General features: G+C 40.4%; 8 protein-coding genes and 3 non-coding genes across 26 annotated transcripts; 2 read left to right on the top strand and 9 right to left on the bottom strand.

Annotated features, from left to right (window-relative positions):
• Window positions 1-349: 349 nt before the first annotated feature.
• ncapd2 (non-SMC condensin I complex, subunit D2) lies at window positions 350-23,189 on the bottom strand. Its single transcript, XM_039619447.1, has 32 exons — window positions 23,036-23,189; window positions 22,478-22,597; window positions 21,786-21,861; window positions 21,650-21,708; window positions 21,354-21,529; window positions 20,748-20,893; window positions 20,128-20,255; window positions 19,834-19,957; window positions 19,558-19,705; window positions 17,557-17,754; window positions 17,349-17,483; window positions 17,176-17,263; window positions 15,953-16,160; window positions 15,699-15,817; window positions 14,761-14,961; window positions 14,449-14,623; window positions 13,810-13,894; window positions 13,519-13,655; window positions 11,725-11,857; window positions 11,451-11,526; window positions 11,128-11,343; window positions 10,818-10,978; window positions 8,674-8,785; window positions 8,420-8,543; window positions 8,020-8,175; window positions 5,242-5,419; window positions 5,068-5,162; window positions 4,431-4,511; window positions 3,687-3,870; window positions 2,284-2,452; window positions 2,085-2,201; window positions 350-653 (listed from the first exon to the last, which is right to left on the bottom strand). Exons 2-32 carry the CDS (start codon window positions 22,593-22,595, stop codon window positions 571-573), a joined length of 4,206 nt encoding a protein of 1,401 aa, XP_039475381.1. The 5' UTR covers window positions 22,596-22,597; window positions 23,036-23,189; the 3' UTR covers window positions 350-570.
• On the bottom strand, window positions 16,802-17,087 carry LOC116323892. Its single transcript, XR_004199734.2, has one exon. It is a non-coding gene; the product is annotated as a small nucleolar RNA U85 (small nucleolar RNA).
• On the bottom strand, window positions 17,864-18,184 carry LOC120442858. The gene has a single exon (XR_005614987.1). It is a non-coding gene; the product is annotated as a small nucleolar RNA U85 (small nucleolar RNA).
• LOC116323893 lies at window positions 20,984-21,296 on the bottom strand. Its single transcript, XR_004199735.1, has one exon. It is a non-coding gene; the product is annotated as a small nucleolar RNA U85 (small nucleolar RNA).
• Window positions 23,190-23,614: 425 nt separating the features above from the next.
• On the bottom strand, window positions 23,615-29,283 carry ing4 (inhibitor of growth family, member 4). The gene is made up of 8 exons (XM_031744263.2): window positions 29,181-29,283; window positions 28,690-28,761; window positions 27,454-27,620; window positions 27,232-27,346; window positions 27,005-27,116; window positions 26,779-26,923; window positions 24,205-24,266; window positions 23,615-24,096 (listed from the first exon to the last, which is right to left on the bottom strand). The coding sequence occupies exons 1-8, from the start codon at window positions 29,215-29,217 to the stop codon at window positions 24,057-24,059; spliced, it is 750 nt and encodes a 249-aa protein (XP_031600123.1). The 5' UTR covers window positions 29,218-29,283; the 3' UTR covers window positions 23,615-24,056.
• An 837-nt stretch (window positions 29,284-30,120) lies between these two features.
• nop2 (NOP2 nucleolar protein homolog (yeast)) lies at window positions 30,121-37,089 on the bottom strand. Its single transcript, XM_031744178.2, has 16 exons — window positions 36,942-37,089; window positions 35,948-36,075; window positions 35,810-35,852; window positions 35,666-35,730; window positions 34,245-34,639; window positions 33,768-33,978; window positions 33,461-33,660; window positions 33,214-33,303; window positions 32,179-32,266; window positions 31,926-32,066; window positions 31,699-31,838; window positions 31,517-31,606; window positions 31,292-31,414; window positions 31,102-31,199; window positions 30,887-31,023; window positions 30,121-30,793 (listed from the first exon to the last, which is right to left on the bottom strand). The coding sequence occupies exons 2-16, from the start codon at window positions 36,051-36,053 to the stop codon at window positions 30,369-30,371; spliced, it is 2,352 nt and encodes a 783-aa protein (XP_031600038.2). The 5' UTR covers window positions 36,054-36,075; window positions 36,942-37,089; the 3' UTR covers window positions 30,121-30,368.
• Window positions 37,090-37,261: 172 nt separating this feature from the next.
• emg1 (EMG1 N1-specific pseudouridine methyltransferase) lies at window positions 37,262-39,663 on the top strand. Its single transcript, XM_031744269.2, has 5 exons — window positions 37,262-37,443; window positions 37,590-37,691; window positions 38,684-38,825; window positions 38,987-39,192; window positions 39,294-39,663. The coding sequence occupies exons 1-5, from the start codon at window positions 37,294-37,296 to the stop codon at window positions 39,405-39,407; spliced, it is 714 nt and encodes a 237-aa protein (XP_031600129.1). The 5' UTR covers window positions 37,262-37,293; the 3' UTR covers window positions 39,408-39,663.
• Window positions 39,664-40,842: 1,179 nt separating this feature from the next.
• Window positions 40,843-42,771, bottom strand: LOC116323794 (histone H1-like). Its single transcript, XM_031744250.2, has 3 exons — window positions 42,429-42,771; window positions 41,615-41,907; window positions 40,843-41,417 (listed from the first exon to the last, which is right to left on the bottom strand). The coding sequence occupies exons 1-3, from the start codon at window positions 42,661-42,663 to the stop codon at window positions 40,902-40,904; spliced, it is 1,044 nt and encodes a 347-aa protein (XP_031600110.1). The 5' UTR covers window positions 42,664-42,771; the 3' UTR covers window positions 40,843-40,901.
• Window positions 42,772-42,880: 109 nt separating this feature from the next.
• kel (Kell metallo-endopeptidase (Kell blood group)) lies at window positions 42,881-51,466 on the bottom strand. 2 transcript variants are annotated; one of them, XM_031744179.2, is made up of 18 exons: window positions 51,382-51,466; window positions 50,180-50,351; window positions 49,816-50,091; window positions 49,574-49,695; window positions 48,914-49,072; window positions 48,738-48,809; window positions 48,448-48,636; window positions 47,802-47,962; window positions 47,597-47,714; window positions 47,412-47,507; window positions 47,231-47,329; window positions 47,073-47,150; window positions 45,661-45,767; window positions 45,499-45,588; window positions 45,344-45,411; window positions 45,092-45,252; window positions 44,914-45,003; window positions 42,881-44,824 (listed from the first exon to the last, which is right to left on the bottom strand). In XM_031744179.2, the coding sequence occupies exons 1-18, from the start codon at window positions 51,400-51,402 to the stop codon at window positions 44,678-44,680; spliced, it is 2,226 nt and encodes a 741-aa protein (XP_031600039.1). In that variant the 5' UTR covers window positions 51,403-51,466; the 3' UTR covers window positions 42,881-44,677. The 2 variants fall into 2 exon arrangements, with proteins under 2 accessions (XP_031600039.1, XP_039475301.1); XM_039619367.1 differs by having other exon boundaries at window positions 50,180-50,420; window positions 51,382-51,462.
• Window position 51,467: 1 nt separating this feature from the next.
• fam131bb (family with sequence similarity 131 member Bb) lies at window positions 51,468-104,727 on the top strand. 15 transcript variants are annotated; one of them, XM_039619371.1, is made up of 12 exons: window positions 51,468-51,692; window positions 57,432-57,514; window positions 72,567-72,636; window positions 77,810-78,099; window positions 89,466-89,503; window positions 92,325-92,360; window positions 92,738-92,840; window positions 95,229-95,453; window positions 95,569-95,709; window positions 97,532-97,839; window positions 98,707-98,973; window positions 102,401-104,727. In XM_039619371.1, exons 4-12 carry the CDS (start codon window positions 78,072-78,074, stop codon window positions 102,614-102,616), a joined length of 1,362 nt encoding a protein of 453 aa, XP_039475305.1. In that variant the 5' UTR covers window positions 51,468-51,692; window positions 57,432-57,514; window positions 72,567-72,636; window positions 77,810-78,071; the 3' UTR covers window positions 102,617-104,727. The 15 variants fall into 15 exon arrangements, with proteins under 15 accessions (XP_039475305.1, XP_039475304.1, XP_039475302.1 ...); XM_039619370.1 differs by lacking the exon at window positions 51,468-51,692 and adding an exon at window positions 55,939-56,076; XM_039619368.1 differs by lacking the exon at window positions 51,468-51,692 and adding an exon at window positions 55,946-56,084.
• Window positions 51,984-70,952, bottom strand: zyx (zyxin). The gene is made up of 11 exons (XM_039619860.1): window positions 70,594-70,952; window positions 60,053-60,288; window positions 58,970-59,226; window positions 58,041-58,136; window positions 56,602-56,925; window positions 56,262-56,546; window positions 55,908-56,049; window positions 55,095-55,264; window positions 54,801-54,979; window positions 54,248-54,368; window positions 51,984-54,144 (listed from the first exon to the last, which is right to left on the bottom strand). The coding sequence occupies exons 2-11, from the start codon at window positions 60,273-60,275 to the stop codon at window positions 54,031-54,033; spliced, it is 1,911 nt and encodes a 636-aa protein (XP_039475794.1). The 5' UTR covers window positions 60,276-60,288; window positions 70,594-70,952; the 3' UTR covers window positions 51,984-54,030.
• Window positions 104,728-107,523: the final 2,796 nt, after the last annotated feature.

Genomic DNA, 107,523 nt, shown 5'->3' with positions numbered 1-107,523 from the left:
AAATGTGTCAGACAGAACAAGAGAAAAAATAAAATGCAATCGTAAATAAAAAAAATAAAACACGCTTACTGGTGTGAAATGTGGTCATCAGAGAAAGACTGAAACCTGAAATTGTTGAAAACAACATATGAAAGGAAAAGAGAGCTGAGGAAGGTGAAGTAGGGAACCATGTGGGGTAGTAATACTGTCTGGGCAAGCTGTGGCAGCCCATTAAACACCGCTGTCCAAACATGATCCAAGCAGACATTCAAAGCGGTTTGTAATGATGGTATAAATTTACTCGACATAACCCAGCGGACTCACAAGCGTTCACACATGTGAGCAGAGGAATAAAACTGAGACAGGGAGGTTTCTTTCTTTCTTTTTAATGAAAACCAGAACCAGGTTTTTTAAAAGGCTACTTGATTTTGTGTCTTTACACATCATCATGCGTAGTTTAGAATTGGTGCCAAGTACCAATATTAAAAGAAAAAAAGTAAAATAAAAAACCAACAAGTACAATGTTTCATTACAGATAAAAAGATTTCCAAAGATACACAGAAATAAGATAAAAAACGAGGACAATCAGAGTCAGTTTCTGAGGCGAGCTCGTCGAGACGTGCGTGCGATGGGTGTTGTCACTTTAGGGGTCTCGCTCTCTGCCATCACAGCATCTGATGAAGGTGGGAAAAAAAAGAAAAAAGGAAATTGAAACATAATGAAGTGGGACGAGTACTGACGATGTCTGGGAACAGCCATGCACTATAAGAACAGCTGAAAAACCCACACAAGAAATATTCAGGAACAGATTCAAGTCTAATTATTTTAAAATATATTTTTGCAACTCAGAAGTGTTTCAGTAACTCAAGTCTAATCAAAAGCTTAAAAAAATAATCTTACCTGAAACACTTTGTCTAATTAATCATGGAAATCAAAAGATAACTGGAGATGATAATAGTTCTCTGGAAATGGTGGTTAGTTTTTCATGTAGTGTTGTTTTTAAAAAAAATTAAATCCTTCAAAAGATATCCACAGATCTCGGATTAGTGCTGCAACAATGCACATCTCACTTTTTAGACCCACAGAGGTCCAACAGCCTTAAATCGTCTCAGCTGCTGCTCCCCAATCTCAGTCTAGTGGTCTAAGTACTCTGAACTCTGGTGTATTGATCCAAAGAATGTTATTGATTTGTAACACTTGATTTATAGCACTATGTCAACTCTACAGTGCAGCTTATCTCACTGCACATTGTAGCGACACACACCTCACCTAACCACAACACCTGCCATAGGTCTGACTGGCGCTTTTTTTCTCTGAACATAACTTTGTCAGTCAGCTATGAAATCATTGTTTATTAGCTCCTAATTCAACATGAAGCAGCTCGGAGCAGAGCAGACACACCAGAGGACAAATATAATAATGATGGCATCGCCCACGATGACGGAGATTCAATGCAGTACTATAAATCACGTTTTACAAGCTAATGAGACAAATTCAATACACTGCAGTGACAAACAGAGCATACTAAACACTTACTAAAATCCAGCGAACTGGACGACAAAAAGTTTCTACTTAAATAACGGAAAACTGTCATTTGCTATTATCTGACATGTTACAATTCAATGGATATAATGAGGAAAAAAATGAATTGCCTTAAAAAGATGTATTTAGATGACAAAATGAATCAGCAGATGTATATTAAAAAGGGGCTGAGTGTGCTCCAGATTCTGATTCTTGGAGAGGGAGAGTAGCTTTGCATGACGCAGGTCTAAACTATCCTTATTTGTCTTCTACCGAGCCCCTCACATCATCCTTTTAAATAAGGCGTTTTAGCTTATTTAATAGGATGCTTAAGTTAACTTTGTGATTTGCTGCTCCTTGCAAACATAAGGTGGGTATCTACCACACAAGATTGAAGAAAAAAAAAAAGAAGGAAAGAAAAAAAACGATTAAAGGAGGGGAAAAAGCTCAACACGTCCCCTTTAAGGAAAATAATTTTTGATTCCAAACAACTGATCCGCTGCAAAAAGTAATTTCCTACAAAACCCATTAAAACCGTTTGCAAATTAAGTGTAATAGTGACTTAATGAAGTGGCTTCACTCACCCTCTTCATCCTCCTCCTCATCACTGCTGAAGGTGACTGCAGGCTTCTTAGACTTGCGAGATTTGTGAGGCGTGACAAAACTGTCATCACATTTTGAAACTGAGGGCTTTCCCTGACCTGCAATAAAAATAAACATAAAATTTATTGTGTAACTAAAATGAGAAACAACAAGGTTCTTCAAAGCAGACTGACTCCTGACCTCGCTTTGACTTCAGCCGGCCTCTGGTGGGCGCAGGTGTTCGCGTGACTGTCTTCTCAGCAGACACTTCTGCTTTCTGGTTTTCCTCATCCATCTCTGGGCTTTCCACATTCTCCAGTCCCCGTGTGTGAACTGCAGTCAGACGCTGTTCAAACTCATCTACCTGAGCCTGGAAAACAAAGTTAACATTAGCATGGGATGGATTGAACTGGCATTTTATCCTTCACTGACCACTTAAACGTTCAGCAAACCAGAGTCTTCTAATACAGACATTTCCCTCATCTCTATTCACACCAAAGGACAGATCACACCCAAGCCCCACACACGGGGCGATCCGCGGTAACTCACTAACCGAGATTTGCCGCGTTAATGCAGTTATGGCGTTAACATCATTTTAACAAGATTAATGCTGACAGCACTAGTTTTGTTTTTTTAAATGATTTTACAAGTATTGTAGTCAGACTCTAAAAAAAAAATTACACACAGGAAGCAGAAGGCAGCGTCTGGATATGAAGCCCAGAAGCCTTGACACAATGAGTCCATCACAGTCTGCAGGTTATTGTGCATAAAACAACAAATGTGACCCTTGCCCTTGAGCACAGTTTGGGTGAAGGACTCTTGGAGTAGTAGCAGATCTTGTGCATCCATCTCAGACAGATGGATGCACATATGCGTCATCATATCATGAGAATATTGGTCCTCAAACCAAATGAGCTGAAAAGATCTCAATGAACAGCAGCATAGGAGGGAATTCTTTGGGTTTGTTTTTATTTGTTCAACCACCAGAAGGCGCTTCTTTTGTTGAATTGCCTTTTGAGTTTTACGCATTTAAGGCAGAAAAAGCAGAGCCACTTCAGGTGCTGCCAAACAGTAAGGAAAACAGTTTGACCATGTAATTTATTACTGAATTTAACTCAATTTTCCTTCACTGCTTTAATGTAAGCAGTTACTTATTAGCAATTTGTACACCTGCTAATAGAAGCTTTTGATCACAGACAAAGTATCCACCGTTCCACTTTAAGTCTCCGTCTGTGTGGATCACACAGATGGCTGGTAAGCATTCCTGTCATAGCTCTCTGAAGTTGGTCCGAAGGGTGCATAGACAGGTGCAATGGACTGGTTCTTATATAGCGCTTTTCTACTCTGAGCACTCAAAGCACTTTATACAACTAATTCATTTACCCAATCACACCTATTCACAGAAGCACTTTTTCTAAGCTGTTAGTGCCTATCTAACATTCACACTTCGTTGGATCGGAGAGCAACATGGGGTTAGTATCTTGCCCAAGGATATTTGGCATGCAGACTGGGATCGAACCACCAACCTTCCGGTTAGTAGCTGACCTGAGCTACACGTGACCACGTGGTCACTGCAGAACTGACTTAAACAGGGAATAATATACCTTAAACTGTGCTTTAGCCCCTCTACGGAGCTTGGCGGTGATGGAGAGCAGAGGCTGGTAGACGCCCGGTTCAGTCAGCTTGTCACTGTAACACTCCCAGCATTCCTGCAGCCTCTTGAAACCACGCTCGCACATGGAGAGCAGAGACAGAGACACGGCCAAGTCACACCACTGACGCTCTGTCCTGAGGAGAGAAAGAAAATCTGAACATGAGAAATTGTGGGGGGGAAACCTGACTTAAGAAAACAAAGTGCATAGAAATTCTAAAACTCAATAAAAAAAAGCTCATTCCTCATGAACATTGCATTGCCCTGACATTTAGACCAAATTTCATTTTCCCAGAACCTTCTTATATCCAAATTCATTTTGCCAACGTATAATATAAAATGCCCTTCATTTGAGCTCTGATAATGGATGGAGTATGAGTCAGAAGCTAAAGCATGGCCAGGCCAATTGTTCTGTCTACAGTCCCCAACCATACAGGAAGACAGTTTCCATGACAAAATCGGTGAATAAGAAGATGTAAGTGTAGGTGACAGGTGAAGTGAACTGTGAATTTGCTTTAATTGTCAAAGCTCTCAGTGAAAACACCCACTAATTACCCACACATCCACCCCCGCTTCACACACAATTACAGCAGGACACACAAGAAAGTAGAAAGGAAATGGTAAAGAAAAAACAAAACAAAACAAGGGATCCAGGTTAGAGGTGAGGATGGGAAATAAATGGAGGAAGAGAACTCACTTTGCAGTTCTAAAGCGCTGACACAGTTTCTCTACTAGAGACTCAGTCTGCCTTTCTTTAGTGATGTAGGAGAACAGCTGTCTGCAAACAAACACACAATATAACATTTATTAAACAAGAAAGAACATTTAGTTCTTGAATTTCTCCTAAAAAAATTCTTAAAGTCAAGTGAGAGTGGGGTCGTCTGTATATTTATACTGTAGGTGCCACTGAGGTGTTATTTTTAATATTGTAAAAATGTTTGAATTTGTTAACCTACCTCTTCTACATTGCAAAAGGTATATAGGTATTATATCTTGTTCTGACATATCCGAAAACTAAATATTTTGTTTAAAAACTAGCTTTGCTTCTTATCCATTCATTAAAAATATTAAAAAACTATAATTAATTACATTAGAACATTTGCAGAATATTTGTCATAGATGGAATCAGACTAAGGAACCGTGTAGTAAGTATTCTTGTGTCTAAGATAATGGGGTCATAATGACAGTAGTCATTTCAGTTGCCAAAATAGCTTGGTTGCTTGGGGGTTAAACAAGGCGTCATTTGCATCATTTGCCCCAAGTCTGCGGTCTGCTTCACAGTTGATGCAGTAAGAAAACGAAAACACGACATGGTACACAGCTGTGCATCTCACTTCATAATTGTGTTGAAGTCCTCTGAGCTCATGCCTCTCTCTGGGTCGGACAGGCGGCTGATGATGTCTGGGAGCAGGTTGTATATCGCATTGTCCTGATGGGTAACACAAAGAACATGGTTAAAAACACTCCCTGTCACTCAGACTCCATGAAGCCTTCTGGATGTGGTCTACCTTTGTAGCAAGCTCATTGAAAAAGTTCAGGGCCAGGCTGTTAATGTGCGAGTCAGGGTCAATTAGCAGTACGGCCACTTCACTGACTTGACCTTTGACCTTGAGGACATCCTTAAGCACCAGCTGAGTGAGAACAGTCACAGCTGTCTGCCTTACTGAAGGAACCTCGTCACTCAGCCTGAAAGATGGAGGAAAAAATAATAATAATTAGACAAAGTATTTCCTTCGTTACGCATCATTTTGATCTTCTAATGATCGGAGGTCGATTTTCCATTAATGGGAGAAATGTGTATTTTCAAAGCCCAATTCAATGATATCTTTTAAATTTAATTTTCCGATTTGATTATTTACTGCAAATTATTTCCTACAGCCCACTCTTTGGGAATCCCCTTTAGAAAAAAGTTGCACTCTACAAACCATGATAGCTTTTTTACAAAGCTGCATTTTGCCATAGTCGTACTCTTAGCTAAACACAAACAACATGTTGGCGTACACACAAACAAAAATCATTCTGATATTTAGCAGGTAAGAAAACCAAGATGCTTTCCATCTCAATTAAATATGCCAGCTTTGATCGCTAGCAGTTAACACAATACAGTTAGCGCTGAGGGAACTATCAGGTTTCAACATTGGCAATAGGTTAAGAAACAGAAAAATCAGTCAAACTGTTCTGGGATAATGTTCTCAGGTTGTGACATCCCAAAGGACCCCAGAGTGGCGTTTCTGGGTCTCATACCTTGTGGCAGGATTAGAAGCACAGTTACCTACTGTTTCAAATTTTGACTATTGCAAGTAAAACAAAAGAAACTAGAGACTAAAGCATGGATGATAGAAAACTATACAATTTAAAACACTGGTCAAAAGGTTAGACTATAGCAAGTGCTCCCGTTGCTACTAACTATGTCAGATTATTGTGCTGTAACCATTTTACTTCTGACCGGGTTTTAGGCACTCCAGTAAAAGATAGTGCGTCAACATCTGGCATGTTGAAATTTACTACATTTATTCCACGATAATAGGTCTAATGACCTCCGAGGTCTAGGAATAGACACATGAATCTTTCAGGGTTGAAAAACACTACACCTGAATGAATTTTCCCACCATTGTTAATGTCAATAGGACAAAATATCATTTTCAGCATGATGATGGACAATTTGTTCAGCATGAACTGTCTAACATCTGGGGAGAATGAATGTGTGTACAAAATGACATACATTTCAAAAAGTTGGCATTGAGATACTGTACTGGTTAATTGAAATTCTATCTGTTGGAGGTGCTAGAGGAGAAAAAGCCTGGATTCATCTTCTGTACAATGTGAATGAAAAAGTAATGGGAAGTCGCTGAGTAACTGTGTGTAGCCACATTGCTTGTTTTGCAGAAACAGAGGCGAAAATGTCTGGCCACCTTTGAATTTGTCATCTCTCCTGTCATACGAACTTAGAATTAGCCATAACTTTACTGAAACCAAACAACATTGGTTTCAGTAAAGTTTAATATAATGGGACTGGACAGGCTGTGGCATGGCAATCTGATACCACTCTGAAACCAATTTAGATTTACTCTCACCCAAAACCACAGAGCAAAAGAAACTCATTAGCCATTTCTCATTTATGGCAGAGAGCAGCACTCCTGGCAGACGATCAGAAACATGTACATGGTACTTCCACATGCCAATGCAGAGGCTTACAACAGCAATGAACAGGGTAATTAATTCTTAATGCGCTTATCAGGAGGCGCCAGCAGGGCAGCAGCCTCGAGAACAGTGGAGGTGTTGGTGTGAGGCAGACAATTAGGGAATACTATGAAATGCTTATCAGGTACAAAACACTAGGAGGGCAATGACGCATTATAAAAAGAACAGAATGTTTTACATGTCCAAACCACCTCAATGTGAGCATTATCAGGCATTATAATTAAAACCCCACTTCATCAAACAGAGGAACTTCAGCTTCTAAGTTGGCTACAGAAAAAAACAACAAAAAAAAAAAAACAGTGCAACTTTGTGCAGGAGAAATAGACTGCCAAGTGATTTTTCAAAATGAAAGCATACCTACAAGTTGAAGAACATTTGACTTTTCTCAAAATTATTCCCTTCTGCTCGCACAGCCACTCTGTATAATTACAACACACTACTCACTGGCTCCAGCCACAAACCGTGACATACTAGTAATTAAGCTGTTCCTTGTCTAAAGGGGCCGTTGTCTGAGGTGGTCCGAGGTTTCATCCCAGTTCACGAGTGGGGGTGGGTTTTCTATAAGCCACGAGGCAATGGCTGGTTCCTATGGCAACCGTAAGGGTCAGAATACAAGGCACACATGAGAGTTTGCTAACATAGATCATCTGAAAGTTTGTTCCCCCCCGACCATTAAAAAGTCATGATGGAAAGAGTAAACTTTTCCCATCATGTGGCTCAGTGGAGCATTGTGACAGCGGCAACACTTCAGTGGCTGAGAGTCGCAGCACACTGAGACGTCGTGTTGGTGGGATCTGGATGAAGATGGCTCGAGACTACAAGCAAAGGAAAAAGGGGTGGAGGGGGGTGTTGTATGCCATGAAATGATGAAACGTCATTTACAGTACCTCCCACTCAGCTGAGCCATCAAGTGTAGGTTGTCACTTATAATCTTGGGTGGGAAACAAATCTACAGATATTATGATAATGTGCTCCTAACTGGAAGAGAGTCTATTAGTATGGGGAGAGCAATAAGAATGAGCTGCTACTGTGACAAATTAGTTTCACATTACTGAGCTGATCAAGCTGAACATGTCATTACATACCTTGCATAGAGATTCTGCGTCCAGGGCTCCAAAATATTTGGGAAACGGACAGTGAGGTCCCCGAGGGCTATTATGGCATTAGCCCTAACCACAGGGAGAGTAGAGCGTTCCAGAACAGTAAACATGAGACGGATGTTTTCTTCACACACTGATGGGCTTTGTAAGAAATACAGGGAAAGAAAGAAAGAAATGCATTTAAAGTCTCAATCTTTAAGTTAGCAATAAAGTTGCTAAGTGCTTGGGCCACTGTTTTATAAACAGATTTAATAAAATTCTGTTTATAAAACTGCCCTCAACACATAGAATTACAGCCTTTCTCCAACCATGAGCATAAAAACCTAATTAATCACCAAACAGCATTACCACTACATAAATGTAGTGAAAAGTGAAATGTGTTTACCTAATCATCATGTACTGAGAGAGTGCCAGACAGGCAGCAGTGGTGAGCTGCGGGTGGGAATAACGTCCTGGGGAGCTGCAGACTCTCACCAGCAGGGGAAGGAATGCACTCAGCAGGTTCTCCTCTAGAGAGCAGAGGGGATGGAGGTGGGGTATTTATGTGGTTTATAAAAAGACTGTAGTATGAATGGGGGGGTGTTAATGTTGTTTAGTGTGACTGCAGGCAAACAAAAGAAAAAAGGTTGGGTTCTTTACCAGCCAGTAATTCTGTCTCACAGATGTTTCTGATGAGTTCAGCCTCTGTATCTTCAGCAGAGGCACCGATCAACCCAAGCTCCTCCTCCATAGTGCTCTCATTGGCGGTTTGCTGTTTGGAAGCCATTACATTTTAAAATAGATTACAATTTTTGCAGAATAATATAAAATGCAGCCACTTCAGGGGGGTGTACTACAGAGGAAGTTCACCAAAGCCAGACTTTCTTTGCGTTAGGTAGCTTAGCAAACCCCAGTTGGAGATGATGGCCATCATGACTGTGGTTGTGAACTTGCTCTGTTGAACCACATTTTCTTGCTTCATGTTCTGTGCATGATCACATAAAGAGGGGTGTTTCACGCCTCATATGATTCTCACAAAAATGATCTCGACCCACATTATTAGATGATTATGATAAAAATGGTGGTAAAATCTATAAACATAACAGTAAAATGCAATTCTGTTGCAAATAAGACGAGAGATCAATGCAGCTTAAAAAAAACAAAACAAACAACAACAACAACAAAAAAACCCCCAACAACTTAAAAACAGGGTATAGCACACAGAAGGCTCAAATAATCATTTTAACTTGAGTTAATTATTCTAATGCTGAGCACACTCTCAGTGTTCAGCATAAATTACCATGTTTATCTAACCAGGTACAAAAAAAAGTCACTAAACTTTCTGAACAGAAATCTGTAACCTATTAATCTTGTTTCATTGTACACCCCTCTAGAGACAAAATAAGGTTAGCATGTTGCAAATACATGTGTGATAATATGGTTATTATCTGGTAATGAGTAAGAAATGCCAGTATCTCACATTATTACAGAAGTGCTTTTGGAATCATGAATGTGGCACCTAAGAATGTATATTTGCAATGTGTGTTAGCAAGCACAGAGTTAGAGGTACAGTCACAGAGTTAGCTTAGACCAGGGTCCCCAATCTCAGTCCACGAGGGCGGTGTCCCTGCAGGTTTTAGATCTCACCCTGGGTCAACACACCTGAATCACATGATTAGCTCATTACCAGGCCTCTGGAGAACTTCAAGACATGTTGAGGAGGTCATTTATCCATTTAAATCAGCTGTGATGGATCAGGACACATCTAAAACCTGCAGGGACACCGGCCCTCGTGGACTTTGGGACCCTGGCTTGACTATCATTAATTCTTGTCAAGGTTTAAAACAGGTGACAGTAACATTTTGGGTTTGACTCTACCAATTGTGCCTTGTGTCTCTGCCATATTTTTTTCTCCATGACTATCTAAAAAGACACAAATAAAAACTAAAAAGAACAGAAAAAAAACATTGGAAACTTCTAATGCTAATTGAGGAAGCATTTATCTTCCTGCTCCCTGATGGGCTGAACGATTATGAACCATCACTCATCTGATTCCATCAGTAAAAGAAATCTCATCAAGCCATCCTGCTGAGGGTTCAGTTCAGTTCAGTTCAGTTCATTTTTATTTCAAACATGTGCCTTCACAATCATTTCCAAATATCATTTCATTATTTGTTTGAAAAGGAGTAGGCAGAAGTAATTACTTATTTGTCCCTACCCCCTCAAGTATGAAAAAGGCATCCTGCTGAGGGTTGGTCTGATTATCAAAAAGCTTTTTGCCACACAGGGGGTTATGGATTCATGTGTAATTTTTATGTCACACGAGAGTACCTTTAGAAGTACATTAAAAAAAAAAAACCCTGACATTTAAACGTGTCTGCTTTTGTCAAGCGAAACATTTGTGCACAGATGCCTGATTATACTTTAAAGTAAAAGATGGCCACTAAACTTAATTGGGGTTGCTAGTAATTGCACTCATGACTTATATCTTGGTTATGTCATAAAATACTGAATACTCCCTCTCACACTGAATGGGCTGGCAACATATGGTATCTTTTCTTTCTCAGTCAACCCACTGATTAGCTCAAATAGCACAGAGACAACAATAGTAATAAATGGCAGTTAGTATACCCCTATAGTAGTTAGATTAGTAGTTAATTAAACTCTTCACTGCCACAGGGCAGCAAAAATGCTTTCAAAAGTCTGATAGAGTTAGATCCTTGAATTTGTTATCTAATTTTGCTGAACTTCAAATGGATTTTTATTATACTGTCTATAACATCCATACAGCACATCATCATTACCTTAGCTTTTCCGGCTGGCCCTTTTTCCTTCTCCTCTCTCTCCTCCGTCTCTCCTCTCCTCCTCCGCAGCTCAGCACTCACGCTGCGCTCAAGGTGAGACACCTGCCAGAAAGCCACGCAGCCACACACAGCCAACAGCTGGGCCAGACACACACAGTTCACTGCAGGAGGGAAAGACATGTTGTTGTGTGTGATTAAGAGTATAAAGCACCGTGTATGTCACATAGTGTCTGTTCAGACATCAAAATCTGCAAATGCTTAGTCCCACTTCAGAACACAAAAGTGCTCAAAGAGCAATGATGGGACTCACCTTGTTCACCTTGCTCATTAGACTCTTGAGAGCCATCTTGCATTTGGCCAGCATCCTTGTTGACTTCGCCACCTTCTGCAATTTGATCTAGTAAGAGGCGGGCGCTTCGCTGGAGCAGCCGGGAGCACAGCTGGTCAGGCGATTCAGCCAGGAAGTAGATGAGACGGACAGCCTGTTCCATGAAGCTCTGCCAGTAAGGGTCTTCCATCACCACACCTGAAGCAAACACAGAAGGCAGTCAGAGGAAGAAACCACGAGCAGGGAAAGAAAAGAATGAAAAACAGAAAAATTGTCAAGAATGGGGCACATTTTTGTGAATTTACCTTCGGCGACGGCCTGTGTGAGGCAGCTGAACAGCTGATGGTCCTGAGGCAGTCTGAATGGAGCACCCTTTGACTGCTATTGGAAACAGTGCAGTACAAGGTGGTAATATTGTCCTGGACCCCACAAGCCACAAACTGGGCATTTTATAAATTCACTAATTTGAAAATATTAAACTAACAAAATTTTACCTATAGATAGGTAGTAGTTTAGTTTCCTGACTCATATAGCCATAATCAAGAAATCCTTAAAAAGGTATGCTTTATATCATCTTACCCTGACATGATCAGTGATGTTGCAGATGGTAATAACTGTGTCTCTGGCCAGAAGGAAGTCTTCAGTCACTTTTTCACCCAGAGCCACTGAACAAAGAGTGTCCAGATTACCGAGCACCACCTCTCTCTCTGCCCTGGTGTACACACACACATACAAACACACACTTTTACCAAGAGAACTAAAGTACAGATTTTATAGTTCTAACTGATCATGTGATTACGCAAAGAGAAGTAAGAACATCTCTGCCCTACATTACCCCGAATGCTCCATGCTGGCCTTAACTGTGCTAGGGTACAGACCAGATAACACTTGTAGGAGGACGGGTGAGGAGAAGCACATAAGGTTTAATAGGTTATGAATGCTACTGATGCTGGATGAAGAGAGGCAGCAGTGTGGGTGGACTGCAGATAGACTCTTTACTCTTCCTCTCTCTCACTGCTCTTTAGAACAGTGGCAGTCTTTGAGGCAGATTGAGAGGGAACATGTATATATATTTATAAATATATATAAAATGCACTGGCAAGGGGCCCAGTTATATGGTCGTGACTTGGATTACAATGAAGAGGAGCCGAGGCAGGGCTTGTATTCTGACTAATGGGAGGATTTACTGAATGTCAAGTAGCCGATGCAGGACCAAAACGTAAAAGGAAGTGAAAGGAAGTGATGTACAGTCATTTGTGTGGTAAGGGATAGCACAGACTTATCAGATTTTTAAACGTTTAGTCAACTTAATTGTAATTAAACAATAACACATGGAAGCTGGTCTCTGTCTCTCTCTCTCATACACACATATATACATATATATACAAAAATATTGATATAGTATATGTATGTACATAAAGTCACTGTATTAGAATAAATCTGCTTCCATGTGACTTAACATATATAGCTTATAAATAGTAAATATAATGTTTATTCCAGTACTTTTGTATCATGTTTTCTAACTCAAACGGTTTCAGAAACAGTCCTGTTCCCTCAACATGCAATGTATTTTTACACATTCATCGTCAGTACAAAATATAATGGGGACATAATGAGATTGTAGCTTAGCTGCTGTCAGCCACATGTGAAAAAAAATTATAAAGAGCTAGCTGAGCAAGAACACCATGACTCAGTACAAAATTTGCCACGCTCCTCCACAGAGAGCCAGCGGAATTCAAAATGCCCTTCCCTCATCTACATTAAACAAGTTATAAGCAGGCGCAACACATTTTGTATGTATTAACTTATGCAAGAGTTGTGGGGCAAGCATAAAAAAAATAAATAAATAAAACTAATAATAATAATAATTGTCATCATCATCATCAGGCTATATTAAAAATGTCCTGATACAATTGAACTATGTGCTCTGTTCTGCTGGATCTCCTTCACTCTACTGTATTTAACAAGCTGGAAAAAGCTAAATACACAGCAACACACAGTAAACAGTCTGGAGGAGCACAAGATGATGATCTTGAAGACAAAAATGAGGTAAAGTTTAATTAAGTAAGGCTTTTGAAGCTTTGTACAAGCTGTAAAGCACCATATGTAATTATTGTACACCTCACAATAAACGTTTTGGGTGACGTCCCATCTACTCTGCTGCACAGAGTACTATAAACAAAAATAAGGTCAGATTATAACATGGACAGAATGAAAAAGTAAGTAAAAACAAGGAGTGATCACAATTCCACAGGTGATAACTACACTTTACAGGCTTAACAACAAAAACTATATATGTGCTATATATACATAACCGCTGGAGTACAGGGACTCCAGTCACTTTGGGCTCATTTAGAGCAGTGGAACTCTCACCTTGCAGCCATGCCCAACAGTAAGACTGCAGCTCGCTTGTATAAGCTAGAAGTTTCCCGTTTACCGGTAAATCTCTCCCACAAGACCTGAACTACAGTGGACTGGAGATTGCTGCCACTGCTGAAGAACTCCTGCACCTATAGAGATATAATTGAATGGTTACAGTAAAATACAACTGAATTCAAAATACCTCAACATAGAGACACTAATGTGTCAGTATTAGAGGATGTGTTTTTATAGCCGAGCATCACACACGGAAATATCCATGAGAGTAATAACAGAGTCACTCACAATTTCCTCAAGACACTGGATTGTTCCCAGAGATGCATCCACCATCAGCTCAGAGAGACTGTCGACAAGAGTCTGGGCTTTCATCCTAAAAAAGGATTAGACAGATGCTTGTTTTTAAGGTTTTGCTTTAATCACAATATTGTATTTACCATTAATTTTGGCCCAGGCCTTAAAAATTATAATAAAATTTGATTTAAAAAAAAAATAAAAAATGGACCAAACAATACAAGCTAGACAAGTCATTTTATTTATTTATATTTATTAAATGATATATGAGTCGCGCTTTAGTCAGTGATGTTACACCAGCAATAGCCTAATGCAACTGTAATTGTTAATGAAAAAGATTACAGAAAATGACATAATTAGAAGTATAACAGTATTTTGTTTTGATTAAAATAAATATGCAAACAGAAAAGTCCCACAACCATGAACTGGATAAAAAAAAAAAAGAATTCAAGGATGGAAGAACAAGTCTTTCTAGAAGCAATACTTTCTATTTTCAACCATCTTAGAGAAGCTTACAGCATGTATTTTGTGTTAGCTTAGTTATTTTTAATGTCATAATGCCAGTATGCTCAACTTATTAGTATATTATTAGTAACTTATTCACAATTCAAATATGTGTGTAGTCTTACAAACCTGATGGTGTCTCCCTGGGGGTTCAGATACAGACGCCTGTAAGCCTGAATGACTGCATCTTTAATTGCAGCATCAGTTGACCAAACCAGAGGCAACATTTTCCTCACTCCACTGATAGAGTTAGCGACACTGAACTCGCACACCGTCACACAAAACTGCACAGCCTCCTGGACCACTAAAAAAAAACAATAACAAATAACAGCTGAGGATTCTATCTTTTTTTAAAATCTTATTACAGTTGTTGGATTAAAAAACTTTACTGAAAACTACAAGATTAAATTCGTTTACTGTGTAATGGATATGGCCGTCTACCTGAAGTTGTTTTCCAGTACAGCATGGTGTTGATGACAGAGATTGCTCTCTCTACTTGTAAAGCGAAGGTTTCTGTATCTTTCAGGTACTGCACCAACATCTCTTGCTTCTTCAGCTCACCATCCTCACCCTCTTTCTCTGGTTCTTTCTGTGGCGTCGGTGGCAAACTCTGGTTGAGCTCGGAAGTGTCGTCATCAGAGCCTAAGGAAAATATCAAGTATTGTACACTTAAGATCAAATGGGAGTTCAATCAACCAAGTTTAAAACGTTGCTTGACTGCAGCTTAACTGTTTATGAAACTGTATGAGATAAAAAACGTTCTATATTAAAATATAAAACCCAACTTCCTACTACTTTCCAAGGCCTTTTTTAAAAAAATTATTTGGATGGGTTCAAGACGAGGCGTGTGAAGTCTGGGCACATATTGTATTGTCTGGCACAGGCCCACCGACAGCAAACCCTCTCACCTTTAATTACATAATGATGATAATAATAATAATAATAATAATAACAATAATAATAATAATAATAATGATACTAATAAATATTTTTTTCCAGGTGCAGCAGATGGAGTTACAGAAATGCTGCTAATGTAGACATTTGGTGGCATGGTCTACATGCTGGGTTCTTTTTCATGTTCTTTACACAGTTTCTGAGCCAATGAGGTGTGGATAGGTGGGAGTATTTCCCAAAGTAATGTATGCCAGGAACCATGATTTCAGACAAAATATTGCATTGTAAAAAGAAAGCTGATGTTATTCACTTAAGTGGTTTTAATGTCATGGCTGAATGGTGCACATTACAAATGAGACAGCTGTAAAAACACCCCCCAGGGACAAAGCCAACAAACATTAAAAACATGTTTATGTTCTCAATACAGCTTCTATTAAATGTCACCAGGAAGAGCAATTTTCAGCCGTACTGAGTACAACTTTTACCTTTGAAAATCAGAGCCAGTGTGTCCATCATATTCTCAGGTGTGAGAGTGGACAGAGAAGCAAACATCTCAGATTCTGGGAAGCAGCTGTGAGCTCTTATACTGAGCTGCACAGCATTCCTGTAGAATGCAACAAAAAAAAAGTCCCATTAAAAAAAATAAAAAATGAAAATTGTAGGCTACTGACAGCAAGGGAGAAAAAAAATTCCTCCAGTTAGTGACACTACACAGGCCTCCACCGGTGATTATCATCACCTGTACTTGTTGACACGGAGGTACTGAGCTATCTTCACTGCGGTTGCTCTGTCGTCTTCTGCCTCCTTTTCCTCCTCCACCTCCCCGCCTTCCTCATCCTCCTGCTGCTCCTTCTCTGCTTCGCTTGTGGGCTCCAGTTCTTTCCTGACAGTGACGAGGAGCTCAGGCACCATAGCAGCCCACAGCTCAGATGCTTTAATCACTGCCACTGCCGGGAGGGAAAGAGAAAAAATAAAATAAATTCAATGGTGATGACTCAGCTTAGACCTACAAAGAGTAAGAGAAAAAAAAAAGAAAATGAAAAAAGTAATAGTACAACAATGTGCCAACAGAGATTAAAAACAGAATATTTAGCAGCAGGACAGAATGATTGTTGTTTAGGCCAAGAATTTAGCAAGGAATGGTGGGCTCCCGAGTCTTCATATTTAAACTTGTCATTCTTCTAAAGCTAATAAAAATTTTAAACGTTCTGATTTCTGGCAATGTAGTAAACAAGTTAATATTTTTTCCCCGCACTGTGAAAAACAGATTAAACAAACAAGAACAGATTTCTTCAAGAGTTTTGAAACCAACAAACAACTTATCTAAAAATAAATATTATATTTCATCATTTATGTGGTATTGCTATCCATCAAACCAATTACAATACTGATTTCTGTTTTCAGCATGAATATGGTTACATCAGATGAAAGACATTTTTGAACTGTAAAGTTAAAAAAACATTTTGTTTAATAACTGGATGCCACAGTTGACAGATGTTTTAATTCTGAGACACTGGTTTGTTTTTTTGTTTTTGTTTGTTTGTGATGACACACATGGCATGCTGAATTTAAGTGAATTTCTGAACTTGGCCCTCAGATTACCAAAGAAACAGCTCATGGCTGACTGAACAGCAGTGAGAGCTGGGTGAACTTCTTGCCCCTTACACACAAACACACACTGTGAGCTTCATCCTCGTGGTTACTCCGCTATAACTTTAAGGGAATAATTCGAGTCGAGCCAAGTCACTGTAGGCAGGCCCTTACAGCAGAGCAGGAATCCTCCTCTGCACTGCCAAGATTACCTGCCAGTCAAGGCAAGAGGAACCCAGCTCTCATTCAGCAAGCTCATATTCGCCTTGGTCTCATCACGGGGCAAAATGTGAATTAGTCTTAAATAATAAAATAAAACTACAGGGGAGATTCATAGCAATACTTATGAATAAACGCTCAGGTTTTGTTTACCAGGTGCTGTCCCCTCCAGTTTCTCCTTCAATTCTCTGAGTTTAGCAGTCTCCTTCTCCAGTGGTTTCTTCAGATCTGCGCTGCTCAGCTGAAAGACAAGATAAATATTCAATTATATCAGGAAACCTGAAGAACACCTGTTATTTTGAGTTTGAATCATAGTTGTTATTTACCTTGCAGCTATAAGGATTGTGTGCTATGAAGGCTGCCAGCAGTTGGATGGCACTCTTAACCACATTTATAGATTTGTCCATCAGCCGTCCAACAGCAAGCTCCATCACCTCGCTATACCGACACAGGGGCAGCGCCTAAACACAGACGGCTTATGTTACCAGGAGCAACAGCACTGTTTAACAAACAATACCTGATGAGCAAACCTACTTTGCTGTTGACGATGCGTGTGTAGACCTGCAATACACGTGTTCTGACATGAGAGTGTGAGTCATGCAGATGCTCTTGCAGTGTGTCAAAGAAACGGTCACGGTCAGCTCTACCGGACTCATCTAGCCCATCACCGCACAGGACCCTCACAAGGATCTCTCCCAGCACCTCACAGACAGCAACACGCATTGTGTGACTCTGTGAAAAAGAAATGAAAAAGGCTGGAAATTAAAAATTTCAGTGAAACAATCTGTTAAATCCTACAAAAACTTTTAAAAATAAAACAGAAAACCCTGAATAGGAACTCAGCCCTCAGATTACCAAAGACAAAACTCATGGCTCACTGAACAGTAAAAGAAAGCTGGGTGAACTTCTTGCCTTTTGCACACACACACATTCAGCACACAAACACACACAGACATAAGACACACGCTGTCAGCGACAACCCAGAAATTACTCCACTGTGACTGCAGAGGAATAATTTAGGTCGAGCCAAGTCACTGTAGGCAGGCCCTTACAGCAGAGCAGGAATCCTCCTCTGCACTGCCAAGATTACCTGCCAGTCAAGGCAAGAGGAACCCAACTCTCATTCAGTAAGCTCGTATTCGCCTTGGTCTCATCACAGGGCAGAATACTCTATTCTATTTTTTAAAGATAATGTACTTTGATTGAAGAAAAAAAAATGCCTTGAATTTACAGTTGTAGTGTAGGACACAATCATTAGAAAGCGTAGAAATAACTGAGAAAAAGTATTTTGCTGAAAGGTTGGAAAATGTAAAAACAGACTTGAAGTATGCAATGGCAGATTTAGACTATAAGATATAGGCATGATTATGGCCAAATGTGAATGAAAAGGGGAGTCTTCAAGGTTCAAAAATGGGTGTAACACATGCTCTGTGCTCTCACATTATGCGCTATAATGGATGAAAACTGACATTACACCTGCGATGCCTTGTGGGTTTCTTTCAACTGCACAGCTGGGTACAAATCATGACAAAAATAGAGGACTGACATTGCCAGTGTATCTAGGTATGAAATGACAGAAGACAGCCAGTATCATGCAGAGGTCTATTTAGATTCTTTTCCTGTAAATCCCTAGCAAACAACCTTCCAACAATGATATCTTGTACACTGTGAAAGACACAAAGCATGACTGAAAGAGAATTAATGTGTAGTCTGTCATGGCTCTCGGTCACAAAAAGGCAAGATTCATGACTTTGCAATTGCCGAATCTGACACAGTGACCATTGCAACAGAGAAAAAAATAGCGTAAATATCTGAGCCAATCATTACCCGTTACTCTGAGTAATGTAAGCACTATATAAAATTTTACTAGAGCTGTAAAGAACCTTCCTTGTCTTGTCTTAAAAATTTTTTTATAGTGTCCAATGGTGTGTTACCCAGCCAAATACAAGAAACAGTGTCTCCTGGCTATAGCAGAGAATAATAAAGTGAATGCTGCTTGCTCAGCGCCCCACACTGTTATATTCCTTTCTAATCTTGTGTTTACATTACTTCAAAAACCAATGACAACCCATTCTATGACAAGATCTTGACAACTGTAAAAGAGTTGTAGATGTCAACGTCAATTTTATTTCTATAGCACATTTAAAAGCAACAAACTTGACCAAAGTGTAATGGATCCTTTCCCAGGCTGTCCTAGACCAACAAAACTACATAAAACTCAACACAGGAAATTTAAAAAAAAAAAGCACTTGAGAAGCACAAGGAGCAGAGGTTTGTGATGATTTAAAACTGCCCACTCTTTGTGGGCTCACACAGGGACAGTTCCTTTAATGAGCAACCCTGTTGCTCACACATCAAGTCTGTCACTGTGATGAGTCATTAATATTAATTGGTGCTGTTTTACATGATCACGTAGACCTCTAATTAGCAAATGTTTATACCCAATCAATATGGCAGGCAGCCTCTACTTATGTAAGGACAATAATTTTCTTATTCATGAGCTGCAATCAATTACTCACTGCTCGGTGCTCATACCTCTCCTTCCAGGTGTGTGATGAGAACACTGATGTTGGGAATCATCAATTCAGGCACCAAAGCACTGACTTCTGAGAGGAAGGAGGCAAAGGCTTTGACTCCCGACCCCTCTCTGGCCAACTCCTCACTTGACTTCTGACCAATCTCCCTGAGATTTAAAAAAAAGAAAAAAAAGAAAAAAAAAAGGAATTTGTAACACAAAATAAGACTTCACAAACAGATTCACAAAATCAAGCTGCATACTGGATACTGTACATACACAAAAATTGTACAGACCGTATGACTTCTCCTATGATAGCTCTGACTCCATACTCTGTGCTCCACACAGACACAGCCTGGGCAAACACTGATGACAACTGCTCAAAATGTTGCAGCATCTGGATCACTTTTACACCAGCACCTGTGACAGTTTAGAGGAGAAATAAAAAAAATTAAAGTCAGCTATGTCTGCCGAAAAGCTGAACACCTTATAGTGGCCCCCACCACCACCATTTATAGACAATATTCGCAAAAGTGACAGGATTAATTTGTTTCCTCTGTAATAGGACTGCATTTGTCTGACCAACTCACCCAGGAGGTGATTATATTTCTTAATCAGCAACCCCAGGAGGTGGATTACACAGTCTCTGGTGGGTTTACTCTTCACATGGCTTATGGTTGGGTTCTCAAGGAGCTTGTAGCAGCAACAGGTCACACAGCTAAGAGGAGAGAAATGTGTGGGGGTTTTTATATATTAGATTATGATAAGACCTGGATACCAAAAACCCACAATGAATAGTAGACAACTTTTTGAATTCATCAGAAATATCAGATACACATAGTGCATGTTAAAAGCTGAGGTAAGTGCTGCTAGGAGTGTTGTGAGTATTAAACTACCACATAAATGTCTTCTGACAAACAATTTATCCTTACTGAGAACCATAAAACAAGTGGAAAGTGAGGAAATGTGCATAAAGAAAATATTACATTAGGCAATTTACCACAGTTCAAAGTTCTTCTAACCTTATTAGATATTGTAGATTATTAATGAAGAGGCACACATCATTGTCATAAGAGTTACAATTAAGGCTACAGAGTTCCGAATGCTCGGAAGTGATATGGATAAGTTGTAAATGACACCAATTAACTGAATTAAACCAGCAAAACGTGATACTGTATTCTCTCCCAGAGCTCTCCTGACAGCAGAGTACCTGATGAACTCTTCCTCCACCAAGGAGAGGCTCCACAGTGAACGGATGTCCAGTTGGAAGAGCTGCACAAGTGCCTGTAGCACCTGCTCTCTTTCTGAGTCCCACTGCATGAGTCCTTCTCCACCTGCTTTGCCTTTTTTACCACCCTGTACATAATAAAAAGAGCAGTTAAGCTTCATAGATGCTGGACTATGAAATCTTTAATATAGTAATGAGATCAAGTAAATCACAATAGATGTCTTCAGATTACCAAAGAAAACAATTCACACCAGCCAAACCAACTATACAGAGACTGATAGCCTCTTGCTAGCTGATCAATATGCACACAATGGCAAACATCCACACATTGTTTGACAGCTCCTGCTTATACTACCCAATTTCTCTTGAGGTGGCACAGCATAGAAAATGTCAATTTCACTCTGGGTGGGCCCTTACAGTAATGCAATAACACTCTACCACACAACCAAGACTACCCACATAACAACAGGCTAGAGACTTAATATCTTAGTCTGACTGAATCATAAAGCTTGTCAAAGCTCATCAGTGGACATTTATCATAACAGACATATGCAAAGAACCCTTTAGCTAGGTAAGCAATAAGCATACCTTCCCAGTTGCTGTGACAATATTCTGCCTATAGGAATCACTCTCCAGGTTCTCTGTGAGTTTGCAAAGCAGGAAGATGCTCATTTTAACTGCGTTAAGTTTTTCCTTGCGCTCTGCAGCTGAGAGGGAGGTGGAGACAAGGATGCTCGGCAGTGAAACAGACAACCCACTAACCACTGAAAGGCAAGGGGTATAAAAAAAATAAAATAAATCAGGTTATATGAGCACATCAACATATCAAAGTTATCAATTTAAACATTAAGAAAATATTTTTTTCTTAAAAAAAAAAAAGCAACCTTGTACTAGTAATTCCAGAGTATCTTCTTTCACAGCCAGATCTACCGACTTACAGTGCCTAAAGAAGCAAAGACAGTTGTTTTGTACAGTAATAATTACAATAAATAAAAGTGGGCAATACCTGAAGACACTTACTGCAGCACACTGTAGCCAGTGTCGAAGTGCTCCAGTATACACAAAGGCCCCTGACTCCTTAATGCTGCCTTGAATTCTGTATGAAACAGAATTTAAAAAAATAAACAAATAAATATACTAGTACAATCATTCCTAAGTATCTGAACAGTGACAACATTTTGTAATTTTGGGTAAAAAAAAACAAAACAAAACAAAAAATGCAAGTACATAGGTATTTTAATTAACCTTACTTGGGCGTGTGGTAAAAGAGCAGGAATCTTTGGAAGGATTCATAATTGTGTCTGAGATTTCAGAGATCGCAGTACCCCTTTATTGGAGACTGTTTGTTTTAAGGGATGGTGATAAACACTTTAGAAGAAGCTGGGTGCAATCCAGTACTATAATTATTTTATTTTATTTAGAAAGAGGTACAATACACATTAATGAACATTTTATCAAATGCAAATATGCCAGATTATAGGTAATTTCCATCTGCAGACCCTCTGGCAGGTTGGTGTAGTAAAAACATAGTGAGACAGATTCTTAGCCCAGGACAATTCTTGGGTGGTAATGACTTGTTGGAGGTGTTTGAAGAAAAAGCGATGACTTCTGTGCCAATGTTCTACAATTTGTTTAAAATAAATAAATAAATAACCCCCCCCAAAAGACAAAACAAAACATATCAGTGACCTGGCTACATGTTGACCACTTACTGTTGAGATAGGACGGGAGCTGTTTTGCGGAGACCACATCCTGAACGACGTACTGGTTGATCCCCCCAGTCTTCACAAGGTCCCCCACGCACACAGGTACAAAGAAGTCCCACGACATCCCTGAATCAATTAAAACAAACAAACAAAAGCAGCGTTTATTTGCATGTTTAACTAACTTAGCTACTCTTGGGAAAGAATTTGATATTACTTCTAAAGATGCTACCTACTATTTTACAAAGCGAGATAGTCGAATATTCGACTAAACACATTTACAATTTAACTTGTTCTTGACCCTAGCTAAGGAGCTAAAGTGCAGCTTAAGACTCTCCAAGACACTCCAGGCATGTGACTGTTATAAGAATTACTTCTATTTACCAAAGAGTAACCTTTATTTTTGTGGGTTTATCTAACCTAAGCAAAACAGCTACTGCTAATACAGTTAGCGAGCTAACTAGCAGGGCTAGCTCAGTATCTTGCACGCAGTTACATTATTGTAAAACGGAAATGGCTTCAACAACAAACTACTAACTTTTTATAGTTTATAAACATAAAGCTCACCCGTAACAAATGTACTCCTGTTAGCCAAACTCTGGACCTCAACAGAAACACGCGTAGCCTGTTAATATTCACCGTCTACAAACGGTCTAAATCCAGCAAGTTTTCAAATTTGTCCGGACACCGCGCCAAAGCGGCGATACTCTGACGTCACATGCCCCCGCCCACGTTGACGTGCTGCTGTTTGACCGAACATTGCCACCTGCCGGACGCTCGTGCGCACTACAGCACAAAGTCAGAAACTTTACAAACCACAATTAAAAACGGAGAGAGACACAAAGGAGGACAGAGAAAAGGTTTTTGAGGTAGTAGCTGTATTCAAATGATTGAAACACAATCACCCCCTCTCCCCGGTACCAATATTTCAGCTACAGAAATGACAATACTTTTCAAAAAAAATTTCTTACTTCCTATGCAGCACTCAGTCAAATGTTAAAAATGAAATGGTTCAATTCACTACCACAGGTGACTAATACTGTCAAGTTGCAGCATTTTTTTTTAAAAATTTGCCCTCTTCTTATATCGAAAAATTAAACTAGTGTTCCAAGGCTAAGCACAAGAAACTAACCATATGACAAAGCATCAAATCATCCATGGTCTTTTTTTTTGGAAGAAAATACAATTTTGTAGTTGTACATGTGAATACGGTATAGAGTATCATGGAAAATTCAAATGTCATACCATTATGGGCAGTTATAGTGTTTATTAATCACTCAGAAAATAAAATGTAAAAAAAAAAAAAAAAAAAAGTCACAAAAAGAGCACCAAAGGTAACAACAAAAACTCAAAATTAGTGTTAACCATTTTTTTTAAAAAAAAAAAGCAAAATTTAAATACATTTGTAACACTTGGCTCCTTCAAACATTCTGCATCAGACCAAGGCAAGTACATAAACCAAAATTTAAAAAGCACCAAATGTTAAGGAAGATGAGAAACAAAAAGTTCTAGTAACTAATGAAGAAATATTCTTCTCATTTTCCATCTGATCAGAGTCCGTGTTTCGTTCCAGGAGAATCAGGTGTTCTCACTTCCTCTTTCTGTCCTGAGAGCACCGTGGACAGTACCTGCATAGCATAAATGAAGAGTGGTGAGGGTGCATACTTTCAACACTCTGACTGAACACATTTGTTAAATTAGATCACAGTCTCAATTTCACTTTAGTTTTTTTTTACCATTTGCCTCTTGGTTTGGTTGTCAGTCCCACACATGCGAAATGGAACCACTCAATGGAGCACTGGAAAAAGACAAAAACAAAAAAAATACTGGTAAGTCTTGTGCAAATGAAGCAGTTGGGACAGACAAAAATCACATTTTTCTAGAACACATGATGGAGAACAATCTGTTCAAAAAGAGCCATCACATGTAATATTCACAGTGTGGCTTCTGCTAATAAATCAGTCACACTGCCATCTGTGACCTTATCCACACAGCGAGTGGCACCGGGCTGCAGCGTCTTAATTTATGGTTAGCATCTTGGAAATGTATGTAAGAGAGAGCCTGTACATGCACTTTATAAAGTATAACAGACACATAATACCATTTCAGCTTCTATTTTTTATTATTAATCTGATTTAATGCTCGCAGATTCAGCTCTGTATGATACAATTATACAGTCGTGACCTTTTTTGATATGTGGATGGTATTTATTGATATTAAAATAAATAATATCATTCCTTCATTAAAGGGACCAGTGAAGGTACCACATTTTGTGCGCTTTATTAAATGTCACAAAGGGACACATTGTCATTTACTCACTTCCAAATGCAACCTCTCTTCCTTTGTTAAGATGTACAGATGGATCTTTAAATCTGATAACAGCAGAGCTCCATCCACTTAAAACGCCATTATAAGCAAATAAGTAACGGGAAATTAGAACTAGAAGGTGATTTACTACATATTAAACCATTTTCCACAACCCTCTGGCTTTGCCTTTATTGCATAAATGTGCACTCACCAGAGACTTTATTAGGTAGGCCTTGTTAGTACCAAGTTAGACCTCGTTTTGCCTTCAGAGCTGCTTAGTTCTTTGTGGCACAGAGACAAGGTGTTGATTACGTTCTCAGAGATTTTGGTCCGAACTGACATGATAGCGTCACACAGTTGCTGCAGATTTGTCAGACGCATATCCATGAAGCTCCACGATGGTGATGATGTCACATTCAAAGTCACTTAATTCAACTTTCTTCCTCATTCTGATGCTCAGATGAAACTTCAGCAGGTCCTTGACCATAGCTACATGCATTGAGTTGCTGTCATTGACTGGCTAATTAGTTCTTTGCATTAATGAACAGCTGAACAGGTCTAAACTACTAAAGTAGCTGCTGTATTTTTGTTAATGCAGCCTCATTTTCTTCTCTTTTCTATGCTCCTTTCCTTGATGTGTCCAATTATGAACATTCTTCTCCTGTAGAATAAGCTAAAAACTGACAAGACCAGTCATCTTGGAAAAAAAAACCTTTCCACATACTGTAACTGGTTAAAACAAACACATGTATATTCTGCCAAGTTAAAAATATACCGGCTATAAACACTAAATGAAAAAAAAAAAAAAACCTGTTTCCCTATGTTTGGTGGTTCTGACAACATCAGAGGGATGTGTGTGAGTATTTCACTATAACCAGACCTCTTTTCATTTGGTTCATATTGAAACATAACAGAACATAACTCAAATAAAAGTGGGCAATGATTAATATATTTCATTTTGTTATTGCCAAACAAAATGGGATCAGTGGATATGCAGATAAGGACAGCACACTGAACCCAAACAACTGGACATCTCCCTCTCAAGTTCAGTAAAGACAATAAAAAGGGACATGCCATCTTATGCCAAAAGACAACTGTCACAAGCAAAATGAAGCAAGAAACTGCAAAGAAAGAATCCCAAGACCCTCTGTGGTCTAGCCTCCTCTGTGTGTTTACACAAAATGCTCTTTTCTCCAGTGAAAAGAGCCAGAAAACATCAGAAAATATACAAAGCGTTCAGAACACCAGTGCTTGTTTCTGTTACTCTGTATGATTTGTCTTCACATTATGACACTTGAAGTGGGTTATAAAATTGATTTGGTTGAGGTTTCTCACAGAGCTTAAATGTTTTTTAGCCCTAACATTTTCGTTTAGCTACAGCTCTTCTGACGTTTGATGGCTGAAAAATACTGGGGGGAAAAAAAAAATGAGGCAAACAAAGATGTGCAAAATTTCTGCCCACTATTATGTGCTTTAAGTACCTGTAACTCAAAATACATTGATAGTATTTAATTACGCAAATTTTGATTTGCTTCATTAAATCGATTAAAGTAATATCCATGCATTTATTTTCTTAAGTGTTTGTCAAGTTCAGGGTCACAAATGGGCTGGAGCCTAACCCAGCTATCTCAGTTTTTTTTTTTACCTACAACAACAACAAAAAACGTGATACAGATGGGAAGTATTTTCATATTTTCTTGATTTTATATCAAATGAGCCTCTTCACATTGATGAACAACAAGAAAATACGTGAATATTTGAAGTCTGTAAAGGATTTATACCTAACAGAAAGTCAACCAAAGACTTTATTATTTGCTATAGTTTTCAGTGTAAACATTTTGGTTGCTACACTTGCGCTCTTTCTGTTAAAGACTTGTGCTCTAAACCATGTAGCTTTTCAAACGACAACACACATTCATCAACATTAAATGTAAACTTGTGTCTATACCGATCTCATGTGTCCTCTGATTGAGTGTAAGAGGGCATTTTAATACAAAACTCACATCAGTGTTGTCACAGCCGATCATCTCGCCATAGGAGACCTGATGACATAGGCAGTAGGTGGGCTCGTTGGGGTCCACTGGCATATCCAGCACATCGGATGGGTGCACGTTCCCAAAGTTGGAAGAAGGGCTGTTGAATTCTCCTCTGATGATTAAAAAATGTTGTGTGTGAGAAAAAGAAATAACAATGACGAGACCATCAAAAACTAAACAGCGCCCAACATACGGCTGAAGGAGTTTCACTTTCTTCTGTGCACTCTTAGGACTGCCGTCTTCATCTGAACTCTTCACTTTAGACCTTGTTTTAGCTGCCTTCTTCTCTTTTTGCCTGGAATCTCCTGGGATTACAAAAGCATGCAAGACATACATTATAATGAGTATGGATTTACTTAACTGAGCACGTAACTAATTCAACAAAATAAAAAACTGGGGGCAAATACAGTGTTAACCCACCCTTCTTCCCCTTACTAGAGGTGGAATCATAGTCTGTGCTCTCGATTTGCTTTTCCTTCAGGTCAGCCTCAAACCGAGCCAGATCCGTGTCCAGACGTCTGATGTGTTTATCCACCTGCACAAAATTCAGGCCATGCTTACTCAAATACAGGGCAGTGTATTTATCAAGTTATTTTTTCTAATAAACATGTCTAAAATATGTTTATTTTCTAAGATACCAACCATTTCATAGGTCTGCATGGCCAGCTGCACTTTATCATCTCCAAACTCCTTGCATTTACTGTATGACTGCTGGATCTGCCTCAGTATGGACAGCTTTTGCTCAGAGGAGAGAGTCCGGGCGTTGGCAGTGTATTCTTTAGCCAGAGAGTCTATCTGGCCTTTAAGATCTAAAAAAATAATAATAATCATAATTTTTTTTTTTAAAAAAAGATGAGAAGAACTTCTAAACAATGCTGTCTGTGATTACGAATATAATTTTAATACCTCACACAAATAAGTCAAAATGTTTTTTAAAATAACACAATTGGATATTCAGTTTTCTTATTTAACTGGCATAAAACCAGCAACCTAAAACAGTGAATTATGATCTTAAGGCTTCAAAAATGTTCATCAACTTTTGGGTTCTATCCATTCATCTTCTTCTCCTTATCCGTTTCTGGTTGCTGGGGTGGCTGGAGCCTATCCCAGCTGCCATAAGCAGGATACACCCTGCACAGCTTGCCCTTCTATTTGCACAGCTAACACTGACAGACAGACAACAAATTTAGAATCACCAATTAATCTAATTCCATGCATGTCTTTGAACTGTGGGAAGATGCCAAAGCACCCGGAGAGAACCCATACAAGTACCGGGAGAACATGTAAACTTCAGGCAGAAGGACTTCAACTGGATTTAAACCCAGGACCTACTTGCTGTAAGTAGACAGCACTAACCACCACACCAAACCTTTAAAAATGTTTTTGCTTAGGACATATAAATACATAATAACACACCTAACTGTTTTTACTCTGTACTACTATTATTATTATTATTATTATTATTATTGTTGTTGTTGTTGTTGTTGTTGTTGTTATTATTATTTGTATTTATTTAATTTCCTTATTCTTGTTTTAATGTTGTTGATCATTTATTTGTTTTGGGGTTTAAAAAGTAATATATAAATCAAGATGACTTAAAAATGTTATTATGCGACTCCTCATTACACATTGAGATAGGGTGCGAGCTGGGTCAATTTAAGAGCACTAAATAAAAGTACATACAGGTGATAATAAGAAGAAAACAATAATAACAATAATTAGGGGTTGTTGTTTTTTTAGAACAAGGCTTTTTTTGGTTAGAAATCTAATGATTCCTCGGACTTTCGTTGGGGTCCCTGTATGGGGGTAACCCATTTACCTCCATTATAAAGTACCGTGTTTTGTGGGTTAATGAAGATCCGTGTTCACTGAGCTTACCCTCTGTGCGTTGATCTAGATCCCTCATCAAATTAAAGTTCCTCTGCAACTCGAATGGCAGGTTTTCTATGCCTGGTGTGGCAGGAAGGCAGGAGAACAAAGATTTTTAAGACATCAACACGAAACAATGAAATAACAACACTGGCTAGCTCAATCTAATGTCTGAAGTGATGCTTTTTCGGTTAAGCTTTAAAATTCTCAAGCACCCCATTAAACAACAAGTGGCACAAATACAGCTGCCTATGAATGCTAACTGCATTTAACTTGTGCCAGTAGTGGCAATACAGAATGCTTACGAGCCTTTCTTTGCTCCCGTGCGACGCGCTGTTCCAGCAAATAGACTGAGCCTAAACCCCTGACCATTAGGAAACCGTTAGAACACTCCCTTCCGCACTGAAGCTGATCAGGAGATACACTACACAAAGAAATTAAACTATAAAACGACTAAGGATGTTTTTCAATGCGTCAGAAGCACGTACAAATTCACTTACTGTCCAAATAATGCTCCAAATACATTCCCGCCGCCATCTTGGAAAATGTAAACAACACAGCTTCCGGACCGAGATAGAGCTGATCTGATTGGTTATTTCCAGAGCGCACACAACACCGAAGGAAGAATCAACAGCCACCAAAGTACTGCCAATTACAAGTGTAATATTCAAATTATCATATGGGTAATAAACACTAACAGGTATGCAAGAGCGTCCGAGATCATTTAAAATGATAGGATAACTTCACTCCTTTTAGAAATCGTCAGAATCCCCATTTTAAATGTATTTTTAGCAAGGTTATTATAGTTAATCTCAACTAAAGAATAAAACTATAAACGTTTTTAGGTAACTGAATGACAATAAATAAATGAAACGACCTTGTGAATTACAAAACATATACAAGAAATTTCTTTATATTTTCTGAAAATGTGAAATAGGTGCAGCAATTTATTGGAACACATGTAAACATCAGTGGTGATGATTTGGATTTGTAAGTCTACAAGACCCGTTTCCACTGATTTTCACTCCAGTTCTTGTCTAACCTGCCATACCTCAATTTTTTCCCCATTTTCATTCTTTAGACAACAGAACGGTGACTGTCAAGAACTGCTGAGATTTCTGATGACCCTTCAAGAAACATTAGATGAATTCAGAAGGACCTCTCAGGTCCTGTGTCAAGTCTTTGCTGGATTTGTTAGTTCTTTAAGAAAATTACTTTTAAACACTGTTCATCTGCTGTAGATTGTTTTTTTATACCCACCACTCCTCCATTTCTCCAATTTCCTCAAATTCTTTTTAAGGACACACTGCACATTGCGCTGAAATAAACAAGTTTTCAGCTAAAAGCTCTTTGGGAATAATTTGACATGTTTGGACACAACACTGGTTCATCCTTTGAGTTGCGTGCCTTTTTTGTGTGTGAATGATTCATAGGTCAGTAGTAAGTGTTCTTAAAAGATTTATTTCTCACAGAATTATGGAAAGCATTGAATCTGTATACAGAAATAAAAAAGAAAGCTCCAGCTTTAGTAGGAGCATTGTTTGTGAGTCCAATCATCAGCAGGCAGCCATGTTACAATCACGTTTGACACAAACTGGCTGCACAAACAGAACAGCTTCATCAGACAGAGGTGGATCCACGTGTGTAACAAAGCTTTAAAAAAATCCAAACATGCATTTAACACACTGTCACTCTGCGTTTTGTTTTTGCAACATGTGCTTCAACTTGTTGAATTTATTCTTTCCCATTCTGTTCTTGGCCTTCATGGGTGTTATCCTCTTTTTGGCCTGCTTTTTCTCAAACCTGGTTCCTTCCTTTGTGTCAGCTTTTGATGCTTTACCATCATCTGTTGTCTTCTTGGCTTCTGTGCCCTTCACAGTTTCTCCATCCATCTTGGCGACTTTTGCCTTTTTTGGTCCAGTATGCAACTCCTTTTTGCCTTGTGAGTTGATGTTTGCCTTTTTTGTGGCTACAGTTCCATTGGCTTTGTTTTCTTGCTTCAGGCTGCCTGCCTTGTTGAGGACAGTCTTCTTTGTCTTGTCGCTCTTGGACCTTTTCTCTTCAGGAGCTTCTGTGGCCGCTGTCGTCTCAGGAGCCTCTGCCTTCTCATCTTCTACAACAGCAACAGAGACAGATGTTTAGTTAGTGATAAACAGGGAAAATATCATAATCAACGTGGGCATGAAGCTATGACAAAAGCTCTTACCATTCCCTGGTGGTGCAGTTGGAATTATGTTGGAGAACTTCTTCAGCTTGGCCACAAAGAATCCGTCCATGTTGTGGGAGTGAGGGTAAAATCGTCGCGTGAGTCGCAGAGTCGGATGAAATCTGAACTTTTTGAAACTAAAAGAAGGAAAATATTCATGTTTTATTCAGTTTCTTACTTGCTCCTAAAATACTTTCACTGGTTATCCAACTTACTTGGTAAAGCCTTCCTTGCCAAAGTCGAGTCCTGTGGGAACTAATTTGACATTTCTTTTCTTTAAAGCGTAGTCCACCACCCATTCATTCTCTTCCACCTAGTTGAAAATAATACAATCACTTACCAAGCTCGTCTGATATTTACTATGTTTGTACATAAATGTGGTAGAAATTCAGAGTTTCCACATACAGTTATTGAACACGTGCAGTAGACCAGATATCCTCCCGATGGGGAATCCGCATTGACCGAGTCGATGGCAGACAGAATCAATTCTTTCTGCAAGTGAGCACAGCGATTGATATCCACCTCATCCTGTCAGTGAACAGAAGGGCAAAAAGAAACAAGTATTAGCACACTACTTAAAGCAAACAGACATGTGTATAAAGACAGAAAAAGTTTCTTTTTTGGTTTTACCTTGCTTGTCTTCACAGCTGGATCTTTAGCAATGACTCCTGTGCCTGAGCAAGGTGCATCAAGCAGCACCCTATCAAACCCACCCATTACCTTAAAGCAGAATTTCAACAGGTCAGAACATTAAAACTCTAATAAGGCTTAATCCCACAGATATTGCTTATCTACACATTTAGACAGGATACCTTTGGGAACTCTCTGCCGTCGTAGTTGCAGACCACAGTGTTGGTGACCCCCAGACGGTGGATGTTTCCCACCACACTCTTCAGTCTTTCAGCATTGGCATCATTAGCCACTATTACCCCTGTGTTTCTCATCAGCTGAGCTAAGGGTGAGAACAACTGCATAAGGACTCCACTATTTTTAAGGGTGAAATAACAACATAATTTGCAATAAAGCCAACACATCTTACCAATATAGGTAGTCTTTCCTCCTGGAGCTGAGCTCATGTCCAACACCAACTCTCCCTCCTGTGGAGACAGCGCCATGACTGGCAGAAAGCTGGAGGCTCCTTGGAGCATATAATGACCGGCCAGATACTCCGGAGTTGCACCTAGTTAACATGTAAAGAATCGGAGTTAGAGCTGTAGTCATACTCAGATATTCCCCAGTGAGCATCCTTATTTGCTTAAGTTGGTCACTGACATGACTGTATTGAAACCTACCTACAGGTACTGAGGAGTCATAGATAACCAAACCCACTTTAGACCATTTCCCCAGTGGATCAAGGTTCACTCCTCTGTTGATTAAAGCCTAAACAAGGAAAAGCAGAAACCAGTGAATTCAATATGTAAAGACTTGAGTTTCCTCCTGACATGCAAGTAGTTTTTCCTGTTAGCTCCCAGTTATGTGTCTAGAGACCAGTCAGATTGGTTGGCGAGTGGTTGCTGGCAGTTGCTGCGTGAAATCGGCTGCAAAGTTGAATAAGCTGTGGCACCAAAAAAAAAAAATCTTGTGTTTACTTTGCTCACTAGCAGATTGCCCATAATTTGTATGGAACGTGCTGACTTGCCAAGTGCTAGTGAATGTATGAAAAGTGCAACGCAAACCAGGAACAGGGAGCATTTGCCCTCAAAGAGAAAAGCTGCACATTTTAAAATGGGCTAGATGGAGCTGTAAGGCACAGCTTTTAATCTGAGGGTGAATGTCTCCAGTTTGCGTCACACTTTTTCCAAGTTTTATAACCACTTGGCAAGTGTTTGAGAAGTTGGCCCCTCCCACAATAAGGGTGACCACAGCCCTCAATAGGAGGCTTATGGCGCCGCGCCCTCTGTGCAAAAGATTTTAGCAACCAACATCCAGCAAGTATCAGCCAGGCAGGGGATGCACATTTCTCCCTGATCACATTGGCAGATGTGGCAGACTGCTTTTTAGGCTTGTGAGACTTTGCATCTTAACTCCATAATCAACAGTAAATCCATTAATACATATAATATGCATGTAATATTCTATAGATTTTACTTTTATTCCCATCCAAATATACTGCACCTTTCTTCTGAAAATGCTAACCTAAGTACAGAATTCTTCGTCCTGGTTGCCAAGTTTTTGTTCAACAAAAACAATTCTATATCACAACAGATACACTCTTTAAAGCAATAAACTACAAAATAGCTAACAGGCATGACATACATTATGCATTTTAACTTGTTAAAATACTCTAATGCAAATTTAGTCCATGTCTCTTAAGATCAGGCACCTACCTGTGCAAGGTCCCGCCTCCTTGTTTTCAGTGTATTGGTTCGAATAGTGACAGGTCTATGAATTTCATTGGCCTCGAGGAAATCAACCAGCTGTAAGGCAGAATGAAAATATAATGTTTGAAGTCAAAAAGATATTCTCAGCTAGACCTTGCATGTTTAAATCAATGCATCTGTGAATTCTTTTAAATCAAATGACAAAACAAACAAACAAACACACGAAAAAAAAAATGCACGGAAGAAAACACACCTCTGAAAGAGGGAATAGGTCCATAAATTTTTCAATGAGGAACTCGTTGTAGCTGTAATAGGTGCAGAGATCTTTTTTCAGAAGTGAGATGTAGTCTGCTCGGTCTTTCCCCTCTTCTCTTTTTGTTGAGAAATTGCACAGGAGGTCAATGTTGTCCTTTATCCGCTGATAGATTGCCTTCAGATCTAGAGGCAGAAGTCCTAGAAAATGTGGACCAAAAAAATAAGTTTTGATTGTTTGTAGAAAATCAGAGAAATCTTTTTGCATATTTGCTGCTTTAAAAGACAAAAACTTCACAGAAACTCACCCTCTTCTGGTTTAGGAAGCCTGAATTTATCTTCTTCGTCAATGTTTGTTTTTAGTTCATCTTCCTCATCCATGTCAGCATCAGATTTCTGTTCCTCCTCCTCCTCCTCCTCCTCGTCATCCTCTTCATCATCGTCATCTTCATCACTATCAGGAGCTTTGGACTTTTTCTGCTTTTTTTCTTTCTTGGCTGCGCGTTCAATGGGAAGAAGCTGGAGGTAGAACAAAAACCAAAACAGCACTAAGTTAACTAGCCTCTGTTACAATGTTCTCTTAAAAAAACTAACTGTAATAAGGCCTAATGCCACTGAAAGCAGAATACTCTCCCGATTTTGTAGCTCATAAGTGAAAATTTTCTAATAAAATAAGGCTTCAATCTTCACATTTCCAGGCTGGAAGAATATTTCGTTTCAGCTTCTGAATAACACTAAAGAAAAAAAATTTTAAAAGGGTAAAAAAGGTTAGAAAGAGCACATACATCCTCTCCATCACTGTCATCTTCTGCTGCTTCATCGCTGTCATCCTGAACACCATAGTCGTCAACCATGTCATCGTCTTCATCATCATCATCGCCTTCATCATCATCATCATCGTCGCCTTCATCATCATCATCATCATCATCATCATCGCCTTCAACATCATCATCATCATCATCATCGTCGTCGTCATCATCGGCCTCCTCTTTTTTCACTCCTTTTACACCCTTCTTCTGCTGGTCTTTTCCTCCCTTCTTTTCTATTACCTTTTCTTCCTCTTCCTCCTCATCATCATCTTCTTCCCAGTGTTCATCACTGTCATCCTCACTTTCTTGTTCATCAATCTTGCGCTTCCTCTTTGACGGTTTCAACCATTTGCTGTTCTCATCTGTGAACCCTTTAGGGAGAAAGAAAAAAAGAAAAAACAGTAAATATATGTGTATTTATTCATTTGTTTCCTTGACATTTAAGGGTCTTAAATGTCATGAGCTGAAATCATGACACATACAAGATGCATTAATAATCAATATCCATCCCTCCCTCCCTCCATTCCCTTTCAGTTATCCTATTCAGGATTGGGAGTGGACTGACGAGTGGACCAAGCTGTTAGCAAGCCAGCCGAGAGATGCAAGCTCAAAAGCCTGTGGACAGCCCCAGGACCTCTTCCCAGTGGAACGGGCTTGAAACAACTCACTTAGGAGGTGCCAAAGAGTCTTCCTGGTGAGATGCCCTAACCACTTCAACTAGATTTTTTCCATGTGCAGGAATAATGGCTCCACTCAAAGCCACTCCTGAATGCACAACCTCCTCACCCGAACTTTAAGGATGAGTCCAGACAGCCTTCAAAAGGAGTTCATTTCTGCTGGTTATATCAGCAATCTTATTCTTTCAGTCACTACCCAGAGCTCACACCACAGTAAACCAGTACAGCAGCTGCATAACTGCTAACGCACCAATCCTTCTACCCGTCTCCTGCTCCTGTCTCCCCTCACTCATGAACAAAATTCTGAGATACTTAATGAACCAGTTTCAGTAACTGGGGATTAGACCAACAAGGCCACCTCCTGACCTACATAGCACAGAACCACTAGAACCCCTCCTTCAGGTGGTGAGACCCAAGAGGACGAACAGCAGATGCTGCCAACGAGCCGCAGAAACCCCAATCTGGGTGAAGTAAAATGTTTCAATCCTTGTTTTTCCATAGAAATCTTTTGAATCACATTTAGTCTGGCTGTTCACCATGGATCAATATGCCTTGCCGATATTCCCATAACTGCTCTTGATAATCAATAATAAACAACTGCTTACATAGCTGTAATGATACTGGAGAAGGATGGTCCATCAAAACAACAATCTCATGCTTGCATCTAGGCAAATATTTAAATAATGTGTTGACCAGACTGAGCAAAAGTTAATTGTTTACCTTTCTTAGGCTTTTCCTCAGCAACATCTTTGGGCTTTTTCAAACTCTGGATTCTCTTTGCAGCTCTGAAACATTTTAACATGAATTAGGAGCTTGTAAACACATTTGTTTTATGTCATGTTACATCCTCAGTCCACCTCTTACCTTTTTCTGGCTCTACTTGAGAGACGTTTTGATCCAGTGTCCTCTGCAAAGATTAAAAACAAAAAATAACACAATGTTTACAGAGTGTTTTACTAAACCTCCAAAACAGAAACTTTTGACTTGGAAAGGGATAGTTACCGTCAGTTATAAACTTGGCCAACTCCGTCTCTGCTCCCTGCTGCTTCCGGGCTTTTTTACCCGGACCTTTCTTCAACTTCTTGGAGGGATCCAACTTCCGACCCATGATTTCGTTCTACACAGACAGCCTGAAAAACAAAACACAGCAAGAGTGTTTTAAAACCCTAAGACAAAACTAAAAATACAGTATATGTGAAAGAGAGGAGCGTGGCTGCGGTATTACATATTAACAGTATTATGGGTTTTCTACATACAGTAAACACAATCAATTGGTGTTACCTTATTTGACTCTTATGTTTGAATAAACGATGCCCCAATTACTTCACTTTTCCTTGACTAAAACATCTTTTTTGAGGGGTCCCCAATTATCATTTATGCCTGATAAAATCCTATTTATATAACTTCAATTCAGTTTTAACCACTCAATTTTCCTACAAGCGGAACACAGCACTTAGATCTTATCACTCCTTTCAGTAAAACTCCTAATTACAAACTGAGTTGAGCTGAATACCTAAACTTAAGCCACTCAGCTGCTCTGCTTTTGACAGGAATAAGACATTTCACTGAAGAAAAAAAAGTAAAACTTTTTGGATGGAGATCTGCGGGAAAGAAAACCGCCCAACATCATTACAATAAATTCAGCTCCAACACAACCTATGCTCTTTATAATTATAAGCAGTGTTCAAATTATGTAGTGATACAGAGAGGGTCTCTTTACTGTTGAAACAGTAATAAATATTTGTTTGCTTATAACAAATGATTAATAGTTTATTACTAATTCTCCCAGTTCATCCCCTGGGGATTAAACGGTTTAAATATTAATGTATGATCAGACTGTTACCAAACAGCCTCGTTAAAAACTTGTGACCAGTTTCACAGCCATTACCTGACCGCACAGTTTTAAAAAGTACACCCTTACAACTCAAAGCTTATCGCCACTGAACCGCTCTTTAGCTGCAACGCGAATCGCAGCATCGATTCTTCAAATACTCACCAATAAACTGGATACTTTAAGGTCCGCAGACACTAATTATAATGTGATTGTGGAGCGATGCACGACGAAAATTTCTACACGTGAAATTTCCTTCAACACGTTGTAGCGTGACATCCGGCGCACAATAGTGACGAAAGGGTGGCGCGCGCAGAACGAGGGCGCTGAGGAAACACGTTTTATTTTATTAACATAAAACTGTCTGATTTTACCACATAATTACACATTCAAAATCTAGCTAGCTTCATAAAAAACCCCACAAATGACATTTTTTTTTTATGTGCAATACACTCACTTGTGAACGCGCACCTTTGCAGTGACGTGAACTTCCTGCGACAGTCCAGAGGGAGGCATCATGGCGGCGGCTAGTGGGAAGAAGCGTGGTCTTGAACATTTGGACGAATATGAACCTAAACCAGCCAAACATCTCCGCAGCCTGCACGACCGCATGGCGGAGAGGAGGCTGGTGGTTATTTTGGAGGGTGCGTCGTTAGAGACGGTGAAGGTAAGGCGCTAAGGAGCTGTCTTTGCGCGTTCTTTTGATACAACCCTTACCTGTTTTTAGTGGAAGTGACATCAACGACGATGCTTAATAATAATTTAATTTAAGTCGAGTTAATACATGCTTTTGGCTTGTTTATCATATTCCAGGTCGGGAAAACATTTGAGCTGTTAAATTGCGACCAACACAAAAATATGATCATCAAAAGTGGAAGAGATCCCGGAAAAATAAGACCAGATATCACACATCAGGTAAACACTCATTCCTCAATAATAATGTACAGCCTTATTCTTCACTTGTGTTTGTCAGTCTGTCACAGTTAATCAGAGTGGAGTTTCATTGCATTTAAGTTAATTATATTATTGATTTTATGATTAGAAGTCCATTTCAGGTGTCAGGAGAATCAACTCACAATTCAGAAATATCACAATAGGTTGCTGGGATTAACAAAAGTATCATGATACTGATAATAAAGAAGATGCAAGGAATAGAGGGAGTGAAGGTGGATGAGTTGAAAAACCTTGGGTCAACCAAAGCAATAGGCAGCAGCACACCACAGAGGTGAGGAAGAGTGTGCAGACACAGTGGGGTGGGTGGAGATGAGCGTGATGGGTTATTTGTGACAGAAGGATAGCAATGAGAATAAAAGGGAAGGTTTACAAATTTGTACCGGAAAACAGATAGTGGATACATTAGACAAAGGATGTTGAATATGTGATGCAGAGAGTTTCATTAGCTGACTTTTGACACCACCGCATCAGTAATATTTTACTAATCTGAATATTGCACATATATAACAGTATAATATGAATAAAAAGTACTAAGTAGTGTAAGAATAATATTAAGTAGTGTAAGAAGTACTTTAGGAACAAAACAACCAAAATGTGTGTAATTACAAAACTAACAAAAATAAAAGTAGGACAACAGACATGAGCGGCTTTTGTACGCATTTTATTGAGACCGGGATATGTACATAATTGTGAGTCAGTTGCCTTTTGTTTGTATTGTAATACCTACTCTGAACTTCTTATATCTTGGCCTGACAAACACTTCATAAGGAAACTGAAAAATGAAACAAAATACTTTGCAGGCAATCTGAAACTAAATTGTAAAATTAAATTGAAATAAAAATGAATGAATTATTTATCCTTTATGTCTGTGTTTATTTATATAAAGCTCTTTGTGGTATGTTTGTGATGAAGGGCTGTATAAATGGTTTTAACTTTTAACTGTGTATTTACAGTGTTTGCTCATGCTGATGGACAGTCCATTGAACAGGGCGGGGCTGTTGCAGGTTTACATCCACACAGAGAAAAACGCTTTAATCGAGATCAACCCGCAGACTCGCATCCCAAGAACATTCACACGCTTCTGTGGCCTTATGGGTAAACTATAACTGTTATTTTTTTCTGCATGGATAATACACATACTGATCATGCTGTAGGCATTGTACTTAAGAGTCTTATTCCCATGTGTTCTGGCTTTAAGTGAGCCTTCACTCCATTGCTGTTCTCCTAATTCTTCTTTCTTCTCTTTACTTTCTTAGTTCAGCTGCTGCACAAACTGAGTGTCAGGGCTGCTGATGGTCCTCAGAAGCTCCTGAGGATGATTAAAAATCCAGTGTCTGATCACCTACCTCCTGGCTGCCCTCGTATCAGCACCTCCTTCTCTTCGGGAGAGGCCGTGTGCCCACGGACTTTGGTACCAGAGGGACCAGCCGCAGTGGTGATTGGAGCATTCGCACATGGAGCGGTGAGAAATATATTGAGGCATTCTCTTTTACAGACTCTTTTAGTCTGTTACAGTTATGACAAATAGTTCTTGTGTGTTACTGATGTCTCTGTCCTTATTAGGTTAACGTGGACTACACAGAGAAGACAGTGTCCATCAGTAACTACCCCCTATCTGCAGCACTGACCTGTGCCAAGATATCCTCTGCCTTTGAGGAGGTGTGGGGCGTTCTGTGATGGATAAAGTGCTGATGCTGACTGGAAAGAGACAGTTGACTACATGGACCTTATTTCAGTGGACTAGAAACACTGGACTGAATGTCCAATGATGCCCAATGTTCAATCCTGTTATACGTAATCGATGGCATGATGTGTGGAAGATACATTGTTTCCTTTTCCATGCAGAAGCATGGCAGTTATTTTTATACCGGTATCAATTGCACAGTTTTGATTATGGATTGTTGTAGTTACATTAAAATGTGTGACTAAATAATGAGTGCTCTTGATTTGTACAAAGTTGAAGAGTTCACACATAGACAACCATAAACTAAAAGATGGACATCGCTACTGTGATGTCATCCACTCATAAAGTCCTGCTTTGAAGCACCAAGATGATGTAATGAGAGAGAGAGGGACAGAATTGACTGTGAAACCATGATACCAGAAAAATACTCCCTTCTGAAATGATCACAGTTTGACAAACGGACATAACATTTTATTCAACATGACCCAAGTCTCATGACTCAGCCCATAAACTCATCAAGATAGTATTCAGAGGTCAAGTCCAAGAGTCTAGTGAGGTTTTTCAAGTGACATCATGTGCTCAATCCTTTGAGAGTCCATATTGGGTGTCATATAATCACTTGGTTGCTAGGGAAATGTGTATTCTCCAACTGGCTGACAGTGGTTTCTGGAGGTTGCTGGCTCTCCCAGGATAAAATCAGTTGCAAAGAAGGTGCTGCACTAAAAGCACTTTGGTTTGGTTACTAGCAGATTGCCACGGTTGCCTGCAGTTTTTGTTTATCTGCCAGCACTTGTCAACTACTAGTCTAGCGGTAGTAAAACTTGAAAAAATGCAACACGAAATGGCGAATGTTTGCCTTCAAAATAAAGTGCAGCCTCAGTGCAAGTTTTACTTTGAAGTTAATAAGTTCATCACTTCCATTCAAACTGGGAGGCTTATGCTGGAAATATACCTTTTTCCCTAACAACAGGTGATTGCCAGGGAGATCACTGACAGCCTTTAGGCTTGTGTGTCTGGGACTTCAGTAATCAATTCCCCAGAGACTGCCCATCAACCTCCAACAACCAATCATACTAGGTTAGGGAATACTCATTTTTCCCTCACAACTGGTGGTTGCCAGGTAGATACAGGCTGTCTCTAGGCTTGTGTGACTGAAGCCTTATTCACTTGATCCTACATTATCACCCATTTAAAATGGCAATCACATGGTTAATGATCACATGTCTGTCTGACCTCAATACACAATCTTTTTGCAACCACAGGTATCGCCCCCCAAGGAGCATTTAAAAGAAAGGCAAGTTTCCACTGAAGCTTCAGTTTTCAGAACTAGTGTCTAAAAAACTGTGTCGATCTTTTATGCGATCTATGGTCTGTACAGTGAAGTGAAGAAAAAATGATATAGGAACACAAAGACAACATAGAACTAAGTGTATTTCAGGATGCTAAAGAAGGGTTCTGTTTATTACTGTTTACCATGAAGACTCAGCCTAGTGGTAGTAGTAAGTGCTTTTCCTCGATCTCAACTTTGATTTTGGAAGCCTCCGTCTTGCTTGCTTTTTATGCCGATTTTGGACTCGGTTTGGTCGGCGTCTCCGAGTCTTTTGAGCCTTCCTCGGTGCCTTTCGAACTCGTGCGCCCCTATTTGTCGCAGGTCTGCGTTTCTTGCCAGCAGGTTTTGGTGATTTTCTTCCTTTGGTTGTCTTCCTTCTTTGTTTGTGTGATTTGGCTGCTGCTTTGCGAGTTTTGCGTGCTAGTTTGTGCGATGTGACCGCCATTCTGCGCTTGCATTTTCGATTGGGTGATCTAACTTTTCGAGGTGTTGCCCTTGTTTGGTGTGATTTGCTCTTTGGTTTGGTTTGGTTTGGCTTTAACACTCGTCTCTTTTGGTTCTCTGCTCCTTTGGGGGATTTGCTTGTTGCTGTTTTCGGAGTCAGCTTCAGCTCTGTTTTTGGTTTTGGAGTCTTCACTGGGATCGTCCTCACTTGAATTGTGTCTGTCAGCTTCTATTTTTGGGGGGGGTAAAAGTTAAAAGTTAATGTGACAAGAAATTTTTTTGAGAATCTCACTGTAATACTGCAACATACAGTTAAGAAAATCCCTGTTTAGCCACAATGCCAATAAGCTACATGCATAACTTACACACAGCAGTGCTACATTTAGTTGAACTAATACCAGTTACCAAAGATTAAAGGTGTGTTACCTTATGGTTGAGTCTGAATGATGCATTTCTTGTAGTTCGTACAAGTGTCTCGTTGTTAACCAGCCTCTTGGTCTCTATGTTCACTCGCCTGTTGTTCTTGGCTACATCATAGCCTCCAGCTGCCAGCATCTGTTTAAGTTCTGCCATGGAGATGCCGCCTCTGTGTTTGCACTGGGAAACCACACTGAGGATGAGCTGGGAGATGTGAGGCGAGGTTGGCTTTGCGGAATTTGTCTTGGGTGCATTTCCAGCCTCTGTTTGAATCTGATGCTTGAAAAGCCGAACGGGAGTCTCTGAAAAATCAATGAAGAAAAGAACATTCAAATCACAGATCAGTGTAAACTAGTTATAGTATAGTACAAATGTCTCCATCCATTCTCACTGTTGTATTTTGTTATGAACCAGCTCCATATTCAGCATCCTTTGTCCAATATATCCACTATCCTTCCTCTGCACATGTCCAGACCTTCTCAGCCTTGCCTCTATAACTTTGTCTCCAAACTGAGCTGACCCCTTTCTTAACATCTTCACCAACAGTTCCATCTCCAGCCAGCTTACTGTCTTTGTGTTATGCTAAGATGCATAGCCCCCCACCCACCAACCCACCCATTTTGAACCAGGATAGACCCTGTAAATAAATTCTGTGTCATAGTATTATTTTGTTATTTTTTTAATCTAAAACAGATTTTAAAAATAATTAAAATCAAAGACACATACACTCTTAAAGTCTTAATTTGGATTAATTTAGCTAGCTAAAGCAGTTAGACAAAGTTGTCTGATTAGCTTAGCTTTAGCTGAACCGTCGGGGACTCACTGGGAAGAGAAGCGTTCGCCTTTCCTGTCGCCTCATCCTGGTTAGGGATAGCTCGTTTCAGTAGTTGGCCCAAACGTTTGGCTCCTGCTTTTCCGAGGCCTTTCCCAGCTGGAGTTTTAGGTCTTTCTATCTGTTTTATCACCTTCAAATGTGTTTTTTCTCCCGATTTCTCGCTCGCACTATTTCCCAGTGCACTCAGCTGCGTGGGGTTTGTAGCAGTGGCTTTCCTCCGCATTTTTTGTGGTTTACACACTATTTCATATTTAAGGAAGAAATCTGAATGGAAACTCCTCTACTGAGTTTCACTGACACGTATTGGTCAGATTTTAAAATGAGAATGCTGATTTTGTGACATTTTGAAAACTAACAGTTCTTCAGTTGCCTTAGCTGAGTCAGGAAGTTTTTCAAAATAATTGATGGGTCCACTCAAGTGTCAAGAAGGAGAATATGACTGTTTTTTGACTACTTTATTTTGAGTGCATGCATTTGATGAAAATAGACATTACATGACATTTACCTATAGGCGATAAAGACAAATAAATGACAGCAACAGAAATATTGGTGCCTCAGCTTCCTCCCACAGTGCAAAGACATCCCTGTCAGTTTAACTAGTCATTCTAAATTGAGTGTAAATATATTAGCCCCATGATGGACTGGAAGCCTGTGAAGGGTATATGCTGCCTCTCATCTCATAAGAGTTGGGTTTGCCTCCAGCACCCCCACCATCCTAACGATCCTTGGATAAGCAGTTGGATGGAAAAGTACAATAAACACAAACACTGATTATCAGCAACATTGTTACTATGTTACTTTGAACCAGGTATTTTTAGTCACTGCATTTCAGGACTCAAAAACACGTGTTTGCTCACCTAAAAACTGAAGCCAAATGAATTTTAAACCCACTTCCAAGTGTAACATTCTGAAGCCAAAGTCTAACTTTTGTTCAACATATTTGTGTGTGTGTGTGTGTGTGTGTGTGTGTGAGCAACTTTGAGCATCAACATCATGGGATAAATCATAGTTTCAAAAGTGAAATTGCACTACTTTAATGTCTGTGATGTAGAGCAGGGATGTCAAATGCTTTTATATAAGAAAAAGAAAAAGAAGTGAAATTTCAAAAGCACAGCTCACTTTTTCCACATAATAAAGAAATGCTGCTGTAGTAAAAGGATGTCTGTGAAGGTTCTCAGTCATCCAGGTCATCGTTAGTAGAATTAGTGGGGAGTCCCACCAATTGACCCTTAGAACTGAAGAAGCTTCTCGGATGAGAGGTGTAACGTCTTCAAGCAACTCAAAGAAGTCCAGACGCTTTTCTTTCCAAGCTCCTTAGAGTAGTAAAAGGATGATTCTTTGGGCTTAAATGGTAAGAAATAAAGGTGTAAAATACATGAATCTATAACTTAATCACTTTGGTGTAGTATGCATTGCCATGAGAGAGGAAAAGCTCTAAAATACAGTTAAAAATCCCAAATTTTCCAAAGCCATTGAATGGGCTGGATTAGAGTCTTTGTTGGGCTGATTCTGGCCCCCACGCCTTATGTTTGACACCCCTGAAGAGAAACAAGCTTTGCTGTCCTGATGTTTTATGTGTTTTCTGATAATAACTAGAGGAAATGTTGGGTAATCTTTCTCAGGTCATATTACCATGTGGGATAGATGGGTGCAGATGGCATATGAAGGGCTTCTACTAACTAAATTTTGATAGGTTCATCTTCTATCTTTGATTCCTTATGTATACAATTATGTACTTCAATTTGAAGAACTGTTTTATATTTTAAAGTCAGTGTACAGAAATCAGAAGATATTCAAGGGGTCAGGTGGGGATATTTTTCAGAATTCATTGATTTTTTATATGTTTATGTTATTTATATGAAGTTTGAGCAAAGATACATTTCCCCACTCATCACGGATGATTTCATTTTAAAATAAGAGGCCCAAATTGACTTTAACTTTTACTTTTTCACTTAAGATGGTTAAAGTTAAATGAACAAAATCATCTTTAAGTAGGAGAACTTTGTTGTTCGATCCAACGTCCCTTTTCTGGCAACTTTCATCACTGAAAGCAAAGCTGGAAACAAGGTTTCAACAGTTTTTTAAAAATGAAAACAAACAAAACTAAACCGCTCACGCAATTATACAACATGCAGACACAACCTAACAATTACAACAAAAGCAAATACATAAGTGTGCTTTGGTTTGTAGCCTACTTATTGTAGGTACACCTTTTATGTCAAATTAGAGAAGACTGGTCAGCATGCTTGTAATGAATTCTGCTTGGTTTGAATGGAGCACTGCGGGCTTGTAGGACACAGGTTATATTTGGCACAAATGACTGTGATCAAGAAGGCGGGTTCAAAAGGCATGGAGTCATGGTATGGATCAGCTTCACAGTTAACCTGCAAATAAATCACATTACAGGGAATTACACTCGAGTGTAGCTGGGAGGAAAGCAGAAAAAGAAAAGACAGTAATGAAAGTACATCACCTGAGAAAAGGATCTAAAGAACAAGCGAGTATATGAGATTCCTGAGAGAGACGTGTCATTAGGCTGTTGCATTAGATTCTGATGATAAGCCTAAGAAAAAAAGGCAGATAACACAAAGACATGTAAACTTGATCTCATCCTTAAAAACAGACACTAAAGCCTGAAGATGGATCCTCACCTGCAGCGCTACCTGCAGTGCAGTATACTGCACCCACACCTCCTGTTGCTGTGCTGCTGACAGCGGAAACTCTCCACCTCTGCCTGCCTTTTCTGACACTGTGAGGTAGTGAGTCCACACACACTCACCCACAGCATACACAGTCTTACTTTGAGAGGAAACTGCAGAGATAAATATACATAATATTACTAACAAAAGCAAAATGTATTTTTTGTGTAGTAAATGAAGAAGAGGAAAGTGAATCTCTCTTACTGTCAGGCAGAAGCAGGTGGAGGATATCTTTAGCAACAAGGAAACCAGCTGCACCATAATTCATGGCTCTGTTTACAGAAGAAGTCAGATGCTGGAATTATTTGAAAAATACAATGGAAGGTATTTAATAGTTATTGAGTGAGTGTGTGTGTTACCTAGGATAGGTTGGATGGAAAAGTGGAGGTACAAACATTCCCATGGGAAAGAGGAGACTTTTACCGAAGAGAAATGGTCTGACAGACAGTCTAAAAGAAAAGTGAAAAGATTAATGCACACTCCAGATTATTGGCAGCTATCAGCTTTAAGCTGACACTTACATATCAATATCCTCAGGCTGGGTGATCAGGAGTTCAATGCGTTTCTTCTGCCACAGGGATAGTAGCTGGACATAGTTGGAGAAGAAGTTTTGGTTGCTGACTGTCATCTGGAATTATAGATATTTGAAGGTGAGTTGTTGGGCTTTATTTCTACACTTTTTAATCCTTATTTTCCAAAACCAGTGATGTCAACATAGAATTTAAAAGTTGAGATTCATGGTAAGAGTCTTACCATCAGTTTAAATGTCATTATTGCGGCGTTAACAGATTTTCTATATGATAAATAAACATTCAATTAAATTCAGTTTTATTTATATAGCACCAAACCACAACAACAGTTGCCTCAAGGCGCTTTATATTGTAAGGTAAATACTTTACAATAATACAAAGAAAACAAAGGAAATGCACCTCCACACTGAGGCCTCCACAAGGCTTAACCCCAAATTTAGCATTAAAAAGACTGATCGTTGGAGACTTGGGTTCAGAGAGGAATTCTTGTTCTTGGAGATCTATGTGACGGGGGACACAGTTTCAGCTGCCACAGAGACAGTTTTTGAAATATTTGCAGCTATTCTAAGTCTACATCTACTGCTCCAGATCTTTGGATCTCCCTCCACACCTGCTTTAACTATAGGCTATCTCACCTATATTAGGAAAGTCTTTGGGGGAAATCGTGAGGTCCCTAAATATTATTCAGTGCTTGCAAAACACATGGATACAGGGCTCACCGCCCTACAATGAGCCTGGGAAACTGACCTTAATATAGCGCTTACTGATCAGGAATGGACTATGATTTTACAGAATATTAAAAAGCTGTCCAGGGAACTTAGAACAAGACTAACCCAATTCAAACTACTACACTGAATTTAGTGGTCACAACACAGATTATACAGGGCGAACCTCATACAGACCCCCGAATGCTGGAAATGTCCGATTGGGGTGGGTACATGGACCCACATGATTTGGAGCTGTCCTAAATCACCAAATTTTTGGACAGAGATTCACAAATTTGTTTAATCCCTTTTCGCCAACACTAATAAATCTAGGAAATCCATCACCCTTCAAATATCTTCCACCTAATGTTGCCAAACAAGTGCAGACTGCATTGATCTTGGGGCGTAAGCTCATTATTTTCCAGTGGAGGGCCCCTTCCACACCACCTGTCACTCTGTGGTGTAAAAACTAATAAAACTAGGGAGGCTGGCTCGACTCTCATACAGGCTACTGAATTAAGTGGAGAGTTTTCACCTGAAGTGAGATCCGTACCTTTTCAAAACAAACAGAACAAATTAAAACTTAGATGGACATTGGGATCCTAAAGAGTTCTATCTGACAGCACTGAGTGAGATATAGTTTAAGTCCCACATAGATAAATGCCATCAAGACATTAAACCAAGAAGTTTGTGATGTACCTCTGAAAAAAGCAGGTCAAGCTTGGCTTCACTAGAGGGCTCCTTTGTAGTCCATAGTTTGGGAATTGCAGAATCAACCTGCAGAATCGTTTAACAAATATCAAACTTCATTCGTTTCTGGAGAAATTAAAAAAGACAACAAATTCTTCACTCGTTACCTTTTCCATGACAAGCTGACGAGATGTCTGATCTATCCACTCAAGCTCATGTAGTTTGGACTTGAAGGAGTTAAAAACACTTTGAATAATCTTCTCTGCCTATTGGAGAATTAAATAACAGATTATCAGACAGAACCTATTCTTTCCATTGAATTCATTAGGTCTCAAGATGTCTCCCCACCTCCTTCTGTGCTGTCACTTCACTGAGAAGATGTGTGAGAACTGAGTCAAATCCTCTCTCAGTTTCCAGCACACAGTGTTTCCAGCGAGGAGCCTCCTGGTGGAAAGCCAAAATATAAAGATGTTACACTAACCAATCAATTCACAGGTCCAGTTTTTATTTCCTCTGTAGCATATTCGGCTAACCTCTTCAGTGTTACCCAAAGCCATAGAAAAGTTCTTTGCCGTTTCAAAAAATCTGGAGTCCATGGCAGGCATCAGGGTGTGCAGCAGATTGAGGACCATAAAAGTATGAAGGGGAGCGCTGAGTGGAAACAAATGACCCAGCAACAAAGATAAGCATAAAAAAGAGAAAGGATGTGCTTGTCATTTTTATGTCACTTTACAGTACCTGTTACTCAGTTCGGGCTTGTTCAGCCATTTGATAATGGTGTTGGACATTTGCACGATGTAGGGTAAGTTATGCAGAAGGACATCGTCATCTGCGCTGAGGGGCAGGGGATGGAAAGCAGCCTGGAGGCAGCCCAGCCAATCAATAGCAGGGGCTTGTCTCTGTAGGGACATTTCCATATAAAAAATACTGTTATCACATGTATCCAGACAACAGGTACTCAAAGTGTTGTTTTTTTAAATTTAATTTATTTATCGTTTAATATTAGTTTAAGTGTGAGTGTGAGCATGAATGGTTCTCTAGCTCTATGTGCTCGCTAAGTGATGGACTGGTGACATCTGCAGGGTATTAAGGTATTTAGAACATACAAAAACTTGACTCAAGTTAATTTGGACCAAATCCCACTAAACACATGCACTAGAGCATCCTTACTGTACATTCCTATTTATTTATTTACATTTTTTTTTAAATATAGTTGTCATTGTTATTCTAGTTAATTTGTAGCTATATTTTACTAACTAATAGTACGTACAGCATAATGGTATCGTCTGTCCTTGATTTAGGTAAAACTTCTGTCTCTGCAGTATGCACAGACATTGCTTCTATCAGAATAGCAGCACAGCACAACGAAATATAGATCCTTTACCTGTAGCGCTTTGATGGTCATGCGCTGGTAGAGCTGTCCTTTAGACAGGCGAGACTCCAGGGGTGAAAATGCCACAGCAAGCTGAGAGGACAGAGAGACGAAAGAGCCCACATGGATCAAGCTGCTGCTCTTTGGGGCTCCCAGCAGGTCGAGGTATTTCTGACACGAGGCCAAGAAAGGACGTAGAGTCTAGATAAAAGAGACAGGACAAAAAGAAAGGCCTTAGTTGGATGGATAAATGTTCTTGTATTCATTTAAAGACATTTCCTGAATCAACAAGGATACTCAACCTCAGTTTTAGCTCTAGACTTCTCTGTCTGGCTGTTCCATTCAATCGGGATCAACAAATCAGGTTGATCAATCTGTTGGCAAAGAGGAGACTTGATTTAAAGCAAAAACACAAAGCTTACTTTGCTCTGGCAGCTCTCAGAGCAGCAAAACCTAAATCATCTTAATTCATACTAGCCTGTATGTATCTTTTGTTAATCCCACGTGCTGCTTCATAAGGGTCTTTGCCCACAAAGATGTTGAAGAATGGAAAGGTATTGTAGTCTCTCATTAGCAACCCCAAGGTGGTGTTGAAATCGGTCTGATTCCACTGCCCCGATACTGCCCAGCCTCCCAGCTACGTATGGAGAAGATACAGTGAAAAAGTATTAGTAGATAAAATTGGGGAAAAAATTTAGCCAAACAGTTTGCAGTCTCCTGAACCCAAAGGGCATGTCTTTAGACTGATTGATTCTTCTGGGCAGCAGATATTAAGTGTAAAACAAGCAATTTCTGTCATTTTAGAAGGTGGACTTTGCAAAATCTGGCAATTTTGGTCAAATTACAAATTGACTAATCATTTTAGATCTTGTAGAACTACAAAGGAGACAATTCGGCTAAACTGTTTGTTTTTCTTTTTGACCTCAACTAAGTTTATGACAGTTATTCATGTAGTTACAGCACCTCCTGTAGGCCAACAGGCATCATTTAAAAAACTGGTGTTGGTTTCTGTTTGTTTCTTAAAATTTAATGTGATACTTTCATAATGGTAATTAAGTTATATGAGCACATATGATAACCGATGTAAGCTTAAGTGTGATTTGAAGAGCTTGCAATGTTTGGAATATGAGTATCATACTTTCTGTATGAGTGTGAGGAAGGGGTCTGCGCCAGCAGTTTCTATAGATTGTGTATCCAAACAGGAATGGTAGAATCCTTTAGTCTTCTGCACTGCTGAACTATTCATCCCGTTGTCTGTTTCTGACGTATAGATCCAGAAAAAAAGAAAACCATTTAGATCATTTGGTAAGGTGGCTGTATGCAGAGTCACACACAAGAGAGGACATTTTTAAAAAATTCCCACTGAATACAGACTCGTACCTAAAATCTTCTTGAGATACTGCAGCAACACAGCTTTTCTGCTCAGTGTTTTATCCTCTGTTAGTCCTCCATCTTCCTGCTTTGACTGCACAGACTTTCTTTGGTTTTCTGTATGTAAAGTAAAACCATGACTTCTTTGTCCCCTTTCACTGTCCAGTAAAAGTCTGTCTGATCCACATGTGTACAGAAAGTAATCACAGGGCTGCGTGAAGGGATCAGCAGATGTGGAGAGATGGGCTGAAGCCCACTGACAGGCAGGAGAGAGACACGGAGTAACTGCAGGAAAGAGTGAGACAAAAGTCAGACAAAATGGCAGAATTCTGAATTCATTGTCTCGTATTGGTGTGTTTTTCTGAACTCCTACCAGTGTGGAAATGGTGAGACAGATAGTTGATTAGTCCCACCACGACAGCAAGTAAGAAACAGCCCACGAGGAAGAACAGCCGATATTTCATCCACACTGGCTTTACTCGGTGCTCGATGTTAGAGTATGACATATGCAGTCGCTGTCGGTCAGACTCGAGTTGTTGCAGGATCTGGTGGGGATAATGAGTGGGTAGTTGCAGTAGAGGTGAAGGCTGAACTCTCCCAGGTTCTGGATGCAGCTAAATAGACAGATGGATCTCTCAGGTACTGTGTCAGATCTTTACTGCCCCCCCTCTATTTCTTAAAGACAAGACTTTTAGATATCGTTCTTTTGTAATCTGCTTGTCCAGTTTTAGCAAGTCTTTTTAGGATACCCTGGACACCATGCCAAGATATACCAAGTCTTTGCCTAATAGCCCTCTGGCAATCATCTTGTTAATAGAAAAATTACTGATTTATCCCTGTGAATTCGTGTTATCTCTGACATTTGTTGTGGCTTTAACTATAGAAATGGGAACATATTATGTTTTTTTTCGGCAGGCTATTAAGGAAATGGGCTATTTGCTAGGTTGCCTCTTTTATGCTTGAGTGATTTCTCGGCCAATGTTAAGTGACTTAAATAAAAGAAAAAGAAGCATTCCTCTGAAAATGACAGGTACAAGGACTGGAATGAAAATAAGTTAAAAAAAAAAAAAAAAAAAGCAGCCAATGTCCAAAGAAAGACCTTCAGAAAGCCCAGAGAACTATTGCTCAAGACCACTATAAATAATTAAAAGGAAGTCCGTTTCCAAGGACACGGATAAAGCAAGTAAGCAAGTTTTAAAATAACTTTAAAAATACTTGCTTACCCGTAGACACTCAGCAGCACAGGTGAAGTGGTTTTTATATTTCTGCGTTAAAAACTACTTTTAACAGTAACAATGCGTGATCGAGAGCTACACATGACATGAAATTCATTGAAATTGCATGTATATGTCAACTTAATGAGTTTCATGTAATTTTTTTAAGCAAAATCTTTTGCACAGAGCATTTTAAGTCCAATTTGCAAAGACTGCAGACTTCACCCTTTCAAAGTCACATTCTTTAAATATTATATTTCTTAGGCACAGTGACTCGGCCTTGTTTCCAGCAGTTACAACATACACATTAGCCTAAAACAGCTTGGTAACAACATAACCAACTTTGTTATTGAGATCTTACCTCAAGCTCTGTTTCACTCATCCTTGACTTGTGTTTTCCCAGCGTGTTACATCCTCTTTTACATGTCTACCGCCCCGTTCCCCCCGTCAAATAGCTGTCATCTCAGCTATCTCTTTTCATCAGTCACTTCTCTCCTCATCTGAGACTGATAAAAACAACTCTGCAGGCTGCGTCTCACTCTCCTCATCAAGCAAATGCTGCGGTTCTTCTAAGCAGACAAGATGTTTTGGGATTTGTGAACTACAGTGACACCGTGAATAACTCCTGTCTGTAGTGGTTTTTAGCTTCAGAACAAGGCAGGTAGTGGTAAGGTGAGTCCAGTACCTTGCTTTTGCTTATTCGTTGGTGCATCGGATTGGAACAGGGTGAGTACTTCTTCCTGGAAAGTACGCTTAAATGCATACGCACACAGGTCTGCTGTCGTCATTATCAGCACAACATATGGCTGTTTACAACTGATAGAGCAGTCAAAATCTAGCAGTGAACCACATTGAGGGTCTGAGAGAAAACATGCTTCACGGGTATCAGTTGGGTGCAGTGTACCCAGCGATGTGGGAGTATGCATTATATTAGCACATAACTGAAACTGAAAGACTGGGACATGGGTTTAACATTTCTTTATTTTTCGATACAGCCAAAAAGGATGGATAGGACTAGAATAATGTAAGACATTCACACATATCAAACGTATAAAAAGTTATATGAAAGGACAAGGCATCCACATGTAATACAATAGGATGTAACACAATGCAATGCCTGATGAATGCAACAATGAAGGCATTATGGTAGAGTTTATATCACATGGTGATGACAAAGGCAGGGCCACAAAGGTGGAGTAGTTGGTGGAAACACAGGACATAATACTAGAGGAAATTCCACCACTGCTTCCACAGATAGCATGCAATGCTGAATCACTATTGCCATGTTTTGTTAGTCATTCTGGTGATTTACTGCACCAGGCTCAATTGCAAGCACAAGCAGCAATTTTCTTACCGAGGAATTCATTTCTGTGGCTGCAAACCAGGCTCATTTCAGAAGGAACAATAGGATACAATAATGGAGAAGGCACGGCGCCAGGTTAAAATGAAACCAAATAAATGTAAGCTTTAATTAGCAAAATACAGAACAGCAAGAAAAGAATAAAATAGTATATAACCGACACGAACAGACTAAACGTACAAAAGTTAAGTAACGGCAAGAATAGTGGTAATCAGGCTAACGGGAGAAACGGACCAAAAACTGGGGTCAAACAAACAAACAAAAACCACGCATGAATGTTACAACATCAAATCCCATGTAACCGTTTTATTGATCTTAAGCTCTAAACAGAAAGATTTGGTCTGTGTTTTTAAACATTGCTACCTAGAGTTGAAATGCCTCTACATTTCTATCATCCTGCTGTCAGGACAGGTTATTTTAGTACTGATGCGTATGCAACCTTAATACTTAGGAAAAACAGGTCCATGATTTATATCACACAAAGTTTACAAGCTAAGAGATTATAATAAATGCACATCAAACACTGGTGTTTTGTTTCTATTTGCTGTTTACAATGACCTTGTGCAGGGGCCATTTTATTCAAAGTCATACTCAGAGTGTTTTACACATATGTGGAACAGTGAAATTACTTGATAGGTCCCGTTTTCAGCCATACAGCTGATAGTTAAAACTAACCCGGTTTTTGAATGTGAGATCCCCAGGATGGAGTCTGTGCTCGGGAAATCTGTGCTCGTTTGTTTGTTCGAAATCTCGCCGTCCACAAAGCATGCATCTAAAAATACTTAGCATGGTTCAATCAGCTCTAAACTATTTTGTAGAAAAACAAAAAAGCTGATTTTTGTTCTCATCTTGCCCTTATACAGTATCATCGAGTAGCGAGAGCAACAAGACTTAATTCAATGCATGCCTGTAAAGCATTAAATTCACATCACAAAAACTCAAAGCAATATTCACCATTTTTCTTTTTGCTGTTGCCTTAAAGCCCTACGCGACTTTAAAATGCTATTAAGAGTAGACTAGCTGATATGAAGTACTTTCTAGGCAGGAAAGCGTCATTAATCATGCCTGGCTGTGTAACAATGTACTCTACTCTCAGGCAACAAGGATGGTGACATCTGCATGACTCAATTTGGAGGTTTCTTACACTCCTCGGTCTCAGGCACAAAAAGCATAGTTAAAATGCTCAAAGAGAAAGAATACAGCCAGTGGAACCAGTTTATGATGCTACTACCAATATCTAGGCAAGAAACAGAGAAAGGCAACTTTATATTTATCAGACTGTTCTTTTGACCCAACTGTTCTTGTGCAAGTTTTGCTGGCAATTTTTAGCGTAAACATACAATTGGCACCAAAAAGAATAGGCTCTAGTAACAAAGAAGGCGAGATGGGCGGTTGGAGAATAAGAGATGCAGAATAAAACCAATTTCGGTGCAGTACATTACCTCTGCACTGAATGAAGTGAACAAAGACGAAGGAAATACTACACGTTATCTGCATGCAAACATACATATCACGCTGAACATTCACCCACACACCTGCGCACATATACTGAACAAAGCCCTGTAGCAAAGGCAAAAAATCTGCAGCTGGATGAATCCTGTGCTTTTGGATTTGGTTCATTGTTACACTGAGCGATGCTGCTTTAGCCAATCAGTGCGCGGCCTGCTTGGCTCGTTGGGTGTGGCACTTCATACACAGGATCTTGCCATCCAGCGGATAGCAGCCATTTTCATCTGCTTCTATGGAGAGGGGGCGAGCACAGTCCTGCAGAGTAAATGAAATATTGATTATCAGTTTTGTCAGAGGCTGAAACACCCTGTGACACACATTAAAAAACAAAACAACAACAACTATGTATAGGTCTTACCTCACAGCGGTAACACTTGAGGTGGAAGTTCTTGTCAAGAGCTACCACTCTGACCGTCTCCTCGCTGCCTGGGGCTGGAATAATGGGTTCATTACAGCTCACACACATAGGGGAGAAACGCCTACAAGAAGGGAGGTGGATATGAGTTAATTACCTCAGTTGAACTCTTATGCATTCACACCCCTAGCTGAGGAAACACTGAAACAATCAGTGATATTCCACTGAGATGTAATAAAGTTTGTTGCTTCTGGGCCTGGCAACAAGTTGCAGCAAAGTTTAGTTGGCTTTGTCAAACACAGTTTGAGTGAGTTCAGTTTTAAGTGATCTGAACAAAATGAGAAAGAGGTTTTGAAGTGTTCTTTCCTCTAGCATTAATCATCTCACTGATCATTTAGATGGGTACAAATACTGGAGTCCAAAATTAACTGTTGGTTTTAAATCACACATCCTTGTTCTGAGAATTTATGCAAGAAGAACTGCATCACATGATCACTTCTCATAAGGAACACACAACAGAAATATACTATTTTATTATGTGGAAATTCATAGTGACCTGTGGTAATCCTGAACACAGTAGGGGTTGTTGTTGTCATCGGTGATAAAGGGTGCCCCCTCGAGTACACAAGAGCAGGTGCTGCAGCGGAAACAGTGGGCGTGGAAACACTGTCCAACTGCCTTCAACACACGGTCTGTGATCTTCTCCCCACATCGAGAACACACGGCCAGGGAGCTCTGAAGAGCAAGAGCATGAATGTGAGGAGAATGGAGGTTTAAAAAACAAAAACATGCACCTTATATACTCAATTCAGCAAGAATATAAGAAGAATAAATGTCTGCATCTCCTCACCACGTAGCAGTCCTCACATTGTGGTGAACCATCCCTGTCATAGAACTGCATGCCCTGCAGGGGGCGGTGACAGGACATGCAACAGAAGCAGGTGGAGTGGAAGAGTTTATCCATGGCCCTCACTGCTGGCTGAGTACGGGAGAGAGCCTCACCACATTTTCCACAAACCTCTGAAGAAAAGAGAAAGATACACAAACAACTTTATGAACAAGCAAATTCTCTGTCTCTTTACTCAGCTCTGGTACAACAGTGTAATAAACACAGATGGGAAACTTGTAGTTTTATGCATTTGTTTGGTTTGCGTAAACTGTTCCGTGCAGTCAATATGTTATACCACAGATGCAGCTTAATTTTTTAGGGTCATAGATGTAACACTGGAGAGACCAAAGCTGACCACATTTAAATTGTAGATCATAAAGAATAAACTGTGAATATATTTTGATGTCCATAACAATCTGCATTTTGCAACCAGTCAGCAAAATGAAAGGTGAATAATTTCTTTTGTCTGCTGAATATTTGCAGCTTGGGATATTAATATTTCATTGGTAATATTTTTTCATGCATTCATTTCACTACAACAATCAAGAAGTTAAACCATTACTTTTGTTAACGCCTCTCCCACGCTACCAACTCAAGTTTTTCCAAACGAGCAGCTACTTAATGACTGTAATTAACAACAATGAGATTCAAAATTCAACCACATCAGTGCACTCTCTGAAAACAATTATGTTAAATTATTTTCTAATTAAATCAGAAAGATGCAAAATACGAGTGAAATAAAAGTGTGTTTTGATTGAAATTTCGTGTCTGCACCTGTAGGAGGGGAGGTGATGAGAGGTGCGTTTGCGTCCATGTTTCTAATGAAGTCCTTGGTCATCCTCTCCAGCTCCTCCACTTCTTTCATGTTCAGAGGAACACCTCCACCTGCACTAGGAACTGGGCCCGGGGGTGAGGGCTGCCACAGAAGAGGAAGAAACCATAAGTGCATATGTATAAATTTTTTAAGGCATTTTATAGTTTCATACGTGTCTTATAGAGGATTTGGTTATTTATAACTGTACCTTTGAAAACACTGTGCATGTCCAGCATTCCTATCTACTGACAATCAATTATCTGTACTTCCTGTGACTTTCCACAGTACATGCTAAGCAAAAAGTAGGAACATACCGTAGGGGTAGTTTTCATTGGCTGGTTAAAGGAGGAGGGCGGCGATGCCATCGTTTTGGGTTGAGGAGGTGGCACAGCAGCAGCAGTGTTTTGGTTTGCGTTCATCTGACTGGCAAAGGGAGAACTTTTTATGTGATTAGCAGCCGGTGCAGTGGCCATGTTATTTGGTGGAGCAGGAGGTGCAGGCGGAGCCGCAGGAGGTGCAGGTGGAGCTGCAGGTGGAGCTGCAGGAGGTGGAGGGAAAGAGCAGATAGCTATGGGAGGGGAAGGCTTAGGTGAGCGGCCCTAAACATTATTCTGCCTTGATAAATCTTGCTATGTTAACCTTTCTGTTGTGCACTGGCGGCTGGCTGGCAGCGGTGGGCGTCTGGTTCAGGTTCTGGTTGATTTTTTGCGCCAGAGAGGCTGATGATGTCGTCGTTCTTCCTCCGAATCCAGACTTGGGAGCCACGGCTGGCGCTTTAGCGAAAGGCTGAGCGGCAGAGTTTGGCGCAGCGTTGTGATTGCCCTGTCGGTTAGTTCTGGCTTTGAGTTCTTCGGCCCAGGGCGCAGGAGGAGGGCGATCGCCCATCTCGGGAGGTGGGAGGAAGGAAAGGGCTGGTTTGGGAGCGGTTGGAGGAGCGGAGGCCTTGGGTGCTGGTGCTGATGAATACTGGCTTGGTAACTGTGGGTAAAATAACATTAAACAAAAGATTATTATGATGGAAAAGCAAAGAAAAGAAAAAAAAAAACGCTAATTTCTTGTAAGAATGGAGTTTTTCTGATTTACCATGAACTATAATTGAATTGAGGGAAGTTAATATTCTGTGTTTAACACTGCATGGTGAAATGCTACAAGCAGACACTTTTATAATACTGAATGAGGTACTTTGATTAAAGTAAACACTGGAGGCGCTCCAAAGTTTGAGCTTATCAGAAGTGCTTCGTCTTTCTGACATTTATTTTGCAGGTTTTGAGCCAACATTATTCTGCCTTGATCCAGTACCTCCCTGTTGGATTAAAAACACTCTCCATTTATGGCCCTCTCACTGGGTCCCTGGCAGCACACTCTGGTTTCATCACACTCTCATGCTCTCCACTCACTTCTGCGTGCATCACTCTGCCTCTCTGCAAGTGTCTCTTCTCTCAATGTGAATCACCGGCTATCTCACTTTTTGTTTTCTCTTTCAGTCTGGTGTGCCGTGCGAACAGTTCACTTCTAATTGACCTCTTTCAACCTGAACAGACGAGGGGAGACTAATGAAACCAACCTGGTATGTCCACAAACTATTTCTCCTGACCCATGTGGCATTACATTTTTTCTCTTCTCCACAGGAGTCATTTTGTTTTTCTACAGCTGGCTTCCTCCGAGTCTTGTCATTTTGTTACTCATCTGGTTGTTTGCTCTGTAGGCAACCTCTGTTTACACTTGCCTTTTAAATCCATTTCAGGGATGTGAACACAAGTAAACAACCAAGACATATTGCCATTTCCACCCGTTAGTACTTTGCTAATGTCAACATCTAGCTCAGAGGGTAAAATAGATCAGCACACACTATATAAGGGTGAAGGACAAGCTAAAACACCACCATGTCCCCCATTATTGTTCTTGTTTCTCTTACGTCTGTCGGGGACACATCTATATTTACACTACAGAAGAAATCTGGTCAAATGTGTCCCAGTGCACCTGACCAAGGAGTTTCATGGGGGTTGTTTATACTTGTATTCACTGCTGTCCACTAAATGCATTTTGAAACCAAAATGTTTAAATTGTAGTCCTAATTTTCCTGTACATTATACCTTGGGGTTGAAAGGTCCCTTGGTCTCCATCTCAGACAACATGCCAGTCAGAGAGTTGAGCTGTTTATCGAAACTTGTCTGCTTCTCCGTGAATCTCTGGTGGAGGAAGAACGGAGATCACAGAAATAAATTTAATATACACAAATTGGGGAATCACGATGAAGCAAAAAGGATGGATGGATGAGTGAGGAGCTGAAGAGGTTACTTTGTTACAGACTATAAAAACACAACAAAAACATCAAATATGGATATTTTTAAAAAAAATAATGTAACCAAAGTGGGTACAATATGCAGCGCTTGAACAATTACTGATGTGACAAAACACAAAAATGAAAGAACGATGACAAACAAGCTTAAAAAGGTGATTGCAATGATGATAAATGCTTGCTATGTTAATATTTCTGGTTAGATGAAAGAGAATATTGTATTTTCAATTACTTAATTATCTGGCTGTTTGCTGATTATCATTTAGCACAGGCTCAATGCTGATACAAACATGAGCTTTAATCATATTGATATTATTTTACAGCCGTTTTAAATGGTCTACTTTTTAGCATTTCCAAAAAGAATAATAAAAAAAATTTCATCTTTATGTTGCTCTTGTAGCCCAACAATCAAACTGGAACTAATGAAAGCCTACAATAAACATCTCCACAATAAACCTCATAAGACACTGCATGCCTAAGAAGTATTTTAGTGACGTAAATTGGCAATAATCCTGTTAGACGAATGAAAGTGGGTGATTTACCCCGGACTAATGCTAATATAATTTGTGGGAAAAATCTCAAAAGACAGCATTTCCTGCCAACAGTCAGTCCACAGACTCAATATGGTCACACAAAAATGTCCTAAATAATTATCCAATTATATTTAAATGCAGTTAGGAAGGAAGCAGTGTGCAGGAGGATGAAGACACCACTGTGACTCACCTGTGGGGTCCCCGAAGAACTGAAAGCATTGGTACTGGAGGCAGGGAGAGGTGGAGGAGGAGGGGGAGGAGGGGGAGAGGGACAGGTTGGTGGACAGCGGCTCTCCTCCGGGGGAGCTGGGAGGGGCAGGTCATCTGCCACTGGAGGTGGAGCGGGGAACGCGGGAGGGGGAGCATCAGAGGCAGTGGGAATGGTGGAGCATTCAGGGGGAGGGGCTGGCAAATCATCATCCAGTGGAGGAGGAGGGGGTGGGAAGTCTAACAAAAACAAGGAGGGTTGATTGGTTAAAAGCATTCACAAAAATAACATCCAAGTATTACCACTTCAATTTAACACAAAACAGGACAGCAAAACAATCAAAACTGTCTGGAATATTTGGCCACTTTGAGATCTGCTGGTTGGCTGTTGCACTGATGCCTGGTAGGTATCCTGGTATATACTTTTATGCATTAAAAGGCGCCCTGTGGAGGGTTTTTTTGATAAAACAAGAAGTATGTTTAGATTAGCAAAAGACTCTTGGTTCAATCAGAGGAGGAGACAATCTCTTTGGGTGTGTGTCAGGAAGGGTATCCGGCATAAATAAATAAATAAATAAAACATTTGGAGATACTTGTGTGGTGACCTCTTGTGTATAAAGATGCAGCCGAAAGTGGCTTTAAATGCGTTTTTGACATCTTAACACAACCAAATGCATTTCCTACTTTGTAGGAAACACCCTGCATTTACATCCTTGCTGTCTTCTTCACAGGTTACCTTTAATTTGAACTGTCTGATTGTTTGCATTTATAGAAGTGTAATTGTGCACAGCTCTAAAAGTAAAAACGAAATTTCCCAACAAAAGCAAGATCACCCAGACTATCCGCATATTTAAGAAGAACCCTTAAAAGGCAGGCGTTAAGAGCACAGTAATGTAATGTGCTGTGCTGAGAGACAGACAGTACCACAGCCATCCTGTACTCAACCGTGAAGCTCTTCATGCTCTAGCATAAGAAGCAGCAGTGGGCGGGATAGGGAAGGGGGGCTTTTTTTCAGTGGATACAACTTAATACAGACAAAAATAAATAAATAAATAAATGTAAATACCATCACAGAGTGAAGGGGGCGGTGGAGGCAGGTCTCCAACTCGGCCAATAACACCTGTGCCTATTGGTGTTGGTGATGGAGCTGAGGGAGGGGTCTGACTTTTGGGTCGTGGGGGGGCTACAGAAGCAAACTTCTTTGGCTGGTTGTAGAAGGAAGGGGTGGTGACTTTGAAGTTCAGAGAGGATGTCACCATGAATGGCTTGTTGCTGTTGGAGTCCTCCATTTTGTGTATTTATCTGAGGATGACAACAGGGAACACAACGAGGGGTTACTGTACAGGAAAATGTAATTTCCCAATGAGTGTCTGTTTTAAATAGAGAAACATGAAACAAGTTGCAGTGAAGATCAAATAGCTGCAGCCTCAGAATTCCTGCTGTCACAATCCACATGATAAAAGCAACGTTAATCAGCTGACTGAAGTCAAAGGGCTCGCATTCCTTGGCAGCAGATGCACGTCCTGCATTTTTGCATTAGTGGTGATGACACATCAGTGAAACGCTTGGCCTGACACAGTTGAAAATCAAAGCCCAATTATAACCGGCTTCAGACATTGCAATTACTCAACACTGATTTTTTTTATTTTTTCACAAAAATTTGCTTAATTGTTGTCACCTCTGTTTCAATTAAAATTAAGCTGGTTAGAGCTTTACAAGTTAAAACAACTTGTGGATGGAAGTGGGACAGTTGCAAAAACAAGCGGGCGTGGCATCTAGACGCAGAGATCAACAACAATGGTTATCACAATAGAAGTGTGTGTTATCACATAGTGAAAATATTCCACAACTTTCCCCCTTTTTACAGACATTGTTGTGTCACTGTGTTTAGCCTTTTCATACAGAGGTTTCACCTGATTCTGTGACACTTTGAATGAATGAAATTCCCAAATTCTTTACATTTTTTTTTTTTTTTTTTACATCATTTCAAACCTCATCTGTTTTCCAACTAGTAATTTAATTTTAACATTTGATGTTTCTTTTGTAAATTTTGCAATTAAATATAATTCTTAAAATGTGTTTTTTTTTCCTATAACACCAAAGAAAAACCATACTTTCTACACATTTTTAATTACATGACCAGAAACAGCAACAACATGCATTGAATTCTGCCAAGTAAGGTTCTTTGCCTTTACAATATGCTGAACAATCTTGCTTACTTATACTGTCAACACAGGGGCCCATTGGGAGCCAGTAAAAAAGCCTGAATTATATATGCAAATGAATTAATGTAGATTACATTTTTCCACAGCACGTTTTTTTTTTTTTTAATGAAATGGGATGCATGACAAGTATTTTGCATAAACGGAAAATCAGCACACTCTTAAATGAGCATCTACTGGGTACCATCTCTATCCCTGAAGTCCAAGTAAAAATAACTGACCTTTATTGTGGCATCTCAAAAAATGTAGTTTGGACCATTTCTGGTTTTAGTGAAATAGCAGTAAGGAAGAAAATAACCCATAGGCATTCTGCAAAACCAACATTACTCTTTAAACAAAAAGGCTTTGGCAAATAGTCTACAGCGGAATGAGAAAGCACGAGAGAGCCAAGTGTGTGAAAATTTCCTGAGGCCATGCATACAGAGCTGACAGAGCAGACACAGTGGCACTCTCCGATGTCAAGAGATAATTTACAATATGCAACACATGGTTGTTTACAATGGCATAAATCGCAGCAATTGCATGTTTTTCAGAGTGCGGCCACTTTGCTCAAAGTACGATGGCAGCTATCGTAACATTTTTATGTAAAGCTGAGCTCAAATATTTACTTCACATATGCTGGCGGATAAACAAATGTTGACGTAAGTCCCGTGTCTCCACCGAGATTCCTCGCCAAGTCCGCAAACATTTCCCTGAAGGCCACCGGCCCCAGACATGACCTTTAGTCAAAAGCATGGTTGTTCCAACATATTCGTCCACACACACATCCAACCCTGCATCCGATCTGTCTTAACTCACACACTGTTGCCATTTAACAGTTTTATTCTGAAGCTTTTAAATACTCATATAAAAATATAGGTTGTTCAACCTGTGGCAAAGGTTGAACAACCAGTCCTTAGACTACTCCTCCAGATATGGTATTGCCTTAAAGCCATGAAGTCATAACATTTGACAGAATGAGCTCCACAAGGAAACAATTAGATAAAGTGAAGGCAACGAGCAATATGTAATTTGCTGTGCGTCATTTAATCTTACTTGGCACTTTTTGGGTTCATAAATGTCACGGAAACGATGCGTCCTACAGATTTAGATTATATTTGAGGGTGGACTGGCACATGTGTCCAACTGCAATCCGACAAGGTGGAGTTGGAGTTCAAACGTGGAAATACACAAACAATATAAAAGATTGATGCAGCTTCCAGGTCTGATGGAAGTCCCTTAAACCTGCCTTCTTTTTAAAGGCCAGCAGGGGGCAACTCCTCTGGGTATATCGAAGCAGAGCACAGCTGTCTTGCTCTGTGACCTCAGTAATACTTTCCTTATGGCTTTATGGGCTCAACTGCTTGTTTCAGGTCACACTGAATAAAACATGTCAGTCCAGTCCACTGTAGGAGTGAGAAAGGGGGATTTTCAGGGTATGCTGGGTAATTCAGGTTCACCAAGCTCTCCTTTTAAAATAGCAAAGTATCTAAAGGTTTCATAAGAGGACTTCATTAACCGATGAGTAATGTCATGGTGGCTACGTCCATTTACACAGAATATGTTAGAGAAGTTGGTAAATTAAGCCACAGCAGCAATGCTCAGTATGGAAACACAGGAAAGAACTGCTAAAATGGGTTGCCAACTATTCTTGGGTGGTCATTAATAAGCCTGTGGGGCTCAGAGAAGTAAAGTTTATGTGTGGGGAAACCCTGAGAGGAGTGTGAAACTGTTTTCTCAGTCGCATGCAGTTTAATAACAATCCAGTAAATGTGCATCAATTATAAGCTTGCTGTACTGAAGGCAGTTCCTACAAAAGTTATGTTTTTACAACCGATCTGACAAAGCAAAGCAGTGTGTACTGATACAGCTTTCTTTGGTTCAACATTTCTATTACCGCAGAGGAGCTGCTGTGCATGGTTTTTCCTTAAAAAGGAAATAAATTCCTAGTATGTTAATAATGTTGCCAAGGTTCTTTTGATAGAGATGATGAGAGACTGCCATGGAAATATTATCACAAAAATATTTTGCTATCATAGCACTGAAATGGACTCCTTAAAGCAGAGACTTACTGCATCTTTGTCTATAAAAGTAACCTTTACATGAAACACCAAGAAAATACTTTTTCTTGGTGTTTTGAGTTAAAATGTAGACTATTAGTTGTTATGGAACAAAACAAGAGTTATCATGTATGCTTTCCAAAAAAAGAGATGGGGTTTGATACAGGCTTTTACATTTTTATGTAGACAGAGCCGAAAGGACGGTAAAAACTAAACCAAACAGGAATAAGAGAGAACATTTCATCCTCATTCCTGTTTGTTGGGACACACAGACAACACTTCATGTTCTGACAAGACACGAAAACCCTCATAGCTCCTCCTGGTGCTCATGATTTACTAGCTTCTCTGATGAGACGGCAGTACTTCTGCTTTCAGGGTCAGCTTCCTCCAGCGCAAGATTTATTGACGGTAAACAATTCTAACCATATATGTCCAAACCAACGGTGTTAAAACTTTCACACAAGTGTCAGCTGCTCCACTGCGTCATGACGTAGTCTAAGGCATCCTTTTTTGAATCATAGATTGATGTGAAAGCACCACATTAACCGCACAGGGTCATGATTCATGCTTTGAGCATATTTTCCATGCATTATTGAATACCAGTAAAAAGTTGTGAGCTAGAGATTTCCTTTTTACAAGACAAAGTTTCATGAGATGAATAATCACTGCAGCAGAGATCCTGCTTGATGCATCTAGCTTTTACCATTTCGGTCATTACATTTTTTTTGTAACTTAAGCCCCCTTTTCACTTACAATTTGATATCAGGCGCTTCTAGCCATGATTCATGTGTCAAAGGTATTTTCTAAAGGAAAATCTGAATAGGAGACTGTTCATATGCCACACCAGCCACCCAGCCTACATATTGATATGACCCTTAAACATTTATGTAAAATGGACGTTATGCTATTTGATGTTTTTAACAAACAATTGAGACAGCAGTCTGTAGAGTTCATTGGGATAACCAGTAATTGACAACTGTTCATGTACCACATTTAACTAAAATAAATAAACATCTATGATGAGCTTGGAGTTTTGATCCCTCGACATTTCAACCCTCATTGCTCAACAGCCTGTACTCTGTATCACATGTCTTTGCTCATTATCTGTTACACAGACTGGCACATACGCGACTGATAAATAGCCTCTTAAGCTGTTTATAACCCGATACCTTTTATCAACCTCTTTGGTGTTAAGGGACAAGAGATCAGAGGTCACCATAATTGTAAATAATTTTATTATCCTGATAAACGTAAAAGATTAACTGAGTGTCTGATATTACACGGGTACTCTAACACTGAAGTTACAGTACCTAATACCAATACATTAATATGCATTATAATAATAATAATACTACATTTTATTTATAGGCACCTTTCAGACCCTCAAGGTCACCTTACAATAACACGTGAACAATAGCATAAAAAAACCATTAAAAAAATTATATGTATATTACAATAAATTAGGTTTACTAAATGAGATACTATACCAGCCACTCTTCCAGATACTTAATAATTTAGTGGTGCATGTGTTTGCATGAGTGTGCAAAGGTTTGATTAGAACTTGCAAAAGCAAAAGAAATAATAAATACATCTATCCCCATATAAATAAGTACCTGCACCCATGTTTGTTTGTTTTTTAAATTAAGAAGCCATGTCATTGTGGCATTTTAAAATGCAATTTCCTCAGAATGTCTTGCATATCTCACTGCCCACCAGTTAAAACCAACTGGCTTAATAGTGCAGCAGAAATTTAGCATTACAGGGAAATTCTCTGTAGGTGGATTCAAGTACCAAAACTGCTGTAGTTACCCTTTTATGATGACTTCTTTGGTAAACCCCATTAGCCAAGATGGTGGCTTTTTTCAAAGTGGCTGTCAACAAAGTCTTTTTTTTGGATAAGGGAAACTAAACTTGAATCATCTTCATGTCAAATCCTACATATCACAATATCTGCTTCAGTCACACTCCTGGATGAAGCCCCTACACTACTCACTGGTTACCCAGTTCTCATCTGTGCCTCCCAAAGAGTCTTGTTCATGGTGACTCAGGATTTAGAGCAGACTGTCTACTATTCAAAAGGTCGGCGGTTTGATTCTCAGCTCCTTCGTCTGTATGTTGGAGAGTGCTTGTGCAAGATACTACACCCTAAAATTAAGGCTCATGTGTTTCTTAATGTTAACTTGTGCTAGGTAATTATGACAGTGTCACTCTGGTTTTAACAGCTAAACACTTCTGTACCTTTTAGCTGTGCTCTGCTCAACTTTGTATTGAAAGAAATGTGTTAACAGGCAACTTCCCTCAGTTTGCTTTTTCTCCTTTACCTTTCTCTCGCTTGTTTGGTTATAGTGCACACTAGAGTCACCTAGACAGAATAAATTAGTTAACTGTAAAGTAGAATCCGAGCACGAGGTGGTGTAAACCATTTTGTTTCATTTGTAAAGAGGTGAAAGTGGCATCAGAAAGGCTCCACTACTGCCTGCAGGAATGGGAGAATAAGACTACTCAAAGAAGGAGTGTTCAGCCTTTTGGAAAAATAGCTGGCTACTTATTAACCTACTATCAAGACCTACTTCATGTTGAAAGTAGTGGCCACAACAGACTCTAAACAGAACACTTAGCTCCATGTGGCTTTCTAAAATGAGTGCCTTCTTAAAATGGGAGGCTATGAGTTCGTCCTTTAGTTACAGTTTCTAAATCAACAATAGTCCTCTTAATTATTCAAACAGTGATGATAAGCTAGCGTTAGGTTTCATATGTTCCTCGATGCAGTCTTGGGGGATTCAAGGCGGTGAGATCACCACACACTCAGGTCCAGATGCCCTGCTGCAAATCTTGAAACCTGATCCTTGAGATGAGAGAGACCCTCAGCTGAGGAACATTTCTGGCACACCAACTCAATGACATCACCCCCCCCCCCTCCCTTTTTCCCCCTTTTCTGCTTTCCCCTAATCACCATTTCCTTCTATGCATCTTTGCAGTGTTTTTTTCTTTTTACTTTTCAACAAGACATGGATGTCTTTGCTTGCCCTCATAATCCAATATATGTATTAATCTTCTGTATATAGCTATAGATTTTTGTACATCTCATATTCTTTTCTGAGAATCATGGTAGAAGTGGTGGGTGAGAAACCCTGGTTGCGGTTTCTTACCAACCACTTGAACTGAATGACATCACTTGAGGACGCACTTAGTCATTTCTACATTACAGCTGTGATGAAGGATGGCACCGTGCAGGCCAAGCATAGATCACATATGGTGCTCTTTAGCTTTTGAACTTTGTATAAACGCCACATGGCTGGACAGCTTTAACAGAAAACCGGCACAGTTGGTTTTGATTCCTTCATACCAGGAACTCATTTTCACCCCCCCCCCCCCAAAAAGACTGAGGTTAAGTGTAAACAGCCCAACTACCTGAAGGGTATAGAAACCAGTAGGGTTATTGCACTCATCAGCTTGGCTGCAGGCTCACTGCATTAGAAAATTGGGATACTTCTATAAAGTAAAGACCTTAGGCACAGCATGAAATATTATTTAAAACGGTAAAACCAGGGCATTTTGTGGCATGCCTTCGGTTATCGCTGCTTTTTGTCCTGGACGGCGTTGAAAGTTTAACACGAACAAGTTGTCTCTGAAAGCAGCAAATATGTGGCTTTTAAGGAAAACTTTATTCCACTTTTGACGGGGAAAGCTTTGAACTTAGCAGTGGCTTGTTGGTTTATGGTTATAGAGGAACTAAATTTAGTTAATATACTGTGCTCCAGCTTTGTAAAAGGAAGCACTGAAACATGATGCCTCATTAAACAAGTCTATGTCCTAATGCTATTGAAAGAAAACAAAAAACACCCACAGTATGTGGATACTGTTTTCCTACAAGTGACATAACCACCATGCCCACATGGGATGAGTAAAAACAACACAAAACAAAAAAACAAACAAACCCAAAACCTGCTGTAGTTTCACCTTTTAAGCCAAAAAACAACACCAGGAGAAAACAGTAAAGATCACATTACCTTAACATTAAAGAACAGTTACCCCAAAGAAAACCTAACAGTACTTCCAGTATTTCCTCCCTGGTTAGACACAGTATGTGTGACTACGGTGTTGTTCATGAAACTCTCTATTGTTCTGATGTTAATAGCACACCCGGTTTCTGGGAAAGCGTGTCTGGGCCACGGGTCACTAATGCGGGGGACAAACAACCCTTTTCAGTCCAGTCTTACAGGTCACTGGACATACATTGAGCAACAGTGCTGTGCTCTCAGGCCGCAGCTGGATGAGTGATGGAAACAGGAAACATTTCAAAACTGGTCACGTCATCATCCACTGGATTATCATGTCAGACACCCACACCAACAAAAACTCTTTCTTAATGTATCTACATACAGTCTAATGTCGGCCAAAGAGGAGTCACAAGGAAGTGAGAGACAAAAAAAGTGATTTGAGGCAAAGTGTTCCTCTACAATAACACGTGCCTTTTGATTCACAGCTCCTACAATTAAGGAGGATTGCTCTTTGCTCGATTTAGTCCTTGTTCTCATATCTTTTAGTTGCCTCACCAACTTACAGAGGCGTCAGAGATCATAATATTCCCAGTCTTTGCAACAGCACCACACAAACCTCAGACCAGAGTCTTCGTACTTTAAGTTGTTCTTAAATACAGCTTAGTTACTGTGGCCTTGGGTTAAGGCTCCTTGATAGTCAGAGGAATTTAACATTCTCAGGGTTGTAGAAATCTATGCTAAAAATGGTATATCCATACAAGCCTGAATTTCCTTTAATCCGCTGAGCACTAATCGCATGTTAGTATGCAAAGCTGTACATTTGTCTCCACCACTGCCCGCTGTTATGTTATCAGCCTCTTAGTGACTGATACTTTCCCTCCATATACCCTACACATTCCTGATATTTTACACCACGGTTGGACACTTGCATTTGTAAAAAGACAATCCAGTGCACAGTCTTATTCCTTTTGTATCTTTCTAATAGGCAGCTTAGTTGAGTTTAGCTCAACTGATACTAGTGCAGTCCAGCTCTATCGTACTTTGATGAAGCTCAGACATTTTCAGTTTTTGTTGACAGTGTCAGAAAGGTGATTTTACTTTGGGTATTGCACACAACAATAAAGGAAAGGTGTCAAACATATGGCCCGGGGGACAAGAAACGGCCCTCTAGATGGCACTGAAGGTGAAAAAAGTGCAACGTGATCATTATTACTTCAATTCTTTCAATAAAATGTTAACATGCCCTGGTGTGAAGATTTCAGGATTATTATGTAAAGCTGAAGCTCTTTCTCCATCTTATTTGAGTCAAAAATACTATTTATGTTTAGTTCCAACACTCATACAAAGACTTTGTGCCTTTTAAAACCCACTTTAGTTCCCATCCATTGACAGCAGACTGGCTTAATTATGTAAGAATCCCATTTATTCTTCTTAGGTCACCCCAAGCAGTTTTGTCTAGCATGCCACATATCCCCAGTTTGTATTGATCACTTAGAATTAAAAAAAGGGATCCAACTTAAATTATTATGAAGAAAGATCGGCAAAAAAGAAGGTGCTGTGGTAAAATGTGACTTTTGGTATCTGCTCAAAAATGATTTTCTATATTTAAACTGTTGAAAATTAGGTGTTTCAATATGACTTGGTACCAAGCCATTTTGAGCCATGAAGAACATTTTTATCACAAGGTGGAAGCTTTAAACAGCTTATGGCAAAGTGACTTTTACATATCATTTACTTATCTGGGTAAAAACTATCATTAATATTGTCATAGCTCTCTATAAAAGAGCTATGACAATGAGGGCAGCAGATAACAACAACAGCAAATATAATATCACAGTTCTATAAAGATATTTAAAGTAGCCACAAAGGACTGGACTGGTTATAACGTACAACAAAAAGTGAGTACAATAACCCAGCGCCTTAAAGATGTTTACAAAACAAGCCATTTTTTTTATTTTATGCACAACTGCTTCGAAAATCGTGTTGACTACATTATACCACCAATATAACCAAAGGTACTGCACAGAGAAACATCCGAAGTCACTTTCTAGCAGATGATCACTTTTTGGCACAGCACTGGGCCCCACCTGCAGGGCCTGAATGCCCTGCAGAACCCGGAAAAAAAAAAAACCCTGATGTAATGGTTTTACTGGTCCGGCCCACTTCAGATTAAAGTAGGCTAGCTGTGCACCAAGAACTAAAATAAGTGTGACACCCCTGCGCTGAAAAGTTGCATTAAACAGCCATGCTTACAGCCCTAATCAATGGAGTTATAACAGAAAAGTCAAATTCCACCTACTGGCACAATCAATAGGTTTAACATACTCTATGTACAGTAGTTTGCTGCTCAGTTAGGTTTACATCTGTTGGTCATTACTTTGACAGCTGACAGGCTTGGGTGAGCGGCAGCTAGGGTACTTGAACGCAACCCTTCATTAGGGCAAAATTAAGGATAACAAACGAAGGTTTTAAGCTAAAGCTGGCTAGCGTAGCTAACGACGTGTCCCAATCAGGTTAATATTAACATACATAACGCCATGACAACGTTAGCACATCCAGTTTAGCCTTAAGACACGTTAACCCCAAAATTAAACCAACTAAAGCGCCTTTTTAACCGATACTCACCTGCACCGTAGGTCAGCTGTGTGATAACCTGCGTGGCTTAGCATCAGTCACACTAATGGCACTATTAGCTCCGCACACGCCCCTACACTCCCCAGCGACTCATGCTTTGGTCAGTAGGTTTCGCCCCGGTGAAACGCAAACACCACTGCCCTTTTTTTTTTAACGTTACCACATATAGCAACCACTTTGTCCCATTAGCGCTGTCATCAGGTGTAATAATTGTGCTACCCTGTGAATTAAATAAAAGCGTATAGCTGCATGGCTAGCTGCCTAGCTTAAACAACTTTTTTTTTTCTTTTTTTTCCTTTTTTTTTTTTTTTTTTTTTTTAAAAGCTGGACTTCCTGCTGGAGCTTCCGCATAGCCATGCCTTATCATCAGTATCATCAGCTGGTGAGTGGATTTGTTCACGTTCAACGCTAAACTGCTGGTCTGACAGAGACACCAGGGAAGCCCCGCACACCACGAGGTGTATTTCTGCACCATTGGTTTTTTTTTTAACGGTAAAAACCGAACCTTATAACAAATTCACACTGCTTGTCACGCCAACAAAGCTGGCATTCCTTCAACACCTCCTTCCGAGCAACGAAAATCTGCCCTAGCATGCTGCTGCAAAAGGACTTTACCTTATTAGGTAACCTGTAAAAATTTGCTCACGTAACTAAAGCATGCCACCACCTCCTTCCATCCTGATCCGAGTCACAAGAGAGACATTTACTTACCCTGTTAGCACAGCTGCAGTGTGGATCTCCCTTTTACTTCCCCCCTTTTTCCTTTTGTTCTTCTTCCTCCTCTCTGGCTCCTGGGCTGAGTAAGAGTTGTCAGTAATGGCAACTTCTCTTTCTCTCTTCCCCTCTCCAGCTATTAGACCCTCCCCCTTTGCTTTTCAGCCTGGAGAAGGAATGACACCATCCTTCCAAACAAGTTCTTTCTCGTTTGAGTCTGGCTTAGGACTTGTGCATTACTATGTAAACAAAATCTCTGTGTGTGTGTGTGTGTTCATAAACTGTCCAGTCAGACCCCCTCTTCGTCCTCCTCCTCCTCCTCCTGCTCTCTTTTCTCTCTGGATTCTTGCAGCATTCTTCATTCAATGACATCAACCCTGTTGCCTCTCCTTGTAAGGTCAGAGTGGGGGAACGAGGGAGCAAATGGGAGGGAGAGATAATGGGGCTAGAAGCTTGATTAGATGCAGGCACTGAAAGTAGTCAGTGGGTTTAAAGCTCTGTGAGGCACAGTGGCTGTAAAAAGTTGACCGCTTCTGCTTTTAAACAAGCTTGTGAAAAAATACAAAGCTGCCTTTTGTGCCGCTCTTTTTACCTGCCTAGACTAGCACAGCTCAAGATCAGATTGTAAAGGCATTATTTGTATTGGTTGCCAAGTGGGCTGCCACATCATTGTTTGCTTTGCAGTAAGACCGTAAACGTGGAAAGTCTCTGTGCACATGATTAGTAAACTCAAATATAGATAGCAACTGCATTCTATCTGTCCCTGTAATCAGGATGTGCAACCTGGTGTTAAAGTGACACCTCCCATCCTGTAGCTCAGCCACGTCGATAACATAATGCTCTTTTGTCTCTCACCAACATCCAACTCACAATGTTCACACACAGCCTACCTGGTGTGAGTCATATATCACCTCTTCAGGTGTAGTCATTTTTCTGTTTTATTAAGTAAGTCTTTTTTAATGTTTCATTTCAGTTAGATGGAGACTAAAAATAACAGAGCATGCTCTCAGTTCTCACAGCAGTCATACTTTGTTCTTGTTTAGGGCCAAAATGATAAGTAGATTAACTTATTAACAACTGGTTATTTTAAGAACTTGACGGTCATGTTTTAGCTTCTAGTACTGACAACTTGCTTATTTTATTTGGTCATACAAAACCAGAAATTCCATGATTTTACTTGTTTCATTTTTTTAAATGATTTTCTTACATGTTAGAGGCCAAACATAACTGACCGATCAAGTCTTCTGAAGACATGGTAGTGTGTAAACATTAATCTTTACAATTAAAAGTCAAATGAAAATTATTTGGAGTCCCATCCTGTGTTTTTCAACATATAAACAAGGGAAAAAGCTGCAATTATCTACAAACAGAATGTTTATTTTGTGCTTTTAGCATGATTAATGTTGGAGCCTGAATGTTGGATTAACCTTTTAAAAAGCAAATATGTAACACGTGAAAACCATGTGAGTCATCGTTATTTGTACACACATATATTAATGGTCTCATTGCACATTCTCAACGCTGCTGCCAACTCACAGATCGTCATATGATGTTCAGGTTGAGACAGGGCAGAGTTGCACTTCAGCCTGATTGTGAAACCGTAAGCAGAGCTCTCTGCTCAGTTCCGTTACCTCTGCAGCAGCGCTTGTGTAACCTGTTGCTGCCTGATTCATGTCTGTGAACTACAGGGTGTGGTCTGTGGGGTCTTTGATAGCCTATTGTCCTGCGAGGAATGTTTCCAGTCTCTCCACATTTCCAGTGGGACAAAAATATGTTGAATTTCCACCCAGAGGTTTCCACAGAGAATGAATATGCACCCCATCCAGGGTGGGGGCTTTTAGGCAGATGACAAATGTTTGTGTGTTGTTCCAAATTTCCTCCACTCTCTTGTGATTGTGTTTGACGGGTGAGAGGGTTTAAGCTAAATGACACATGTTTAATGCTCTTCTCCTCCTTTTTTTTAAAACCAGGTGGTGCCTTGGTGACTGAAGTTTGGATCAGGCAGTGAGAAGGCAGCTCCAGGGTCCAGGGAGTCTGAAGGTAAGGCAAAAAAACAGGAGGCTGTTGGAATCAGAGCCAGACAGACTGGAATGTGGCCAGGCCTTGGAATGAACGGTTCCTCCACCCCTCCCTCGCTAAAGTGCCATATTTCTCGCTCCCCCCTCCCTCTCTATAATGCTGTCTTTTTTCACCACTTTTCTTCTCCAATTGCTTCATTTCTCAGTCTGTCCTCCTTACGCTGCAATTTTATTTCCTTTCTTTTCTTTTTTTTTAACTTCTCTCTGTCCACCACATACTGTGCATGAATCGGTACTTGTAATACCTCAGTGCTTATGATTAAAATCCTAATAATTTCCTGTCCATACAGAGGCATGGTCACTTTCCCTCTCTCTCTCTCTTTTAATAATTTCTTGAGAAGCCATTTGTATGCAAGGCGATTGAAACATTTTTAACTTTGAACTGCTTGTCCAGAATAAATTAAATGATCCATAATAACTTATCTTGTACATAAATGCATCTTTAGCTTTTTAATTTTGTGCCCTTCCTTTTTTAACGTTAATAAGGTAATTAGGTAACATTTAATCCAACTCAGGTTGTCCAGTGCCCCCTTTAAAGAACTTTATGTAAGAAATAAGGCTAACTTCCACTTTTAAATTCAGCAAACAGTGGTTTCAGCTGCTTTTCATGGCTACTTCACCACATTAAGAATCGATAGGCCCTCTTTCCTCACAGCAAGAAGGTCCTGGGTTTGAATCCAGGCTGCATCTTTTCTCTGTGGAGTTTGCATGTTTTCCTGTGTGGGTTATCTCTGGGTACTCCTGTTTCCCCCCACAGTCCAAAGACATGCATGTTAGGTTAACTGGTGATTGTAAATTGACTGCGTTTGTATGCAAAAGTGAATGGTTGTCCGTCTTTCTGTGTTATTGCTGCAAGCGACTGACGTCCTGTCCAGGCTGTACCCCACGTCTCTATGGTCTCTATGACATGGCCTGCAGCACCTCCACGACCCTGAATTGGATAAGTGGAAGAAAGTGAATGGTTCTGTTATAACTAAGATAAGATAAGGCACGAGTTACCCAGTATACTCATTATCAGCTTCAGCATGAGAGTAATGCACGCATTCTTCACCTTCTATACAATCAGTTGCCAGTTTATTAAACAGATAGCTAAACACTAATACAGACCAAGATAATTATCCTGCAAATAAATGTCAGTAAAGGTTATACAGATGTTATCTTTACTTTGTTTATCAGGTTGCCAGCCTGAAGGCAGGCTAAATAAATTTAGACTGGAGTATGAGGAAAAAGCCAATGAAGAATTTTTCATGTGAAAATCCAGTATAAACACAAAGTGTAGCCTGCAATAGATATGCAAAGCAACCGGTCATGCACATAAATCTGCAAAGCATAAATTCCAGGTGCACATCAGCCAAGATGAGAACCTGCATATTTGTGGCAAAACATGGCCTCGTCACTCAGCACTGAGAGGAAAAGTCTCTTCGCTGCCAAACTGGCTTTCAATCAAAGCCAGGGTGAGACTGCAGTGTCCTAATCCCCCCAGCAGGTGTCAGACTGATATTCATTACTGTGCTGCACACAGCCCAGAATGAAATGGCTTGAGGTTAGAAGATTCCCCCACGTTCTCTGACAGCAAGCAAATCAGCTTGAGCCAGCGATGTGTTAAAAGACAGAGGTGTGTAAGGTGGAAACCCGCAAATTCAGACGTGACTCTTAGAGATGCTGAGAAGCTGAAGGAAACGAGCTGAACGCAGAAACGTATCTAAGGACGAACATGCTGCATGGTGTTGGTGGTCTAGACGAGGAGGGCTGGAGCGAGAGAGAATGTAGGGTAATTGCGGGAGAAGAGGAAAGAGAATTGTAAATAATAGAGGAGAGTTGGGAACTCCTCGTACGCAAGGTTTTGCCTGGTGTAACGGCTGCATAAACACATACACGCACAAGTCATGCACAGAGAGACTCTATACTACCCACACACAAATATAAAACAGCCCAAAAATATGTGTGCTGAAGAATCCAAGCTAGAAACTGTGGCTCAGTGCGCCAGCTAATAATACACACAAACTCTATTCTCCCACTGGCTAAAACAAAGCTAATGACATAAACTCGGTCATTAGAGAATGTCTTATCAGAGACTGCCTCTTCTCATAACAACATTTATATTGCTCCCTTGTTCCCACCCACCTCCTACACCCCTTGCCTCCTCAAAAACAAACCATTTAGTAATTCCCTCCCTTTTTTTCATCCCCCCTTCATCTTCTTTTCTCTCCTTGTCTTTCGCATCAGTTCTCTTTCGCCAGTTTCACCCAGATGCCACCCCCTCCTCTCATCCCCTTTCTCCTTATGGCTAACTTAGCGAAGGCAAGTGTGTAACATGTGGTTCCAATTAACACATATAATGACACACTCATCACAAAAAAGCCAGACAAAACAGTAGACAGTCACCAACTAAAGGTGGCAGAGGGTGGAGAAAAAAGGGCCTTTCTCAGAGGAGTTTAACCAGTCTGAACTAGTTTTTAATACTACCTTTAGAAAGACTGGAGCAGGCATTCCTGTGCATCAGCCAGAACGCCTTTAGATTGTCTGAACAAGACAGTATTGAAGCTGGTATTCATTATCCTTGAAGTGTAACCTACATAGCAGCCAGGAGCTGATAGACAGATAGTGACAGGTACATGAAAGTCATTGATTACAGAAATTATCTGGGTGTGAGTCCCCAAGGCAATATTAAACAGGAGCCACTACATCTAAATTCAATGCAGCATCATCACCCGAGATAAGAAAACAAGAGATGCGCTGACAGGAACATGATAGAAGTCGCCTGTGTCATGTGTTGCGAGGCCGTTTTACGTCACGGTATCTGCTTCCTTTTTTTGTTGTCTCCGCGTGTGAGAGAATAAGTAATGAGACGGCGACGACGATGAGAGGCAGTCACATTTGTGAGTGGCCTATGCATCATGCGTGAGATTAGTGTCAGGAATTTCCTCCATCTATGGCTGACCTTGTCTCACATTGCTAGACGGTATCATAGATCACCATGTTGTCACAGACTGTCTGAAAAGGCTGCTGCTAAAATTATTTTCCATTATTGATTAATGTGAAAATATTATCCTTGGTTAATCTTTGCTCTACAAAAAAAGAAAAAGAAAGCAGTGAGAAATGTGTTATAATATCTTCTTTTGTTCAGATGAAAACAACAACAGGAATCATTTGTTATGTGAGAGATTGAAAAGCGGCATCTCATAACCTGGGATTGTGGCTGCTTGGTCACTTTAGTGGTTAATCGATTTTCAAAATAGTCAATCAATTAACCCTTATAGATGCACAATGTACAAAGTGTTGTAGGAGAAAAGGAGTATAAAACAGGAATCCTATTGACAGGGAAATGCAGGTAAAGCAGGATAGATACGCCTAGATTAGCTGAGGATTTTAGAGACTTCCAGACACTGACTGACATGCAGTGATGGGCAGATGGAGTGAGAACTGAGACAGAGATTTAAAACAACAGCGTCAGTCAGTCAGCTGCAAACAGGTTCATGTTATAGAAGTGAAGCTGACCCCTGCAGAAACCCCTGTGGGAGATGACAAACAGAGCTAATACACATGGAAATCCAGAGTGCAGGGATTGGCTGGATTATGTATGATTTCTAATGTCTGGCAACCCCCCTTTTTTTTTGCAGCATCACAACCATGACTGTATATTTCCAAGTGACCGTCATTTTCTTTCATCCATTCTGGAGTGCTAATTTTTATTTCACACAGCATCCTCTCCACACCTCTCCCGCACATGACTCCACTGTTCTCTGCCTGCCTTGCTTCTCATCACTCCCTCCATCTGCCCGTGCCTTTTTTCCTTCTTTCTGTTCTTCCTTCCATCCATCTGCCCCGCTCTTTTCCCTGCTGTTTACCCAAAGAGTTTAAAGTCAACAAAAAAATGACCACAAATAAACCTCTCTCCTCCACCCTTTTCCACACACACACACAGCTTCTTGCTGTCCAGACTGCTTAGAAACAGCATGCATCAAAGTAAAAATAAAGTGCACGATTTCATAGAAAACTGATGAGAGGAAAGGTTTTGGTATGATGGTGTTATAGATATAGTAGACGGAGGGTGCAGAAGTCATAATGATAATTGTTTTGGTTGATAATGAGGTCTTCTTTGAGCGCTAAGTTTAGTTTAGGGAGGAGTGATGTAGAGCTTTTAAGGAAGGGCTAAAAGGCACATGCTGTGAAGAAACTGTGAAACAGGTTGTGTCACAATAACCATTTTATCTCGATTATCTTCTTTTCACCCTCTTTAGAAAGCAAAACTGTGGCTGAACGTAAAACGTGATTAATTACACAGCCTTAATGGAAAGAGGCACAGGTCTAATGAGAGACACAGAAAGAGCTGTAGATTAAGGAGACAGTTTTTTTTAAATCCGAGTAGAGAAGAGCAGAGCAGGCAATGTGAAAAGGGGATAAAAAGGAAAAAAAAGGGGGGGAATGTAATCCTTAGTGAACAGAAGAAATTGGCGCAGAGATGACTGTGGGCGGATCAATAGTGAGGGATGACAGAGGAAGGAGGTGGAGACTCAGCAGCAGTTTGACTGTGAAGGAAAACCCTCTGCTGCTTTTCCCCCTCTCCTCAGGATTGTTTCATGTTGGTGTATGAGAATGGTTTTTGAGCGATGAGTGTTGGGGAGGTGGGGGGGCAAGGAGGGAGGAGGTGTTGGGTGATTGAGAGGGAGATGGCGAGGGGAGGAGAGGAGCGAGGAAACCGCTGCAGTGCATTGTTAGGCTGAACGCACACGGGAGAGGGAGACAGAGAGAGAATCCCCCATTTTAGCTCAACAATATTACAGCAGTGCAGCGATATCTACAACAATGGCAGACCGGCACTCTCAGCACCGCTATTGATCTTAGTGATGGCACGTCACTGCACACATACTCAGTCCAATTGTTGTTTGACCTGTCTTTAAATGACTGTGTGTGCATATTCAGATATTTTGTCATCGTCGGACTCTTTAAGTCAAATTATTTGCGTGAAAAGTTAGAACTCCTGCCGCTTAAACATTAAAAATTAAATGTTACAGGTAATAAAATATGTTGATATGCTTATTATTGATAACTATAATAAAAAAATATGATACATGTTTTGAAATAATTACAGTAATGCATCACATCTTTATTTAGTCCTAATCTTTTTCCCTCAGGCATACTGACTTACTAACCGGATCTCTTCTAAGACACTGCACTGGAGAGAGAGCAGCAGGGAGAGAGAGAGAGAGGGGGTGAGGGAGAGAGAGTGATCGAGCAAGCGCAGGAGGGAGAGAGAAAAAGAGACGGCACAGGAGAAGCAAGAGAAAAGAAGCCAGAGCTGAGAGAAAGAGAGAGTCGCAGGAGGAAGGAGAAGGAGAATGCGCCGTGTCTGGGTAACACTTTTCCGCTTGTGTCCAGGGCCTTTGTGAATACACCATGGGATGCATCGGCTCCAGGAGACTGAGTAAGCTCCACTTCTCTTACTGCGGGCTAGAGGGAGGTTGGGGTGAGGGGTGCAGGGGTGCAGCGGGGATGCTGGAGGATGGGGGTCCAAACAGGAGCAAAGGGTTTGTGTAGACTAGGAGCAGTCTTTGTATGTGTTTGTGCGCGGGAGCTGCTTGCCTCTGTTTCTGTGCAGTCTCAAGGCAAGCTGTGGACGTATGGTCACAGAGGCAGTATGCACAGTATACCGCCTAGATGTCAAAAGCAATATGTGTTAAAATGTGTTACTGTGTGTGTGGCTGCATCCCCCACCTCCCTGCTCCCCTTCCTCCCTCCTCCCATCCCATGATTTATGATGCTGTTTGGCAGTATGTATATGTGTGAGTAGGAGGCAGAGGGATGGAGAGGAGAGAGAGAGACAGAGAGAGGCAGGAGAGGGAAGCGCGGTGAGACTGCTTATTTATAGGGAGACATAGCTTGGAGAAAGAGAGAAGGGATAATGCCATTGTCTGGGATGTTTGCACAGTTTATTGTTATTTGCATGAATAATAGGCATAGAGTGGAAGGGGATAACGAGAGAGCAGCAGAGGAAGAATTTCAGTGCAGGCAGGGAGGAGAAGAGATGGGCGGATGGCGAGGGAGAGAGGGGGAGAGGGAGGGGCAAATGCATAGGCGAGGGTGTGTGGCAGTGATGGGAGTTTTCAGGTGAGGATAGTCCTGGATAAACCCGTAGCTGTCGTGTTGACAGCGCCGGCACTGAGACCGAGAGGTGCTGGGGGAAAAAACAAAAAGCTTGGTAAACAATCACTTGTTTGCTTAAATGTATTCGGGTATGTTGCAGTGCACGCTTACGCGTCCTAGTGTGTAGCATCAATCACGTGCCAAGGTAAAAATAAACACAGACTTTCTTTGGTGTTAAATATTCATGTGTCACTTAGCACATCCAGCTCTTAAACATATTTATGGCACAGCATGGGTCTGGACACGGTAGTCACTCACTCTTCTGAAACACTCAAGCACAGCCTTTACAGGGCTACCAGAATCGGGTTGCAAACAGGGTCCATGCTGCGCCTTTCACAGGCCCCCTTTTTAAAACTAAATGTAAATTCTTCATAAAGAAGATTTTAAAAATATCTAGAATATGCAAAAAAGAGTACAAGGTGACACAGTTAGGAAGGCAGGTGTGAACTGAATACAGCAGAAACAGCAAATCCAGCAGATGTGGCTGTTTTTTCTTGACACCGTGCGTAGCAGGAGAAGAGACTGGGATCCTATTTCAACGCTCACATGAAGACACAAGACCCTACAAGCCTCCAGGTGTTGGAAATAATGTGACTGAAGTAGGCAGAAGGCTTTGAAAAGGTGCCCCATTAATCTAATGGCGAGTCACCTGAATACTGATGCTCGTTTTTATACATGCGATCATGGAAGCTTAGGAATTTAATAAGGGAGCTCTAGTAATTGCAATTATGTTTTCGAGTCAGGGATAAGCGATAATGGACTGAGATAAAGGAGAATATGCTTTTAGACCAGCAGCCCAGAGCAGTAGATCCACTAAAAGGAATATTTCCCTTCAGTTTGCAAGTGTTATCTTAAGCTGTGTGCACTATAATCTAGCACGAATTTGTAAACAAACAGTACTTAAGAGAAGGAAGGCTGGGCATTTTCAAGCAGCTTGTGTGCCTCGGTCTGATTTCCTTGTAAGCAACAGAATCAGGAGCAGTGCTGCCCGTCCAAAGGCGTGGTTGTGTTTATCCTGGGTGAGAATGGCTTCAGTGTGTGCTATTGATCGACCAGCTCAACTGCAGTGCACGCTGCCAAACAGAGATCAACAGGAGGAGCAGCAGGCAAAAGGACTGGATCTGTCTCTGCACGGGAGTAGCCCTGATGTATCTGTCTGCCTTCTATCTCTCCCAGCTCCATCATATCTGGGAGTGCACTCTGTGGCCAGGCTCTGATATCAGTTTGTACTATTGTTCGATTCTTCTCACAAACGATACGGCTGTGCCCAGCCTTTGATATAGTATACTGCATAGTATCCCTCAGGAAATAGTTCTATATTGATTCTGTATTTTTTATATTAGAAATATGAACCAAAAGCTTTATTTGCCCCTTACTTTACTCTAAAGGTGTCGGGTGTCAGGTTAAACTGAAAGATCTCATCGAAAGACTCAGTAACTGATGCACGTAGGCAAAAAATAAACTACAGATTTTTAAGACTGAGTAAATATTTTATTTGTTTTCTTGTTATTTTGCCAGGCAAAAGTTTGGCTTATAGCCTTATCAACCTAATTGCATACAAGTACAGTAGGCTCGCTACAGTATATGTTAGTGGTTGTTTTGTGTTACTGATTGTTACCGAGTCAAGCGAAGACAGATGTACAGACAGCAGATAAAATGTCTGCATCCATCCATCACCACTTCAGAGGGTAAAAGGCCTTGAGATGCAGCAGATGGGAGATGCGCATTCTTCTTAACCTCGTCAGCGACAAAAGGCACCACAATCTATGACAAAATTAGAGTTTAATTGCATCTTTAAGAGCAACTACCCCAAGAAAAGCCAGTGTCAGTTTAAAACTGTCACAGCCCCATGATGCCGATCACATTTCTCGATTTAATGCAGATAATCTAATCAGTAATAACTGTGGCAAAAGCTACACTTGAGCTCATTTTCCTGTGTCCACTTACCAGGCAGCACTATACCTGCAACTCCTTGAAGCATTAATCACTATAATTTAGGGCAATGTGTGCTTTGTGACTGTAACTGCTGTAGTTCGGCCTGCTGTGGTGAAATTATAGATATGAATGTGGGACATTGTGATGACTTTCACCTGTTTGTGCAGCCCTTTATCTAGACTCGTCACTACCAGTTAGCTGACACACTATTTGCTGATTCAATAAGCAGTAAGAGCCAGTTCTAGTATGAGTGTGAGTGAGTGTTTGTGGTTGTTTACTTACTTAAGGCTGGGCATCGATTCACAATGCTTTTCTGGGCCTGAGGTGACTGAAATGTGTTTGTAGCAAAGAGTATTGCATGTGAAGAATGATTTGTTCTTTAATTTTATATTTTTAATCAACATCCTATTAAATAAAACTAATTAATTGTAGAAAATCATGTTTACATTCAGTAACATATTTTTAAAAAAGTAGAACGTTGGCACTCGGGCCATTCAGTTTTCAGTAGTAAGTTTTGGTGTCTTTGTGCCTCCATGGTACTGCATGTGTTTGTGTATGGACGCCCAGTTTACCTCCGTCTTGTGGTTTAGCGGTCTTACTGAATTTTTTATGTTGTGTGTGGGTGTGAAAGCGCCGTGTGCACCAATATTACTTCAGCGCTTTCTTCCATCGCTCTGTTTCTGCTGCGTTACAGCGAGGGATTCCCTGCCATTAAATTTAAAACCGAACACCCCCGCTACACCATGTCTTTACACACACACACACACACACACACACACACACACACACACACACACACACACACACACACACACACACACACACACACACACGGCGCGCTCAGTCAACAACTGACACCATGTCCCGGATTTGCCAGTTCGCAGTCTGCCTGTAAACTAGCAAATCTGGCAGAGGTAGAGTCTGATTGATTGGCTTCTGTTCAGGATGGAAAAGCCTTGCGCTCAGGAGCATATTCAAGGTGAATGACTCAGTGATGTAGTACTCAGAGACACGGTGAGACCTGATGACCATGTGTGTGTGTGTGTGTGTGTGTGTGTGTGTGATGGTATGTGTGCTCAAAGAGTATGCTTATGTTCAAGGATTCTAATGTAACAGAAGGCGTGTGTGTGTGTGTGTGTGAGTGCCTCTGTGTCACTTCTCTGATGTGCCCTATTATAATTTGCCTTGTCACCGATACCGGGTTACAAACCTGGATGATTATAGGTAGAGCATTATATATTGTGTATGTGCATGCAAATGTGAGCTTGTGTGTATGTGGCACATCAGAAGTAAGAGGCCTGTGTGTGGGCACATGATGGCAGGCGATTCTGTAAACAATGTGACTCAGCCGCAGAGTGAGTTATGAAATTGAAATATAATGCCGTGAAGGAGAAAATTCATCTCTACAATTTGATCTCTGAGGGTGTGTGTGCTGTGTGTGAGAAAGAATGAATATATGTGCGTTTGTGGATGCGCTCGGCATTAGTGTGCGACCGGCACAGATTGTCTCTGTGTTATCTGCAGCTACTAACCACTTCAGTGCTGATAAAAAAGGCCATGTTCTCACAGATGGGAAGTCTCCTTTGAATATCAAAGAGCAAGGAAAACAAAGATTTCCTGCATACAAAGTACACGAGCTGCCTCATACTTAAATGATTTCCTCTCTTCCTACAGGTTTCCATCCATTTATCTAAACAGAACTGGATAACGGCATTTCCTCCTTTTCAGGTCTAAATGTTCATTATATATTTAACAGGCTATTAGGGTGTTTATTAGAGTCACAATGATGGGCTTCAGGTACATCTGCCAAAGGCTTTTAGTTACCACACTGCACAGGTGACTGCTGGAAGTTATTCACCCCGTATCAGTGATGGAGACCTGCTCGGGATAGCAGCCACATTCGTGCAAAGACAGATTAATGAGGCGTGTCAGGAAGAGGGCACAAAACTTAGAAATGCCATTTCACCAGGTTAATGGTCGTCTCGTGCTGTGTTATAGTGTCAGTATGTGTATGTCAGGGTGTCTGCATGTGACTGGATCATGTCCTGAGACACAGTTAGCTCAGTTTTCTGCCATCTCTCCCAGCCATCTGGGCTCTGGTCCTCAGCTGTGTTCTTGCTGAACTCTGACGCTCAATAACCCAGCATCTGCACATATCGCTGCAAGAGGGCTGCCATCCAAGCCGGTACCCCATCGTGGCAACCAGCCTTACTGCAGCTGTCACGGTAAACAAGCACCAAACCCCCTGGATCCTCGCTGTTATTGCTGCAGGGCACTGGGGGTAAAAAAGACAGATGACGCTCAAACGATTCCCACTTCAGCGGGAGCCGTCAACCCACTACAGCCAGAGCTGGAGTTGACAGTGCGGCCACTGCAGATCTTTAGTTGTTCGTTACGCACAGTCGCGTTACTCCCTTTTTGTTCCCTCCCTCTTCAGTCTCTCTGCCCTTCCTCCCTTACCGCTACTTGCTCCTTTTCCTCGGCTGAGCTAAGCTGGGGGTATCCAGAGCGCTGCACTGCTGTGTGTGCGGTGGAGGAGGGTGAGTGCCAGGGGAAGAAAAGCTGGCTCAGAGCTCTGGTCATGTGCTCTGTTGTTGTTGCTGTTTCCTCAAGGAGGGATCCGTCCTGCAGAATAACACATTCGCTCACTGTGCTGCTGAGAGCCCAACAGCATCACCTACTCGAGTGCAGAGATACAGTGTCTGCCATGATAAAAAAGAAACTACTGAGATGCTGGATAATGACTACTGACCCATCATCTATAGAGATTTTCTGTGAACTACGAATAACTGACTAAAAATGGCATGATTTAGACACAAACTCTCATGCCTCACTTCACAAAATATTCTTTGACGTAATCGCAAAGTAAATATACTGTGCATACGACTATAGCTGTATACACAGTTAATGTAATGTTTCTGGTCCATTGCTGTGTAAAGGCTGGAGGTCTTCCCAGTGGTAGGTTGTACCTACTCTTTTGCCATATTGTGATTCATGCGTGGGGACAGTCACTGCTAATCTGCTAATTGGCCAAATGAGGCTGAGGGATGCAAGGGAGAAAGACTGTAAAAGCTAAAGTGAGGGAGAGTGGGAGTGGCATGGTGTGAGTCACTGTGCAGTGTACTATACACTAGGTTGCTGGAGGCTAGACTCAAGTGAATGTGAATGTATGTTTATGTAGTTTGTGTTTGCTGGGCAGATTTTTAACCCAGATGGGGAAGAAATCTGGGACACTCTCTCCCACCCAGGCAGAAAATGAGGCATCTCTCCAGCTAACTGATATCAGCCAATAAATAACCCCATCACACCTCAGTCCTCAGTGCCAACAATCATACACTCATGATTAATCCTTCCGAGGTCACACAGAGTTCATGTCTAATCGTTAATTTATCGTTTGAATATTAATGCATCTGTCCACTCTGAAATTGGATACAAAGTGGTCTCTTTATTTCTGCAGTTTGTGGCGGAACCATCAGCTAATCTACGATAATGTTTCTGCCGTATTCCATGAGTAAATTGAAAGATAAATGTGCATTATTATGTATGCTGTTAGTTCAATTTAAACATAATCAGAAGATTTAGATGCTGTGATCATCAGTGGAAATGTTTTATGTGGCTCACATGTGTCACTAGGAAAGGGTTCATCCCTGTGTCTGTCGTTCATCCACAGTTTATGTCATATTAACTCATCAGTTCTAGTCATTATGGCAGGATTCAACTTCCTGTCTTTGCAGCCGAGCGACCAAAATGAAATTCTACACAAAGTATTATCAAAGTAAAATTATAGTCAGATCCATACCTGTATGTTTACAATCGCACAGTCAAGACAGCAGAAAAATAAATAGCCTATTTAGTATTTGATTAGTGTCTGTAAACATCTTCTGCATATGTACAATCATGTAGCGTTTACAGAGTCTGTAGTTTGGTCAATAGCAAAAACACTGGATGATAATCATGTTTGAACACGCTTTGCTTGCATGCAGGTAAACAGTCAGTGTGGAAAACTAAAAAGAAATCACACTTGCCAAAATGTATTCTCTGTGTTTTTATGCATTGGTAAACACTGACAGGCAGGAGGAAATTAAAATCGTGGTGTGGATCACCACCGGTTACACATCAAGCCAGCAGTCTAACTAATGAGTCACCATATTGGTATTTGTTTGACTCTTCATTTAAACATTGTTAAGTTTTATTTAAAAAAATGTTCACTTAATCACCATGTCCAGGCTGAGGTACAACTGTTAACAAACTCCTTGTAATCTTACCTTCAGACCTAAACTAGAAGCATCACTTTCAATGTCCCCTAGGTGAATTTAATCCAGTAATCTATCCAAGCAGCTATTTATACATACAGTAACGACACACATCTCCTGTGCAGATGTCCTGAGGTATTAAGAGAAACAAAAGAAAAAAATAACTTAGGATGGTTGAGGAAAACTGGGTCGAAGAAAACAGGACGATAAAACACAGTCTCTCCTGGAAGAAACACTTTAAATGCATTAAAACCTACAGACTTATGATATATGCCAATACTTTACCCAAAATTCCCACTGAAATGATTGTGATTCCTGTATACAAGAGAAATATGGACATCCCTTCCTGCCTGAGCAAAGAGGGCCAATTTCTGGAATGAAGCCTGTCCCTTGTCCACTGCCCTTGCAATGATTTGATGTGACTGGATGGAGTTCAGAGGGAAGGGTAATATCTGAGAGCCCAACAGAGACAGACCAGAGCTGATGTTTCTGAATCACTGGGTCAGTGGGTCACAGACATCACTGGACATCTAGAGAGCCAACAACTCTGTGTTTTTTTTTTTTTTGTTTTTTTTTTTTTCTTTCAGAGCTCCCGAGGAATCGCTCATGATTGCCAAATGCAGCTGTGAGAACCGCAACTGGCTCAGCAACACACAAACACGCAAACTCAGACACATACGCAGACTCGCAGTGTGCTGATAGAGGAGTAAGCCCCTCTGAGAGTTGTACACACAGAGCACAGACCCTCTGATACAGAGGAGCACCTAGAGACTGAGGCCGTGTTTAAACTCCATTACCACTACCGACTCTCTAATTAAACCAATGTTTTAATTAGGATTTGGACAGCCAGGAACGAGGAGGGATAATAACATTCATTTATCCAACAGAGAGGGTGTATTTCACACAAGTTACACCTACAATATGCAGGGTGGACAGCTTTGTATTTGATCTGCCATTTTAAGCAGTATATTGCTAAGTGTGACGCAAGCGTCAATATTTATTTGGTTTATAGGGACACAATAGAAGCAAAGTAGCCTATTAGAAGTCTGCGATATGAAATCTTACTTATGTAAATGTTCAAAAGTTTACTTAACAAGATGCAGTTAAAGTATGTTAGAGACTGCATGACCAGAAATAGATTAATCAGCTTTCAAATGTCATTTTTCTGTACAGTCAACTGCAAGTTAAGATTGCAGATTGATGTAGTGGTATTGCTTCTTCTCTGGTATACTTCAGAATTTGACCAAAATACAATCACTGATTAAATTTCCTCTGTTGCTCTCCAGCACTGGTCTGCATTCTAGTGGTGTGAAAGTAAAACCTGCAGGGGGTTGATAGAAGCTCTCAGCTAAACAAGGAGGTAATGGTCTTGATTGAGGCAAAGTAGACTGACCAGGTCTGAAACGCAGAATAACAAAATTTTAATGACAGCTTAAAGAGTTCAGCCAAGAGTCAAACTTGGGAGAAAAATCTTTTATTTACTCCAGTCTGCTTCACCATGAACACTTAAAGGCTTTAACAAAAGGAGGAATATGTTGGTTTATTGAATGTGTTGCCATGAGTGCCGAATGAAGGTAATTACATTTTAAAGTCGTTGTGTAGTAACCCTTGTTGTGGCCACTAAGGGAGCTGGAGTCAGCATCCTGTTGATTGCACTAATGCTAGGTATGTAGGCCTGGGCTAACATACCAGGCAAAGCAGTGATGATGCATAACAATGAACAGAACTGACTGAAGTCATGTCGATAAGTTAATAAAGGTACGTTGTTACTGTAATCTGACTGTATATGTAAGATAAGAAGCACTCAGAGCGGAAAACTCCACCATGGCAGCTCACTCTCTGGGCAGTATTTCCTTTTAAAGGAATTGTAATGTATTTTTTATATATTAATTTTGTTTTCTTTATCTTTTTAAACAGACTTTAAGAAGTTTGTAGTACAGTAAAAATCACACGAGGATTGCATGACAGATATTTACTTTTTTAATACAAACATTATGTAGGAGTAGTTGATGGGTAATAGTAGTGATTTGTAAATAAGTGTACATGAATAACTTAAGCTCATTACATGTATATTTCTAACTAGGCAGCTCATTCTCTTTATCTTGATGCTCTCTTTAAAGATATAACACTGTGGGGTCAGCTTGAAAGAAAGGCAGCTGTGAAATGTAAAAGTGAGGTCACAGGTCAAATGTGACATGATATTTACATGCAAACTATAAAGTTATATTTAGAATCCACATATACCTGTTTCATTTCCTAAATGCTGTCAATACTAACAAAGGCGGTAGAATTTTAAGCATAGTTTTAAAAATGTTTGACCTTATTTGACCTTGAAGAAGAGGTCAGAGGTCCAAAGTAAGTGATATGACTATATGCCAGTAAGAAACAGTTTTAAATAACTCTATAGAGCATTGTTATCACTTTGACCTTCAGCGCAATCTATTGACCTTGAAGGAGAGGTCAGAGGTCAAATGTGATATGATAGTTTAAATCTTTATAAGGAACTTTCTGTATGTTTACAACACACACCACACTTGTTAGAACCATGGTTTCTAAGTTATGAGGCTTTTTGTTTATTTATGACCAACAAATCATTAAGTTGACCTTGAACACCTCGGTGGATGTAAACCAAATTTTAATGGATTGTTAACATGACCTCACTCTACACCCCTACAAAGTTTAATCAGGATTAGTTCAAAGCTTTTTGAGATATTGTGTTTACAGACTTAATGACACACATCCAGGCATGCACATGCTACCAAAAAGATAACCTGTGTTTCAGAAATAAGTATATGTTGTGGCTGGGCAGTATTTTTCTCAGCCATACTAACTTCCGGTAATAAAGGTGAAGAGCCACCTTCACCTTTATTGTAAAAGCTTTCTGTTTCTCTTCGTATCATTAATGGGGCTAATATTTACTATTTATATTTCCTTTTTTAATGCACTATTTGTCTTATGCGTGAATATCCATGTGGATTGAAAATGTTACTAACCGTGATTCACCCCAATGGGAACAGCTGGCTTGGTCACATCTCTTTGCGAGATTTCAATGTTATGGTGTCCGACACAGCACGGAGATTTAAGGCGTTGTCCTTCATTAAGGGCTAACGCCTTAATGAGGTTAGTTAGCCTACATAAGTGGAGCGTGCCGTGTTAGATTCAAGTGAAATGGCAGCACAGACTCCGTGCTGTTATTCTCCTTGATATTTATTAATATCCTTCCTTTAATCATCAACATAATACATCACCAAACATAAAGAAAGTATAGAATAGGTAAATAAATATATATGTATTTATAAATATATTCCTAAATCAGTTCTCAATTCAATTTCTTGGTTACAAACAGCCATTAAAACTTTTGATTATATAATTTTTTATATATAAAAATTATTGACTCTCCTCACTGGTGTAATTAAAGAATATTTAGACTGCCACTCATCAGTGCTGCGTGAGTAACATTGTATAGTTAGGTCTGATTGTGAGAGGTGATAGTTTGACTAACATAAATGCTTTTATAAAACTGTTTTCATTGCCATTTGTTTGTCTTTCTAAAAGTGGCGTCACTAGATTTTATTTGTTTGTTTTTTGTGTGGTGTGTGTTTGAATCTGCTGTGCAGTGAGCCTCTATTTGTTGACATTAGCAGATTGTATTTCTAAGGTGATTCTCGCCAGTTTTACACACTGCTGGTGCTGAGGAGCAGAAAAGGAAGAGACTTAAAGGTGATTGGATTTTCCAGGAAAATCTATCCAGATTCATTGAGATTGAAAAGGCTGAGAGGAATTCAGGGAAATGTCCAGATTTTTATGTGACATTAAAATCTGTTCACACATTTGCCAATAAGTGCTTAGTGGATAAAGATTGCTGTGTATTTTTAGGTACAAAACCTTTATTTGATTTATAAAGTATACATGCATTTTTAAATTGGGGGCATTGGGGTAATGCCGAAAATAGTAAACTTATTCATTTATTTGTTTTAGGCAATAATTCAGAACTTACAGCCTTTCCCAATAACACCCAACCTTTCTAAGAATACTGATGATGGATGCTAATAAATGGGTTGTATTGAGTCCCTCATGATGACACACATCATGGGTGTTTACTGTTTTTCTTATATATATTTGCTGTATGTATTTATTATAATTCAGGCGTGAAACTTGTGGTTTCATCTGAGTTATTGGTTTTCTTTTGGAGGTGGGTATTACTACTATTTTTATAAAAAGAAGAAAGTGTAAAAATGAATTGTTAATGTAGCAACTGGAAGAAATATTATAGGAATAAAGGCATAAAAGAGAAAAATATCTCCCTTGTAAGTTTTTAACCATGTCTTCATGAGCATTTTGTGGAAGCAGTTTTGTCACTGAATTTAATTAAGAATAAATATTAATGTTTCTTTCTCTTCTCCCCCCTTTTCCCTCTCTCTGTGTGCCTCTCTGTCTCTCTTGTTCAACACGTTCTCAGCGTCAGATGGCGTGCCAGTCCAAAAGGATGGGGAACAAGTAAGTCTTCAGTGATTCCTCCTGCTCATCCGTGTTGTTGACTTCCTCTGACAGTGAACTGTTTTCCACTCCACCTGAGGAACCAACATGGCCACACGATGAGCTATAGCGCCAGTGCTTATGCTAGTAGATTAGCGAAGTAGATCACGCCATGGCAATGTCAGTCGCTTCCGCTACACTTCCCTCGCCAAGATGGGGTGGTGTGGCTGGATGACTGAATAATCGCTGGTTTGGTTGGCTTATTGCTGTTGCTAGGATGTCTGAAGCTTGTTATAGCTGTCTGACAGAGTCACTCCTCAGTGCTGGTTCAAAGCAGAACGGCAGAGGCATCACTCCTCTCTTTCTCCAACTTCCTACACATCATTATTACTGTACATCTTCCTCTCCTCTCCTCTCCCGCTTGCATTACTGATCTCGTGCTCTAAAACTGAAGCCTCTGAGAAAGGACACAGGAGCAGGATCCATTTTGGACTAAAGTGTAGAGACCTTCACTTTTCCACCAAATGCACTGTGGACTGATTGCATCATTTATTTATGCGTCGTGCCCCAGAATGCCCCCGTGGTTCTGCAGAGAGGGGAAAAAAGACAGCCCCACACACACACACACACACACACACACACACACACACACACACACACACACACACACACACACACACACACACACACACACACACACACACACACACTCTTTCTATACATATATATCAGTGTTGTCAGGGCTATTGGAAAAGAACATAGGGAAAGCTGCTCCAGGCAGCCCAGCTCTCTCCTCACACCCACTCCTGTGAATGGAGAGCGAGACAGAGACGACCAAAGAGCGAGTGAGGGAGGAAGTGGGAGCAAAGAATAGAATTACACGAGGAAGAGGCAGACATTGATTAACATAAAGCATCTAGATGTAGCTGAAAGAGATTATAAACACTACCCTGCTCATCACACTCTCATTATTATATTATCTTAACCTAGAATTGAATTACATAATCTTTACATTTTACTCTATTGACCACTGAAGATCATTAACAAAGTTTTGCAGTTTTTCGATAAAGTGCTTGAAGTGTATAGAATAAAGCACTAAAACGTGACTAGCAGAGCAGTCAGTAAGACTAAAAAAGAACTGTGTTTACATTTAACTTTCATTCATTTCTATAATTATTTAACATTACGCTGTTATTTTTAATGTAGCTACAAATTCAAATTCAAGTTTATTTACTTCGAGTTGAGCATATTTTACATTGTATTATTACTTTTTTTTACTTTGACGTGTTGCAGTATGTGAAAATAGACGCTGAGAATATAATGAGGAGACATTACTAGAAGATAAATATAGAGTATAGTGTTTTCTCTGGGACCCGTACCTGCAGTTACAAAAACATGCAAAAAAGTACAAAATTTTACTTACTAAAATTTCCATAAAAGTCACTTTAATTGTTCATATTACTGAAAGAATAACAAGCATATTATGTTTGGAAGTGCATGGAGTTTTCTCCACATCACAAAACTGGTGCTGCACCTTTACCTCATGTAATTAGTAAGCCTGCTTGGGTGCAGACTCAGTATTGAGGGTACTCTTTATTCTACTTTTACTTAAGGATAGTTGGTTTGGAACAGGACTAAATGTGGCAGATCCTTCGCATCAACATGCAAACAGCATGACGGTGTAAGGGCCGGACTGGAATGACTTTCCCGAGTTTTAATTCCTCATTAAGTGGAGGTTTAAAAGAAACACAAAGCTACAGGCAGCAGGTAGTTAACTAAAAACAACTAGTCTAAACTGAAAATTCCACCTATCAGCACCTTTAAGTTTCACATCATATGTTGTTTGTTTAATCTGCATAAATGTGCAAAAAAAAGGGCCACAGCTGTTTTTCTAATTACAGGCTATTTCTTCTCAGGTGAAACTCTGTTGAGTCTGCAGATTGACCAGAAAAAATAAGCTAATGACACAAATCTACGAAAAAAGGGATTTGAAGACTAATTAAGCATTTAAATGTTAATTAGTGAGTTTAAGAGGTGCTTTTAGGGAGACTTTGTGCCAGGCTACATGTTCCCAGGTTTATGCAAACTAGCTGCTGTCTGTAAAAGCATCACTGACCAGTAAGTGAAGGATCTTCAAACTAGTGCCACCAGTGCAGCTTGCATTGCATTTATCCAGAAGAAAGTAGACCTGGAGCTTTATGACAGTCTTGACTGTCTGTCTGCAGCTTGTGTACATCGACAGTAAAGGGGACAAAATATCAGCTCAGCCAGTAGCACACCAGTGTACCCAGTGCAGTTAGTGTCAGTCCAGCTGATAGAGAGTGCTTATCCGCTTTGTTCTCAGCGTCTGCCTTCACCACAAGCACACATAAACACATAATGTCCCCTTCCTCCTGTTAGCCTCAGTCCCCTGTCTGTGTGCAGGATCAGATACAGTTCAACACACTATTGATATCTCGCTCTCGCAAACACACACAGTTTTCTGCTGGCTTTCAGTGTTTCTGGCAGCACATGTAACCGAAGAGGAAATTCATTCATCCGTAGCGTATTCAGTCTGCTATACACAACTAAGCAAATATAAACTGATCCCTGTTTAATCCCCTCCCTTCTCCCTGTCATTCTGGCTCTTCACTTTCCTTGTTCCTGGAAAATCCTGTGTGTCTTATTTTCCTCTCCCTTCTCCTAATTTCTTCCTCCGCATGCCTGATGTGCAATCAACCCCTCCGCCCCTCCTCCTCCCCCACCCCCGATGCATGTCAATGTCCTCTCTGTCCTGTCACTCTCTTACTCTTTCCCGCTCCTTCTTTCCCCATCCCTCTCTCCTCCTATTTCTCTTCCTCAGCATGGACGTTCAGAATTTTCATGGGAAGGAATCAATGTAAGTGTTGTGGCATCATTCCTTCATCTACTACTTTTCTCTCCCTATCTATTTGTTGCTTTCGTGCGTTTTGATTTACGACACCCCCACCTCCTGAGCCGTACAGTCCGTCTTGCAGTTTATTATACTGGTGTGAGAAACCCTAGATTTATGTGATTTTTATTTTGTAGAATATCTCTTGAATCAAGATTTGGGAAATGCAAATTCTGTCTCTTGTATTAACCCAGCACCTCCATCACTTCTCCTCTCCACTCACCCCTCTGACACACACACTGTCATGACACACTGTCTCTGTGTGGCCTCTCACACCATCCATGCTGTCCTTTTCTCCACACTTTTCTCCCCCTCCTCCATTCCTCTCTCTTCTCTCCTTCTAGCTGTCTATGGAAGACACCACATCAATCCTGCCCCGGCTCAAGAGGAACTCAAACGCCTATGGCATCGGGGCTCTGGCTAAGTCTTCTCTGTCAGGTGTGTCAGGTGTGTGTCTGTGCTGTAACTGGTAAACGACCCCATGCTGGCTCTGTCCTCAGACGGGCCCTGGAGTCAGCATGGTACCCTAAATGGGTTCCCCTGTATCACTTCCTCTCCACGCTGTGATATCAGTCGTCAATGACTCCTCGTGAGTCATTGACGGAACAAATTCAGCTTCAAAAACAACACACACACAGGCATATATACACACATACACAAACACAGCTTGTTGCTCTAAGGAAAGGTGAGTGGGAAGTGTAGTTTTTTTATGTTAAGTGGTTGTGAAATTGTGGTGTTCTGAGCAAGTATTAGTATGGATGTTTTGACTGTGCAAAGTGCCGTGTCGAACAGAGTTAGTGTAGTGAAGTGCTTTCTTTTAGTGCAGTGTTTTTTGGTTTCATCCAGCTGTTTTGTGTAGTGCAGTTTATTTGAGTGCAGTGAATTGTACTGCAGTACAGTGTAATGAAGTGCAGCTGCTATACCGTGTGCTGTGGTACTGATTTGTCCTATAATTTATTCATGAATCCCATCTTCATGTGCTACCATCAGAGAGAATCAGGCAGCCAGGGATTTACAGGACGTGTCATCATATGTTAGTCGCGTGGAAATATGGAGCAGAGCTGTTAAACAGATATGAGTTTGCAGTGGCATGGCACCAGGAAATTAAATGTATGTTCAGCAGCTTTGAGTTTTCCGAAATGCAATAAAGAGAAAGAGAAGTGTTTTCTGTTTACCCGGCGCAGCTTAGCAGAGGTGTGAAGAAGCTATCATGTCAACAAGCCAACCTCTCATTATTCATGCCACACAGCCGCCTCACCCCAATTAACCTGCTCCATCCCATGATGCACCTTTGTCAGACAAGACACGTCTCCTGCCGTCTCCCCTCCATGTGATGTTAACAGTCTCATTAAACATGCGAATGTCACCTCCACAACCCTTTTTCATTTCTCTGAGCTTATAATCCGTGCTCATGAAAACCCTCTTTTAACTACAGGCTTTTGAATAGTAGGATTTGGCTGATAATGTTTTCCTTACGAACAGTTATTAATTTAAGATATTCAATATTTGAATAAGATGAGCAGCTATGTCTCAAACATCCCAGAGGCGTTTGGGTATTTTCTTTACTTTTTAAACAGGGGCCTATTGTGGTTTTCCTTGTTTATTTGTCTATAGATAAACGTATAGATTGTTATTCACTAGAAAGGACTAAAGCCCCAGATGCGAATGAAAAATGTTTGTTAATAATGAAGCAACGAGCTATGCCACAGGCTCGCTGAGGCGGTGGCTCCCCTGATACCTTTGAGAGAAGCTTACAAGCAGAGAAAAAGTGATGACGGGCCAAATAGGCACTTATAGAAATACGGCTGGAAAAGGAACTGTTGTGGGTGTGGTCCTGCTCCTGAACTTTAGATAAATTATCTTGAATGGGCTTATATACTGTTACAGTTCTGGATGCTAATATTGAATATGGTTAAAGTTTTAAATAATGAGGTCAGCGTGTGTGAAAGTAATCCCAGCAGGCCAAAAGCTCAGGCTTCACATTGCTCTAATCACTCACTTTCAGACCACTTCAGACACGTCAGTGAATGCGGATATCCTTAATATGGTTATCTCAGGCACACAGCTCTGGCTGTGAGCACATGAGCTCCACCACCTGCTGTTCAAACCTTTTGTTTGCAAAGGGCAGCCAATCAAAAGAAAGCTGGCTCACAGGTAAGGTGGATTTAAAGGGAGACAAAGTAAAGCTGTATGTGATGAACATAGAGGCTAAACCAAGGCACAGTGTAAGATGAGAGAGTTTTATTTTGATCCCGAGTCATTTAAAGCTACTCCAGTAAAGTCCAAGAATTAAAAAGTGAGTTAATAATGAGCCTAATAGGTCCTCTTTAACATCAAAACAAATATATAAAATGCATCAGGCGCTTTTATTGCAAATGATCCTTAAAAATGGGAATGGTATGCTATACTTAAACTGGTTAATCATGTGAGGTAAAGCCAATTTCAGACACAACAACTCCAACACTGAAAGGTTTATAATTTATATGACAGCTGCTTAATTAATTTATCAGTCGAACCGTGCCGGATATCCATATTTCCATGAGCCATCACATCGTAGCATCATACCCTCCTCCACCCAAAACCACCCAAAACCAATGCACACTTGATAATAACGAATCTATCTTATGTCTCTCCCTTCCTCTTCTTTTGTTTTTTCCCCCATTTCTTCCCCATCTGCCGGTTCATTCTCTACTCCTTCCCTCAACTCATCTAATCACCTCTCTCTAAACCTCTGATCTTTTAATTTCTCCTCTTACTTCCACCCATTTTGTTTAAATTGGCCACCCTCCCTCCTCCTTCTGCTCCTTCCTTGTCTGGGTCTTTCTCCTAAAACAGGTGTCACACGCACAATGAAGGAAAGAGTGACCAAACCCACAGCCATGGCCCAGGGTCGTGTCGCTCACATGATTGAATGGCAAAACTGGGGCATGCAGACGGTGGGTGCGGGGAGCGTCCTGCAGTCCCGCATCACTACCCAGGAGCGAGAAAAGGAGCGGCGGCTGGAGAACGACGCCTACAGTGACCTCAGTGATGGGGAGAAAGAGGCTCGCTTTGCAGCAGGTCGGTTGGATGAGGACAAGAGTTTCACACCCTATTAACTGTCATCAGCCACTTGAGTGGTACTGCAGGTCTTAGTAACAGTTATCCTGACTTGCCCTCTGAATTCTCACCTCAGGCATCCTGCAGCAGTTTGCAATCTCAGAGGCAACGCTCCTGGCGTGGTCATCAATGGATGGTGAGACTCCGCAGTCAGGATCAAACCAGGGCAGCGTGGCTCACCTCAGTGAAGTCAACCAGGAGAGCATCACCAGTCGAGGTAAAGGACTACAAATATGTCTGAGGCTAAAAGTCCAGCTAACTGCTGTGGGTGAAACACACCCACAGCATTTAGAGGCTGGAAAGCGGCAAATCAATTTTAAGCAGAATAGTTAGAGTATCGTGTGTCAGCGTCTCGTCTCTCTAGACCAGGGATGTCAAACTCACTTTAGGTTGTGGCCAACGGACAGCATGCTCTGATCGTAAGCTGCCTGGACAAGTGAATGGCTTGCGTAAGCAAGTTTAATCACACAAACAATGCACTTCTTTCTTTACGTGACAAGAAAGTGCAGCTTTGGCCATAAACTGCAAGAAATAACTTGGTAAATGTAGAGAAAATGTTCTGTTAGCTCATTGTGCAGGCTGTCCTGTAATTATAAAGCATAAAATTTTTGTTAATTGACTGAATGTCCTCTTTTTGTTTTCTTGGGCTTTTTTTTTTTTTTTTTTTTTTTTATAATGAACCCACTGTAAAAGTCATACATTTCTATAGTAGATGGTGTAAAAACAGGAACTTTCTGTCATTTAAAGATTTACCTATTACTTATTTACTTGTGTATTTTAAACCAGTAGGAAAAGCTGTAAAACTTATGAAAACACAGAAGTCTGGAATTTATGCCAATCTTCCACTTTCCAGAACTGTCCAGTGGACCAGATTGGAGACTTTAGCAGGCCACTTCTGGCCCCCAGACCTTATTCTAAGGAGCTCGGAAAGAAAAGCGTCTGGACTTTAGATGTGGATGGACCATTAGCAGTCCATCTGCATCTAAAGGACAAAGGTCACTCCTTTGAGGATGCCAACGTTCACATTTTGGACAGAGAAGACAGTTTGGTTTGAAAGAGGAGTGAAAGAAGCCATATATGTCCACTGTGAACGACCATCTTTGAACAGAGGTGGTGGTTTACAACACCAACTGAGATCCCTTCCCAGACGCCTTAACGCTCACTCACATCCTGGGCCTTCTGACCTCAGGAAATTGCATGATAGGGTGGGGCCAGGTTTCGCAATGAGTTCACCCGAAACCTTGGCTGATTGTGACCTACACCCGTTTCACGCTTTTCTTTCCAAGCTCCTTAGACTACGAAGACCTGGATAGCTGAGAACCTTCACAGACCCCAAACCCTATGTTTGACACCCCTGCTCTAGACTTTAGGCCATTTCAGTTTCCAGCATGAACTGTTGGAAGGTAAACCCAGACACTGTATCAATATGAACAGTGATTTTGGATATTTGCAGTTTACTGCATTGTTGCCTTAGCGCAGACTTCTGAGTGCAGAAAATTAGAGTAAGTGCTTTGCTGATTTAAAATAGACTTTTTAACTGCACACTGAATGCATTAGTCTTAACTGATCCCATCGTTTTTAAGTCAGACACTTAGCAAAATATGTGGCTGTGAGCCCAGTTTATAGCCCTCCAACTTTGAGCAAGAAACACTGGAGGCAATCAAAGGTCTGTCTGCACTATACAGTTTGACAAAATGATGACTCAACAGTGCGAGGTGTGCCAGTGTTCAACTCTGTTCTGTTCATACTGGACAGTTTCTGTCATAACATTTTCACCCAGTGTGGAAAGATTTCAGCTGAGTTTTTTTCAGAGTAGGTAACAGCCACATTTATCTCAACAGCTATTAGCTTCAACTGTTGGTCAATTAAAGTTGTGATTTCAAGAGGTTAAGAAATTGCTTATTTTTTTTCCAAATCCAGCGAATTTGAAAAGTGGGATTTTTTGTAAAAATCATAAAACACAGTGTTCCTGCATCCATCTGCTGCCCCCATTTTGAAGAGTGCTAACAGCAGCTGCCACATTTTTTTATTTCCTGCAGATCAGATATTGCACCACTCCTCAGCGGAGGTGTGGCCTCACACATACGTCTCCCAGGGCCACTACTGCCTCTCCTCTTCTGACGCTTGGGAGCCCATCAACAATGATCCCTCCGGCGTGGCGTCTCCCCCTGCTGGCTCCTACGTTATGGGTACGGAGGGCTACGATGGGCAGACGGCAGCTCACTTCCTGTCTCAGCAACAACAGCAACAGTTCACTCTCCAACAGAGTCAACTACAACAGCTGCAGCAGATCCAACAGTTTCAGCACTACCAGCAACAGCAGCTTCTGCAGTATCAGCAACAGCAGGTGATTGATCGAGAGTGCCGCCATCAGGGTTTTAATCCAGATGAGACACTACATGTTGCTGCTATTGCATAAGGCTTTAGTATCAGAGATGGTTGTTATAAAATACTGTCTGGTAAAATAAATTGATTAACATGTTATTTTATGTATTTGTTCACTTTTTTTATAGGCACAAGTACAGCACATGAACAAACCCACACATCACAGCATTTATAGCCTAAAACAGTTGGGCTTTTACTCAGAACATGTTCTCAGACAACTCTTACCTCCTGGGTGTCATGCTGAGTCTGAAATTCACTCTTGACTGCGGAAATAGAAATTCAACAAAATAATCTTAACTCAGGATTTTTCTATCTAATGATCTCCTTTTATTTGTTTTTGTTTTTACATTACTTCATAAAAAAGATTTTAGCCTAAGCAATGACTCAACTGCATCTGATGTGAACGCTGACACACCTCACACTATTGAGTCATCATTCTCAATATGACATTTTCCCAAAAGAAGCATCCAAATCATTTTTAAACAAAAATGTAAAAAAAAGGATTCCATGGATGAGGAATTAATGAAGACTGATCTACCGCAGGTAAACTCATACCTACACCCCATTAGCTTTGTCAGTACTTATTCGACATGCATCTTTCAGCCAAAATAAATGAAAAACCTTGTTTTCTTATACTGTACAAAAAGATCTGCATATCACCTCTGTTGCCCAAGGAAAACAAAGTCAGCTTACTGCATACTGACATGGGGAGCATGTCATGAAACATTAAAGCTGGCAAACAAGTCGCAAACGACTGACAGATCTTTTGTCTTTCAGTCACTGCTCAATCCTCACATTTTACTGACTAGTCTTTTCTGTGTGTTTCAAGTCTCTGGAGCACAGGCTACACAGTGCCAACCACTCTTTGCAAGCAACACCCAACAGCACCATCCACAGTCTGGTTCATCAAATTCACCCTCCGCTGGTTGATCTGTGGAACACGGGGCAGATGGAAGCCTATCAGGCAGAAGCCGGTGGGTACATGGGTGTGGCGGCGGCAGTGGAGCCAAGCCTGTGCGTTCCCACTGGTGAAGAGATGGTAGGAACGGAACACTCCCCGCTACTGGAGCAGCAGGAGGAGGAGGAGGAGGTCAAGGTGAGTTGAACATGGGGTTGCATTACATAAAATTATCTCTTCAGTGATTAATATTTGATTTTGTAGCTTTCTAAGTGAGTTCTCAGAGACACCAGACTGGAGGTTTAGCTCTGCTTACTGCAACCTGTGTGTCATTTCTGTTTTAAATCTGCAGACTGTTCTTAAAGTTTTATCTCGAATCATTTAATCATAAGATTGGTTTCAGTTTATGCACGTGTAGCAATCTAAGATCAATTTTTCAATAGAGGGGATACTGATTGACATTTTTGATAAAAATTGTCTGCCAGTACTTTAATTCAGTTCAGTTTTATTTGTACGTATAGCACAAAATCACAACAACATTCACCTGAAGTTACTTTATATTATAAGCTAAAAAACCTACAACAACATAAGAAACCCCAACGATTAGACGACCCCCTTTGAGCAATCACTTGGCAACATTGGAAAGGAAAAACTCCCTTTTAACAGGAAGAAACCTCCGGGTATATGTGCATTTTTGTTAGAAGGATTAACACCATCACATCCAGAGGATCCTGGATTAAGATTTACTGGTTGGATGGGGCTTTCCCGTGTGCAATTTGCATGTCCTCCCTGCACCCATGTGGGTTCTATATTGGTACTCTGGCCACAGTGCACAGATGTCCATATTAAGTTAATTGGTGAAATAGGTGTGAATGCTTATCTGTCTCTCTGTGTTAGCCGTGCGACAAAATTGGCAACCTGAGCAGTTGTACCCTACCTTGCTATAGGCTCCAGCCTCTTGACCCCTGAATTAGATAAGTGGAATAAACTGAATGCATGGATGGATTTTTTAGCTTTTGACCTGCCGAAGACATATACTTTTACAACATTTCCATTATCTATACTGAATTGATGGCGACATTAACTGATGTTAAAAATATTGGATTTGTGGCCTCAATAGATAAAGTTGGGAATGGAAGAATTTGAATAGATTAGATAGCAGAAATGTCAGGAAACAAGAGGAGGGGGAGTTGAGAACCACAGTTGTGGCAGGCCTCCAAACGTCAGTTATTTTGGGGATAAATTATGTAAAAGGTGTGAAGCAAAAGGGACTGCTATGAAAGTTTTCATGAAAATTGCAGGGAGCAACCTTATTAATGCACAAAACGATCAGTCGCCTATATATCTAATTCATGAAGTCCTCATCTTCAGGTTGATTTAGCTGTGCAGCTCAAGAAGGCAACACTTTTTAGCAGCTGAGCTCTTGTTGGCATTCCATCATCGAATAAGCAGATGGGCTTATGATGGGCTGCTCTTCCTTATGACAAAAACCCTAATTACAATTATTTTGGTCCATATAGAATGGTAAATGGACTGAATGGTGAATGGTACTTATGTAGCACTTATCTGTTCTAACTGAGCACTCAAAGCATTTTATACTACGAGCCTCATTCACCCAATCACATACACATTCATACAAATCTACACCTCAGCGGTTTTATCTAACATTCACACACACACGCACAAACTCTGATGGATGCGTCGTGATCTTCTGATTGGTCGACAGCTTGCACTACATCCTCAGCCACAGCTGCCCCTATAAAACACAATCATATAACACAATAATTGTTTTATCCCAATTGGATATACTGAATATAATTTTTGACTTTCACAACCTACAGTGGTATCACGGTAGCGCAAAAGCTTTAGGAAAAGATTAATTGGCTTTTCCACCCATGTCAACAAACATGCTAATATTTCTACCTTTCTATCTGAGCCAGTGACTAGTAAGCTTGTTCCTGCTTGTATATGTCACAACGTAACTGAAATTATACTGAGAGAAATGGGGGGGAAAAGGGGAAAAAACAGTAACAGCCACTAAAAACTGACTATTATGTATCCCATTAGTGTTTAATTATAGTGCAGAGAGGCTGATGGGTTGGTCATTCGATTTCTGACTACATTTAAGAGTCCTTGAGCAAAACACTGAACCCCAAGTCACTTCAGAATGTCTGTGTGAATGATAAGGACTGCAAAGAGCTCTACAGACACAGCTAAGGTTAAAAGGCATGCTAAGTGGAGGCCATTTACCATTTAAAAATTAATTATTTGGACTTTGGAAACCTTGACTTTAAACCAGCATTGACTTGAGGTCTGCAGAGGAAGATTATGCATTGCAAGCTTCAAAACAGCTTGACAGTGGGCCTTGAGTTGAGATTGTCTTGACAAAGTCTGTGTACTTTGATGCGTCATGCTGATCTTTATATTTGCCAATCAGTCTGTTAGCTGATACAGTAGGAGAAATCATTATTTGATCCTCTCCTGCATTTGTTAGTTTGCTTACTTACAAAGAAATGAACAGCCTCTAATTATGATGGCAGTTTCATTTTAATGGAGAAACCCTCGTTGGCAAGCACAGCGCTAAGACATTTCTTGTAGTTGGTCACTAGATTTGTACACATCTCAGGCTGGATTTTGGCCCACTCATCTTTACAGAAACTCTTTAATTCCTTGCCCATTGGCAACTTGAACCTTCAGCTCCTTCCACAGATTTTCTACAGGACTGAGATCTGGAAACTGCCTTTGGCTCAGTGTTTCCCTTCTCCACAAACAGCGGGTTGAGTTGATACCAAAGGTTTTGGTTTCATTGGACCACACTGTCACTGTTCAGTGGAAAACCCAAGACCGATCTTTACATGTGACTTCTTGAGCAGGGGGGACCTCATGGCGTAGTGTGTTATCAGTGGTTTTCTTGGGGACTGTGGTCCCAGCTGCCTTCAGATCAATAATAAGCTCCACCTGTGTAGTTTTAGGCTGATCCACCACCTTTCTCATAATCATCCTCACCACATGAGGCAAGATCTTACAAGTGAAGCTCCAGACAGAGGGCAATTGATGGTCATTTTATATTTCTTCCATTAGCAAATAGTTGGACCAAGAGTTGTCACCTTCTCACCAGGCTACTTGCTGATGGTCTGGTAATATATTCCAGCTTTGTGCAGGTCAATAATCTTGTCCATGACATCCTTTGACAACTCTTTGGTCTTTTCATGGTGGCGGAGAGGCTGGAAAGAAAGAAATTGACTCTGTGGACAAGTGTGCTTTATTCACATAATTGAGATCAAGGGTCTCTGTTATTGGTTGCTTGGTTGACTGGTTGATTGATTGGTTGAATGATTATACCTATCTTACTATACTTACTTCACTCAATGCTATGCAAATCAATTCATAACTTTTATATAATGTGTTTCATTTCCTGGATTTTGGGGTGATATTCCATTAAAATGAAAATCTCATGAAAATCTGAGACTGTTCATTTCTTTGTAAGTCACCAAACTTACAAATTCAGCAGGGGATCAAATATTTATTTTCGCTACTGCAGAGGAAAGTAGGTAAAAATCTATCTACATACATAAGTTAGTCATCGAGTTGACCTTGTGTGTTTCACTCTTTCTGCCCTGATTAGGAAGAAGATGTGGCACTGTGCATGGAGCAAGAGTCGGCCACATTGACTCCACCCACACAACAAGGGGATGCCTCTGGTGGCAGCAGTCCGGGGCAGCTTCCAGCAGAGCCAATCACAGAGCGGAAGTTGTCTGATGTCACTTCTGGTCTCATTCAGACACTAGAGGAGAAGGAAGAGCCAGAACAGGGGCCTCCTGCTTCTGTGGCAGCCAACTGAGTTTGTGGCAGCCAAGAGACAAATGAAAAACTGACTGGGGAGTCAGCAAGAAATGAGCATAATAACACAATATATATCTATTACTCTGTTCCTTTTCAGGTATCGAAACCACAACTTTTTTGGTTGCAAGATCATTTCTTCAAAATGGTGAGAAACAGATTTGATAGTGGACTCCCAATAAGAGTAGAGCCGATGCAACAATGGACACCTGTTTCTTTGCAAGCCTTACATCCCAAAGGTAACTGAAGAAAAGAGAGATGAAGGCAGAAGAGAAGCACCAACCGAGTGAATTATATCCACTGGGAAATCGCACTGAGACAAAAAGGAGGGGAATGAAAACATGCATGCTTTTTATGAAGACAAGCAACTCGACCCTGTCATCATCTAATAATGATAATGAAAATCTAAAGTAATAAAAAAAACAATAATTTTGTAATAAAAGAAACAAAAAAAAGAACAACAATCTATGTATAAGTGTATGATAAGATATGAGATTTCCAGTGGGAGAACTACTCTGTTTACAGCTGTTATTCAACACATAAGATAGAGTTTAGTCAAATTTATTTCCCCATTGCATCAAACACATACACTATACTTTACATCTGGCAACCCAAGCACTTTCACAGATGATTGAAGTAGGCTCAGAAAATCTCAGCATTTCAGTGAAATGCAGTTTTCCCCGAGGCACAATCCAGGGACAGGCCCGTCCTGCTGACTGGACACCCAAAAACCCTGCACAGATAAGGATTGTACTGTAAGATAGCGTGCTTCCTACTCTGTCTCTCTGTATGCATGTTTCTTCAGAGTACTATGGAGTACCTGTACTATACAGCACTGTATAGACTTTGCACTGAACCATAGTATCCCAGGTGTGGCCACAGTGGCCCTGCAGTGGGCCTGCGGTGGGCTTGAGCGGTGGCTTTCATGACTGAGAAATAAACACAGAGCTGCATATGTGAATCTCTTTTGCACTGATGCAATCCCAACAGATCAGAGGTTCCCTTTGGACTGTTGAGGTTACCCAGTTCCCGCTCTGAAAGCTTTCACCGACAACCAAAACCGAGCCACTTGACAACGCGAACCCTCAGCTGCTTTTTTTTTTTTTTTCCATTGACGTAATCGCGATGAATAAAGGATGATAACCACTATTTTGAATGTACTGGAAGACAGGCGGCAGTACACGAGCGCTGCTTTGATGCCTCCTCCGTGGTCCACATGAGAGAGAAGGGAGCGCTGTTCTTATGAAACAAAAACAAGTGGGAGAGTCTTTCAACCATGTTGGAAAGTGGATTCACTGCTGGCTCACCAAGACCACAACAACACACACACACAGAGATATGAATATCTAAATTGTAACCAGCAATAGGCAGACGAGACACTGGCTTCCCAGATCAGTGTCAGCTCTGTCACAGATATGTAAATATTCTGAGTATATAAAGAAATTGCCTCTCGCTCACAATCACAACTGTTCTATTACAGTATGATTTCTTTATTTTTGTACACCTCTTGGGTCCCACCTTATTTTGGGGATTGCTCTCTGACTCACAGCTTAGCCTAGCACAGTTTAGTTTTTTCTTCTTCTGTGTGCAACAACACAAAGACAAAATCGGAGGAAATGGGAGGGATGTTGTGTTTTAAGTTGAGTGACCGAATCAAACTGAAGGGCGTTCAACCTGCTGAGACCATTGGCGGTGGAAATAGTTTGGCGACAGCGACAGGAGGTTGCCACTCAGTCAGCCAATCAGGGAATAGAGCGGACGATTAGGACTGAACACTGAAGCTGAAAAGATCGGTGTCTTCCTGCTCATCGTTCTTACTGTGAAGCAGCTGCCTGGAGCGTGATAGCGATTATGACAATGTTTGGCAAGCATGGTTTATTTTTTGTGGGTTTTTCTTTTTCTTTCACTGGAGGACGGACGGTGTTTGCTAGCGAGTGTGGAGTTAAACAGCGGCAGTGAACAAAGTGGACTTTCCGTGCATGGCTCACTGACAAAACTTTCCGACACTACAAAACCACTGTTTTCTCTGTTGGAGGAGCACCTTTTCCTCTCACTTTGATGATTGTTTGAGAAACTTTTAAGATGATAAAATATATGGTTTATTGACTTGAATGAATTTATTTATTGATTGCTTCTTTATGCAATGTTGGGGACAATGTTTATTTTTCTACTGATCTGCTGAATTCCCTCCCGGTATAAGTTAGAGTAGGTGTCACGGCTGTAAAGCACTCTCGTTTTGTCTGGTTTTGAGCACTTTAAGCCAAGAAGAGGTACGAGATGGAGCAGTTCGGCAGCTCACTGTTTTTAAAAGCTTCAAGAATTTCAGTAGTGGCAGGTCACAAAAACAACTTCAAGAGGGCTCAAAACTGCAAACAGAATGTCTTTACACAATGGCAAATATTAATTTATTTATTGAACAATTACTTGGTGGGGAGGAAAAATGTGACATCTTGTACAGAGTATAATTTCATGTGGGTACCAACCCTTCTGGGAGCAGTATCTTTTTTTTTATGAGTCAGATGACATAATGTGGTGGAAAGACCAATGCTTTATATATATTTTTTTGACCATCGCAGCTTATTTGGGCTTGACTGTTTGCTAATAAGCTACATCACAAGGAAACATGCATGAACTCCATTCCAGACACTGCTTCACTTTGGGTTATTTTTATTTATTTATTTATCTATTTATTTATTTTGTGTTGTTGCTTTCTTTCTTTTTTCTTTTTTAATTAAATCTCAATGAATGAATAAACAAATAATAAGAAGCCAAAAATATTTCTGTGGATGTTAAGGTTTACTGATCACATCTTTGTTAACCTACTGGTTTGCAGTTGAGTCACTCTTTTTGTATTTCTACTGCCATCTTCCAGTTACAGTTACAACTTGTCTGCAGGCATGATGCTCAAAATCTGCTTCTGGTCCTCTGCCTTGCTCCTTCTCTTCCTTTCCGTCTATCTCTTTGTATCTGCTCTGTATATTTGTGTCTGTCTGTATGTCTGTCTGTGTACAGTAAGATGTCCACTGTCTTGTTGGAAAAATCACTGCCAAAAAAAAGAAAAGAAAACCAGAAAAATAACTTGACGTTTTCACATCAGTCATAGGGAATTTGATAATTATAATCTGGAAGTGTGTGGCAAAAAAAGTAACTGCTGTATAAAACGCTGTATAAAATTGGATGGCTTCTGTAAAAGTCTGCATAAAATTGGATTTGTTTGAAATGAGGCAGTGTGACTGGTGATACCAGTGAGCACTTATAACACTCCCACCTATGCATGCTTGTTGGATGGCTGTCACAGGATGGTTCTTCCGTGCTCCCCCCTCTCTCTCTCTTCTGTCAACTCTCCGTTTCTTCCCGTTTCTCTTCCTTTCCCCTCTTTTTCCTGCATGACCAAACCTCCTATTCACCCTCCGGCTCCTTTTACCTGTCTCCTCTTCTTTTCCTCTGGTGGAGAAAGAGCAAATAAACAAAACCAACAAATGGCATTTCTTGTGCACACGTGTGGTTATGTTTTCACAGGTTGGAAATAATTAGATTCTCACATGTTCACCTCCTTTCTCTCAAGAGCTTAGTGATATGTTTTGGGCTTTTTTTTCCTTTTTCTTTTTCTTTTTTGGGCTGACAGTGGGTGTCTGCGACCATGTGCTTGACAGACAAAAACAGCAGTCACAAGGAGCTGGCAGCAGAGTAATCCAGCCTGTCATGCTTTTCCAAAAACATCCCTCTCCAGTCCTTATCAGGGACTTTTATGCCAGGAGAATATTAACACAGCCAGGCCGCCTCCATAGGGACTAACTGCTGATTTGTTCAAGCTCACATAGGAATCAGAGCCTGAAACACACTGCTGACCTTCACAGCACAGAAATGTTTATATGCATGCAGACGCTCTCTTTTTAGACTTTTTTTTATTACCCTCACTCCTTTTCTTGACCTAGTATATCTCAACAATCACAAAACTAATTTGTACAAACATTAATGCTCCTCAGTGGATAAATAAGTGTGTTCCACTTAAGCTTTACTTTTACTGAATGTGGAGTATTTAAAAAATATGAACTACACTTATATCATGTATAGATGCAATATATACTCTATAGATACATGTTGTAATTTTCAACAACTTAATTATACTTTGGGTTGTTTAATCTGTGATCTATACACCTTGCAGTAATTATTTAGTTGATAACTATATTATAGAACCCAGAAAGTCCAAACTAAAGCTCAACACTACTCTCTAGAGAGGGCTTAAAACTGGTTTAAAAACTGTGAGCGCCTTAAGAAGTTGCTCTGCAGATTTTTTTGTGTTCCCGGTGTTAAACATGAAGTCATGGGAGTGACATACAACAAGACAGTTACAGATTTTTTCCAAAAATAGCCAAAATGTCAATAAGATGGCCAACCTTTTCTCAGATCCCGCAGATTAAAAAGTCTGTCAGATTTGAGAAAAATGTCTGTGGTGATAAAATTGTGCGTTTAAAAAAAATTGTGGGTTCAGCAGCAGGTTAGAGAGAAACTCTCCCCCGCTCCCACTAAATCTGTCCACTCCAGCTCTCAAGTTTCTGTCTATTTACCTTATAATTATGATAATTATTAATACTATCCCTCTTTGGCTTTTTTGTGACAAAAAAATTGCATTGCTTTACAATAATTGCGTCAAACAACAGATCAGCACTATGAGATAATGTAGAAATGGAGTAATAAAGGTGAGTACAACCGTGCTAAAGGACACTACTTCAGTAACAGCACGCTGTTGCTCTCTGCTGCTGACGTTTTCCTAATGTTGGCATGCTAACAGACTAAACTAAAGCTAGCTCAGGCTAAACTTGAAGGTGATAATGTTACTGAAACCATCTGAGTACAGTCTCTTCAAATAAACCTGATAAATATAGAAGATTTCTCTTTATAATTAAA

This window comes from Oreochromis aureus, linkage group 11 (assembly GCF_013358895.1).
Source record: "Oreochromis aureus strain Israel breed Guangdong linkage group 11, ZZ_aureus, whole genome shotgun sequence".
Lineage (NCBI taxonomy): Eukaryota > Metazoa > Chordata > Actinopteri > Cichliformes > Cichlidae > Oreochromis > Oreochromis aureus.
This window is presented reverse-complemented; position numbering and strand designations above follow the sequence as displayed.

Coding starts and splice junctions, on each gene's coding strand:
- ncapd2 (XM_039619447.1), bottom strand. CDS start 22,595: ATGTCGTGGGACTTCTTTGTACCTGTGTGCGTGGGGGACCTTGTGAAG. Junction 15,818..15,952: donor CTCCGTGTCAACAAGTACAG/GTGATGATAATC, acceptor TGCATTCTACAG/GAATGCTGTGCAGCTCAGTA. Junction 8,176..8,419: donor TCTCAGTACATGATGATTAG/GTAAACACATTT, acceptor TTTCTTACAAAG/CCCATCAGTGTGTGAAGAAA.
- ing4 (XM_031744263.2), bottom strand. CDS start 29,217: ATGGCGGCGGGAATGTATTTGGAGCATTATTTGGACA. Junction 27,621..28,689: donor TCTAGATCAACGCACAGAGG/GTAAGCTCAGTG, acceptor TTATTTTTTTAG/ATCTTAAAGGCCAGATAGAC. Junction 26,924..27,004: donor AAAGTGAAACTCCTTCAGCC/GTATGTTGGGCG, acceptor TTTAATCATCAG/AGGAGAATTCAACAGCCCTT.
- nop2 (XM_031744178.2), bottom strand. CDS start 36,053: ATGGGTCGGAAGTTGGATCCCTCCAAGAAGTTGAAGAAAGGTCCGGGT. Junction 35,731..35,809: donor TCAAGTAGAGCCAGAAAAAG/GTAAGAGGTGGA, acceptor AAAATGTTTCAG/AGCTGCAAAGAGAATCCAGA. Junction 30,794..30,886: donor AACTGCACCACCAGGGAATG/GTAAGAGCTTTT, acceptor TTGCTGTTGTAG/AAGATGAGAAGGCAGAGGCT.
- emg1 (XM_031744269.2), top strand. CDS start 37,294: ATGGCGGCGGCTAGTGGGAAGAAGCGTGGTCTTGAACATTTGGACGAA. Junction 37,444..37,589: donor CGTCGTTAGAGACGGTGAAG/GTAAGGCGCTAA, acceptor ATCATATTCCAG/GTCGGGAAAACATTTGAGCT. Junction 39,193..39,293: donor GAGCATTCGCACATGGAGCG/GTGAGAAATATA, acceptor TGTCCTTATTAG/GTTAACGTGGACTACACAGA.
- LOC116323794 (XM_031744250.2), bottom strand. CDS start 42,663: ATGCGGAGGAAAGCCACTGCTACAAACCCCACGCAGCTGAGTGCACTG. Junction 41,908..42,428: donor GGCGAACGCTTCTCTTCCCA/GTGAGTCCCCGA, acceptor TTGATTTTTCAG/AGACTCCCGTTCGGCTTTTC. Junction 41,418..41,614: donor CATTCAGACTCAACCATAAG/GTAACACACCTT, acceptor CCCCAAAAATAG/AAGCTGACAGACACAATTCA.
- kel (XM_039619367.1), bottom strand. CDS start 51,402: ATGAGTGAAACAGAGCTTGAG. Junction 50,092..50,179: donor GTCTCACCATTTCCACACTG/GTAGGAGTTCAG, acceptor TCTTTCCTGCAG/TTACTCCGTGTCTCTCTCCT. Junction 45,768..47,072: donor TTGACCTGCTTTTTTCAGAG/GTACATCACAAA, acceptor CTATAATTCCAG/ATGACAGTCAGCAACCAAAA.
- zyx (XM_039619860.1), bottom strand. CDS start 60,275: ATGGAGGACTCCAACAGCAACAAGCCATTCATGGTGACATCCTCTCTG. Junction 56,926..58,040: donor AGGGACCTTTCAACCCCAAG/GTATAATGTACA, acceptor TTTTACCCACAG/TTACCAAGCCAGTATTCATC. Junction 56,050..56,261: donor CAATGAAAACTACCCCTACG/GTATGTTCCTAC, acceptor CTTCTGTGGCAG/CCCTCACCCCCGGGCCCAGT.
- fam131bb (XM_039619371.1), top strand. CDS start 78,072: ATGGGATGCATCGGCTCCAGGAGACTGA. Junction 97,840..98,706: donor TGCAGTATCAGCAACAGCAG/GTGATTGATCGA, acceptor GTGTGTTTCAAG/TCTCTGGAGCACAGGCTACA. Junction 98,974..102,400: donor AGGAGGAGGAGGAGGTCAAG/GTGAGTTGAACA, acceptor TGCCCTGATTAG/GAAGAAGATGTGGCACTGTG.